The sequence below is a fragment of the Jaculus jaculus genome, chromosome X, assembly GCF_020740685.1.
Source record: "Jaculus jaculus isolate mJacJac1 chromosome X, mJacJac1.mat.Y.cur, whole genome shotgun sequence".
Classification (NCBI taxonomy): Eukaryota; Metazoa; Chordata; class Mammalia; order Rodentia; family Dipodidae; genus Jaculus; species Jaculus jaculus.
The window spans coordinates 108,923,751-109,067,929 of NC_059125.1; the positions used below are offsets into that span (position 1 = coordinate 108,923,751).

The window sequence follows — 144,179 nt, forward strand, 5'->3', positions numbered from 1 at the left end:
CAGGGGAAAACGATGACATGAGCAGAGGGTGGACATCACCCCCTGGCCAACATAAGATGGACCATAGCAACAGGAGAGTGTGCCAAACACTGGCATGGGGAAACTGGCTATAATGCCAATAAGACGGCCCCAACAATACACTCCCTCCAGGAGGCGTTAATTCCCAAATATCCATCAGCTGGGAACCTAGTATTCAGAACACCTAAGTTTATGGGGGACACCCGAATCAAACCACCACAGATAGTCATGGAACTGCAGCAATAAACAATAGACAGAAGCCAGGTGAAATACAAACATGTACAACTTCAGATTTGGAAAGGAATAAAGGTGCTAAAACATATGGAAGGGAGGGGGATGAGTTCCATCTAAGCAGAATTGATAGCAGCAGAGCAACGCCTCAGTAAATTATACAAGCATGCAATCTGGTACTCCACAAAAATAGAGTTTAGGATGGAGAACTGTGAGATGAGTAGCAAGCAAACACTAGAGAAGAGGGTCCTGTTCTCTCAATTTGCTCTCTGGTGCTGTGGTAGGCAATCATCATAAGATGAGGGGTTTCCTGTCAAACTGTACATCTGGAGGGAATGGAGGTCCAAGTTAGTTTAGATTTCTAAATTCCAAGTCTTCTCCTCATTCCTGACTGAGCAAACAACCATCCCAAGTCAGTTTGACCCCAGAAAACTGGTTAAGATTTGGGCGTACACTCAAAGAAATGGGTCTACATGGTTGGAAGTGGTGGCTTTGCTAACAGGTGAAGCAGAGGGTGCATCCTTTTGGAAACAGAGGCCTGTTCTTGAAAAACAGGAGCAAGACCAGCTATATCAACACACTGCTGCCTCATTTATATATTAAGTCTTTCTCCAGCAGAGACTCCTAATGGTGGCTCAAAGAGTATGTACTTTTTGGACTGAGTAGAAAAGAACAAATAGTACTGGAGAAATGGATTAGCACTAAGGACCCAGGTTCAATCCCCAAATCCCAGGTAAGCCAGAGGCACAAGGCAATACATGCATCTCGAATTCTTTTGCAGTGGCTTGAGGCCCTGGTGCACTGATTCTCTCTCTACTTGCCCCCTCTCTCAAATAAATAAATAAATAAATAAATAAATAAATAAATAAATAAATAAATAAAAATATATAAAAAAGAAAAGACTAAATGACGCTCACATGAATTTCACACCCTTTCACTAGTGGTGTGTAAGCAGTGTTCTCATAGCCTTGCCAAACATTGGAGCATGTCAAATAATTACATCAGTCCTACATTGAGTTCTCCTTGGAATTGCTGAACAAATCCTAAAAGCAAGAGTCCTGAGGATCAAACTGTTGGCAAGTATCCTCACAGTATGTTAGAAGAACACTCAAGTCTATGTTCAGGAAATAAAAAACTGTTCAGCCCTTGCAATGAAATTCACAATATGTGCTATTCAGTCTGAAATTTCTAAGCAGTTAAGTAAGCAGGGCAACCATACCTATGATGTATAGAGAAATCAGGTGGTACAAAGGTGTTCAGAGTGGTTCATTAAAACTGTTTTTATCTATATAAGAAAAATCTGATGCAGGGTTGTGCCTTTTTCACAAAAAGTATTATAGAGAGGGAGAGAGAGAGAAGAGAGACAGAGAGAGAATTGGAGCACCAGGGCCTCAGCCACTGCAATCAAACTCCAGACGCTTGCACCCCAATGGGGATGTGCGATCTTGAGCTTGACTCAACTTTGTGAGTTGGCCTTGTGGGACCTGGAGTGTCAAACATGGGTCCATAGGCTTCCTCAGCAAGCACCTTAATGGCTAAGCTATCTCTTCAGCCCATTATTCTATCTTTAACACTTAAGTGCCATTTTAGCAGGACATCTTGACCTCACTCTGCTCTTGTCCTTTAATTACTTTCTTTTTTGTTGTTTGTTTTGTTTTTATCTTCCTCTTTTCTCCATACCTTTTCCATTTACTTTTTTCCTCTCTCAAAGAACATAGTCTCATCTGGTTTACAAAGTCTCTGTGTCTCAGCCTCCTGACAGATGGGACTATTATATACTATCTAACAGCATATCTTTACCTCCCCCATTCAATACAACTTTAGGCAAAATCCCTTCATTCTTTTCCCTTTTTTTTTTTTTTTTTGCTCCTACTGTTCTTTTTCTACTAATTTTGCTCTCCTTCACTTTCTCTATAGCACCCCAATTCTAATCACTAATCTTAATGGATTATGCCTTCTTTCCATTTATGTCCATAATAAGTAATATAATAATGCACATAATACTATCAATGACCCTTTACTCCTTAAAATGATCAGGGTTTAAGGAGTACTTTGGTTTATAGTAGACTATTACTCAGTTTTCAAAGTTGGTCTACCACTAGATAGATAGTAACTATTGTCACAAGCAGTATTTTACTCAGAGGAGAGGGGTGAGGATAGAGGCTAGTACTCTGAAGATGCATCTATCAGAGGAAAATGATACCTCAGCACTCTGGCAATGTAGTTCCCCCAAAGCATTGCAAACATTTCCAATGAAAGAAGAAAGGTGAAGTAAATTTTGGAAACTCAACTAATGATCTAACTCCTGATGGGCTAATCTCATAACAAATAATGTGAAAAAACAAGACAATGTATTTTCTCCAAAATGTACCAACCTTAGAATGGTGGCTACTGATGAGAGAGACTTGGATACAATTTCAGACTTCACGTAAAAATAATTATGAGAAATAAGTTTAAATAAATGAAAAAAATTTCAAGAGAAAACAATCAACTGAAATAAATATTGATATCAATGGAAGATATGAAAATGGAGTTTAATAAAAAGATAGAAATACTGAATAAAAACCAAAGTGAAATATTGCTTGGAATAAAAAACAGAGTAAATTACAAAATTGCCTTGATATCCATGTCCTCACAGTGCCTGACACTATCTACACAAGACCAGCATAAGAGGAGGAAAAGATCATGACATCAAAATAAAAGAGAGACTGATTGAGATGGGGAGGGGATATGAGGGAGAATGGAGTTTCAAAGGGGAAAGTGGGGGGAGAGAGGGTTTTACCATGGGATGTTATTTATAATCATGGAAGTTGTTAATAAAATTTTGAAAAAATAGAGTCAATTTAATAAAATGTTTGTTTGAAAGCTTTGTGCCTAGAATGGATCATGGGGAGAACAGAATATCAATGCTTGGAGACAAGGTAGAGTACTTGGTACATTGTCAAGGGGACAATGATAAATTAAAAGAAAACATATGAAGAAAATAGGTAAGACCATTGAGAAACTGTGAAAAGTCCAAATCTACAAATTATGGACCCAGAAGAACTCCATGCAAAATATATAGAAAAATAATCTCCATACAAACATATCAGAAAATCCCCCAAATATAGAGGAAGAGATGTATATGTAGGGACAAGATGCATATGGAATATCAAATAGACAAGAGCAGAAAAGGAACTCCACATGTCAAATTATAATTAAAACACTAAATACATAGGACAAAGAGGGTGTCGACAGCTTCAAAAGAGAAACACCAAGCCACATATAAAGGTAGGTCCATCAGAATAACAACTCTATGTATGTGTGTAGAAGGAGGAGGAGGAAGATGGCAAATCCATCAGTCATAGTTGAAGGAGAAAGAAAACTTAAAATAATAAAGCAGGCTAAAGGATTTTATGGCCTCTAAGCCATATCTAGATAAAATACTGGAATGAATATTTCAGACTGACAAAAGGGATCAACATCCAAGTGGCTCCAGGGAAAAACAAATTCCCTATTTCTTCATAATCAAATTTCTGGAGGGACTGGAAATAGACGAAACATATCTCATCATAATAAATGCTATAAAAAACAAACCTATAGCCAACATCATGATAAGCAGGGAAAAATTAAAACATTCCTACTAAGATCAGGAACAAGAGGAGGTTGTCCATTCTCTCCATTTCTATTCAATATAGATCTTAGCTATAACAATTAGAGAAGAAAGAGATAGTGTTGCTTACTTGCAGATGATATGATTCTAAACATAAGGGACCCTAAAGAAGTCACCAGAAAACTCTTAGATCTGATAAAACAAAGAGGTAGGATACAATATTAACATTACAAAGCTCAGTAGTTTTCCTACATCTTAATGATAAACAACATGGGAAAACAAGCAGAGAAAAAAATCCCATTCACAGCAGTCTCAAGAAAATTGGAATAAACCTAATCAAGGAAGTGAATACTAAAGAAAGTAACTGATAATAATTGGAAGATGGGAAGACTGCACATGATTATAGATTGTAAGAAGAATTAATCTTGTGAAAATACCCATTTTAGCAAAATCAATTTACTGATTCAATGAAACCTTAATCAAAATTCCAGTGCCATTCTTCATTAGTCAAATAAACAATCTTAAAATTCATATGGACTCAGAAAGGCCTTAAATAACCAAAGAAACACTGAGCAAAATGTGTAATGTTGATTGTATCATCATATCTGTTTGCAAGTTATACTGCAGAGCCACAATAAGAAAAATAACATGATACTAGAACACAAACATACACATGATCCATGGAATAGAACACAGGACCTAGATAGCAGACATATAAGCTCACACATATACAGCCACCTGACATTGGATAAAGATTCCAAATATACACCCTGGAGAAAACATAACTTCTTCAACAAATGACACTGGGAAAAATAGGATAGCTGCATGCAGAAGTATGGAACTAGATCATTATTTCTCATCCTACATAGAAAAAGGGCCACAATTTATGACCTAAATCTCTGAATTTTTTAAAGGAAAAAACAGGTGCTGCACTATAAGATACAGGCATAGGTAAAGTATTTCTGAGTGTGAATGTAGTCATTCAAAAATAATGTAAAAAAAATTAACAAATGGGATATCATGAAATCAAAAACTACCACAAAGGAAACTGTCAGTCAAGTGAAGAAATAGGCTAGAAAATGGGAGAAAAAAAACAAACAAACCTCAGCTATATACCTTACAGGATTAACCTGTAGCACATAATACAAAGAACTAGATAAATTAAACAATAAAAAAATAAACAACTCTATCATACATAGCTTATACAAGTGAACAGAGACATCTCAAAAGAAGTAAAACAAGTGGTTAAAAAATATTTTTACAAGCGTTCAACATCCTGAGCCATTGGGGCAAATGTAAATTAAAAGTAGTTTGAGATGCCAGATAGATGACTCAGTGGTGTGGATGCTTGCTTGCAAAGCCTAATGGCATCAATTTGATTCCCTAGTACTGACATTGAGCCTGATGCACAGAATGGCACATGCATCTGAAGTTTACTTGCCATGGCAAGAAGATCTGGGACACCCGTTCTTTTATTCTGTCTCTTTGCTTACAAATAATTCAAAACATCATTAAAACTTCTTTGGGAGGGCTGGAGAGATGGCTTAGCGGTCAAGCGCTTGCCTGTGAAGCCTAAGGACCCCGGTTCAAGGCTCGGTTCCCCAGGTCCCACGTTAGCCAGATGCACAAGGGGGCGCACGCGTCTGGAGTTCGTTTGCAGAGGCAGGAAGCCCTGGCGCGCCCATTCTCTCTCTCTCCATCTGTCTTTCTCTCTGTGTCTGTCACTCTCAAATAAATAAATAATTTAAAAAAATAAACTTCTTTGGGAGTCTATCTTATGCCATTCAGAATAGTTATCACCAAGGAAACAAATTCATAGTTTGCAATATCCCCTGCTTATTCACACTGTTGGTGGCCATTATCCCCCAAAGCAGCTCCCATAGCACTTTCCAGGACTGTGGGGGCAAGCAAGTAAGGAGCTGGCTTCCTTTAAGTTCCAGTATGACCTCTCCTTATATGGTGCCATCAGCCTGTGGTGCCTTCCTCAATAGGGTCTTACAATTTAGCTTTGATGTATAACCAAGTGCTCTGGGATTACCCTACATTGTTTGGGGGATCTCATGGGTCTCCTCAACCAACAGCTCAATGTTGGTTGTAATCCAGTTCTGACAGTGAGAATTACAAGCCAGAGCCCATGATTTTAAGATTAGGATTTCTCCATCTCCTCTCGGGTCCTTCTGTTTGACAAGATGTACACATCTGTGCATAATGGCACGCAGTCTATGCAGGTAATCAATGTCCCCGTGTTTGGATAAGAGTCTCATTCATTGGGAGATAACTCATACCTGCTACTGAGAACCAAGCCGAATTAGATGGATATGATTGTCATAGACTCCAGAGAGCAGCTTCCACTGGTATTTGGCCAAGATGAGTGGCTGTGCACATCAAATGTCTTTTAAATAGCTATGCACATCTTTTTTAATCTATGGGTTTTCTATTATAGATAGCAGCAAAATAGCAGAAAGAACCAAGATCTGCTCATACAATAAGAAAAATTAGATGACCACCTAGCATGAGATGGGCCACCTGTAGCACATCTTCCAAGGCCCAGGGACATCACAGAGGAAGCGGATATTTAAACATGAGTGCTTCTCTAACTGATAAGCTGATAGCCTACTGCAGGCAGGTGGCGATAGATACTTAAGACATCCAAAACTCTCTAAAGCAGAAACTCAGGGGCTTCAGAGAGCTCAACAATAAATCAGACTTGTAACATACCTGCCAAGGCTCAGGGAACATTGCAGAAGATTGTATGAATCACAACTTGGGAAGGAGTATCCTGAGGCATTGCTTTAACTACCCTTAGAGAATAGCTGATGTATTCTTAACTCCATGGTAAATACCATAATCCTCAGTGGAATGTGGGTGGAGGAGAGGGGATATAAGGGCATAACACAAAGGGAAGGGGACTAACAATTAATCCATAGATTATGGCTACTGTTAGCCTTGATCACAAAGGTTTCTTTTTTTTAGAGGTTAGTGCTGAGATGCATGGTTATAAAAAGTACTGAAAATAAATGACTATTATGTGCTCCACCATAAAGAGGACATCTATATCACCTATTTTATCTATATCTTATCACAGAAGAGGGAGTGTAAAGAATGTAAGAAATGATGGATAGGGACTCTTGCTATGTAATGCTGTCTTTAGGACATGATGTGGCCATTAAACTTAGGAACCCACAACAGCTATTTTTTTTCCTGCACAAAATGGGGTCTGTTAAAATTCCATCATGGGGAATGGAGAGGTGACTTCACAGTTAAGGTGCTTGCCTACAAAGTCTCAGCATCCAGGATCAATTCCCTAGTACTCACATAAACCAGATGCACAAGGTGACATATACATCTTGAGTTCACTTGTAGTGGCTAGAGGCTCTGGCACACCCTTCTTTCACCGCTCTCTCTCAAATCAATAAATGATTTTTTAAAAAAAATTCATCATGGACAGGGGATGGATTCATGAGACCCACTCCTTCCACAGGAGCCATCGGCAATAAATGGTTGCTCGGGGAGGGACAGTCATATTCTTCAGTGGTGTAGCTACTGGTGATTTGCCCCCTTCTATGCTCATGCATCCAATAGTAATTCAACTGAATGGATCACAAAAAGTCATGAAATAAATTAGTGTTGCACTCACCTTTTGTCAGAGGAGCTTCAGTTGGCAATTGCTACTGGGGAGACTCACAACTTGTCAAACTGACTTCTGGTTAAGATGGCATCATAGTAGCCACACCAAATCAACCCTAACTTAGGGGAAGAAGATAAACACAATTCAGCACAAAACACGACAGTGAAGGTGTATAAGGAATTTTAACAACAGTAGAGAATCAGGAGACACTCCGAGCTTCTAGAAATAATACAACAAGCCAGAATCAGCTCCAGCCATGACTCTGGCAGTCCACTGGAGAAATAATGCTCTGGTCCTGCCTGAGCCTGTAGGAGCAGAGCTATGTCTCCACTCATGCCAGCCACACAAAGTCAAGAAACCTGAAGGCAAAGGCCATAGGGACGAGCTGAGCAGCTCCAGAACAATGTCAGGCACTCTCCTCAGCCTCCTGTCCCATAACTGCCAACACCAGGGACCAGTGGAGAACTGAGGACTGCAACGGATCTGGGCCACCCCTCAGCCACCCAGCATCCAGCACAGCTGATCTGAACAGCAGATCTACTGACCCAACCAGCCTACTTGAGTCCTCAGTGCAACAAAGAGGGTGCCAGGAAGGCACTTAGCATAGGTGGGACCAGAAGCCATCCCAAAAGGTAACAGCTCCTACTGATCCTGGGTCATTACCTGCCCAAAACCAGATATTACAAGCCTGCACTGGAAGTGCTAATCACACCTTCCATGTCAGGGCAGGTTATATGCTAGATTTAATTGATGTACTCTTGGTTAGCTTCGCCATTCTTAAATAATCTCTGTTTTATGGTTTACTTTTATTGTTTTTGATGTTTCCTGATATATTGTGCCCTTTTGGCCTTTTTCTTCTGTCCTTCATGGGGGCAGGGTATCACTCAGTCCTGGGTTGACCAGGAACCCATTACAGACCAGGAATCTCAGCCTCCCAGTTGATTGCATTAAGGGAATGGCTTTGGTAGCTTGAGTAGATTGCCCCAATATATTCAGTGTAAGCTTCAGTAAACATTTCTTCCTCCTGTGGCTGGTCATGGTGGTGCTGAAAGACCCAAGAATTCAGAAGCTCAGAAATACTATCACGCTCCAAGGGGAGCTTAAGCGGGCTCCCTGCATACCTCAAACTCCAGGCTTTACTCTCTGTTGGAAGCAAGTAAAGAATCCCTCTTCTCATTATCTCAGAGCCTGCTCCTAATATAAAACTAGGTAAAAGTGCATGAGATAGCCCTCAAGGATGGGAAATAAGTAATGAAGTGAACCACTTATTTGGTTTCTGTAAATAGCCTGCACTATAAGCCTTACACTATAAGCCTTAATAGCCCACACTGTTAGCCTTAGTAGCTCGCACCATAAGCTGTAACAGCCTGCCTCAGACCACCAAGGTCACAGGAGGCTGATACCATACTCTGCTACCCCCACCTAAGGAATTGCACAAAGGCTGACCTCCAAGGTCATAGGAGACTGGTACCACACACTGCTACTCCCACCCAAGGACCTGCGCAAATGCTGACCACCAAGGTCATAAACTAATTGGCTTAGAAACTATGGGGTGGCACAAACTGACTGGCTAACACCCTGCGGGGCCCTTATATTAGAAAATGATTGGTCTAATGCACAGGCTTTGTTAGAAACCCTATAAAAACTGTCCTGTTCCTGCATTCGTGGCTCTGCAGTCCTCTACCCCTGTGAGGTGTATGACTGTGGGCCCCAGCGCGCTTGGAATAAAATCCTCTTGCAGTTTGCATCAAGACCGCTTCTCGTGAGTGATTTGGGGTGTCGCCTTATCTGAGCAGAGCATGGGGGCACCTGCGGGGTTTTTTTCCTACAGTGCATGCCTTTAATCCCAGCATTTGGGAGGCAGAGGTAGGAGGATCACCATGAGTTTCAGGCCACCCTGAGACTACAAAGTGAATTCCATGTCAACATGTACTAAAATGAAACCCTATCACCAAATAGAAACAAACAAAAAATATCTACTCCTTCATAACTGTGTCTGGTTAGGAAGTTCATCTCAGGGAACCTTCAGCTGTCTGTTGCAACTTTGAAGGCATAGGTAGGAGAATTATTGTGAGCTCAAGGCCACTCTGAGACTACATAGAGAATTACAGGTCAGCCTGGGCTAGAGTGAGACCCTACATTTAAAAAAAGGAAAGCCAAAAAACAAAAAGAAAGGCCCAGACAATAGGTATGGAAAGGGTGGCTGGGGAGAATAAACACAAAACTAAGCTAAAATGAACTGGTACCATACAAAATGTTATTTCTCCTTGACGGTAGATTAAATTATTTAACTCTCAACGGGAGTGTGGGGGGAATACTTAAAGAGAATGGCCCCGCAGGGGGTGTGTTGAAATCTAACCTCAAAAAAGTTTTTGGCTCTTGTCTGTAACTCCCAGTACCAGAAATCAGTTGCTACCCACATTGACAAGACAGGCTTCTATCAAAGCACTTGATTACCTACCTGAGGTAAAATGTAAGACCCTATTGCTGAAGGGACCATATAATTCTGGCACAGAACACAGAGAGACACAGCTGGAATCCTGAAGACAGCCAGTCCCCAGTTAGCCTGTCTAGTGCCAGAAAGCACTACATGAGCTACTGGGGAAAGTGGCCAACAAGGGCATGAGCAACAAGGGGTCTAAGCTACTCAGAAGCAATCAGCCTGACAAGATGTACACACCAGTGCAATGGTGGCACACAGTTTTCATGGGGACCCAATGGATTTCTGATTTGCTAAGAGATCCAATCAGTGGAAAGGAACCCATATGTGGATCTGGGAATCAGGTCAAAATCCTAAGGAGACAAAAAATTATACTCTCCAAAGACAAGCTCCCACTAGTCTTTGGCTGAAAGAGGGGCAACATCCATCAAATTCACCCTAACTCAATAACGCTTATCCCAGTTAACCAATGCTGACTTTACTTTCAACTGGAGAAGCTGTTATTCTTTTTCAAAAAGTAGTGAGACCAGAGAAAATAAACCACCTCTCACATCCCAGTCAAGGCCTATGCAAAACCACACAGGAAGTGGGGAGATGAGCACAAATTCTGCTTAAATGCTGAGTCTGATAATCAGTGCTAGGGTGAAGGAGAGAGATGCTGAGGATACAAGCCACATACCAAAGCAGAAATCCATGGGCTCCTAAGAGCTCATCACAGAAGTAGACTTAAAACTCACCCACAAAGGCTCAGGGAATTTTGTGGAAGAGGGGGCGGTAAGATTTTAGAGCCACAGGTTGGGATTTCATACCCAGAGACATCCCCCCCCCCCCATAGCTGACTGCTGATCCCATTACGTATAACCTGCAACCACATGGGGAATACCAACAACCCTACTGAGGAAGTCCCCCAGCTGAATGGGGGTGGGAAAGAGGGATAAGATGATACAAACACATGAGGTATCCATACTAAGTATGTTGTTAATGATTTATAAAAAGATGGTAAGAACCAAAGGAAGAGTAGGACTGCTTATTCTGCAATCTTCCAGACACAAAATGAACTGGTTATCCATGACCTCACATCACAGTGCCTGGCACTAACTACACAAGGCCTTTATAATAGGAGAAAAACAAGATGACATTGAAATAAAAGACAGAATAAATGAGAGGGTAGGGTATATGATGGAGGGTGTATTTGTGAAGGGGAAAGTGGGGGAGGGGAGTCTCTCATAAATAAAGAGTCAGCAAGTAAGTATATAAAGTGTTGAGTATAAATGACGTTTGAGAAATAAGAGCTAAATAAAACACCTACATCACCGCCCTCAAGGCTTAGGGAATATTGCAGAAGAAGGGGTGGTAAGAATGCAAGAACCAGAGGATGAGAAGTACTTTGTAATTCTGTTTTCTGGATATCACATGGTCATTGCATTCATGATCTCACATCAATTGCTGTTATCTGCACATTGCTGGGCCCATCAACATTCTGTCACTAATAGTGGTTGAGGGTATACAGCCTCCATCTCTCCCTGAAGAGTTATTGGCATTAATGGATGGTAGGGACATTTTCTTCCTTGGTAACCGTTAGTTAAGTTGCACTGGTAAATAATTCTCCATCCACATACATGCAGGTAACGCTAATTGGAAATAATAGGGCATAAACACACAGTCACATACACACAAGACATGAAAGTAGACTAGGTATGAGCTAAGAAGAAGAGGGTTTCAATGGAATGGAGACTGGGAGAGGGGACAAGAGAAGGTAATGAGGTGGAAATATGTTCAAAATATATCCTATAAATGTATACAAATTGTCAATAAGAAAATAAAATTTAAAAATAAAACTAATTCTTGACAGATGACTCAGCTGTTAAAGGCACTTGCTTGCAAGCCTGATAGCCCAAGTTTGTTTTCCTAGTATGCATGTAAAGCCAGATGCAGAAAGTGGTACTTGTATCTGGAATTTGTTTGCAGCAGCAGGAAGCCCTGGAATGCCCATATTCATACACTGTGTCTTTCTCTCTGTCTCTCAAATAAATGAATAAGAATATTTTAAACAGTAATAGTAAAAAAAAGTCTTGGAGGTAAGAAGGGAATTAGTATGGAAAAGGGGGTTTAATAGGAGGAGGCAACATGAGGTATTGGGTATATATATAATAAAATATAATATATATGCATGGAATTGTCAAAATGAAGTTAAATAAAATGTGTAAATTCAGGTGTGGTCAAGCATATGCCTGCAACCTTGGCAATGAGGAGGTTGGAAACAGGTTGCTCACTGGTGTTCTCCGAAAAACTATGACTCATTCAGTGAGATAGCCTATGTTAAGGAAATAAAGTAGAAGAGTGGTAGAGGACACTTTATATCTTCCTTTTGCCTCCACATATGTTTGCAATGGGCACATATATCTGCATATGCACACACGCACACACACACACACACACACACACACACACAGAGCCAGTAAGATCCATGAAGAAATACTTGAAGTGTAAGTGCATTAGGAGAGATGGCCAAAACTAAGAAAGAATAAAGGGTGCTAACACGATCTCCTAAGCTCCTAACGAACTGTCCCATATCTTTTTTTTTTTAATTTATTTGAGAGCGACAGACACAGAGAGAAAGACAGATAGAGGGAGAGAGAGAGAATGGGCGCGCCAGGGCTTCCAGCCTCTGCAAACGAACTCCAGATGCATGCGCCCCCTTGTGCATCTGGCTAATGTGGGACCTGGGGAACCGAACCTCGAACCGGGGTCCTTGGGCTTCACAGGCAAGCGCTTAATCGCTAAGCCATCTCTCCAGCCCCTGTCCCATATCTTCTCTCCATGGATATGAAATCAATTCACTCACAATTCTCAAGACACCTATTCCATTGTTTCTGAATGTTTGATGGCTCCATTCAGATTAAGTTTTGTTTTTTAGGTGGAAATAAGAATCAGTGGTAACAGGGATGTTCGCAGTGCCAGAATTGTGAAGGGATGGGATGGGAGAGATGGCTCAGTAGTTAAAGGAATGTGTTTGCAAAGCTTGATTGCCTCGGTTCAGTTCCCCAGTACCTACGTAAAGCCAGATGCACAAAGTGGCACATGTGACTCGAGATTGTTTGCAGTATCAAGAGGCCCTGATGCATCCATTCTCTCTCAATCTCTGTGTTTGCAAGTAAATAATGTATAAAACTTAGGGAAAAGGGGGCTGGAGAGATGGCTAAATATTTAAGGTACCTGCCTGCAAAGCCTAAGGACCGAGGTTCGATTCCTAAGTACCCACTTTAAGCCCGATATACAAACTGGCACATGCATTTAGAGTTCGTTGACAGTATTTTTAAAAACTTAGTGGCTGGAGAGATGACTCAATGGTTAAGGCACTTGGCTGCAAACCCTACTGACCTGGGTTCAATAAATCAATATCCACATAAAGCCAGATGTACGAAGTGACACATGTATCTGGAGTTCATTTTCACTGGGTGGAGGCCCTGTATCACCCAATTTCTCCCTCTCTCTCCTATCTCTCTCACTCTTTCTCTTTCACTCTCTCTCTCTTTGCCCCCCCCCATTTGCAAATAAATAAAATGTTTTAAGAAATTAATAAAAATCTTTCTTTAAAAAGAATTCTGCAGAGAAAAGACATTTTCTGAATGGCAATGTCACACTGTATATCAACAACCTCAGGTAGGAATAAAAGTGTAAATTTTAATTTAGTATTTTATTTTGCTGATTCAGTTGGATGAAATAATCAGTTATGCAAAGACTTCTTTAGAATTGCATGGAATCATTACTTTTTACAGTGGAAAACAATGAAAGCATGAAACAATCATCAATTACATTATAATTATATACGTATCCACTACAGTACATGTTTGTGAATAATATTTAGGCAAACTTATATGATAGTTGAAAATGATTTAGAATTTGAACTATAAAATGATGGACCTGAGAAAGCATACATTTTCTTTTCATATAAAAATTTTCATATAAAAATATTAGGATGGAACGCAAAAAACTCCTCCAAGTGACCACTGAATTTAATGCTAAAGGAAAGGCGTTTCTCTAGACGTATTCATCAGAGACCGTTCTATGTTCTCCATCATTCCCACTTTTTACTGAGCAACCCTACTGCTTGTGATTGGACTGAATCAAGTACAGTGAAACAAGCTTCTCTCTGGCCCCTTGACTGTGCTCAGGGCCATCCACACCTACATGACTGAACTTGTAGACTGTCCTGTTCACCATATAGTCAGGTCTGCTGACTATAAGCTACAGGCTGAGTAGGTCATCTCCATAGTGGCCAGGGTCGTGAGGTTCCTATGAGTTGTGAGGTCGCGAGTCTCTGGGCTTTCTCAGGCATCCTGGGCCACCAGGGTGGTTTTGACTTTCATCCCTGTCTACCGCAGCTCAAAAACCTTAGTCTGAAGCCTGCATAGTGGCTCAGCCCTGCTCCCTTCCTCTCAGGGAGCCACACTGACTGTCTCTATAACTGAGTGGCACCGCTCAGTATCTATGTCCCTCAGGTAAAGGCTGGTGAAAGCCAGACACAGACACTGCCCTCCATAGGAGCACCAACTAAGTTTTCGCCTTAATGCATGCGTCTTCACCTGGTGAGGGAAATGGGGCTACACTGTACGCTAGGGTGTTCCAGGTGCGAGGGAACAACCGCGGTGGCCAGCCTAGCAGAACCCTACGTCAAGGCCTGGATGGGTGGGGGTGAAGGACAGAGGGGGCCTGTTTGCGCAGGCGCTCTGACGGCCAGAGTCGTACCACCTACAACCACCACCGGACTGGGCTTCCTCAGGCCTAGGCGTTCTGTTGCCCACGGGATCTGTGGCATTCAGTGTGCCCGCTTGGCGAGAAGCCACCTTGAAGGGGTGTATTTCCCCAGTGCCGTAAGGAACAACAGTGGGAGGGAGCACTGGCTGTGCGGTCCATCCTAGTGTCCCTGGGCCAGGGAGTGGGCGAGCTTGGTGGGAACCAATATTCGCGGGCTCGTGTTTCCGCAGGCGCCCCAGACCTCACGTGCGGCGCACGTCGGGGAAAGGGGCGGGGCCCGGGGAGGGTGCCTCCTTCCCTCTGGAGAGCGCCCTCGCGCGGCCGCGCTTCAGGGAGGCTCGGTGAGGAAGGCCCTAGCGAGCAGCCATGCAGGAGCCCCGAGGCGGCGCAGGCGGTGCGGTGGGAGGAGGAGGAGAAGAAGGAGAGCATAGTGGGCGCAATAGTCCTCGTGCTCCGGAAGAGCAGCGCCGCTCCGGCCGTTCTTCAGCGGACGAAGGCCCCAACGACGACGACGACGTCCGTGAGCCTCGCGGCCCTCAGGATCCTGGTAACGGGGCTGCGGCGGGCAACGCGGACGAGGGTGGGCCTGTCCAGCAAGGGGGCCCTGGTGAAGAAGCGGCCGCTGCGCCGCCGCCGCCGCCCCCGCCCCCGCCCCCGCCGCCGCCGCCGCCGCCGCCCCCGCCGGGCGAGCAGCCACCGCTTGCCTTTGGGCCCGGCGGAGATGCTGCCGGGGCGTGCCGAAGTCGACCTCGAAATCGACTCCTGGAGTTGTATCCTTTCTTTGGAGACCCTTGACGGGGAATGGGGGCGCCGGGGCGGTAGCTGGAACATCCAGGCCAAGGTTCTGGGCGCACGTTTCAAAGACGGTTACTACGTATTTAGCAAGGGGCTGAGAGGGCCTCTGTGGGCAGTCAGGTACCAGTGCCTTTCACATTCTGACAGGGCAGGGGTCACCTACGTGGCCGAGGGCTGAAGGAGTGCGGTGGGCAAAGTCGGACGCATTGAGGCGGCGCCTTGGCCTGCTCTGGTATAGGCAGGAGAGCGAGTTGTTGAGCCAGGCCTTATAGGTGTGCTGAGGCAAGTGGCATGAAGAAAACTGTAGACATTGGGGCCGGAGAGATGGCTTAGCGGTTAAACGCTTGCCTGTGCAGCCTGAGGACCCCGGTTCGAGGGTCGATTCCCCAGGACCCATGTTAGCCAGATGCACAGGGGGCACATGCGTCTGGAGTTCCTTTGCAGTGGCTGGAAGTCCTGGCACGCCTATTCTCTCCCTCCCTCCCTCCCTCCCTCCCTCCCTCCCTCCCTCCCTCCCTCCCTCTCTGCCTCTTTCTCTGCCTGTTGCTCTCAAATAAATAAATAAGGATAAACAATAAAATTTTTGAAAAAGTAGTAGATACTGCCTTAACCCTACCCCCCCTCCCCAGCTCTGTTACGGTGCCTTTCCGTTCCCCCCTGGAAGCTCAGGCGGCTCGCAGGTCTTTGATCTCTAATGCTCGGCGCCAGCAAATGATGGTTCAGCAGGAGTTCACAGTGGATAACAGTACCCTGTCTGTGTCAGTTCTCCAAGAGTCTGTAGTGGGGCTGGTCTCATGGGTGGGGAGGCAGAATCCCCTCTGGCGGTGCTGAAATGGAGGCTCAGGTGCTTAGTTGTAAGCAAGAGCGAACTGCTGGGGACTTGTACCGATGTCTTGTCTCTGATGGTGTCTCTCTCTCTCTCCCCCTTTTAGTAGGTGGACCGCTGAAGACCCGATTCTCTTCCGAATTTCCATTAACAACTTCCTCGACCAGCTTTTCCTGGTGATGAGGAACATTCAGCATCTACAGTGGGTGGAAGGTGCAAAACGAGGACGTGGAAGTAGGCCTGATTTCTAGTGTTTGGGTGCTTTCCTCGTCCAAACATGACAAAGGCAGAGCATTTCATGTTTAGGGTTCAATATTTTATCAAAGTCCAGGTTTTTGACTCTGTGTTCTCCATCCCAGTCTCTTGGTAGACTTGTTTTCCTGTTGTTAAAAGAGTGGATACTTAAATACTTAAATGCTTGTTTCTGAAGTAAATAAATAAAGCAGAGTACCGTGTGCTTTGTTTTGTTTTGTTTTGGGATCTGACTTTACTCTCTGGTGGTAAGGCAGAAGGCTCCCAAGCTATCTTTCGTGCTTCAATTGGGGGAGTGGAAATTCTGATAATGAGATCTTGTACTAGTACAGTGTAATTGAAGATAACTTAGGAAATAGAAGAAAAAGTATATTATTTAAATCCAGCCATGCAGTACCAAATACAGTTAATGATTTTGAAGTTGGAAAATGTTGGGCTTGGGATATAGTTCAGGGCTAGAGTTCTTATTTAGCATGTGGGAGGTCTGGGGTTCCATTCTGAGTGCTACAACAAAAATGAAAATTTAGTAGTCCTAAAGTTTTATTCATATGTATGCATAAAAGCCACATATAGGCATTTTAGTTTAGTCTTAATTTTTTCCTGAATACTTTAAAACACTACCTTTTCGGGTTAGGCGGGATGGCATGTGCCTGAAACCTCAGTCCTGGGGAAGTAGAGCTAGGAGGATCCCTGGGGCTCACTGGCTTAATTGGTGAGCTTCAGGCAAGTAGAGACCATGTATTAAAAAGAGGTGGATGAGGGCTGGGGAGGTAACTCAATGAGTAAAGTGCTTGCTAGTCAGGCAAGAGGATCTGAGTTCTGGTCCCCAGAACCCACAGAAAGCCAGAAGTGGTAGAACATGTCTGGAACCCCAATGCTCCTATGGCTAGATAAGAGGTGGAGCTGGAGAATCCTGAAAAACTTTAAAGACTAGCTACCGTGGTGTTCACAGTACTGAACAACAGAGATCTAGACTCAAGGTGAAAGTGAGGACCAACACTGATGTTGTTCCCTGACACACACACACACACACACACACACACACACACACACACACATCATACACCCACACATCATACACAGACTCATATACACAAAAAAGTGGGTGCTCTGTCCTCTGCACATACAAGAACAAGGACACACACGCACCCACACACATACTCACACACACACACAGATGCATAAAGCATGCTAGCTTTTCCATTTTCTAAAATTCTCCTGGAAAAAAAATTGTCCAAACGCTTAAAAAGTATGCCATCATCAAATGCTTATAGTGTCCAAGTTGCCCAGATGATACCTAATTTTTATGTAATAATACCTATTTCTTTAACAACTGAGCCATCTCTCCAGGCTGTGAATACCTATTATTTATCTAAATTGTCAGAAGTAGAACTACTAAGTTAAACATGGATGCATTTGGTATTTGAACTGTTTGACATTTTGTATAAAATTGCTCTAGAGAATACACCTTCCTGCCCAAGTTCTGGTTTCACAATGTCACTGCAAGCACTGGGTTATCTTCCTGCCAAAATTAAAAATTTACTTCATGCTAGAAGCATGACAACACAGAAACACCAGGGTGGGAATTTTGTGGCTCCTGGAGGTTAGTGCAGCTGAATATGGGAACAATGGTTTGTGACTAAGCGAGTAAGTGGCTAACTTCCTAGGTTGTCCGTTGGAGTCTTGCTAAATTCCATCATTTAGTCTTATAAAATTCTTTGTGGGTTACATCACATTCTTTTAAAGGTCAGTTTGTTTGTTTGTTTGTTTGTTTGTTTATTTATTTATTTATTTATATAACAGAGAAAGAGGTAGAGAGAGAGAGAGAGAGAAAATAGGCATGCCAGGGCCTCCAGATGTTGCAAAGGAACTCCAGACACTTGTGCCCCCTTGTGCATCTGGCTAACGTGTGTCCTAGGGAATTAAAACTGGGTCCTTTGGATTTGCAGGCAAATGCCTTAACTACTAAGCAGTCCCTTCAGCCCTGATGGTTCACCTTCTATGGGAGAATGCCCTCCACTCACCTGATATGCCACAATATACCTGAGGAGAAATCACTAAGGCACAAAAGGATGGATGTGATTTAGACCTCCACCGTGGATGGTGGGTTGCCTCTGGTAGCTGTACATGTTCAAAGGTGAGGGAATATGTATAGTTCAAGAATGGAAGGTTGCCTTCTCTGACTGAAACTTAAACTCTTAAACAATCACTCAGTAAGATCATATTACGCTGAAAATGTCTTCACAGACGAACATAAAATAAGCAAAACCAATAGATTACACACAGAATGTGAGAAAATGTTTGCTGAAGATCCAACTGACAGAGGCCTAATCTATAGAATCTACAAAGAACTCAAAAACCTAACCAATAGAAAGTAAAACAACTGACTCAAAATGGGACAAAGAACTGGACAGGCAGTTCTCAGAGGAAGAATTACAAATGGCAAACACACACTTAAGAAAATGTTTAGCATCCCTATTCATCAGGGAAATGCAAATTAAAACAACTATGAGATTCCACCTTTCGCGAGGAAGGATATCAAACATTAAAATATCAAATGAAAATAAATGCTGGCGAGGATGTGGAGAAATAGGAACCTTCATCCACTGTTGGCGGTAATGTAAGATGGTACAATCACTTTGGTTAATTTTTGTTGTTGTTGTTAATTTTTATTTGTTTATTTGAGAGGGACAGAGAGAGAGAGGGAGGGAGGGAGAGAGAGAGAGAGAGAGAGAGAGAGAAAATTGCCATGGCAGGGCTTCCAGCCATTGCAAACAAACTCCAAACACGTGTGCCCCCTTGTGCATCTGGCTGATGTGGGTCCTGGGGAATCAAGCCTTGAACCGGGATCCTTAGGCTTCACTGGCAAGCACTTAACTGCCAAGCCATTTCTCCAGCCCAGTACAATCACTTTGGATAGCAATATGGAGACTCCTAGAGAATTTGACTATGGAGTTACCAACAGACCTAGTTATTCCCTTAATAGGCATGTAGCCTAAAAGCTCCACACCTCAATTCAGAGAGATTTGCTCAAACATGTTTATATAGCTGCTCATTTGGTAATAGCTAAGAGCTGGAATCAACCCAGATGTACATCATTAGACAAAACGATATACCACATCTACACAGTGGAATTCTACACAACAATAAGGAAAAATAATACAATGAAATTTGAAGAAAAATGGTCGAACCCAGAACAGTTCACTCTCAGTGAACTCACCCATTCACAGAAATATAATCACCACATAGTCTCACTCATCTACAGCTCCTAACCTGAATCTACCCAAGATGCCAAAATACCTAGAAAGCATCTCTGGGACAGGACAATTGGGTGGGTGGGAGGGAGGGGAGGTTAAGGGAGGGGGACGGGGACAAAAACTGGACCCAAGTGGTAATGGTATTATAAAATTCTACATCTTGAATGACAGATCAAATGGTTGAACCTTCACCAGGCCTTCACAGATAACACCTGAAACACAAGGCCCTGGAGAGGGTATGAAGAAGCCTGATCTTAATCTCCTTCTGTTTCAGTATTTCTCGCTCTCTCTCTGTCTGTCTCTTTCTCTCTCTCTGTCCCTCCATCCCTCTTCTCTTTCGTCTCTCTATCTCTTTTATATTACTTGTCTTTTTCTTCTTTGGCTCCTTGGACATTGACCTGTAACTTGCAGTACTAGCATGTGGCTATCATCCACAATGATCTCTTGAATATAGAGACCTACAAGGTTTCCCAAAAGAAGACAGATTTCTGTCAGAGTACTTGATGGCCCACTAAAGGTTAGTGGTAAGACCCTACTGCTGAAGATACCAGATGCTTTTGGCTCATAACATGGAGTGACATGGCTGGAAACTGGAAGAGAGTCAATCCCCAGACAGTTAGCTCATCTAGTGCCAGCATGTGCTACCTGAGGGACAGGAGGAACATGACCAATATCTGTTCAGGCAACTCATGGTCTAAGCTACTCTACAGCATACAACCTGCTGTGATGCTCATACAAGTGCAATAGTGGCACACAAAGCCATGGTGGGAAACCAACTGCTCTTGATTTGGCTGACTGATCTGCTCAGTGGAATGGAACTCATACCTGTAACTGGGAAAGAATGTTTTCCCTCCTTTAGCAAATATTACTTGCCTATGGATCATCAGGGTCAGTATGTCCTTATGAGAATCTCCCTTCTAGTAACTGGTAACTGTCTCTAAATCCTAAAGGAGGGCGTGGCTCAAGAGCCCCTCTTACTAGTAACTATTAACCAACTATTAACCTGCAGGGAGGGGTGTGGCCTCATGAATTCCTCTTACTTCCTGATGGAATGTTGATAGGATCAATCTTGTATAGTACTTATGAAGGTAATTACATCTGTTGAACACTCAAGAAGACAAGGATCATAAAGGCACAGCGTTTCACAACCATGGCTCCTAAGATCTTTCTCTTGTCTGTTCAATGATGCTCCCTAGGTGTGGTGGTTTTATTCAGGTGTCCCCCATAAACTTCGGTGTTCTTGATGCTAGGTTCCCCAGCTGATTCCACCTGGAAATTAACACTTCCTGTAGGCAGTGTATTGTTGGGGGTGGGCTAATGGGTGTTAAAGCTAGGTAGCCCATGCCAGTGTTTGACACACTCTCCTGTTACTATGGTCCACCTTCTGTTATCCAAGGGGTGATGTCCACCCTCTGCTCATGTTGTCATTTACCCTGCCATTGGGAGCTTCCCCATCAAGACTGTAAGCAAAAATAAACCTCTTTTTTCCCCATAAGTTGCTCATGGTTGGGTGATTTTTACAAGCAATGTGAACCTGACTGCAGCACTGGGCCTGGGCTTTTGAGGGTATGAGGGACACACACACACACACACACACACACACACACACACACACACACGAGGCACAAGGGGAGTGCCAAGGCCAAAATTTTTGAAAAAGCATGCACACACAGACATGTGTGAAATAAAGCATGAAAGCACAAGCCCTTTACATTTACATAAAAGAAAGCTAGGTAATTCTATATTAAAGAATTCAGGCTCTAAGACAACATCACACATATATCAGAGTGAGAAAGCATCCAAACTAAGGCAGGAAACTGTCCAAACCAGAAGAAATTCCTTTCCTCCAGCCAGGCAGAGAAGGGGAAAGAGATTACAAAAGCATGAATGAAGAGACCCAGTTTCCTAGAGAATATAACCAAGAGAGCCAAGAAACAGATCACACAGGTGGCAGGCCCATTTATATAGGCCAGACATTCATTTACAATGAGCCTTGTCACCTGACTCTGATGGGTAACGTAGAGTCCTGATTGGTTTATGGATTCAAGGGACTGACCCAGAAGGAGCCAGTCCACCTATATGTGCTAGACTTGGGAAAAGGTAGGAGATGCTGATGCTGAGGACTTGCTGGTAGCCATTTTGGATGAGTCAGGATCAGATGTGAGTGCAAGTTTTCTTCCCAGCTGAAATATGGTCATTTGGCTCCCTGTTCCTGCCACTGTGCCTTCCCTACTACGAAACTTGCATTTGACTCTAAAAGCCACAAATCTATCCTTCCTTAAAGTGCTTCCAGTTAGGTGATTATTTATAGCAATAAGACTAATAATACTTAAAAAGTGTACCAAGGTTTGGGGGTCAATACTGTGACAAACTATATATGTGGGTTATAAACCTTTGAAAATGGATTGGATGAGGAATGTGAATGAGATTGGAACTTGGGGTTTGAAAAGCATTACAATGCTTTAAGCTGAGATGAATGGGCTATTCAGATAGGAGTCTGAATTCTCAGTATCATGAGATGAACATGGACATTGTAGGCTTGGCTTATGAGGCTTCAGATGAGACCAAGATTCTATTAAGAACTGAGCTAGAGGAAATTCATCTGATATTATTACAAAGAAACTGGCCACATTCTGCCACATTTTGAGATTTTAAGTTAGGCAACATTTAAATTTAATGGCCTAATGTGTTGATACGAAAAAAATGTAAAGGCAAAATATCATTGAGTCTGTGATGTGGCTTTTGTTGATTGATGTTATTCAGATAAACAGAGAAAGAGAACATAATGCAGAGTATAAAAATGTGTAAAAATGTGGTTGGGTAAAGAATGAAAAAAAGTTCTGGACCATCTAGCCAACAAAGCAGCTATAATTGTGAGGTAGATTCCTGCTATGCATTGGGAGAAGAGAAAAGATGCATTAAGGGCAAGGCCTCAAACATCAAAAGTTCATGTAAGAACACAGTCATATTGAAATGCAATGCCTAAAGGGAAAATACCAGAAAAAGTGTTCTTTATTCTCAAACAGCTGCCTAAGAAAGTGTTTTTGCAGATTCAGCAAACAAAGGAAACTTACAGAGACCACTACGACTGTGCTACATGGGGAAAGGTTTCATTCTGCTGGTAACAGAACTTGGAAGCATTGTCCATGTGGTACTGGGTTTACAGCCATGAAAAATAAAAGATTGATGGTGTCACAGCATCTTTCTTCAAGGTTACACTGAAGGTAGGCAATGCATGGGAGGCTTGAAAACTCTGTAGGAAGGTCACAACAGACCATTATGTGAAGCTGTGAAAATGAACCCTAAGTTACAGTGGAGACTTCCAGATACTGTAGCCATTGATACAGAGTAAGAACAAAGTGTCTTTTTAATAGGTAGTCAGTCAGGGACAGAGGCCAATGGAGAAACCACTGAACTAGAATCCTTGTGAGACAAAGTATCCTCCAAGAAGGCTACACGCATCAACTTGGGTGATAACTTCCTGCTGCTACGTCAAGTTTTCAGGGCTTACTTATTATACCTGTGGGCTGGCCACCTCCTGAGTCCTCCTGTGAGCCCATTAGGTCTCTTCCTTACACATCTAAGTGATGATTTGGCTCATTCTTATTGAATGTTGTATTTATATAAATCCCATTAACCATGTTTGTAAGGCTCTCTCATTCCTCTGGCCTCTGAGCTCTCCCCTTTCCCAGCTTGGCTGGAAATGGGGAGGAATCCTTCCTGCCTGGGCATATTTTTGCTTTCTCTCCAGGTGATTTGTGTGTGGCTACTTTCTTGGTTTTCCACTTGTGTGATAGTCCTTTAAAGTTCTGCATCTCCTAATACCTGTCCCCCTGTGTAAAGGGAATCTTATGGCTTGGGATCTCCTGATTTTCTTTCCACATGTGTGAGGGGCTGTGTGCCTTCCCTATAAGCTTCTACCTATCTTTAAATTTTTTTGTCTTTACATATTTTGGAAACAAGACACCTACCATATTTGTGATTTTCAAATATATACTCCTCAACCACATGTGCACACACATACTACATATATACATACACATATTCACCACACACACATAAAAATTAAACCATCTTTGCTGGTATAGTGGTGCAAGCAGGTACAGCCAGAGGGCAGTCTGGGCTACTATGAGATTCTATCTCAAAAACATGTTAATGAAAACAACCAAAAAGAAAAACAAAGTCTACTAAAAAAAAGCTCACAAAACCCCAAATAGGGGCTGGGGAGATTGTTCAGTAATTAATGGCACAGGTTTGCAAAACCTGCCAGCCTGGTTTCAATTTCTTTTTTAAATTTTTTTGTTTATTTTTATTTATTTGAGAGCAACAGACAAAGAGAGAAAGAGAGAATGGGCATGCCAGGGCCTCCAGCCACTGCAAACGAACTCCAGACGTGTGCGCCCCCTTGTGCATCTGGCTAATGTGGGTCCTGGGGAATCGAGCCTTGAACCAGGATCCTTAGGCTTCACAGTCAAGCGTTTAACAGCTAAGCCATCTCTCCAGCCACTGGTTTCAATTTCGAAGACCCTATGTTAAACCAGATGAAACAAAGTGGCACATGGATCTGGTGTTAGTTTCAAGTGGCAAGAGGCCCTGACATGCCTATATTTTCTTTCTGGTAGAATATAAACTATTTTAAAAATATTTTATTTATTTATTTGAAAGCAGAGAAAAGAGAGAGAGAGAGAAAAAAAAGAGAGAGAGAGAGTAGGAATGCTAGGGCTTCTAGCCATTACAAATGAACTTGAGGCACATGTCACCTTGTGCATCTGGCTTTATGTGGGTAATGGGGATTTGATCCTTGGTCACTTGGACTTGCCAGCAAGTGCCTTAACCACTACATCATCTCTCCAGCCTCCAAAATAAGTTTTTAAAAGTACCAACTGAATAGAATTAAAATTCAAAAAAGATGAAGATATCCAACTTTCTCTGGAATTTGAATGACACATTGCTTTTATACTGTCTCTTCAACTGCTATTGAGTCTTTATTTGGGGGGTGGGATTTTCTGGTAGGTTTCACTCTTATGGGTGACCAAGTCACACTGAGCCTTCAGGTGGGACAGGACCAAGTCACACTGGCTCAGTGTAAAAGGCACCAAACTGATGGAAAGCACATGGCAAAGTCAAAGCTCAGAGGTAGCAGCAGCGAGCAGTTTTTGGAATTTTATATGTTCTTATGGCCCTTTTCACTTCAAATAGATAAGAGTTTCCATAAAATTATACATATATTTTATATAAATTATCATTCTTCTAAAATCCCTCTTCCCTCAGACTTCATATACACCAGGTCTAAAACATATCCATCCTGACTCTTTACATTAAGCTTAATACCTTGCAGGATATATTATCAAGTTTTCTTTTCTCCTTCTCTTTCTCCTCCTTCCCCTTCTTCTTTTCCCTTCCCTTTCCCTCCTCCTCCTTCTTCTTTGGATGACATTGAGCATCTAAAATACTCTTTCTGGAGCTTAAGAGATGGCATAGCAGTTATGGCACTTGCCTGCAAAGCCTAAGGACCCAGCTTCAATTCCACAGTACCCATTTAAGCCAGATGCACAGGTTGGCACATGCATCTGGATTTAGTTTGCTTTATCTAGAGGCCCTGGCATGCCCATTGTCAATCTCTCTCACTGTCTCTTTCTATCTCTTTCTTGCAAATAAATAAAAAATGTCATTTAAAATACGTTTTCTGTGTGTTTCTCTTGATGTCAAATAACATTAATCATGTGCAAAATTTTGTTAAGTGATGAAATTTTATATTGGCTACATAAACTTTGATAAGCATTTTCTTCTGAGACTGTTTTAAAAAGATGTTAAATTTTATTCATCTTTTAAAAATATTCAATGACAATAGAAAATGTCCAAACATAAAGTGCATCATGCTAATCCAAGTACATTATTTGAAATACACTTATAAATAATATATAAAGAATACTAATATAATTGTTTTGTGTCAGTTTCCTCTTTTAAAATATATGTCAAATAGTTTTTGGGGTTATTTGCATCAAGCACATGCTCAAACTGTTACATGTAGCTGTATGTACAACTTCAGAAATTGCATGTCTCATCAGCATCTTAAATCTTCACCCAGAGATGTGAATTTTCTATTCTAATTAGACACAGATCACCTTCAGACGCTATGAAACGTGACTTCACCAGCACTAGTTAGTTCTAGTAGGCCACCACCAGGGGATTTTCAGACTTCTACTTTCACCATAAGCTCGCTTTGTAGGTTTTGTGTAAGACATTCTGGACCTCAGCCTCGCCTCTACTGTTCTGCCTCACTTAGGCCCATAAAATATGCCATCTTAGCTTCTCTACATTTCAAAAAAAATCAGAAACCATTTCGTAAAGGAAATAGATTCTTTTACATTTAGGATAAAATGGGAAGAAATCTAATGACCTTCCAAACAAATATAGGAAGTATGTATAAATAAATCTAAAAAGAAAAGATGTGCACATGTGGAATGGATGAAATTCCAAAATTTCATTGAGAAATAAATGACCAAGTTAAATGGAACAATAAAAATAAATGTTATAAAGAGCATGATTCTGCTCAAACTTATTTATAGAATTTATGTACTATTAATCAGAACCCCAGAAGAATTTTTTTTGAGTAACATGAAACGATGATTGTTGGGCTGGAGAGATAGTTTAGTGATTATGGTGCTTACCTAAGCCTAAGATCCCGGGTTCAATTCTGCAGTCCCCAAGTAAGCGTGATGCACATGATGGTGAATGCATCGAAAGTTTATTTGCAGTGGTCAGAGGCTCTGGCAACCCATTCTCTCTCTCTCTCTCTCTCTTTCTTTCTTTCTCTCTCTCTCTCAAAAACTAAATAAAAATAAGATATTAAGAAAGGTGATTCTTGGGCTGGAGAGATGACTTAGCAGTTAAGTGCTTGCCTGTGAAGCCTAAGGACCCCGGTTTGAGGCTCGGTTCCCCAGGTCCCACGTTAGCCAGATGCACACGGGGGCACACGCGCCTGGAGTTCGTTTGCAGAGGCTGGAAGCCCTAGCGCGGCCATTCTCTCTCTCGCTCTATCTGTCTTTCTCTCTGTGTCTGTCCCTCTCAAATAAATAAATAAAAAATTTTAAAAAATTACAAAAAAAAGAAAGGTTATTCTTCAATTAACACCTAAGACCAAAAGACCAGAAGCATAACATTCTGGAGAAATAAGAAGATAATTTGAGAATATATCTGCAAGATATTAAGCTTACTGTAAAGTATCAGTAATTTTAAAAGATGCACATGTTTTAAACCTAGTGTTAACAACATGTATGGGAAGATGGGCTTTGGAAGTCTAAAGAAATTCTCAGCAAACTCACCCAATCACAGAAAGATAATTGTCACGTGGTCTCACTCATCTGTGGCTCCTAACCTGAATATGCCTGAGATGCTGATATACATAGTAACCATCTCCAGGACCAGACAATAGGGAGGGTGGGGCGGGAGTGGAGGGTAAGGATGACAGTGGGGGACTCAAAACTGGAGTCAAAAGGCAATAGTACCATAAAATCCCTCATCCTAAAAGACAGACCAAATGGATGAACCTTGATCAGGTCCTCGGAGGGAACACCTCAACCACAGGGCCCTGGAGAGGGTATGATAAAGAGTAACATTAATCTCCCATTTCTCTCTCTCTCTTTCTGTCTCTCTCTCTTCTCTCTCTCTTTTATATTATCTATCTTTTACTTCCTACTTTTCCTTGGTGCTGGCCTGTAACTCCCAGCACCAGCATTTGGTTAACATCCATAATGAGCTGTTGATCAGGAGGACCTACAATGTTTCTCAAAAGAAGACAGCTTTCTGTCAGAATACTTGATGATACACCAAAGGATAGTTGTTAGACCCTACTGGCAAAGACACTATATGCTGTTGGTATGGAACATGGAGTGACTGGCTGGAATCTGGGGAAGAGTTAGTCCCCAGACAGTTAGCTCATCTAGTGCCAGAGGTGCAAGGAAGGATGCATTTATTTCCTAAATAGAGTGGATGAGACAAATAACAGCCGGGAGCAGCTACCTTCCATTGAAAAGAGGAAGAGGAGAAAGCTGGGGACCTGCAGTGACTGCCTTTCTCACTGACTCAATGGAAATGCTGGGAGTTTCCTATGTAATTCCAGGGCAATTCATGACACATTTGGGGATTGGAATGACAATGGTGCCACCATGGAGCGTCCTCTTGAGTATGTAAGTCAAAACAAACCCTTTCCTCCCACAGGTTGCTTTTGTCCAGGTGTTTTCTGCCAGCAATGTGAAGCAGACATCAAGAGTAGGGGGGGGGGTGTATAGGGAGGAATGTCAGGCTCTCATGCTGCTACAAACAAACAACAGAAACTTGTGCTTATTTTTGCGTCCTGCTTACATGGGGGAACTGGAAATTGAACCCAGGGTATCAGGGTATCAGGATTGACAAGTAAGCATGTTTAACTGCAGAGTCATCTTTCCTAGCCTCTCTTGTTAACAATGAAGTTGAGAAGAACTCACAGATATCCTCTCACCATTCTGGCATTTCAAACTACTACCAGAATATCCCATTACACTCAGCTTAAAACACTGTATGCCTTCCTTAACCCAAAGTTACAAACTCTCCCTCATTAGTTACCTAATACATTTCAAAGGCTTATAAATTCAGATTTGTCACAGGACTTGCCCTCACTCCCCTGTACTAATTTTCTGTATTACTCATATTCTCATTGTCATGAACATACACCTACATAGAAGCTACCTAAGAAAGTGAAAGGATTGTTTTGTAGCTTTCAGTTTCAAGGGACAGATTTTTAGCAGGCAAGACATGGTGGAAGAAACATGGAACTAGATCATCACATTTCAGCTGGGAAATAGAAGGCAAACAGGAAGTGGAGCCAAGCACTGAAACTTAGAGACTTACTCCAGAGACTCACTTCCTCCCACCAAGCTCTATCACCTCAAAATTTCACAAGCTCCCCATATACTGCAATCAACTCGTAAAACAAATACCCAAACACTTCTGACTTTGGTGGATATTTTGCACGTGTGAACAACAGATATTTCCAAAAAACCAACATCAACAAGTAAAGGAAAACAAGAGGAGTGACCAAGTAAAGCAGCCCCAACAATAACAATACTACCTGTACCTGGATATCTATGCTGCCAACTTGTCCCTGATCAGTGTTAGACAGAGTGGTTAACACATTCTCTTCCTGCTGTGGATACCACTGCTGGCTATTCACACCAGACTTGGAGTCTCCAAAGACAGTTGTTACAGTTGCTTTCTTGTTTATGGGACAAAACATCAGAAGAAAAGCAGCTGGTAGAAAGAAAGGGTGTTTTGCTACCTTATAATTTGAAAGGGAAGTTTCATTATGTGTGGGACATGGTAGGAGCAGCTCAAGGTATCATATCTCTATAGCAACAAAGAATTAGAGAAATTATACAAGTGTGGCAAGTGAAGCTGGGGTGATTTACAATAACCAATGTCCCACCTCCAGCAACACACCTCCTCCAGCAAGACTTAATTATAAACTTATGACACCATGGGGAACACTTTGCATTCAAATCAGCGCAATAGAAAAGACCATTCCTGACATGTTGATGGTATTAGGTCCAACATTTAACAGCTAGTATGTACTATACCAAGACTGTACCTCTAGCTGGAGATGACAAATATATTCATCTTTTCTTTCAACAGACATAGCTTCTCGGTGCTATGTGAGCTAAAGCAATGCTGACCTCAGTTCAGCTCTGTGAGAGAAAAGCAGCACTACTTCATTCCTTTACAATTGTGAGCATGTAGGTTTTCAGAAACTGAACTACCACCTGAAACAACAGAGGTATTACTACACAAGATCAGAATTTATTCTTGAATTTTAAAATTTGTTTTTATTTGCAAGCAGAGAAAGCATGAGAGTGCATGTGCAAAGGTCTCTGGCACTGCTGCAAACAAATTCCAGATTCACATGCCTTTTTGTGTGCATAGCTTTGCATGGGTACTGGGGAATAAAACAGAGGCCAACATACTTTGCAAGCATCAGTAGCCACTGAGGCATCTCTCTAGTTCACTTGTTATTTACTAATTAATTTATTTATTGCAAACACAGTCTCACTAAGTTTTTCAAGCCAGCCTGGGGTTTGCTCTGTAGCCCAGGCTGTCCTCAAACCAATATCCACCTTCAAGCAGCTTCCTGAGTATTGTGATAAGAGGTGTGAAGCACCCAGACAAGCACCAGAAATGACTTCTACCACTTTAGCTAGGGCCTGCTTTGTGAGAGAAACAGGATTACACATCCAGGGGAAAATCCACGACAGAAAGAGCTGGCCCCCTGTGTACAAGTCCACACAAAAATACCACCAACAGCACCATAAGTAACCATACTGCAGGTGTACCAGGAAGAGCTCAAGTACCTTGTATATCTTTGCTAGGAATTCATATTTGCACCCAAACAGACCTTAGGGGTGGACCCTAATGTCTACCCACAGTGACATCAATATATAAGCTTGGTTTTTTTTTTTCCTTTTTACAATTATTCATTTGAGAGAAAGAAAGAAAGAAAGAGAGAGAGAAATAGAGAGAGGCAGAGAATGAATATGTGCAAGCCAGGGCCTCTAGCCACTGCAATTGAACCCCAACAGCATGCATCAGCTTATCCATCTGTCTTACCAAATGCAATCCAGCCGGGCGTGGTGGCGCACGCCTTTAATCCCAGCACTCGGGAGGCAGAGGTAGGAGGATCGCAGTGAGTTCAAGGACACCCTGAGACTACAGAGTTAATTCCAGGTCAGCCTGGACCTGAGTGAGACCCTACCTCAAAAAAAAAAAACAAAAAAAAAAAACAAATTCAATCCAAGTTGGGTCCTTAGGCTTCCCAGAAAAGCACCTTAATTACTAAGAATCACTCCAGCTCATGTTACAAGCTTCAATAAAACTCCTGAATCTGTTGGTAGATATCAACTCAAACTAACATAGGTGAGTTTGGAAACTATTACCTTTAAAAGGTGGGTGAGAGGTAGTGTCTCACACAACCACAGGCTGACCTGGAATTCACTTTCTGGCCCCAGGCTGCTATCATACTCACAGTGACCCGCCTACCTCAGTCTCCTGAGTGCTGGGACTACAGATTTGATCATCAGGTCCATATTTCACAGTGTTATCTTTAAAATGTTGCTGAGAAAATTCAATGAGTGTGGTTTCACAGGTATACCAAACAGCATTTTAGATGATAAGGTAAATACCTGTATCACCAGTGTAGCAGGAAACTTAGGATGTTGTCAGTGTAAGCAATGAAAATGTGGTGCAGAAACCACAAGCATATAGATGACAGAACGTATGTGCTTATGTAGGGAGATTTAGAAGAATCATCTGTGGAAGGCAAAACATACATCTTGATCTTCCCCATGGAAGAAAGATAAACGTGGTGGTGGTTTGGAAACGAGTCAGGTAGTGATAACTGGGTATTAAAGGGAGTTCTACCAAGGGTTATCTAAGTTTCAGAACTTGTACAGATATCAGGCCCAGAATTAGAGAAAGAACCCTTGTTGTAGATCTAGAGTGCAAGGTAAATATGCACATGTTAGATTCAGAGAATAGAGGAAAATCAGACAGATAATGAAAGTGTGAACTTACCCAAAATTATAAAGCCATGGCAAGCAGAAAATCCATCCAGACCAAGTAGCAATATTATCCTCCCCAAATCCACCTATGCAGGGTAGTTTGGTTTGTGTGTGATGGGGGAGCCAGACTCACATATATCCCTTTGACCAAATGAAAGCGAGGCATAGAGAGACAGAAGGCCAAGAAACAGCCTTTATAGTCAATTGAAAATGTATTCTTTAAATAGATTCAAGTATGTAAATAGGAATACCTTATTGATTTGATAATTTAAAGGGACAGACTCCAGGGCTCTTCCACTTCAGTCATGCTAGACTGTAGGCAGCTGGATTGAGGCAGTGTACTTGTTATAGATCAGATTTTCTAAGACACAAGTTCCATTCCCGGGTTTCATTGGTGCATGGGCAGGATGGCATGTGGGATGGCCTCTTCTGAATCTCTCTTTTGAACTTCTAATCCTAATTGAAATTGTATAAAAGAATTTAGATTTCTCCTATTTCTCCAGCAATCTGACCAGAAAATGTAAGATTACAAGGTCCCGAAACAAATGGAATGGGATCTGCTTTTTTCCTTATCTCTCCTTCCTTGAATGTAATTCAGTTCCCCCACAATCTACCAGGAAGAAGGGAAATAAATGATGAAGTGCTTGGACAGTGCTAGAGGTATGGCACAACAGATAAACAGATTACCTATGAAGCCAATGGAACCAGGTTCAATTCCCCAGTACCACATAGAGTCAGATAAAGAAGATCTGCATGTGTCTTGAGTTCTATTGCAGTTGTTAGAGATCCTAGTGTGCCCATTCTCTATTTCTCTCTCTCTACATGCCTGGTTCTCTCTGTCATAATAAATAAATAAATAAAGTTCAAAGTGTCTAGTCAGCTGTTGTAGTTACCTTTCCAGTTCTGGTACAAAATACCTAATCAAAAGCAGCTGATGGGAAGGAAAGGTTTTATTCTTTCTTACAGACTTGAGGCTAGGTCCTTAACTGCCAAGCCACCCCTCCAACCCCTGCTCTCATTTCATGGTTGTGCTATAACTCAGGATTTAGTGTGCAGGTGCTCATGGCCAGAAAAACTTCCACTTAGTTAGTGGCTGCCAGGTTCTTGTCTTATAACTTTTGACAGTTGAAATCTATAGATTATAGACCTCGGGAGAAGGAAAGAATGCAGAGTTGCTCCTATAATGTTGGAAGAGGTTCTGGAAAGGGGGAAACTGACCAGGTGACTCTGCTTCATTCTTTTATGAGGATTTATTGAAGGGGGCTGAACTGGTCAGCCCAGATTCAATGTCAGGTATTGTAGAGGTTTAGATCAGATATCTCCCATAGACCCATGTCTTAACTGCTTCATCTCCAGATGGTATCAGTTTTCAAAGTGGAGTCTTGCTATAGAAGGTATGTTTTGTCCGTGGTCTTAGAGTTGTGACAACCTCTTCCCAGAGCTTGGCTCACACTTTTGCTGCTACTTTCTACTAGCTGTGGCAGGACTGTGATGTCCAGCATCTATTCAGTGACCATCTTTCCCTGCAGTCATGGAACGTTCCCTCAAGACTGTAAGAAAGAATAAAACCTGCTCTGGAGAGATGGCTTGGCAGTTAAGTCTAAGAATTCCAGTTCGAGGCTCAATTCCCCAGGACCCACATAAGCAAGATGCACAAGGGGACACATGCATCTAGAGTTCATTTTCAGAGCCTGGAGGCACTGGCACACCCATTCTCTCTGTATTATCTGCCTCTTTCTCTCTCTGTAACTCTGAATAAATAAATAAAAATTTAAAAAAAATAAAAGAAAGAAAGAATAAAACCTTTCTTCCCATCAGCGGCTTTTGGTCTGATATTTTGTAACAGAACTGGAAAGGTAACTACAACAGGTAGCCAGGCTTTTTGAACTTTATTTAGTTAGTTAGTTATGAGAGAGAGAGAGAGAGGGAGAGAGAGAGAGAGAGAGAGAGTGAGAATGGGCACACCGGGGCCTCTAACAGCTGCAACAGAACTCAAGACATATTCATACCTTGTTCATCTTGTGCTTTGTGGTACTGCAGAATTGAACCTGGGTCCTTAGGCTTTGTGTGCAATCTGTTTAACTGCTGAGCCATCCCTCTAGCAAGGCCTAGGCACATCATCATCTATTTTACATCTTCCTGGAATATTTTGGGGGAAGGGAATTACATTCAGAGAAGGAGAGCTAAGGAAATACCAGATCCAATGTTTCAGGACCTTGTAATCTTACACGTTTTCTGGTCAGATTGATGGAGACATAGGAGAAATCTAGGTTCTTTTTTACAATTTCACTTAGGGTTAGAAGTCCAAAAGAGAGAACCAAGAGAGGCCACCTCACATGCTATGCTGCCCAGGCACCAATGAGACTCAGGAAGGGAAATTTTATCTTATAAAATCTGATAAATAACAGGTACAATGCCCCACTCCAGCTGCTAACAGTCTAGCATGCCTCATGTGTGTGCCCCTGGAGCCTGTCTGTTTAAATTGACAAATCAATCATATCTTACCCTTTACATACTTGGATCTAATTAAAGAATAAATTTTCAATTGACTATAAAGGCTGCTTCTTGGCCTTCTGTCTCTCTATGCCTCACTTTCATCTGCTCACAGGGATATGTGTGAGTCTGGCTCCCCCACCACACACACACCAACTACCCTGAATGGGTGGGGTTGGGGAGGAGAATATTGCTGCTTCATCTGGATAGATTTTCTGCTTGCCATGGCCTTATACTTTTGGGAAAGTTCTCACTTTACTTTCTGTCTGATTTTCCTTTAGTCTCTGGATCTAACATGTGCGTATTTACCTTGCACTCTAGATCTACAAGGGTTCTTTCCCTAATTCTGGGCCTACTATCTGTATCATTTCTATAACTTAGATAACCCTTGGTAGAGCTCTCTTTAATACCCAGTTATCACTGTCTAACTCTCTTGTTTCCAAACCACCACCACTTTTATCTTCCATGGGGAAGATCAATATGTATGTTTTGCCTTCCACAGATGATTTTTCTAAATCTCCCTACATAAGCACATACGTTCTGTCACCCATATGCTTGCAGAGCCTGCACCACATTTTCATTGCTTACAATGACAACATCATAAGTTTCCTGATACACTTATGATACCTTGTCATCTAAACTCCTGTCTGGCATGCCTGAGGAACCACACTCATTAAAATTCCTTAGCAATCTTTTAAAGATAAAACTTTTAAACAAGTACCTGATGTATCAAACTTTAGTCCTAGCACTCAGGAGACTGAGATAGGTGGGTCAGTGTGAGTATGAGAGCAGCCTGGGGCTAGAAAGTGAGTTTCAGATCAGCCTGTGTTAGTGTGAAACCACACATCTCACCCACCAAAAAACAATAGTTTCAAAACTGACCTGTGGTAGTTTGAGTTGATGTCCCCCAGTAGATTCAGGAGGTAATATATTTTATTTTATTTCTTTGTTTATAAAATATTTTTTATTAGTTTTGTACTCAGTGAATACAGTCAAGTTGTTACCATTGTTAGCCTCTTCCCTGTCCTTTCCCCCTCCACATTGGCCCTCCTTGTTGGGTATATGGGTCATGCATTGTGGGGTTAGCCATCAGTTATGGGTAGGAGGAAATGTCTGTGAATCATGACCCAACTTGTGGCTCTGACATTCTTTCAGGCCCCTCTTTCACAAATTTCCCTGAGCCATGTGGGGTTCATTTGAGGTCTGCTTCAATGATGAGGTCTTTGGATCCTCTGTATCTCTGGATATCTGATTTGGTAGGAGTTGATTGGTCTCTGTGTCTATCTCCCTCAACCTTGTGCTGGTACCAGATTCACCCAGAAAACAGCATTTTTGCCTGTTTTGTCAATTATTCTTAATTTCAGCTTGAGCCCTTTTGATGTATAATAAGGTGGTTCTCTCCTTACAATCTGTATCTATCTGAAAAACAAATGTAGATTGTCTGACAGAGTAAAGTTAGAACCAGATCAATAGGATAACCTTTATTTTTTAGAGATAATTTAATAGGTGTAGTCCCTCTTTAACCCAGGATTGGTGGTAGCTGGGTAATGGAGAATGGGTTCATTTTTGGATACGGTTCTGACTTGTTTCCCAGAACCAGCTATGGGTTCTGTTCCACTGAGTGGATCAGTTAGCCAAATCAGGAGCAGTAGGTTTCCCATCATGGCTGTGCACCACTATTACACTTATGTGAGCATCCAGACAGTTTATTTGCTGGTAAGTAGGTAAGACCATGATTTGTTTGGACAGATATTGTTCATTTTCCCCCAATAGCCCATGAAGCACCTTCTGGCACTAGGCGTTCTGACTGCCTGGGGACTGACTCTCTTCCAGCTTCCAGCCATGTCAGTCCATGTTACATGCCAACAGCATATGGTGTCTTCAGCAGTAGGGTCTTACCACCTTTTGTGGGGCATCAAGAACTCTGACAGAAATCTATCATTTTTTTAGGAAACCCTGAATTTCTCTCTGATTAAAACCTCATTGTGAATGATAACCACCTGCTGGTACTGGGAGTTACAGGTCAGTTCCCAAGAAGATAAAGAAAAAAAAAAAAAGATAATATAAAAGAGTCAGAGAGAAGAAGGGAAAAGAGAGAGAGAGAAAGAGAAGCATCAGAAGATTAAGGTCAGTTTCATTATGCCCTCTCCAGGGCCTTGTGACTCAGATGTTCCATCTAAGGGCCTGGTGAAGGTTCAACCATTTGGTCTTTTTGAATGTACAATTTTATTGTACCATTGTGGTTTGGGTCTAGTTTTGTGTCCCCCAACCCCTTCCTTACCTTCTCCACCCACCCTATTGCCCATTCCTCGTGCTGCTTGCTAGGTATGTTGGCATCTTGGGTAGATTCAGGTTATGGGCTGTAGGTGAGTGAGACTATGTGCCAATTATCTTTCTGTAATGGGGTGAGTTCACAGAAAATGATCTGTTCCAGGTTCAACCATTTTTCTTCAAACTGCATAGAGTCATTTTTCCTAATTGCTGTGTAGAATTCCATTGTGTAGATATACCACATTTTAGTTATCCATTCGTCTAATGATGGATATCTGGATTGATTCCAGCAATATACAGATTTAGTACAATCCCAATCAAAATCCCAACATTACTCTTCACAGAGATAGAAAAAATGATCTCAAAATTTGTATGCAAAAGCAGAAAGCCTCAGATATCCAAGCATATCCTCAGCAAAAGAAACACCTCTGGAGGCCTCACCATACCTGATATAAAGCTATAATACAAAGTCATAGTAATAAAAACAGCATGGTATTGTCATAAAAACAGGAGTATTGACCAATGGAATAGAATCAAGGACCAAGACTTTGGGTCAAGTAACTACAGTTACTTGATATTTGACAAAGGCCCCAACAATATAGGCTGGAAAAAAGATAGAATCTTCAACAAATGCTGCTTGACAAACTGGATAACCATATGCAAGAAATTAAAACTTGATTCACACATCCCTCCATGCATAGTAATCAGGTCCAAATGTATCAAAGACCTCAATGTAAGACCAGAAACTTGGCTAGTACTGGAAGAAAAAATAGGAAGAGCTTTCCATGATATAAGAATGGGCAAAGACTTACTGAACAAAACCCCAGTAGCACAGGATCTTAAACAATCACTTAACCAAGGGATCACATGAAGCTGAAAAGTTTCTTCACAGACAAGCATACAATAAGCAGAGCCAATAGATTATCCACAGAATGGGAGAAATATTTGCTGAATATCCAACTGACAGGGGCCTAATCTCTAGAATCTACAAAGAACTCAAAAACCTAACAAATAAAAAGTCAAACCCACTCACAAAATAGAGCAAAGAATGGGACAGGCAATTCACAGAGGAAGAAATACAAATGGAAAACACACTTAAGGCAATGTTCATCATCCCTAATCATCAGGGAAATGCAAATTAAAACAATTATGAGATTCTACCTTACCCCAGTGAGGATAGCAAACATTAAAAAATCAAATGAAAATAAATGCTAGCAAGGATGGGGAGAAATAGGAACCCTCATCCACTGTTGGTGGGAATGTAAGATGGTACAACCACTTTGGAAAGCAATATGAAGACTCCTAAAAAGCTGAATATGGAGTTACCAACAGATTCAGAAGTTTTATTCAAGCTTGTAACTTGGGCTGAAGAGATATCTTAGTAATTAAGCTGCTTTCCTGGGAAGCCTAAGGATCCAAATTGAATACCATTTGGGAAGCCTGATGGACAAGCTGGTGCATGGGTCGGCCTGCAGCACGAAGGCTGAAACGGGCCTCAAAGGAAGGAGTGGGAATGAATCTGAGACAATAACACAAGGAATGGAGCCAAGACAAGTTCTGATCAAGGCTCAGGTTTATTCAGGCAAACATAAGCTTATATGCAGAAGATAGAACTTTTTCAACAATGCCTATATGCCTAAGGTCAGCTTCACCAGGGTTGTAAGTTATTACCTCTGTATCAGGCGCCCACTCCACCTAGGCTGTATACTAAACAATGCCTTAGAATCAAGAGATTAGGAGATTAGAGATCACCCTTAGCTCCCAAGGTCAAAGAGCAGCTGCGGCTCCCGACAGGTGCATGCGGCTGGAGTTCATTTGCAGTGGCCAGAGGCCATGTCTTGCCCATATTCATTATCTCTCTCTCTTTCTCTTTCTTTCTTTCTGTCTGTCTGTCTCCCAAATAAATAAATGTAAAAAGAAAAACTGTCAAGCTTATGTATTGATGTCACTGTGGGTAGATATTAAGGTGCATCCCTAAGGTGTGTTTGTATGCAAATATGAATTCCTAGCAAAGATATGCAGAGTGCTTGAGGTCTACCTGGTATTCCTGGAGTATGCTTGCTTATGGTGCTGTTGGTGATATTTTGGTGTGGGCCTGTAAAAAGGGGGCCATATCCTTCTGCTGTCATGGACCTTCCCCTGGATGTATCATTCTGTTTCTCCCACAAAGCAGGCCCTAGATTCACTGGTACAAGTCATTTCTGTTGCTTGTCTGGGTGCTTCATGCCTCTTATCCCACCCCTCAGGAAACTGCTGCTTGAAGGTGGCTGTGGGTTTCACATCAGCCCTAGACTGGCTGGAACAACTTAGTGAGACCCTGTTTTCAATAAATAAGTTAATTACTAAATAATGAATGAACCAGAGGGAAAGTTCAGTGGTTACAGATGCTTGAAAAGCTTGATGGCCTGTGTTTTATTCCCATCTACCCATGTAAAATAATATGCACAAAAAAAGGCATGCGAATCTGGAACTTGTTTACAGTGCCAGAGACCTTTGCATATGCATTCTCACTCTTCCTCTGCTTGCAAATATAAGCAAATTTTAAAAATAAAGATAATTTCCAAGGCTCAGGTACCATTGAGGAAGTGGTGCTAGACAGAATTTAAGAGGCAAAGGAAGGGCTGGTCTGCTTACAATGCTGCATTTCAGACACAAAGTTGACTTGATATTCATGACCTTATAGAGGCTGGCTCAACCTATAAAAGATCTTCATAATAGGAGAAAAATGATGTCATTGACATAGAAGAGGGATTAGTTGGAAAGAAAAATGGATTCAATGCTGAAGAGCATATGTGAGTAAGGAAAAGAAGATGATGAGAGATTATGATCATGATATATTTGTCAATAAATAGGTGAAATAAGAGTTCAAGACAGGGCTGGAGAGATGGCTTAGCTGTTAAGCACTTGCCTATGAAGCCTAAGGATCCCGGTTCAAGGCTTGATTCCCCAGGACCCATGTTAGCCAGATGCACAAGAGGATGCACATGTCTGGAGTTTATTTGCAGTGGCAGGAAGCCCTGGATCGCCCTCTCTCTCTCTCTCTCTCTCTCTCTCTCTCTCTCTCTCTCTCTCTCTCTCTCTCTCTCTCTCTCTGTCACTCTTAAATAAATAAAAATGAACAAAAAAAATTTTAAAAAGAGTTCAAGATACTGAATATGAAAACTCTCAGTTTCGTCTTTGCTTTTATGGTCTCCAGTGTTGCCTTGAGCTAGTTGTTCCTTGCAATACACCATTCATCTTCATCTTGCGCCCTCTCTCTCTCTCTCTCTCTCTCTCTCTCTCTCTCTCTCTCGCTCTCGCTCTCTCTCGCTTTCTTTTAGTTTTTTCCAAGGTATGGTCTCACACTAGCTCAAGATGACCTGGAATTCACTATGTAGTTCCAGCATGGCCTTGAACTCATGGTGATCCTCCTACCTCTGACTACCGAGTGCTGGGATTAAAGGCATGTACCATCATGCTTGGCCACCCATCTGTTTTGGAATGAGAATTATTATTCTGTGTTAATATATGTAGGAAGTATGTAACTTAAGTTTTGATTTTATGGTGCTCACAGTAAAGAAACAGCCGTAAGTTTCAGATGAGACTTAATTTTGAGCAGCATTGGAATTGGTAACAAACACTATGGAAACATTAATGTGGTACAATGCATTTTAAATCATGAGATTATTGCACAGTCTATGGGGGGGGTCAATGGTCGAATGAAGTGGATTAAATGTAAAATGCACTCCATAAATTAAGTTTGGACACATAATTTTCAGTTGCTTGCAATGTTCTCAAAGATTGTGGAACCTACATGAGGTAAACTGTTGATCTAGGAAGTATGTCACTATTGTTATGGTGGGGCAAGCCTTGAGGTGTTAAAGCTTAGCCCAGCTTTCTACTCTTCTTCTCTACTTCATCTATGTTTATTTGATGATGTGGCACTAGATTCCTGTCCCCTCCATGCTTTCCCAGACATAATGGACTCTAAATACTTAAATTATAAGCCTAATTAAACACTTTATCATCTGGAAGATTCCTCTTGTTGGGTATTTTGTGTCAGTAATGAAAGAGTCACTGTTAAATTAATATAAAATGGTCTTCCTTGGATGTGTGAGGTCATTGGTGCCATTTCTAGCCTGGTCAAACACACAACATAAATGAAAGACTACATAAATAAAATGAAATTGGTCTGCTCTCATATAAATTTTTAACACTGGCTAACAATATACCAATCATATTGGTTTAGCTTCCATGACTTCCAAGGAAAATCACTACAAGGCTTCTGAAACTTAGTCTATAGGATTTCATTAGACTGTAGTTACTACAGTGCCTTTTTCCTTTTGATTTTACATGTCTTTGGATTCTTTTTCTCCCTTCCTCCCTCTCTCTCCCCATGTGTGTGTGTACGTGTGCATTAACACCTGTAAAATATAATTACAATAATTATTTCTCATCATTCAGCCTATCTCTACCCATAATTAAACTCACAACTGGCGCAATGCTTTGTTTGTGAGGTCCTTTCTAAAACTATACATACAGACTGAATTGTCCCTAACTATGTCTTCAGATAGTACCCTTCATATTTTTGTGTCCTAACACATACATTGTATGAAAACTTTCATTTATATCTCTTAATATATTTTAAGTGACAGTCTCTGCTTTATCACTGTAGTGTAGTGAGATCTGGCTACACAACCTGTCCACTTGCCCACCCCACCCAACACTGCCATCTCTGACCTCTGTGGTTGATTCCTGTACACTCTCCAGTTCCATCCACCATTCACAGTCCTCACAGCCTGGGCTGCCTGTGTGAGTTCAGCACCCCTGTCCGCTGCTCAGCACTTTCATCCCCGGTGACATCACAATTCACCTCATTGTTGACATCATCATCCCTGCACAGATTCTCTTCCAATCAGGAGAGACCAGTCTCAGTCTCACATGGTGGTCAGCCTACTTAGGAGCTGCTCTTACACAGGCTTCTGGTTACATGTGCCACTGATGTCCTCCTTCAAAATGAAATGTTTGACTGACTAGAGAAATCACCTGCCATTCTGTCAGGAAGCAGAATATCTACTTTGGACTTTATACATCATCTCCATTCCAGATCTATCAGTTGCCATGTCTGTCTCAGTTTTGATATCTTCACCTGTGTTCAAAGTTCTCTCAAGGCTGAATATCAACCATCTTTGGAAACAGCTGATGTGACATCACAACAAGCTCCCCTGAACAGTCCAGGTACTCAATTTTTAACTGCAACTATTTAACATGAACTTGTGGATTTGAACAAGATCTGCTGAAACAGACATTGAGATGGGTGTGGGTCCCTGGGTTCTCTGGGGCTGGCCACCTTTCCCCCAAAGGTGTCCAGGCAACTATAGTGAGCATGCAAAGGACTCACTTTTGGGAGGTAGTCTCTGTGAACATCTTGCTTTAATCAACAGAGAAATGGGTTTATAAGCAGTTGATGGTCCTAAGGGTATTGGGTGTTCAAGGTTGCTTTCTGATGCCTAATTTGCATATGTGGACACAAATTACAGTAGGTAAGCAATGGTAGGGTACAGAATGATGGGCTGTGCGTAGGTTGCTGGCTAATACCATGTAAGGAGTTTCCTAGGCAACTGGAAAAGTCTCAGTCCAGGTGTGCCAGGCTTGGAGAGGGAATGGCCTTTTATAGCCTGGGGGTCATTAGCCTTGCCTGCAATCTCAGGTCCATCTACTTAAGGCTCCAGCCTGTGCCTGGCAGTGCCTGACAATTCCACATTTGTTTTTATAATGGGGTAGTGTCATCCTGAGTAAATTTTTCAAAATTTACCATAGGTCCAGATAGAGCATACATGGTGCATGAAGACCTGATTAGTAGCAACCTTAGCCATATTAGTTATTTGTTATGTGAGAAATTTCATGAGACAGCAGGCTATAAGCAATAGGGTTCCTATAGCAAGGAGAGGGCTAAGGAGTCAGAAAAGCCAAGTAAGTAAAGGGATAGAGAACCAGGTGTTGGGGTCCTCAGGCTTATAGTCATTAAGGAGCTCCTTGATTGAGCTTTAACATTTTTTAAGACATTTGATTCATCAAAAAAAACAACATTTTTGTCCCAAGACCACATACATTTCATGTTCAGCAGTAATGAGGTCTAAGGCTAGACCATTTTGAAGTACCACACTCACAAGAGAGTTCAATTGTCTCTGGAGAGATTTGAGGCAGTTGGTCATTGGAGGCACACAGATAGAGCATCATGCTGAGGCCCACCAACAGAGAGATGAAAATCTCTCAGTTGACCCAGATGAAGTTTGTAGGCCACTTTATTTTTTTCATAGAGATACACCTATGAAACAATCAAGACATGGAAACAAAAAGTGTGAGAGGAAATATTTATGTATGGGGTGGTCACCCCTTTGCAGCAAAAGATATAGATGTCTTGACACAAATGGTCCTGGTTATGGAAATATTGAGCAGGCATTTAGCTCTGGTTGGCTTAGAGCTGGAAAGGCAGCGAGATATAACTTGATTGGCATCAAAGAAGTCAAGGCGTGTCCTATGCAGAGCCAGGGACATGGCCCACATGGAAAAACATTTCTTTTGAACTGGGCAAGAGATAAGAAAAATCTTGCTTCCCTTTTACCTGTAGGGGTCCAGTCATGCTAACTCTATGCCCCTTTATTTCTCTCTCTCATTAGAAGACACTCCAACTGCTGTTAGGGGGCAAGGGACACAAAGATGTCAGATTCTTACTACTTAATGCAAGCACCCTCCTGCTCCTCATGCCCTTTCTTGACCATGCTGGCAGTATGTGTGAGATCTGGCTACACAACCTGTCCACTTGCCCACCCCACCCAACACTGCCATCTCTGGCCTCTGTGGTTGATTCCTGTATACTCTCCAGTTCCAACCACCATTCACAGTCCTCACAGCCTGGGCTGCCTATGTGAGTTCAGCACCCTTGTCTGCTGCTCAGCACACTCTGCCCTCCACTTGTACTGCCTTTCTATGTGTTCATCATTGTGTGGATAAGCTCAGTCATCAGCTATGCACACTCCTCCCTCAGCTGTTGGCCATTGTGCTTCAACAGGTGACCTTATGCTCAGCTTCCTATTCCATACAGATGTCTCCCCACCCTAAACCCCTGAATAATGCAAACACCCTCTCTGAAAGTTGAACTGAGTTCCCATCATATTCTCCAACAAGAAATCAACACCAACAACTTCTACAACTGGACTTCAAGAAATGTTTAGCTAAGCAATTGGGAGATGGACCATGGCCTAGGAAGGAAGTGTTCTCTGCACAGCTGGAGGGGTGGAATTGGAAAATTTGGAGACTGGCAGTGTCTGGTTATATTAAACTTGAACTCCAGAAGTTTCATGATTGCCTGATGGTGGCTAAGTGTGCATTATTTTAGCTTCTCCTTGCTATACATTATATCAGTTGAAAATGTTTACTCTATGCCTTTATATGCTGGAAGTATTTAACTTTTGTGATTTTATAGGACTTACTATCTTAAATTGGCCAAGACTGTAGGGACCTTGAAATTGAACTGAGTACAATTTACAAAGTGTGATGGTTATGAATCTATTGGGGGCCAGGGGAGGAATGTGGTAGTTTGAATAGATGGTTCCCAATATATTCAGTGTTTTACTGCTTTGTAGTTTGCATCTGCAGCCACCTGGCTGGAGGTGGTTTCACTGGGCAGATCTTAATGTGTGGTGGTGGTGGGTTTGAGATTTCAGTCTAAATATATGCAAAGTGTGCTGTGCTGTGTGGTTCCTGGCTTTTGGATATTTTTCTTCTCTCTCTGCTTGGACTTGGGAAAGCTTGCCAGCTTCTTCTGCCATTATGGAATTTCAGAGAATCATAACAGCTAACATGCTGAAAATTAGTGACTGATGACTGCACAGCCTTTAATTTTCTTATTGACAATTTCCATAATTGTAGACTATCCCATTGGAATTCCCTCCTCCCCCCATTTTGCCCTCCTCCTCTCAGTGAGACTCTCTTTTAATCTGATGTAAGGATCTTTTTTATCCTGTTATGATGGTCTTGGGTATGTAGTGTCAGGCACTGTGAGGTCATAGATATCCAGGCCATTTTATGTGTGGAGGAGTGCATTGTAAGGTGTCCTACCCTTCTTTTGGCTTTTACATTCTTTCCATCACCTCTACTGCCAAGGAATCTGGAAGATATTTCGGTGCTGAACACTCCTCTGTCACTTCTTCTCAGAACCATGGTGCCTTATGAGTCATCCCAAGGTCACTGCTGTCTGAAAAGAGAAGCTTCTCTAACCAAAAGGGAGAATGGCATTAACATATGGGTATGGACATTAAGAGAAGTGCTTACCAAGCAGTTAATGTGAGCATAGTATATACATTTAGCCAGACACCATTAGATGTTACACCCCTAGAGCTCATGACTACCCCTGTTGTAGATTTTCAGTATCAGGGATATACTCCCTTCCCATGAAGCGGGCTGCCAGTCCAATTAGAGAGCAGTTGTTTTCCCCCTTAACGGACATTCCTTTACTGCATCCAATGGCTCATTTGGCCTGGCTGGCCAAATTTAAGGCTGAGTGCACAGCTATTAATTAGACTTAAAAATTATTTCCTTCATGGCTTAGAGAACAATATGGAAGATAAAAATGAAAGAATATCTGAACTGAAGGGTCTGGAGTAGTACTGTCGAATATTAGCATCTAGACATTACAAAGCCATGAAATCTCAACAGATGTAGTTACATGCTTAACACATGTACAAAATAGGACCGATTCAATATTCTGTTATAAATAGTGGAGGGCATTTCCAATGAATTAAGCACAGGCTTATATTGATTGTAAATATAACAGGACCTAATGTGTTTCAAGCTTTGGCTATGACAAACAAAGTTGTTGTACAAACTGCAGAAACCTTAGTGTGACATATGATTTGAATTTTCTGGAATGAAATGCATTTATCATGTTGCATGCATATGATTACTGTTTGCAAAAAAAGACTAATTGTTTTCCCTAGTGGTTCATTTTTTTTTTTTTTAACATTCCTGTCAGTATACGGGACTTCCAATTGTTCCACAGCCTTGCAAGAAATTAATATGGTCAGACTTTGAAAATTTTACCAATCCTAATCCATGTCTGGGCATATATTATATTGTGTTTTGAGTTGATTTTTTTCATGAGTATATCTTTAAACTTTTTTGCCTTTACATGTGTTGGAAATAAGTCACCTATCATATTTGTGATTTACAAATATCTGTTCCTCAACCACATGTGCACACACATACTAGTATGCATGCACATACACATGTTTACCACACACATACAGAGAAATCTATATTTGCTAAGTGTAGTGATGCATGCATGGAGTAGCAGATATTAAAAAGCTGAGGCAGAAAATTTGTCATGAGTTTGAGACCAGCCTGGGCACTGTTAGATTCTGTCTCAAAAATATGATAAAACAAACAATAAAAAGTAAAACATAGGCAATTAAATAAAAGAATAGGGGTTGATGAGATTGCTTAGTGTTTCATGACACTGGCCTGCAAAGCCTGCCATCTTGGGTTCAATTCCCCAGTCACCACAAAAAGGCTGATGAACAAAGGGGCACAAGCACAACCTTCAACCTAAACCTAAAGTGGCAAGACACCGTGATATGCCAATACCTTCTGTCTTCTAGAAAATTAATTTTCAAAAAGACCAACCAAATAGAATTAAAATTTTAAAAAGATGCAGAAATTCACCTTTCTCTGGGATTTGAATGATGCATTGATTGTATACTACCTCTTCCTCTGCTGTTGTGGAGTTTTTTTCTTTTTAAATTTTTTTCTGATAGGTATCACTTTTCTGGATTTTTCTTTCACTTTTAAATTGACAATTTTGAAACATGCATATAATTTTGATCATAATCCCCTTACATTAATTAGAGTTTCCTGTATAACATAAGTAGGAGATATTGAGTAGAGCACATGGAAGCTACCACTTGCTACACCAATAATGAAAATGTCTCTGGCTCCCTCAGCAGCAATTACCTACCAAACACTCCACAGCAGTGGTTGGGGACCTCATTCCCTCCTCCATTACGTATGATGGTATGTTCATGGTCTGAAGTTGTGCAGGTCATGTGCAAGTTAGTTATAAGAATCTCTCTGGGCTGGAGAGATGGCTTAGCGGTTAGGCGCTTGCCTATGAAGCCTAAGGACCCCGGTTCGAGGCTCGATACCCCAGGACCCAAGTTAGCCAGATGCACAAGGTGGCGCACGCATCTGGAGTTCGTTTGCAGTGGCCCTGGCACGCCCATTCTCTCTCTCTCTCTCTCTCTTTCTCTTTCTCTGTCTCTCTCTCTCCCTCTTTCTCTGTTGCTCTCAAATAAATAAAAATTTAAAAAAAGCAAGCAACAAAAAAGAATCTCTCTGTCATCATGATTGCAGTAGCCATGTCATGACCAATATATAACATCCATAGCACTCCTCCTCCTTATCGTCTAGCTCTTACATTCTTCCAGCTCCATTCTGCAGTGTACCTGAGGCTTGGATGGAGTAATATAGATGTATGTCCTGTTTAGCACTAGTCACTTCACACTTAGGATATCTCAGCATTGTGTTGAAGGTTGAATTCTCTCATAAGTCTTACACATAATTTAGTTTAATTAAAGTTGGGAACAGCACTTATCTATATGGTTTATTTCTTGAAAATTCCTTCACCAGTATTTTGTAATTTTACAATAGACATCCTGTTAATAGTTTGTTAAAGGTATACCTTTAATATTTTATACTTCCAAAGCCCATCACCCATACATTTTATTAACACTAGGTTTAAAATAATCGCATCTTTTAAAATTACTGATTCTTTACAGGAAACTTAAAATCTTGCAGGATATGTTCTCAAAATTTCTTTTTCATCAGAATGATAGGCTTCTAATCTTTTGCTCTTAGGTATTAATTGAAGAGTCATCTTTGTTAATATTTATTTTTATTTACTTATTTTTGAGAGAGAGAGAGAGAGACAGAATGGGTCGCCAGGGCCGCTAACCACTGCAAATAAATTCTAGATGCATTCACCATCATGTGCATCTGGCTTACTTGGGGACTGGGGAATTGAACCCAGGTCCTTAGGCTTCTCAGTTAAGTGCCATAATCAATAACCCATCTCTCCAGCCCAAGAATAATCTTTTTATGTTATTCAAAATATACTTCTGGGGTTTTGATTAAAAGAATGTAATTTATATATATAAGTTTGGACAGAATCATGCTCTTTATAACATTTATTTTTATCTCTCCATTTACTTATGTCATTTATTTCTCAATGAAATTTTGCAATTTTCTCCATTCCACATGTGCAATTCCTTTCAGATTTATTTATAGGTGCTTCCTCTATTTGTTAGGAAGGACATTAGATTCTTTTCTTCCCAGTTTATCCTAACTGTAAATGAATCCATTTCCTTTACCAAATTGTTTTCTAATTTCTTTTGAAATGCAAAGAAACTATGATGGCATATTTTATGGACTTAAGTGAGGCAGAACAATAGAGGTGAGACTGAGGCCCAGAATGTCTTACACAAAACCTGTAAAACAAGCTTATGACAAAAGTCAGTTGGCAATGTGGAAGTCTGGAAATATCCTGGTGGAGACCTATTAGAACTGACTAGTGCCTCTGGTGAAGACACATTCCTTAGTGTCTGAAGGTGACCTCTGACTTATTAAAATACCAAAATGCACATCTCTGGGTGAAGGTTTAGGATGTTAATGAGACATACAATTTCTGAAGTTGTATTTATTGTATATGCAACAGGTTGAGTATGTGCTTGATGAAAATGACCCCAAAAGCTATTTGACATATATTTTAAAAAAGAAACTGACACAAAAGAATTATGTATTTCAAATAATCTACTTTGATTAGAATGAAGTACTTTGTATTCTGAGATTTTTTACTATTGAGTTTTTAAAAGTTGAGTAAAAGAGGCTGGAGAGATGGCTTAGCAGTTAAGCGCTTGCCTGTGAAGCCTAAGGACCCTGGTTTGAGGTTCCATTCCCCAGGACCCACTTTAGCCAGATGCACAAGGGAGCACATGTGTCTGGAGTTTGTTTGCAGTGGCCAGAGGCCCTGGTGCGCCCATTCTCTCTCTCTCTCCCTCTCTGCCTCTTTCTCACTCTGTCACTCTTAAATAAATAAACAAAATTTTGTAAAAAGTTGAGTAAAATTTAACATCTTTTTAGAACAGTTTTAGGAGAAAATGCTCATCAAAACTTATGTAGCCAATATAAAATTTATCACTAAACAAAAATTTTACACTTAATGAATGTTATTTGAATTAAGAGAAACTTCCAGAAGAAATATTTTCAATTTTATCTTTTATTCATTTGAGAGAGAGAGAGAGAGAATGAGAAAGAGGCAGTGACATAGATTGGCAATGTACAAGCCAGGGCCTCTAGCCACTGCAAACAAACGCCACCTTGTGCATCTGGCTTACATGGGTACTGGGGAATTGAACCTGGTTCCTGAGGCTTCATAGGCGTCTCTCCAGCCTCAGAAAAAGTATTTTAGATGCTCAATGTCACCCTAAGAAGAAGGAAAAGGAGAGGTGAAGGGAGGGAGAAGGAAAGGGGGAGGAAGGGAAGCAGGAGAGGCACGAGGAGAAGGAGAAGAAGGAGAAGGAGTAGGAGGAGGAGGAAAGCAAAGAACTCTTGAGAATATGCTTACTTAAAGAGTCAGGAATTAAGAAATCTGTATATGCTTTATACCTGGTAGTTATCTGGGCTTAACAGTATGGCCAGGAAAACGATCCATCTTCTGCAGGAACGAATGGCCAACTTTCAATGTGTGATGGCTGGAGGGAGGCACTTTCCATCTGCCCACCATTTACCAAGTTAAAGGTATTATGTATGGGAACCCTGGGCATCCTGACCAGGCACATACATCACTGTTTGCTAATATCTGGTGGAGAAGCCCCCCCCACACCTTGGCTGAGACCCTTTTTGCCACCTACTCCAGTGATCCTGAAGGACCACTAGCCAGCAGTCCCACCCCTCTCTGTTCCCTGAGAAGGACCTCTACCCACCTCTCTATATATCTACTCCTGTGCCAGAATCCGTACTGCAAGTGGTTGCTGCTGATTGGGGCCTGGGGTGGGGGGAGGGATAGAGAGTATATGATAAGTCCTCCCCATACATGGGCCCAGGCTGCAAGACAGGCAGACTCCACCATGATTACACTGCCTTTATGAGCAACTGGCCTCCCTGCTCAGGAGGGCCCACAGTATATGGCCCACATCCCTTTTGCCACTAGTGACCTATATAACTGGAAAATGCAAAATCCCAATTTCTCAGAGAAACCCTCTGCCCTGCTAGACCTATTAGACTCTAAAATGATTACCCACCAACCCATGTGGGACAATTGCCAACAGGATTTGCAGGTGCTCTTCATGACTGAGGAAAGAGAGCAGGTCCTAACTTCAGCCCAAATGTCAGTTCCAGGACCAAACAGCCAGCCTGCAGCCATTCAGGCCTACAATGACTTGGCTTTTCCCTTGATTCACCCAAACTACTAAGGACCCTGAAGGTAAGGAGAGGTTGAAGGTCTACCACCAGATTCTAATGGATGGTCTCCAGGAGGCTACCAGAAGGCCTACAAATTTGTCTAAAGTAGGCCAGGTCATACAAGCTAAAGAGGAAAGCCCCGGGGCCTTCCTAGAATGACAGTTGGAGGTTTACCAGACTTACACACCCCTCAACCCTGAAACTAAGGAAAAGCAGTCCATTGTGAACATGGCTTTTGGCAACCAGGCAGTGCCAGACATCCACAGAAAGCTCCAACGAATGGATAGATTCACAGGTAAGCAAATAGGAAAGCTCATAGCCATAGCAGAAAAGGTCTACAACAATAGGGAGTCTCCAGAAGATAGGCAAACAAAAGGACTCACCAGAGTACTACTGGTGACTACAGGGAGAGAAAGATCTGATTCCTGAGAATTAAGAGATATAGTCTATGGGAGGGGGAAAGACAAACAAACCCCTCAAAAAAAGGAGGGACCACCCCGTCTCCAAAAAGACTGGTGCACTTACTGCAAAGAAATAGGACACTGGAAGAATAACTGCCCCAAAAGGCAGAAGGAGAAAGGATCAAAAGCTTTGGAGATAGAAGAACTGAGTGACTGATGGCATCAAGGCTCATGACCCCTCCATGAGCCCTGGGTAACCCTAAAGGTGAAGGGGAAACTGGTAGAGTTCCTATTTGACACAGAAGCTCAACACTCCATCCAAAAGCAACATATGGGCCCCCTGTCTAACAAGAAAACATGGGTCAAGGGGCCACTGGAACTAACCAATATCCATGGACTACCCAAGGAAAGAAAGATGGATTTGGGAATGGGATGGATAACCATTCATTTATGGTCATCCCTGGGTGCCCATACATGTTCCTGGGACAAGACCTCCTGACCCTGATGGGTGCACAAATCCATTTTATCCCTGAGGAAGTAAAGGACTTTAATGAAAATGCCCCCCTACACATTCTGACTGTGTCTCTAGAGGAAGAATACAACCTCTATGCCTCGCCATCTCTGACTGCCAACAAGGAACCATACTTGGAAAAATTATGGGAGGAAATTCCAGGAATATGGGCAGAAAGAAATCAGATAAGACTAACTAAATATTATATTGGGTCCCAATTTTGGTACAACTAAAAGCTGATACTAGTCTGGCTTGAGTCCACCAGTACTCCATGTCTTGGGAAGTGAAAGTGGGGATAACACCTCACATAAACCAACGCTGGAAACAAGGGATATTAGTTCCTTGCCAGTCTGTCTAGAACACCCCCCTTATGCTGGTAAGCAAACCACACTCCAATGACTACAGACCAGTGCAGGACTAAAGGGAAGTTAATAAAAGAGTATAATACATTCACCCCACAGTGCCCAATCCATACACCCTGCTGAGCAGGATGTCTTTATGGTGTTGGATCTTAAAGACCCATTCTTCAGCCTACCACTGGCTCCAGCTAGACAACCCTTGTTCACCTTTGAATGGAGTATGGTTGCAATGGACAGCTGATCTGGACTATGCTACCGCAAGGGTTTAAGAACACCCCACCATCTTTGAAGAGGCACCCCATGAAGACCTGGGTGAGTACCATTAGGCACACCCCCAAATAACCCTCCTACAGTATGTTGATGACCTCCTTATACCTGCCCCAGATGAAGAAACCTGTCATTTGTTGACTGACGCTTTGCTCAGAGAATTGGACCAGATGAAATATCTAGTGTTAGCAAAAAAGGCACAGCTCTGCCAAAGGAAGGTAATGTACCTAGGGTACATACTCAAGGGTATGTGTGTGGGGGGGGGGGAAACACCTGTTGTCTCAGGCCCAGAAAGAGACGATCCTCAGTATCCTCACTCCCAAAATTCCATGACAAGTTCATGAGTTCTTGGGCTCAGTGGGATTCTGTAGACTCTGGGTGCCAGGATTCACAGAAATTGCTAAGCCTCTCTATGAGGCTACAAGAAGGCAGGAAAATACCTTGGACCAGACTTCAGAGATGGATGGAGCCTTCCACTGGCTCAAAGAGGCACTCCTTCAGGCCCCAACACTGGCCCTACCAGACAGCTACAAGACTTTCTACCTGTATGTGGATGAAAACAAAGGCATAGCCCTATTAGAGGTGATATGGCTGCCCCTCAAGATAGCCATCATAGTCCATTGTCCAAGCCATCAAAATGGGAAACATAAAAGAGCAAAAGGAAACAGAGTGGCCAATAAAGCTGCAAAAGAGGCTGCACTAAACTACACAGCCATGGCCTTGGTGGCTATGGTTCCACCAGGGCTCCCTCTGACCCTCTATTACAGCTCAAAAGATAAGGAGGACCTCACCAAATGCCAAGGACTCTTTCAAAAAGAAGGATGGCTCCATACAACTGAGGGCTGAATAATTGTCCCTTCAGAATGTGCTAAACAGCTCATTCATCAGATTGATCAAAGTACCCATCTGGGTCTTAGAAAACTTAAGGAGCTTCTAAGAAATGCTAACTACATATTTTTTTTTAAACCTAGGGCCCTTAGTGAACAAAGGGCCCCAGGAAACTGGCTATGCTTATAGAGACCAGGTGCAAACTGGGAAATAGATTAGACCGAATTCAAACCAGGTTTGTATGGATACAAGTACCTTTTAGTTCTTGTAGACACCTTTTCAGGCTTGGTGGAGATGTTCCCCACCAAGAAAGAGACCGCCATCATAGTGACTAACAAGCTGCTAGAAGAAATTATCCCCAGGTATGGACTGCCTTCATTGTTGGGATCTGATAATGGACCTGCCTTCATATCTCGGGTAACACGGTCACTTTTTAAGATTGTGGTGGAAGACTGGAAACTTCATTGTGCCTACCATCTCCAGAGTTCAGGCCAGGTAGAGAGAATGAATCAGACCTTAAAGAAGACCTTAACTAAATTAACCCTAGAAATTGGAGGTGACTGGGTAGCTCACCCTCCTTACACCCTGTATAAGGCTAGAGACACCCCTTATACTGTAGGCCTAACTCCCTTTGAGATACTATATGGGAGGCCCCCTCCCCTTCTGCCTAACCTTCAACCTAAGATCCTAGCAGAATTTGACCATGAAATGTTCCTGGAATCCCTGAAAGCTCTCCATAAATTCCAAAAACAGATTTGACTGAATATATGCCAAATCTTTGAGTCAGCTCCACCTTCTAACCCCAATTGCTTTGAACCAGGTGATGAAGTCTGGATTAAGAGACACAATCACAAGACTCTCGAACCATGCTGGAAAGGCCCTCACATGTTAATCTTGATGATGCCCACAGCCATGAAGGGTACATGGCTTCAGGGATAATTGTTAATTTCATGTCCAAATCAGCCCCTGTTGGAACTTGGTTCCCTGACATAACATTTGCTTTGTGCACATTGACTGAAGGGGATTGGGATACCTATGCTGAACTCCAAAATTGCTACCACCCAAGCAAGTGCAACATGGTGTGACACATCCCTTTCTATGTCTGTTGTGTGTGTGTGGGGGGGGGGGGGGGCAGGAGATCCAAGTCTCAGAAAAACAAATGGTGGGGGGAAGAATCATTCTTTTGTGCAAGCTGGGGCTGCGACTCAACAGGAACAATCTCCTGGGGACCCCCAGATAAGGATGACCTCATTATAATTAAATGGAGCCCAGGGTCAGACTCACCAGGATGGGGATATGGACTGCAGCACAAACTCTACTCAAACAGTCTCTGTGGACCATGTACTTTTAGTACCTGTAATCCTATCACTATTAAGTTTATCTAAAAGGTAATAAAACCACCAATGGGGAAGAGGAAACACATGGGGATTAAAATTCTATAAACCAAATAATGGTTTTGTGATATTATTCACCATTCAACTCCTAATTCAAAAGATAAAATTTGGGCCTGAGGTACCACTAGGTCCCAACCCAGTCCTGCCACCCATTAATATGTCACCACAGGAGCAGGAGGCTGTGCCTACTGAAAAGCCCAACCTAACAAATAAGCCTAGGGTGAATTATACCCCATCCCAGGAGTCCTGCCGCAAGCCAGGAGCCCTAACCATGGTCCAGACCTTGGGACTTACTCTGGGCCACCTATCAAGTGATAAATAACTCTAGGCCTGAACTCACTGATGACTGCTGGTTCTGCTTAGTTGCAAGGCCTCCCTATTATAAGGGAATAGCCATCCTTGGAAATTACACCACCTCTGAAGATAATGGGGCCTGCTGCTGGCATCACATGGACATTGGGAGGTTAACTTTAGAACTTTAGAACTGGTTGAAGGGAATGAACTTTGCATTACAGGGGGACATAAACTTGTCCCCTATACTCATAGACACCTATGTCACACCACACATAACACCCCAAATCAGAAGATGTACCTCATCCCTCCAGATGATGCCTGGTGGGCCTGCTCTACCAGGTTGCCTTCTTGTGTTCATACTTTATGTTTTGTTGTTGTTGTTGTTGTTGTTTGTTTTTCAAGGTAGTGTCTCACTCTAGTCCAGTCTGACCTGGAATTTACTATGTAGTCTCAGGGTGGCCTTGAACTCACAGTGATCCTCCTACTTCTGCCTTCTGGGTGCTGGGATTAAAGGCATGTGCCATCACACCCGGCAGTGTGGTCATACTTTAACTGTCAACAACAGGGATGAATTCTGTGTGCTTGTCCAGCTAACTTCTAAGATCCTTTATTATTCAGGTGAAGACACAGAGACTCGACTCTCCCCCCTCCCGACCAGAAGATCAAAAAGGGTGGCAATCACTGCAGTCCTAGTCCTCACTCTGCTAGGACTCAGTGTTGCTGGGGCCACTGCAGTGGGAACCTCGGCCTTAGTTCTCCAAGAAAAAATTACAAGGCCCTAAGCCTAGTGATAGATGCTGATCAATCCAAGCTAGAAAATTCTGTCTCACATCTTGAGACTTCCTTATAGCTGAAGTTACCCTTCAGAACTGGCATGAACTAGACCTCCTATTCTTCCAACAAGGCAGACTATGTCTAGCCCTAGAAGAACAATGCTGTGTTCATGCTAACCATTCTGGAACCATCAAAGAACCAATGTCTCTAATACAGAAAAGATTACCAAGATAGAGGAAAAAGAGAGGCAAAATTTCTGAAATCTGGTATGAATCCTTTTTTAATTGGTCCCCTTGGCTCACTACCCTCCTTTCAGCAGTGGCAGGGCCCCTCATGCTGTTGCTACTCGCCCTCATCTGTGGGCCTTATATCCTTAACACTCTCATAAGGTTTGTCAAAGAACGCCTATCTACTGTTCAGTTTATGGTATTATAGTCCCAATATCAACCCCTGAGATAGAACTTATTGCAAGAGGGAAATGAGAGGATCAAATTTGCTCCAGTTTACAGCTAGGCCTAAGTTTCAGTTTCCCAGAGAGGCAGATAAGACTTCTGGGAAAAGCCACAAACAAAGGGCTATTAATCAACAGTGACCCTGACATGTGTCCAGGGAAGATGGCTGCCCAGGGACCTGAGTCAGTTCCTGCAATACCTCTAGACTATGACCAAAAAAAAAAAAAGGACTTGCCAGAGATAGCAGGCTCCAGGGCTGAGTCAGTTCCAGCAAAGTCTCTGCTTGCTTGCTTGCTTAACCAATCACATTACAAGATGACCTAACCCTCTTAAAATTCCTCTAGCTGTGCTCAAAAGGGGCTGCGTTTCCTCTGAGGGTCACCATTTTGTATGAATGGTTGACTCCTGCATGCTGGCTGATTCTGCAGAATAAATGCTCTTTGCTTTGACATACTATTTGAGTCCAGGGCCTTTCATCAATGATTCTAAGACCCTTACAACCCCACAATATTTGACATAGGGGTATGTGTGTGTAGCTCTCTTTCTTTGTGTGTGTCTGTGTTTAAGAATGACGGCAAGTTTTTCTAAATAGAGTGGATGAGAAAAATAACAGTGGGGAGCAACTACCCTCTGTTGAAAAGAGGAAGATGACAAAGCTGGGAAACTGCACTGTGTGCCATTTTCACTGATTCTGTGGATAGTGAGGGAATTTCTTAGGTCTTTCCAAGGCAACAAATGATACATTTGGGGAATTGAAGGAATTTGTTTCCTATTTGGAATAAAACTTATAATGCAAATTTTTGGCGAGCAGAAGCTGGCATATCCAGACATTATAAAAAAGTAGTAATGTCTTAATATATGCATGCCATAATGCTGTAATCACTCTTTCCTTCTTTTTGATATACACTCTTTGATTGAATTACTTTATGACAACAATGGCATCATGGAGCTTCCTATCATGTCTGTAATGAAAGGAAGCACTTTCCTCCCAGAAACTGCTCTTTTTTGAGTGTGTTCTGCCAGCAGTGTGAAGCTGACTGCAGCAGTGTGGGTGTGTTTGCAGGCATGCCAGGATCTCATGCATCTGCAATCAAACAACAGAAACTGGCACTACATTTTTTATCTGGCTTATATGGTCAGCATGGAAATTGAACCCAAGCCAGCAGGATTTAGACGTAAGCATGTTTAACTGCTGAGCCCTCTTTCCCAGCCCCTCTTTTTAACAAGGAAAATGACAAGAACTCACAGGTATCCTGCTTCGGTGTCCTCAGTGCTGCTATTATTGGTGTACACCACCATGCCTGGCCTGACTTCTTGTACTGCATTTGTTTCATATATTCCTGACAGAAGAAAGAGGTTGGTTTGAATAGGTGTTGATGACAACTAATACTGCACTTAGGATTGTATGCATATATAAGTGAAATCATATTCCACAGATAAAATTTTGACTTTATATACTGCCAACATAGCTTCCCCTACATATTCCACACAGCTTCCTTATTAGAAACCAGAGAACACATTCACATTGTAGTATATCTCCTGGCTCACATGTCCTTATGACAGAGGATAAGTCAACAAAATGGACAATATAAGTGTTTTTACAGATAATAGATGTATTTTACTATTATATACGATCTGCAATTCATGCAGAAAAAAAAAACACTTGAAAAAATACCACCCATTCACATTAAAACGTATTTGTAATTATTTATTTGTCAGAGAAAGAGAGGAGAGAGGGAATGAATGGGTACCCCAGGGCTTCCAGCCACTGCAAATGAACTACACATGTGTGAGCTCCCTTGTGCATCTGGCTAACATGGGTCCTGGGGAATTGAACCTGGGTCCTTTGGCTTTGCAGGAAAAGGCCTTAGCCATTAAACCATCCCTCCAGCCCAAAACTTTTGTTTTTGAGTTAAGGTCTTTCTCTAGCCCAGGCTGACCTCAAATTCAGTCTGTATTCTCAGGCTGGCCTCAAACAAATGACAATCCTGATACCTTAGCCTCCCCAGAGCTGGGATTAAAGGCATGCACCACCACACTTGCCCCACATTAGAAATTTTTCAGCAAATGGTTAATAAAGGAACACTGTGAGTTTATAAACTTAATAAGGTCCATCTAAGAGAACCTGTGTTTAACACTATATCTCTAAACTCAGGAAGAAGGCAAAAAACAACTTCTCTTAACAACATCCTAGAAGCTCTATTCATAGTATAAAGGCAATAAAAAGATGAAAAGCATGGCTGGGGCCAGGGGGAAATAAATTTCTTTTTACTTCTTTATGACACGACTTCACAGAAAACTCCCTAGAAATATATCCAAGAACATTTTAAGAATTATTAAATGCATTCATCAATGTCTCAACTTACATACACTGTTATTAAACTGGCAAAAACAAATGTAAAATATGTACTATATTAAATTGCTAAAAAGTTAAATATTGGGCTGGAGAGATGGCTTAGCGGTTAAGCGCTTGCCTGTGATGCCTAAGGACCCCGGTTCGAGGCTCGGTTCCCCAGGTCCCACGTTAGCCAGATGCACAAGGGGGCGCACGCATCTGGAGTTCGTTTGCAGAGGCTGGAAGCCCTGGCGCACCCATTCTCTCTCTCTCCCTCTATCTGACTTTCTCTCTGTGTCTGTTGCTCTCAAACAAACAAATAAATAAATAAATTTTAAAAAAAGTTAAATATTGATGTATACCTTTAAAATATGGACAGAATCTATATGCTAAACTTGCACAAAGCTGGAGAAAGAATTTTCAAGAAATAAAGGATATAGATGTGTGATGATCTCATCTTTAATTTCAGTAACTTCTTTGTATAGACTCATTTGTCTTGATTCTGAGAATCCCTGATCATGCAGTGTCTAGCACTGGATAGGACATATATCCACATCACCCCCTCCAAGCCTCGGGAGCATTTGAGAAGGAGAAGGGGAGAATTTAAGAACTAGAGGATGAGAAGCAATGCTCTGGATGCTGTCTATTGGACATGCCATGGTCACTGCATTCAAGATCATATAGAGACTGTTATAAATAACCTGCACAAGACTCCCACAACTTTAGAGCCATGATCATTCCACTATACATAATGGAGGAGGGAATGGAACCCCCATCTACCCCTGCAGAATTATTAGCAGGTAACAGTTGTTGTAGGAGCCAGAGTTATTTTAGTTAGTAGTGTAGCAACTACTAGGTTTTGTGAGCTCTAGCCAATAATCACCACCTATGCTTATGCAGACAACCCTTATTAAACTCACTGGGTCACAAGGACACGAACATACTTAGACACACCCGTGAGAAAAAGGCAACAATGTAGAAGAGGAACAAATTACGAAGAAAATGGGGTTCATTGGAAGGAAGTGGGGAAGCATATCAAGACAAACCAGTGAAGGGAGATTATAAGCAAAATTATATACAAGGTTCAAAAATGTCAATAACAAAGTTAAAGAAAAGCCCATAAGAGTGAAACCTTATCCCTTCTCCCAATAAAAGACTCAACAGCAGATGAAGAGACAGTGTACAAGCAATGTGTCATTCAGATCCCAGAGAAAGATGGATATCTGCATCTGTTTTGAATTTTAATTCTATTTGATAGGTACTTTTTAAAACATATTTTGGGGGCTGGGGAGATAATTTAGTGGTTAAGGCACCTGCTGGCAAAGACAAATGACCCATTGCCCCCTTAAAGCCAGATGCACAAATTGGCACATGCCTCAAGTTCATTTGTAGTGTTTAGAGACCCTAGCATACCCATTCTCTCTCTCTCTCTCTCTCTCTCTCTCTCTCTCTCTCTCTCTATCTATCTATCTATCTCTCCCTGCTTACAAATAAATAAAATATTTTAAAAAATTATATTCTAACAGAAAGAGAATATAGGCATGTCAGGGCCTCTTGCTACTTGAAACTAACTCCAGATGCATGTGCCACTTTGTTTCATCTGGTTTTATATAGTTTCTTAAAAATTGAAATCATGCTGGCAGGATTTGCAAACCAAAGCCATTAATCACTGAACAATCTCCCCAGCCCCTATTTTGGGTTTTATGGAGTTTTTGTTAGTAGACTTTGTTTTTCCATTTGGTTATTTTTATTATCACATTTTTGAGACAGAATCTCATAGTAGCCCAGACTGCCCTCTGGTTGTACATCCTTGCACCACTATACCCAGCAAAGATGGGTTTCTGTGTATGTGTGTGTGGTGAACATGTGTATGTATATGCAAGCTAGTATGTGTGTGTGCACATGTGGTTGAGGAATAGATATTTGAAAATCACAAATATGATAGGTTTCTTGTTCCAAAATCTGGAACGACAAAAAATTTAAAAGTATACCCATGAGAAATTCAACTCCAAACACAATAGTATATATGCCAAAACACAGATTAGTATGGATAAAATTTAAAGACTGATCATATTAATTTATCACAAGACAGTGGAACAATTGAAAGTTCCACATCCTGAAAGGAAAAGAAGGTAAAATGTAAGAACTAATATGGTAAAAAAAAAAGCCTTTTTTTCAGAAATTAAGCATGTACATGTAATATAATAAATGCATTTCATGCCAAAAAATCCAAGCATATACCCAAACCAAGATTTCTGGACACCAGGCATGGTAGCACATACCTTTAATCCCAGCATTTAGGAGGCAGAGGTAGGATGATCACCATGAATTGGCGATCACCCCGAGACATCACAGTGAATTCCACATTAGCCTAGACTAGAATGAAATCCTACCTTGAAAAAAAAAAATTCTGGACAGTTTTTACATTAGCTTCATTTGTAATATAAAAAGTTTGAAAGACACTAGGTCCTGTCAAGTTGATGATCAGTATAACTCTGTGATCAATTCATTATAAATCCCCTCCACTATTTATAACAGAACGTTGAGTAGATCCCATTTTGTACATTTCTTAAATATATATCCTCATCTCTTGTGATTTCAATGCCTTGTTGTATCCAGATGCTGAAGCTCATAGCACTATTCCAGACCTTCCAGGTCTGACATTCCTTCATTTCCATATTCCATACTGTTCGCTAGCCCTAAAGGAAATGATGTGTATGTGTCATTAAAGTCACTAACTTTTCACACTTCAGCACTTATGATTCTCTGAACTGACCACCACTAACTGTATTAAAAAATAAAAGTTTTCCTATTTGGGAAGGCTGATAGAAGACATGATCTGTGGATATAAATATGAATATATAGGAAGCAGTTTGACAACACAACTATTTAGCCATATACCAATGGTAGGTCTTTCCTAGGGCCTATATTCTCCCCAGCCTTGGGTTTTTTATCTAGGTTTCAGTACCATGCATGTATTCCTTCATTTGAAGCAGGCCTCTATACAAAATATAGAACTGTCAGTTATGTCTGTAAACTTCATGTCACATTGCTATAGATGGCACATCTTGTCTGAAGATCAGTAAGTACTATAGAATGCATTGGTCAAGTATTTCTGGTACACCTAAGTTACGTTACTACTCAGATGGGTGATTTGTATTCTTTTATCTTAGTTTGTCTTTGCCTCACTCAACATTATTTGAAGTTAAGTTGTGGGAGTAGTTAGTGCTGATTTCTGGATAGGGTATGGTCACACTGGGATGGGGATCCTCAATTCAGCTTGCAGGCCATTCTATTTGTGTTATGCAGGGGGTTGGGAGGAGAAACATGTGCATAGAGTAGTTAGCTGAGCCTGAAGTCACCTGTTGGAGGGCAGTGGGCAGCAACTGCTAGAGGCCTATGTGAAGCAGGTGACTGCGCTGACACAGCTGAGCCCATAGGAAGGCAGTGCAAGTGGAGGGCAGAGTGTGCAGAGAAGCAGACAGGAGCACTTGAACTCACCCAGGCTGTGAGGACAGTGAATGGAGGGTAGAACTGGTGAGCACACAAGAATCAACCACAGGTGTCAGAGATGACACTGTGGGGTGGGGTGGACTGCTGGAGCCTGCTGGCTGAAAGGGTTCGAGCCTGATGGGGAGTGAGGATTAAGGAAAGACAGAAGAAAGAGTGAAAGCATGGACTTCAGTCCAGGGCTGAAGCCAGGACTGAAGACATGGTTTATTTCACAGCATTCCTTTTTATATCTTTTTACAAACAGTTTTTCCATAGACAAAGATTTTATGAGCTTTACAAGTTCCTATCAAAAAACCTTCCTGTTACAGAGTTTTTGCATTTCAATCATTTCTCAGTACAAAGGACCAGCCAAATGGCTGAGGATACCTAATCTTGCTTACAGGTAGGCTGCTATAGTTTTGCTAATGTCTTGCTGCCAGACAGCTTCCTGACACTGAAGATACACAATCTTACTTGCAGGAAGTCTGCTATAGTTTTGCTAATGTCCTGCGGCCAGAAGCCCAGGGCTATGGATACAAGTCCAGCCAAAATGGCTCCCGACAGTGGACCAAGTGGAAAGGATGAGTAGCCACGCTTCACACAAACTGCTAGGATGGTGCAGAGAGATTCCTAGGTTTCAATGACAGTAGTTGGGTGTGGGAAAGCTCAAGGATTTGGAGGGTGCTCATTGGGTCATGGAGGAGAGTGGCAGCAATGGTGGCATGGAGGGAGGCATAAGCACACAGGACGGAAAGGACTAGACAGGATGGAAAAATGCATGTGCACTCACATTTGGCTCATATGTGGCTGCTCCATAGGTAGAATGGAGAGAGCAGTGCAGAAGGGCCAGAAAATGAAAACAGTTGGGCTTCATGAACATTATAAGTGAAGACAAAAGGTTCCCATAGAACAAGTGATACTATTCTAGATTAAATGGGAAGTATTATAACAAAGATTTGTGTATATTTACCAGACAAGTGAACCTTCAATATTTAGGTTTATTACTAGTTAATCACAAAAATGTGATAGACTTACAAAATCAAAAGGGGTTCCAGCTTCACCAAATTAAATTCTCATGCTTATGAAATATCATGCTTCTATGCAAAATCTACTATGAAAGTCACTTAGTATACAATTAAATTATATTTCACTATTTCCTTTTTACACGGAAAAACTATACACCACCTCCTTGATGATTAAATACTTTTATAAACAAAGTCAAGAAAGAAGGGGGTGGAAATTCTTGATGAATAGGATGTGGAATCTGCCAAATGATACTTTCAAATATTCCCTTCAGTGTGAGATAAAAGGATCTGGAATGGAGATGATATTTAAAGTCCAAAGTACATATTCTGCCTCCTGAAGGAATGGCAGGTGATGACTATAGTCAGTCAAACATTTCATTTTGAAATAAGAACACTAATGGATCTTATAACCAGAAGCCTGTGTATGACCAGCTCCTACGTGGCCTGGCTACCAACTGAAACTGGGACTGGTCTCTCCTGATTGGTTGAGAGTCTGTGCAGGGATAATGTCAATAATGAGGTGAAATGTGATGTCACCAGACATGAAAGTGCTGGAAACTGCATTAGTAATTGTCATGTGGAAGACAAATACAAACTGTAACTTAAAAATGTTTGCAACATATCATGAGAGCTAAACAGAAATTTGAAGTACAATATATGTACTAGGACACAAATATATGCAGGGTCCTGTTGGAAGACACAGTAAGGGATAATTGATAGTGTATGTATAGTTTTAAAAAGGGACTCACAAACAAAATATTGTACCAGTAGGGTCTTTAATTGAGAAGTTTGGCAAATAAAGAGAAATGGGTTTTGTAAATTGGTATTTTAATTTACAAGTGTTAACCTGGGCATAAATAGGCACACACACACACACACACAAACACACACACACACACACACACACACACACACAAAGGGAGGGAGAGAGAGAGAGAATGTAACGACATGAAAAATCAGAAATGAAAATAGCTAATGGTAACACTGTAATAATAGTAGACAGGCTGTCTCATATCTGTGAGCCCCATAAAATCAAAACATAAGTCACATACTCCTAAATTATAGTAACAGTATGATCATCCCTGTTCCAAAAGCAATACATAGGTTCATACCAAGGAAAGATTTGACCAAAGCAAGACTGAAATCTAGTAGTGCCAACACCAAATCATGAATTTTCATGTTCAGTATGTATAACTGTTATTTTAGCTACTTATTTAAAAATATACCATGGTCATAATCCCCTCATACCACCCTTATTTCCTGGATCATCACTCCTCCTGTTTACTGAATCCTTTTTCTTTCAAACTAATCTCCCTTCTATTTTGATGCCAACATTTTCGTCCTTTTGTAATGCAGATATCGTCAGTCATTCTGAGGTAATGAATATCTAGGCCAATTTGTTTCTATAATACAGCATTATAAGGAGTCATACAGTGCATTTCACTTTTAAATTCTTGCCATCACCTCCTCCTCCATGGTTCCTGAGCCTTGGAGTGTTTGGTAGAGATATCCAACTTAGAGCTGAACACTCCACCATCAATTTTTTTTTTAAAAAAAATGTCATATATATATATTTGACAGATAAAGAGGGGAGAGAGAAAGAATGGGTGCTCCAGGGACTCCAGCCACACTACAAATGAACTCCAGATGTGTGCGCTTCCTTGTGAATCTGGCTAACGTTGGTCCTGGGGAATTGAACCTGATTCCTTTGGCTTTGCAGGCAAATGCCTTAACTGCTAAGCCATCCCTCCAGCCCCTCCACGGTCAATTCTTTTAAGCACTATGGGAAATTTGGTGTCAGTCTAGTGGTCACTAACATCTGAAAACAGAAGTTTCTCTAACCAAACGTGAGAGTAGCATTAGCATGTGGGAATAAACCTAAATGTTTAAAGGGCACTTTGGGGGGCATAATATTTGAATTTAGGCAGAACATAGTAGTTGCTATTCCCATAGGTCTTATGACCTCCAAGTTCATAGCCTTTTGATTAGATTTTTCAGTAAGAGACATGTATTCCTTTCCAGGGAGTAGTCCTCTACTCCAATCAGAGGATAACAGTAACAGATATACCACTATTGCATGCTTAGCACACTTGGTTAGCCAGCTGTAAAGATTGCAGGGTACACTGCTGGTTCAGATCATTGATGACTTCTCTCTCTCAACTGGCTGCATTTTACATAGCTCTTTCCAGCATTGTGATAGCTAGTCAACTTGGAGGACTTTTCCAATTCAGGTCCAGCATGATTTTTCAGAGATTTGATGCCAAACAATGTAGAGTTTTCAGCAATATGTTTATGTCATCTAGTTCTTATGGGCAACCATGAGCCTTTGCAATGGGATGTAATGTTTTAGAGGCCCCAGTGGCATCCCTGGCCAATAGCTCATTGAAAGGCATACCCATCCCTCTTATCTAGAACTTTTGATGAAATCATTTAAGTTACAAAAGGCTTGGGTAGCTCTGCCCCTCCAGCTGTGCTACCTGCAGCATCTCTTATGGACCAGATCCACCGTGAGTATGCACCTTTTCTTGGCAGATAGCCATGATCCTGGCATCCCCAGGAAACTGGAATCTCCATTGCAATTTATGGTTCACCTTTACAGGGTTAAGAATTGGCCTTTAATGGTCTCTTTATAATAACTTGTACTGTATCACACACTTCATATCTTTTTTACTTTGCACTTCATTTTGCTCACTTTCTTTTTTCTTTTTCTTTCTTTTTCTTTTTTCGAGGTAGTGGTCTTACAGTAGTCCAGGTTGACCTGGAACTCACTATGTAGTCTCAAGGTGGACTGGAACTCATGGCGATTCACCTACCTCTGCTCCCAAGTACTGGGATTAAAGGTGTGTGCCACCACGCCAGGCCTTCACTTTCTGTTTTTAATAGTATTAATTTATTCATTTATTTGTGAGCAGAAACAGGTAAAAGAGAGAGAAAGAACATGCCAGGGATTCTAACCACTTCAATCCATCTCCAGACACCTGCATCTCCTTGTGTATCTTCCTTACATGGGTACTGGGGACTCAAACCTGGGTCCTTAGGCTTCACAGGCCAGAACCTTAAGCACTAGACATCTCTCCAGCCCAATTTTGAACACTTTCACAATAGGCCTCAATCCCCGGCTGGTAAGACAAGTCAAGTCATACATGCAATATTATTCTGCCTGGAAATTTTCTTTGACAAATATTACTCCATTACATTTAAATTCAACTTTGCTCATGTTCTCAGGACACAGGAAGTAGGCAAGCACCTCTGCCAGATAACACTCAAACTGCCTGTAGTCTTGTTCTAGACAGATTCCTGATTCCTCTCTGAATCCTTACAAACAAAGCTCCCACTCTCTGCATTTCTCTCAGCTTCTGGTCTTTCAGAATCCCACAAGACTGGCTCATTAAGGTCTATTTACTGCATTCTAATGCTTCTTTACTCTAAAGTTCAAAATCCTTCCACACTTCAATCACAAACCATGTCAAAAAACTAAGAACCTCCTGGTCAAGATTATCACAGCAATGTCCTTCCTTCTTAGCACCAATTTCATATATTATTTATGTAACTGAAACTTTCCTGGGACAAAATAACTGGCCAGAAGCAAATAATGACAAGAAAAGTGTTTAATTTGGTTTTCAGTTCCAGAACATAGAGTCCATCATTGTAGGCAAATTATGGAAAGAGTGGGAAATAGGTGTTACATTGTCACAATAGTGAAGAAGTTGAGAGAAAGACCTACATGGACCTGTGATGTACTATCTCAAGGCACACCCTGAGTGAAATGCTCCTAATAAATTTCCAAAGTTCTAGAACAGTGACACTAACTTAGAATTCAGTATCCAATCATGTGACATTATGGGAGACATTTTGTTCCCTGCAACAGCCTTAAAACTCCCCTTAGACTTTGATAGTCCCAACAGTATTCAAAAGTTAAAAATCTTTCCTGAGACACAAGTCTACTCTTTAATTGTGAGCATTGTAAAAGGCAAACACAAGTAACATGCTTCAAACATAATGGCACAGTAAAACATTTCATTCCCAATGGGTGTAAAGGAGGCATGACAAGGAAAGATGAGAACAAATCACGATTGAATGAAACCCAACAGGGTACACACAAAGTTCTGTGGTACCAGGTCTGGTATCTGGAACACATGATGAAATACTCTGGGCTCTACAAGTCTATAGTAGCTCTACCCTTAAGATCTCCTACCTTCTCTCATTTCTAGCTCAGCTTTGATCCTCTATCTTTCCTAAGCAGACATCCCATGATTCTGATATTAATGTAGGCTTTTGTTTATAGGCAGGGATGACAGTCCATAAAGATGCAAGAGATCCTAGGCCTATGAGGCTAAAATTTTTAGTGTTTTTCCAAATTTAAAAAAAAAAAGAGTTGAACATGCAGACTCAGAGAAGGGTAAATTATAAGTTCTAAGATTTATTTTAGGGAGAGTTAGGGTCCCAAAGGGTGGCTAAAAGGAAGCCCAAAATAAAAGATGATATGGAGAAAATATCCTCTCAGATATCCAGGGTAGAAACTTATAGGAAAGGCACACAGCCCCTTCCACATGTAGAAAGCAAATCAGAAGATCCCAAGCCATAAGATTCCCTTTGCACAGGGGGACCAGTATTAGGGGTACACAACAACTCCAGCTTCTGGAAGTTTCCACTATAACTTAGGGTTTATTTTCACAGCTTCACATAGTGGCCTGTTAGTACCTTCCTGTAGAGTTTCCAAGCCTTACCATCCATTGCCTACCTTCAATGTAATCTTGCAGAAAGATGCTGTGACACCATAAATCTTTTATTTTTCATGGCTGTAAAGCCAGTACCACATGGACAATACTTCCAAGTTCTGTTACCAGCAGAATGAAACCTTTCCCCATGTAGCCTATTTGTACTGTCCTCTGGATATTTTCTTTGTTTGGTACATCTCTGAAAACACTTTCTTTGGCATCTGATGGTGAATAAAGAACAGATTTTCTGGCATTTTCCCTTGAGGCCTTTTTATTTCAATATGACTTGTGTTGTTATAAGAACATTTAATACTTGAGGCCTTGCCCTTAATGCATCTTTTCCATTGTCCAAATATATAGTAGGACTCTACATATCGATTACATCTGCTTTGTCGGCCAGATGGTCCAGAAACTTTATATTTCATTCTTCACCCAACCACATTTTTACACATTTATATACTCTGCATGATGCTATATTTCTCTGTTGATCTGAAAAAGAACAGTCAACAGAAGACTCATAGACTTCATGATACTCTGCCTTGAAATTTTCTCATACAAACACATTAGGCCATTAATTTTAAACTTAGCCTAATGTAAATTCTCAAAACACAGGCAGAATGTGACCAATTTCTTTGCAATAATATCAGATGAATTTCCTCTAGCCCAGTTCCTCATAGAGAATTGCTCCCCTCTGAAACTCATAAGCCAAGCCTACAATGTCCTTGTTCATCTCATCATACTGGGACTTCAGACTCCTACATGAATAGCACATTAACCTCTGCTTAAAGCATTGTAATGCTTTTCTAACCCCAAGTTCCAAACTCATTCACATTCCTAATCCAATCCATTTTCAAAGGCTTAAAATACACATATTTATTTTGTGAAGGAAAGGTTTTGTTTTTTTGGTTTTTGGCTTCAAGTGGAAGTTTTATAGTAGGGAAGGCAGAGTGGCCGGAACAGGGAGCCAGATGACCATATTTCAGCTGGGAAGTAGAGGGAAAACAGGAAGTGGAGCAAAGCTCCAAATCTTAAAGTCTCACCCCATTGACCAACTCCCTTCAGCAATGTTATACTAACTGAAAATTCCACAACCTTCCCAAACAGTGCAGTTAGCTGGGGAAACAAGTTTTCAAACACCCTTTGGGGGACATTTTACTTTTGAGAAAGTCACATATTTAAGAAAACACGAAAACAAAAAAAGAGGACTATCTAACCAAAAGAGCATAAAAATTAACAACACTGATGCCTCATGAGGATATCCACACTGCCAAATTGTTCCTGATCAGGGTTAGACAGAGGGAGTCTCACGTTCTCTTCTTGCTATGGATATTATTACTGTCTTATTCAAACCAGACTCTAGGATTCCCAAAGACAGTTGTTACAGTTACCTACTTCTTTCTGGGTCAGAACATCACAGCAAAAGCAGCTTGTGGAAGGAAAGGGTTTCTTTCTGCCTTGTAACTTCAAGGGGAAGTTTCATCATGGGGGTGACATGGCAGGAGTCAACAGCCAGTCATCACATATCCATAGCAGCAGGGAGGAGGTAGAGAAAGTACGCAATTGTGGCAAGTAAGATGGTGCTGGGTTATGATACATAAAGGCCCACCAACAACAACATACCTCCTCCAGTATGACTTCACCACCCAAGGGCTCCACTAGCGGGGATGAGGTATGAATCTTAACCATAAACACATGATACCATGAAGCACACTTTGCCTTCAAACCACCACAGTAGAAAAGACTATCCCTGTCTTGTTGATGGTTTTACCTCTAACATTTAAGATACTATATACATCAGATATATACTGAAGATAAATATTTGCAGGGGCTGTGTTGTCTCTTCCTATTGTCAAATGATCCTTGTAATTCCCCTTTTACAGTCACATTCATTTGCCTGTAAACTTAGATATGGGTATGAATAACTCTGAAATCTTCACAGTCTTCATTGTATGCATCACAGTTCCTCTGTACCAGGAGCCAGAGATGAAAAAATATATTCACCTTTTCTTTTCTTCAAACATACATAACTTCATTTGTCAAAATTCAGAAGACAAGATCCTGGTGGCCTCTTACTTAGTGGAAGTTTTGTGTGGCAGTGAGCATCTGCATACTAACTCCTGAGTTACAGCCCAACCAAGAGCTGATTCCATCACACTCAATGTCATTCCAAATTCCCATGTCATTTCCACATGACACTTCAAATTCTTGTGATATTTCCTCTTTCTTTTTTTTTTTGAGGGGGGAGGGTTCGAGGTATGGTCTCACTCCAGCTCAGGCTGACCTGGAATTCACTATGTCATCTTAGGGTGGCCTTGAACTCACAGGGATCCTTCTACCTCTGCCTCCCCAGTGCTGGGATTAAAGGCATGAACCACCACACTGGGATTATTTTCTCTTTCTTAAAGTTAGTGCATGACAAGTAAAACAAGAGTTGGAGTTGAAGGGAGGTGCATCTTCAATGGCCAGAAAGCTTGCTACTTTTCTCACTAGGAACCTAACAGTATCTTTCTTATATTTTCTTCTATTTTAAGTCTTTAAGAGGGCAACTGTGACATGGACTCCCTCCTTTTACATAGTACTTCACACTCTTTTCCTTCTTATGCTATGTGGTGTGTGTGTGCGTGTGTGGGTGGGTGTGTGTGTGTGTGTGTGTGTGTGTGCGTGTGTACATGACCATAGTGCATACATTGAAATCAGATAACATCTTTGAGGTGTTAGACCTACTATTCCACCTCCTTTGAGACAGGATGTTGAGGGAGAAACAGGAGCAAGATAGGTTTACATAGGCAGTGAGCCAGCAACAAGGCCCAAGGAACACAAGGAGATGCTACCTTGACGGTCATGAAAAACTAGCACCCACATCTGATCCAGCCTCATCCAAAAAGGCTACATTAATTCCTCAGCAACAGTGTCTCCTACCTCTTCCCCAGTCTAGCACACATGGGTGGGCTGGCTCCTTCTGAGTCAGACACTTGAATCCACGAATCAATAAGGACTCTCCCCTAAACATCAGAGTCAGGTGACAAGGCTCATTGTAAATAAATGTCTGACCTATATAAAAGAGCCTGCCATCTGTGCAATCTGTTTATTGTCTCTCCTGGTTATATTCTCTAGGAAACTGAGTCTCCTTACTCATGTTTTTGTAATCTCTTTTTCTTTCTCTGCTTGGCTGAAGGAAAGGAATTTCTTCTTATCTGGACAGTCTCCTGCCTTAGTTTGGATGCTTCCTCACTCTGATATATGTGTGATATTCCCTTAGACCCTGAGTCCTTTACTATAGAATTACTTAGCTTTCTTTGGTGTAAAGGTGAAGGGCTTGTGCTTTCGTGCTTTATTTCACAAGTGTGTGTGCATGCCTTTTCTAAAATTTTTGGCTATGGCTCTCCTCTTGTGCCTCATGTGGGCGTGGGTGCCCTTTCGATGGCCTTCTCAAGATTTCCCTATTTCTCCTTTCTTCTCCATCTTCAGCTGAAAGAAAGGAAAGGAAAAGGATTCCTTTTTGGCTTGAGTTTTTCTAGTCTTTCCTGGATACCAATTTTCCTGAAATAAATTTATCTTTCCTAGAGACTGTTTTCTCTATTCTTTCTTGAGAGTGTTTGAATGGATGTCTCTTAATAGAATCACCAGTTTATTAAAGCTTGTAACTTAGATGTCCAGCTGCCTTGCTGAAGGAGGTTTCCCTGTAGGCAGATTCTACAGTCAAGTCCTAAGGTGTATTTGGTTGCAGGTCTGAATTCCAGCCTAAGACATGCAGAGTGCTGGAGTTCTGCCTTGTATTCCTCATGTTTGCTAGCTTGCGGTACTGGTGATTGCTTTTCTCTGTGTGGATCTATAAAAGGGGGACAGCTTCTTCCACCATTATGGAGCTTCCTCAGGATTTGTCAGCTTCATCCTCCATAAACGTCTGGTCTGGAGGTTCATCTCAGCAATGTAAAGCTGTCTATGACAGAATCAGTGTTAGAGAGTCAGGTCTTGCTGTACTATAAAACTGACCATATAGATTTTGGCCTTAAAACGTGATGCTTGCAACTATAGACCTCTACCATAGTGTTAACTCTAGCATATGGACTATTCTAATGAGAGTTTGAAAATGCTAAGGGCAGAGAAAGTTGTATTTGAAGACTTGTCCCATGAAGATTCCAAGGAGAAGAAAGACTGGAGAGAACTTTATTGGAACTTGACTACTGGCATAAGCATTGGCTGAATTCTGCTCCCCATGCCCAGAAAGTTTGGGCAAGGTTGAATTTGTAACAGACCGATGTGTTTGGTTAAATATATGGAACTGGCTGCACTCAGGAGCTGCCTGCCAGGCAGGAGGATAGGTGGCCCAGGCGTGTTTGCTAGAGGGGCACTCATTTACTGTCCCCCACCTCTTCAACAACACCACCACCACTACTCCATGGCTCCTGGAGGTAGGGACAAAGGAATGTAGGTGGGCAGGAGGAGAAGAAGAGAGAGGAGCAGGGGAGATCCAATAGTGGGAGTTGTAGTGGTGGTAGCTATGTGTGGGGTAGTGCACTGCACCATCTAGACATTTTGGATTTGGGCATAGGAATGGGAGGCATGTGTACTGGGTGTGCCTGCACCACAGGCCAACACGGGGCCAGCAGGTGGGGGGGGAGTGTAGTGTGGACACATCCAGTTGAGCCCACTTAACCCTGATTTCTCTTGTGTTTTAGTGGGGAATGGATGGGGAGGTGGGTGGGTGGGTTCCCAGGCCCGGGTTAGTGGGGGGGTTGACCTTGGAGCAGGTCAAAGATGCTTCCTGTGGCCCATCAGGCTGCTAAACCTACTAGGTGAGCAGACCCAGTACACAGATGCTGCAAAACCTGAAACAGCAGCACAGAAACAGTGTGTGCTTGTACAATGCGCTCCTGCAGATAGGCAATGAGAGCATCCAGGTGCACCCCACCATGCTGGTCCCCTGCAGCTAGTACTTCCAGTTGGTGTTCAGAGTCCAGTAGTGTGACAGTGGAGCTACAGAGGAGGTTACGGCTGATGGGGTGTGTGTGGCTGTGGCAGCGGCAGCAGCTCCTGGCTGTGGCAGTGGTAGTGTTGGTACCCGGGGCAGCCTTGACCTGGAGATGCACACCATCAGCTCCAAGGTGATGGGGACATCCAGGACCTTGCTTATATTTCACATATCATGGTATGACTGGAGAGCTTCCCCAAGATCGTGATTGCCACCAAGTTCTTAACTGATGAGGTCAGTCATTGCGATTTGCCAGGAAGTCATCAAACAGTATAATATGCAGATCTTAGTGCCTCCTGTCCAGGCTGATATCATGCCCTTTCCTCCCCCTGGGACTTCTGACTTAGGCTTTCCTTTGGACATGACCAACATAGCAGCCTTGGCTGCTAACAACAATGATATTGCTGGCAGCATACAGCCTGAGGAAGAAGCTGTCAGGGCCACAGGTTCAGCTATTGCAGGCCAAGCTTACCTGCCTGTGTTACCTGGGGTGGACTGCTTGCCCATGCTGGCTGGATCCCTGATCCCTCTACTTTTGACTTCCCCATTTCCCTACATAGCATCCAGTACCCCTCCCCTGACTAGCAAGCAAGGCCCAGGGTGCCCAAAGAAGGCCAACCAGCTGGACTCAATGTTTGGGTCCCTGGGCATCTTGAAAGAAGAAAGCATTCTTCCATGTGGCTTGCGTGGCAAGGGATTCACTGATGCCAACAGACTCTGGCAGCGTGAGGCCCAACATGGTGTCCCTAGCCTCCAGTTGAGGTACATTGATCGTCCTTCTCCAAGGCTGGGTGTGAATGGGCTACCCATCTTTAAGGACCCTGACGGCCTGTTAAAGATAATCAGGACCAGGAAGCAGGTGGCCTATGAAATCTGTAGCAAGATCTTCCACGACGTGTACCATCTCAACCGGCACAAGCTGTCCCATTCTAGAGAGAAGCATTTCTTTTGCACTGTGTGTGGTCTACGGTTCAAGAGAAAAGACCACATGTCCTACCATGTCCAGTCCCATGATAGGTCTGTGGACAAGCCATACATCTGCCAGAGCTGTGGAAAAGGGTTCTCCAGGCCTGATCACTTGAATGGACACATCAAGCAGGTGCACACTTCTGAGCAACCTCACAAGCATCAGACCTGCAATGCTTCCTTTGCCACCTGAGACCCTCTGCATACCCACGTTGCCTGTCATGAAGCCAAGGTGCCCTGCCAGGTGTGTGGAAAGTAATTATGGACAACACACATGGCAGACCACCTGAGGAAGCAAAGCAAGGAGTCCAGCAACTTCTTCAGTATCTGTAACTGAGAAGGCAAGAAATGCTCATATCAGGATCCCATTGAGAGGTTTGAATACTGTGATGCCTTCTCAGACGCCAGTGACTTGAAGATGCCAGAGAAACAGAGTGACAATGGCTCTTTCTACTATGACATGGCAGTCTCTACAAACAAAATGGAGTCTGATGGAGAGAAGAAGCACCCATGCCTTGAATGTGGGAACTTCTGCTCTAAGTCCTACTTGAACAAACTCTTCCAGAAGGTGCATGTCTGGTCCTTTGGGAGTACCCTGGGGTTCTTGGACCTGCTCTTGGTTCACCTTTCTCTCCCCAGCAGAACATGCCTCTCCTGGAGTCCTCTGGGTTTCAGATTGTCAAGTAGGATTTTGTGTCATCTGTAGTAGGCCCTGAGGCAGACCAACAGCCAATGGGGCATGAGGGGAAGTGAGAAAGAAGCTGTCCCCAAAGAAATAGCCAGTGGGAACTACTGAAAAATGCAAAATGCAGTGAATGTGGAGGGAAGTGATGTCTTTGGGTTCAGTAGCTGAGAGAATTTTATTCATTTTTTTAATCCCCATTCCCCACCCCACTCTCACTTCCACCATCCATTCCCCCAATATTCTTTAGAAATAGATTCCTCATCTGCTACTCTACAGAAATCCCTGTGACAGCCTGTGTGGGACAGGGACAGAAACCACTACATAGACCTCTAAGGCAGCATCAGTCCTGGTTTCCCTAGTGGCCAGAAGCCAGTATGTCTGGTGTTCAGTTCTTAGTGATCCTGAGCCCCATTCTAGGACCTCAGTGGTTTTGATCCTTCTCTAGTTCTTTAATTTCTCATTCCTCCTTTGTATATCCCACAAAAGAAATCATAGTAGGGTCTCCAGCCTCTCATACAGCCTTGATGTCCAACTATTTTTTTTTTTTTAAGGAAGACAGGAAAAGCTCACCTATTGAGGACAGCCCCACCCCAAATTCCAGTTCTTGCATGATTTTAACTATTCAACTTGCTGTTGGGTTTAATTCTCTAATTATTATTATTATTGGTATTGTTATTTAGAACAAATTGTAGTGAATTGCTACTGAAAGCTACTCCAGGTGATACAGAGCTCTTTGTAAACTGCAGTCACACATTAGAGTTAGTATTAAATTTTGTTTAGATATACCATAATTAACTTAGCTAGTAGATTGTTTGAAGTCTATGGAATAAATAGTTTATGCAAAAATTTTAAAAAATACCAGTCTGATCAGGAATTGGATTTCAGTGTCATTGGGGACCAGGAAGGAGAGCCACAAGTAGGGATATAGTAAACCTTGGTGGTCACACATGAGTAAACCCAGATTGAACTTTTGATGTGAATTGTTCTGATCAGACTGTATTAAAGACATTAGTACTTTAAAAAAATAAATAACTGGGCTGGAGAGATGGCTTAGCGGTTAAGCGCTTGCCTGTGAAGCCAAAGGACCCCGGTTCGAGGCTCGGTTCCCCAGGTCCCACGTTAGCCAGATGCACAAGGGGGCGCATGCATCTGGAGCTCGTTTGCAGAGGCTGGAAGCCCTGGCGCGCCCATTCTCTCTCTCCCTCTATCTGTATTTCTCTCTGTGTCTGTCGCTCTCAAATAAATAAAATTAAAAATAAATAAATAAATAAATAAATAAACAAACATATGGGACTGAGGCCAGGCATGGTATTGCATGGTGTTAATTCTAGCACTCAGGAGGCTGAGGTAGAAGGATAACTGTGTGTTCAAGGCCAGTCTAATTCCAGGTCAGCCAGTGCTAGAGCAAGACCCTAACTTGAACCCTCCCCCCCCAAAAAAAAAGATATGGAAGTAGAAATTTAAGATTTCAAGTTAAAAAATAACTCAAGCAAATTAAAAATTGTAGGCATTGTGACTGATTGCTGAAGCTGCTATTTGTGGGTCCCTGGATCCTTGGGCCATGGTTCACTGAAGCATCCAGGCAACCATGGAGAGGAGGGTCTTGAGCGGCAGAGAGCATGAAATCAAATTCACCTGGGAGATGACTTCAGGGAATAGCTCGGTTTATTCAATAGGGAAATGGGTTTATAAGCAGTTCAGAGAGAGTGGGAAGAGGATCCTAAGGGGATTTATGGGTTCAAAGGTTGCTAACCTAGGAACATGCATACCAGCCAGTAGGGAGAGAGTCAGGTGATCTATATGGTGGCAGAAAAGGGGTTCTGGGGGATGCTCTGTGTAAAGGCTGCTGATTGATACACTATAAGGAGTTTCCTAGGCAACCTAAAGGTCATAAGGCTATGAGTGAAGCCTAAGTTCAGGTGTGCTGGGTTTGTAGAGGGAGTGGTCTCCTGTACCTTTGTGGCCCTTAGCTATGCCTGGCTGCTCAGTCCTATTTTAACCCTCAGTGGCCCAGGGACCTTACCTGTGCCCCACAGCTATTGTCAAATGCATTAAGCATTTGTAAGGAAGAATGCCCGATTACTTTACATTGAAACGATAGGAAAGTGTGCCTGAGGAAAGAGTGAATGATAGAAATGCAAACTAGAAGCATGAAAATGCATGGAGTGGGGTCATGAAGGTTTCAGGAGGTACTGCTGAGAGGCAGCATACAGGCAGGGCATGATGACTCTAATAGGCCAATGGAGGCATGGGAACATGGACCATGGTTTGCTTTGAGACCCGAAGATGTTTTATAAGGACCAGGACTATTACAAAGGCTACAATGAAGCACTGTTCCCTCAGGATGGAAGTTTTACCTTGCTATTCTTCCCAGCTGGAATGGTGGAACTGGAAAATCCAGAGACTTGTCACTGGTCAATGGTTATGGATATAGGAATTGAAATGCATATATGTGATGTTTGCTTGATTGTTATTGAGCTTGCATTGATCCAGTCTCTCCTTGTTATGACTTATAGCAGTTGGAAATGTTTACTCAATGCCTTTATATTATGAAAGTACATAACATGTTTTGAATTTACAGGACTCACAACTAAGAGGCGATCTTAAATCTCAGGTGATATTTGCAATGGTGGAACTATCATAGGTTGGTAAATATGGGGAGCTTTAAAGTTGGAATAAGTACAATTTACAATATAAGATCTTTACGAATTTATTGGAGGCCAGGGTTAGAATGTGGTAATTTGAATGCATGTGCCCAATAAATTCACCAGTTTATTAAATCTTATAAATTACATATCCAGCTGCCTGGCTGAAGCAGATGCCACTGTTGGTGGATCTCAGTGAACAGCCCTAAGGTGTGTTTGGTGATGGATCCTAATTCCAGCCTAAAATATGCAGATTCCTGGAGTTCTGCCTGGGATTCCTCAAGTTTGCTAGCTTGTGGTACTGGCAGTTGCTTCTATCTCTGTGTGGATCTGTAAAAGGGGGCCAGCTTCTTCCACCATTATGGAACTTCTCCTGGATCTGTAAGTTCAATAAATCCCTTCATCCTCCCATAAACTGTGTCTGGTCTGGAGGTTCATCCATGCAATGTGAAGCTATCTATGCCATTTATTAAAATGGATAAGAACCTTAAAGTTGGGGTTCACAGGCCTAGAAGTCCCCCTGAATCACAAAATTTTGCATCAGTATCATTATATTTTGGAGTTGTTTTCTTGAGGTAAGGTCTCCCTCTAGCTCAGGCTGACCTGGAATTCACTATGTAGTCTCGGGGTACACTCAAACTCATAACAATACTCCTACCTCTGCCTCCCGAGTGCTGGGATTATAGGTGTATGTCACCATGCACTGCCAGTATCACAAATTTTAATCAGGGTAGTTGTTCCCCAGAGCTTCTGGAGGATCCTCCTGCCTCTGTCTACCTTCTTGCTCATGGACATGACTGGAATTACAGTTGCCTGCTGTAGTATATAGGATTCTACATGAGAACTGGGGTTCAAATGTGGGTACTCATTCTTGGGTGGAAAGTGCTTAATCCATTGAGCCATCTTCCCAGCCCCACTATTTCAAATTCTAAGGATTGCCAATTGTGATGTTTTCCCCTTCCTTAGAATTAGTATGAAGACTATATACTTTCAGAGACCATTTCTATAGTTCCAAGTACTACTGAAATTCTTCTGAATTTGTAGGGTACTGGATAGAATAGTACATGCCCTGAGTATCAAGCTGATTTGAGGTGCTGCTTCACTTCAATTATCTTTTGCCATTGAAATTCATTCATTTATCGCTTTGGGAGAGTTGTAGAGAACACAGAAATTGGTACTGTAAACCTATGTCTAGGAAGTACAAAAGCTAGAAGGGACATAGGTTCTGGCAATGTGACAATTATTGCTGTTTTGTAAAATGGATATGATGTCCAATTGCCTTCAAAAAATATTTGTGAGTTTCCCCACAGATTACTATTGCTGATATATTTTGTTTGTTTTATTTTGTGTATGTGTGTGTGTGTGTGTGTGTGTGTTTGTTGTTGCTTTGTTTTATTTTACTATAAATAATACTAACTGTCCAATGTGTTGAAACTAAGTCACTTTTGAGTATTCAGCAATAAATGGTACATCCAAATCACACTCTCCAAATCCAGGAAACATCATGTAAGAGAAGGCAAAAAGATCTTAAGAGTCATGTTTCTGAATGTTCAACTGAAGCTATTGCATTCATAAGAAACACACAAGATTAATCATATCAACATCCATCAGGAGGAAAGAGGTGTTCATGAGGCCACATCCCTCCTCATAGATTAATAGTCAGTTAACAGTTAATGGAAGGAGGGGCTCTGGAAGCCACACCCTCCCTGAGGATTTAGAGGAAGTTAACCTTTATGGAAAGGGGGTGATCATGAGGACACTCCCTTCCTGAGGATTTACAGACAGTTACCTGTTGCTAGAAGGAAGATTCTCATAAGGACACAATGTCCTTGAAGATCCATAGGCACTTAATGTTTGCTAAAGGAGGGAAACATATTCTTCAATATTGGGAAAATTGGTTTCTTCTTTGAGCTCTTGCAAACCACTCAGCAATGGTCCTTGATGAGTTCACAGGCATAGTAGTTAGTTTCAGTCAAGGATTCCTATGAAATCTCCTGAGGAGACAACCCTTCATTCTTGAGCTATACTTATTCCTTTACTTGTGAACATTCTTTGAGTTATTTTGATTGAGTTTTCACTCCCAAAATGATGCATGAGCTGGAGAGACTTCAAGGTTTTCCATGGTAAAACCTGAGAGAGCTATACAAGAAACTGGTCTCTTCTTTATGTTTTTGCAAGCTACTCCCCAATGGTCCCAGTACAAACCATATTTAAATAACCAACCTCACCAAAAATCCATGAAAATTACTGTTACCAGGGGCAGAGTGGAATGGAACAAAAACTGGCTAAGTGGTCAGGGAAACAGAACCCAAAAAGTGAATAGTCTTTTAATTCCTTCTATAAAAGCAAGAACTGTTAGTTATGTACTGGCCCTGAAAACCTTGAACGCTGGGATATGAAAATCCTTGGAGCAGGAAAAGTGATAAAATCCTCACCCAAAACCTCATGATCAGCCAGGTTTTTTATCCTGAGTCTGGAGCTGAATCCAGAAGAATTTACCATGCCTTGTTGCACTGTCAGGAAGATTCTCAGACTGAAGGCAGCACAGACTTGATAAATGTCAGCTCTGTGGCAGTGGCTGCAGACAACAGAGTGAATGTGTCATGTTAAGCATCCATGATTTGTTTTACTTCTACTTGACAGACATGAATATCTATATATCGCCTATGGGGCTTCTTGTGTAACTGTCTCTCTCTAATGCTACCTATGTCCCTCTTATTTTCTCCCATTCATGAGAAGAAACTCTATTTGCTCTTCGATAAAAGAAAGTGATGGCTGGTCAGTCTGTAACTGCTTCCTGCTAATCAGGGTCATTGACAAATTACAGTCTCTCCCTAAGGGGGTATGTAAAGGCCCAAGAGAAAAATCTGTTAGTCAAATGTAATGTTCTGTCACCATCTGAAAATTGTCAGTAAGCGATGTTTGGCAGTCTGGTATGAAGTGATAAATGATCAGCTGATCAAGCAGACCTGCACAGATATAGTGGGATATCTGCATAACCATCTGAGTGTGAGCTGCCTGTAAACCAGCAGCTATAGAAACGTAAATCAGTATAAGAGAAAAACTGAACTCAAGCAAGAATAGAAAAATAATGCATTGTGATGAAACAGAGAACAAACTTATCTGTCTGTGTCTTATTCTAGACTTTGCTGTGCCCCTTTGTATTTGGTTATATGTTTCCTTCTTGGGGTTCAAAAATAAGCATGTTGACAAAATTCAATCCGTGATGTAAAATTTGAGATAACAAATGGCTCAACAAGAGACCCTTTGGAACTTAGAAGAGCTCTATATTGCTCTGGAGTCATTGATTTGGATGAGTCAGAACCATGCTGACCAAGTGGTCTTCCCTCTAATGAGAATACTGGAGGACTGATTTTCCTCTTCTATGACTGCCTTATTATAAATCATCTCTTTTTGTTATTATTATTTTTTTCCTGTGTCACTGTGCCACTCTGTTCTCCCTGATCAGGAAAGCAGGTGACTTACTACGGTGCCAGTGTAAACCACATTAGCAGTGTTTCATCATCTCTTGTGGTCTTTAGGATCTGAGGGCACAGGCTAAAATATTGGGCCTTATGCACTTTTGAGTTCAATTACCTTTGAATTCTACATGGGTTATTGAAACTTTCAGAAATGAAGGTATACCAGTACCAGGGGTAGTGACTTATCTTACATCTGACAACTAAAAAGCAGCTTGAGGTCTTCTATGTGTTCACAGGCATAGGAGCTACTTTAGGTCACAGATTCCCATGAAGTCTTCCGAGAAGGCAACTCTTCATCCTTGAACTATATGTATTCCCTTACTTTTGAGCATTCTCTATGTTAGTTAGATTGAGTTTAATCTCCCTAGATAATGCATGACATGGAGAGACTTCAAGATTATATGTTGTCAGGACTGAAGTAGCCATGTACAGCTACCAGAAGCAACAAACCATCCATGGTGGTGGTCTAAGTTGCAGCCATGCTCTTGTGCCTCAATGATTTCTCCTGAGGTACATTGTGGCCTACCTGCTGGGTAGAGGGAATCCCCCCACAGAAGGTGAACCACCCTTTCTGTCTTTAGAGGTACAGCTTTAGTTGAAAACTCTACTAAATGGCTGTGTAAGATCTCTTTGTCATCTCATTCAGATGTCCATCAAAGTGTAAAAATGCTAAATCAAGGGGGAGAAGGACTGCCTCTAGAGGGATTAAAATTTTCTTACAATGTTAAATTGGATTTCTTGAAGTAGTTACCAGATCTGCTCCTTCCAAATGTAAGCATGAACATGTAGTGTTAAGTAAGTATAATAGAGTCTGTGTTAATATTTAGTCATTTACATTTGCTAATATATATAGCCTGGTTAGAGCAATCAGCAAAGTTAGTTGATCACTGGTATTAGCTGGAAGTGGGCCTGATTAGAGAATCCCATATTCTATTATCACTGCACACCCTGCCCTTGTAGTTTCATCCTGGAAAAAAAAAAAAAAACTTCCATCAGGGGTGGAGAGATGCCTTAATAGTTAAGGTGCTAGTCTATGAAGACTAAGGGCCCACGTTAAATAACTCAGTACCCACACAATCCAGGTGTACCAGGTGGTACATGTGTCTGGAGATCATTTGCAGTAGCTGTAGACCCTGGTACACCCACTCTCTCTGTCTCTGTCTTTCTTCCTCATTTGCTCCCTATCTCTCCCAAATAAATACATAAAATAAAAATATTTCAAAAATAAAAAAAACTCCCATCAGAATATTATTGCAGATCAGGATTACTAAGGGCTGGTCCTTAGGTCTGTTCTGGCAGCATAATTTTTCATAAGGTCCTTAACTTGAGTGTTCAAGGTCTTTATCATCTGTAAGGTAAGTAGCAGGGTTGAGAGAAGAGAAAACCTTAAGGGTTATTTCAGGCACCTCCACCATGATAGCTTGTTATTTTACTTATTAGCTATTTGACAACAACATTTGCTTCTTTGAATTAAGAATGCTCCCAATGCTATAGGGAGTATGTAGAGTAAGAGGCTTTCCCAAGGTCAACTTATGTGCCTCAGGGATTAATATTCCTGTTCCTGCCATTGCCCCTTAGACAGTCTGGCCAGACGTTAGCTACTATGTAGAACTCTTTGCTAAGATATCTCACAGGTTGGTGTGTTGATCCCCTAAGTGGTGCTAAGACTCCTTTAGCAACACCTACTTTCTCTGTTACATAAAGAGAAAAACAGTATTTTTGTAGGTAATCCCACAGACAGGGCCTGAGTCAATGCATTCTTAAGTTGTTGAAAGGAGTGATATGACTCACAATCCAATATTAAGGGGATAAAAGACACCTCTGTGACACTGGAGGAAGTTAGGATGGGGGTCTTGTCAGCTGTGCAAAGCCCAGTATCCAAATCCTGTAAGTCTTCTAATTCCAGAGAATACCCTAAGTTGTTTTAAAGTCTGGGAGAGGGGATAAGCTAAACAAAGTAGGCTAAATTTGTTCAGGAGTTAAATAAGTTTTTCACTTTCTATTAGCATTCACAGATAAGCAACCTTAGAAAGACATAGCTGACTTTCTATCCCCACTTATCTAGTACATTGAGGAGGGCCTTAGTTTCTCAAGAGACCATTTTCTCAGAAGCCCCACAAAGTAAAAGTTAGCCACAAACTATAACAGGATGATATTACCACTCTTCCAGTCTATGATGTCCTGAGCTATGGCCAATCAGAACATATGGGGGCAGCCTCTAAAGTAACTTGTCCTGTTTTATGAGTTGTGTCTTCAAAAACAAATAATGGATGGCTCTCTGAATCTGAGTTAATAGTGGACAAAGTGTACTTACCACAGGGTGAAGGAGGACCACCACGTCATTAATTAATTTTTGGTTCTGAAATAATCTGGCTTTAGTGGATACTATTTTTGATGGGAGTAGTAACAGGAATCCTTAAGATGTATCTTTACAGGAGTGGCAGGAACAGATAGTTCTATAGTTTCACAATTTGTCTGAAATAAAGGACCTACATTATCTCCTGTCAAAGAAAGATTAATGTATTTCCCTATAGGTATTTAGAGAGAATAACCTTTCCCAGTAAAAATGTTGGTATCTCATAGACTATGAGTAAGAAATGATGGAAGAGATAGTCTCTCTGGGAGCAAACAATAGTGTGTGTAAAAACATTTTTTTTCTGAATGTGAACTGAAATGCCCCTAAAAGAACTGTTATCGTTAACTCTAGCCCCAAAGCAAAAATGAGGCACTGAGAACCAAGAACATGAGTCAATGAGAAGATTTCTTTTATATTCTGCCCCACATACAGTTACCTGGCCCTTTTCAAGGTAGACCACAATTACAGGAGCCTGTCCAAGATGCCTCAGGTTCCATCGATAATTTTTTAAGTGCAATGACTTCAAGTCTTTCTGAGTCATAGGGCATTGGGTTTTCCAATGGTTCCCTTGGCATTTAGGACATGGTCTTGGTGGAGGCCAAGCAGCCTTCCTCTCAAGACAGTGTTTACCAAAGTGCCATATCTGCCCACAGAGAAAGCAGGCCCTGGAAATGCCTTGTGGAAGGGCTTTTGCCTGAGTAACGATTATTAGATTTATAATCTCCTGGTGAACTTTTCCCTATTTTACTCTTTATCTCCCTTTCTACTCTTTCTATGTCCCTTTTTTGCTCTTTCTTTTCATTTTCCACACTTTCCTTGTTCTGGTCATAATAAACAAAAGGGCCTCCTGGAGCAACAGTTCTAAGTTCTTATTTTGTTCAGCTACAAATATTTGTAACTATTTAGGCATATTAGTTGTTGACTTGGTAAAAAAAAAAAAAAAAAAAAAAGTTTCCAAAAGAGGTTCTAGGATTGTTGCAGTCAGGTTCACATTGCTGGTAGAAATCACCCAACTAAGAGCAACTTCTGGGAAAAAGAGGTTTCTTTTGGCTTACAGGCTTGAGGGGGAGCGCCATGATGGCAGGGGAAAATGATGGCATGAGCAGAGGGTGGACATCACCCCCTGGCCAACATAAGGTAGACAATAGCAAAAGGAGAGTGTGCCAAACACTGGCATGGGGAAACTGGCTACAGCACCCATAAGCCCTCCCCCAACAATACACTCCCTCCAGGAGGCATTAATTCCCAAGTATCCATCGGCTGGGAACCTAGCAGTCTGAACACCTACATTTCTGGGGGACACCTGAATCAAACCACTACAGTGATGGATTAGCAGTTAAAGCTACAAAGCCTCAGAATCAGGTTCGATTCCTCAGTACTCACATATGCCAGATACACAAAGTGGTGCGTGAGTCTAGATATCTCTTATACTGCCTAGATCCCCTGGTGCACCCATTCTTTCTTTATCACTTTCTCTCAAATAAATAAAATAATTAAAAAATATATGAAAATATTTATCCTTACAAAAAGCTTCCTTCTTCTTAGTCTCTGAAGTAACATTAGTATGCTTTCTAATTGCCTCTCTGAGTCTCTGGAGAAAGTCAACGGGAAGCTCCTGTTCTCCCCATATTATAGTCAATGGTAGGTTATACTTCAAAGGCTTGAGCTCTATAAATCCCTTCTGAAATACAGTATTTAAAATGCTGACAGTGCCATGTCCTCCATGAAGTATCATCACCCCAGTTTGGATTAAGTATCAGTATAGCCTCTGTCCCTGTGGGAACATTGGTATCTGAAACTCCAGAATGGATTGTATAATCTTCTTTCCCCACTGCTCCTGTCTCTATTCATACCGTTTGTCTTTAAATAGAAGCTAGTGCCTGATCTAATATTAACATTATATCTCTCCAAATCAGGTCATACTGTTTAGTAAATTGGTGGAAAACCTCTAAATAGTGGCTAGGGTCTTCAGAGTAACAACCTAGTTCCTGTTATATCTGCCTTATCTCACTTACAGAGAAAAGTCTATGTATGTAAGTAATCTCAAATTCCACAGAGATCTCTATATGGAGGATACATACAATGAAGGGGGAAGTGGTGTGTGTCTTCCTTTATAGCACTTTTGGCCCCTGCTGGTTAAAATCTACTGAGTACGGAGGGCAATGTTCAGAGGAGTTAATGACAGAAGGTTTGAATACATTTTAGAAGGCTAAGAGATCTCTGAAGGTGGGTACTTGAGGTCTGTACCTATTGGAGTTTGAGAGTTTGTATTGTTGCACCACAAGCAGCAGCTATAGTGATCAGGTCCAGCCTATGGCTAGTGATCCACTCAGGATGGTCACAGAGATGAAAGAACAACTGCATATTAGATACCTCTGTCCATTTCCTCCTTGACCTATAGAAATGATCAAGCTAGAGTTTGTACAATATTTAAAACTACACATTGGTGGCCGTTTCCTCTATTATCTAGAAGATATTCTGGCCAACCTTTATGGCAACAAATTATTAAAGCTGTTTCCCCTCCCCCCAAAGTCACTGCATATAATTGGACCCAGTTTATAAGCAGTCAGGCTAATGGAGATTTTGTGAAATCTTGGAATTTGATTGTCCTATCTGAAATGAAATGGAGGAAAGGTATACATATAAACTACAGTCAGGGTATGCTCCATACTGACTCACATCTTCTAGTATGGTGGTGGTTATCTCTTCAGAACTGGGTGTGGGGGAGGGGAATCTAACATTATCTTTTGCCTGTATAAGGCACAAACCAAACTCCCTGTTTTCCCCATCCCCAAACTAGAAGAAACATAGTGCAGTCTACATGTCTCCTGGATCAAGGAGGGTCAGAGCTAAGATACTAACACCCATCGTAGTTAGCCAGTCCCTGAGCTTTATATGCTCTAGCTCTCCTTATCACTGACCCTATACATCCCAAATTATGGCATGTGAGCCATATGGAAAGCAACGTAGGCCCAAGTATGGATTTTTTTAAGCTCTTACTCCCATCTTGGTAGCCAATTTGCACATATCCTGAGTTCTCTTTTCATCTTCTCTTGTGTGATCCTCAGGATTAGGTCTACCCTGGTGTGTGAATGTTTCAGAATGGGTTAGGGACTTAATTTCTGACAGTTTTCTTGTTTTGAGCTTGTTGATGGAACAAAGTAAAATGGTTATAGAAGTTAAACTCAGTAGAAGAGGCCAAGAATCTTCTCTTTTCAGATGGCAGTGACTTTGGAATGACTCAGAAGGTATTATAGTGCTGGAAAGAAGTGACTGGAATACTGAATAACATCTCAATCACACCTTCCAAGGCTCAGGGTCTAATGTGGAAGAGGTGGCTGAAAGAATGTAAGAGCCAAAGGAAGGGTAGGACTCCATACAACGTGCTCCTTCCAGACATAAAATGGCCCCGATATCCATGGACTCACAGTGCCTGACACTACCTACATAAGACCATCATAAGAGGAGGAAAAGACCATGACATCAAAAGAAAAGAGAGACTGATTGAGATGGGGAGGGGATATGATGGAGAATGGAATTTCAAAGGGGAAAGTGGGAGGAAGGAGGGAGTGTATTACCATGGGATACTTTTTATAATCATGGAAAATGTTAATAAAAATTGAGAAAAAAAATTAAACTAATAAAAGTTTACTGTTAATGACAAAAGCCATTGATATTTTCCCAATATTCTAGTTCAGATACTCCAATGTGTGAATTACTTCCTTTACTGTGCCCCTAGAAAGGATGTGTCATTAGAGACTGATGATTTTATGATTTTATATTTGGGCTCTATTGGGGACTTACTCTGTCCTATGTGAGACTAGATGTCACCCTGATTTTCCTAGTATCAGGCAACAAATCCTTTAGGAGATGAGAAATAATGCCCTCATGGGAATTACACCATTCTTCAGTTATACTTGATTTAGAGAAAAGGGAAAAAATAAGCTTGGTTTTTCTATGTCCAACTCTTCTTATCCATGAGACCATCAAAAATTAACTCAAACCAAGTTTTATACACTCAGCCTTCTCAATTTCATGACAGATAGAGGTATTAGACAAGAAATTCCATGTTCCCAGCTGTGCCAGACCACTATAAGGTATTTCAGATCAGTTTTGTGAGAGTAACTGGGAAATTAAATGGGAAAGGTGATGAGGCATCTTATCTCCTGCTCACTTGCTAGGACCCTTAAGGAATTCAGGACATTCTTGAGACTCATGAGTTTCTCCCAAATGTGTTAGAACATACTATGAAAAAATTGCTCAAGGAACAGAGGCAAAAAGTTCAGAGTTTGAATAAAAATCAGGAGACTGGATAGGGGCTAAAAGGGAGAGAGGAGAGGGGAGGATTTAAGGAGATGGTAATGTATACATGTGAGTAGAACAGACTACCAGGGGTCGAATAACCTATGTGAGGTCAATGGAAGAGATTGAGTAAAGGACGGGTGGGGGACGGTTAATCAAAATTTAAGATATTATGAATAAACCATATGGAAACCCACTTTTTTTAAAATTTTTATTAACATTTTTCATGATTATAAAATATATCCCATGGTAATTCCCTCCCTCCCCACCCCCACACTTTCCCGTTTGAAATTCCATTCTCCATCATATTACCTCCCCATTACAATCATTGTAATTACATAGATACAATATCAACCTATTTAGTATCCTCCTCCCTTCCTTTCTCCACCCTTTATGTCTCCTTTTCAACTTACTGGCCTCTGCTACTAAGTATTTTCATTCTCACGCAGAAGCCCAGTCATCTGTAGCTAGGATCCACATATGAGAGAGAACATGTGGCGCTTGGCTTTCTGGGCCTGGGGGAAACCCACTTTTTAAAACAATAGTGCACCCAGAAGCCATAGATTGTTTCTATAAAAATTTCCATGCCAAGGATGTGATACTTCCCAGTGAGCTATTGGCTAGGGAGTTCCCTAGCCCCAAAACATTCAGGTCATTGGCAAGGCTCTTAGTTTCCCACCAGGAATGAATAGGAAAGCCCTATTGCTGAATACTCCACATGCTTCTGCTGCAAGGTCACTGAGAAATCATGATGGAGGAGAGTTGAAAACCACCTTCCTGTAGACAAGGTGATAGAAAGCTGAAAAAAGATATACTGCATTCCCTATGGGAGAGAAAAGTCTTCAGTGTTGATAAACAAGCCTGAAGTTGGACCAGCCACAGCATATGACCCAATGGGTACTATAGAGGCATATCTCTTCTGGCTTAAAACAACTGCTCTCTAATTTTACCAGAGGCCCACTCCATGGGAGGGAATACATGGCTGGTACTGAAAACGTAGTAAAAACCTATAGCAGGAGAGACCAGGAGGCCTAGGGATGTAATGACTGCTGCTGTCTGGCTAACTGTACATATTATGCTTACCAAACATACTTGTAAACTTTTCTTAATGTTCATATACACTCTCAATTTTGGTTAGAGAAGCTTTTCTTTTTTATTTTTTATTAATTCATTTGAGAGAGAAAGAGAGGAAGAGAGGGAGAGAGAGAATGTGTACACCACAGCATCCAGCCACTGCAAAAGTATTCCAGACACATGCCCCACCTTGTGTATTGGCTTACATGGGTCCTGGCACATTGAATCTGAGTCCTTTGACTTTGTATGCAAGAGCCTTAACTGATAAGCCATCTCTCCAGCACAGATAAACTTTGCTTTTAAGATGGTAGCAACCACTGGGATGACAAAAAAAAAAAAAAAAAAAACCACCATAGTGCTGAGAAGAAATGACAGCAGAGTGTTCAACACTGAAACATCTCTATCATGTATTCCTAGGCTCACAGTCCTTTGTGGAAGATGATGCAGAAAGAAGATAAGAGCCAAAGAAAGGGTAGGACTGCTTAAAATGCAATCTTCTAGATACAAATTAGCATCCATATCCATGACTTCACAGTGACTAGTACTACCTGCACAAAAACCTCATTACAGGAAGAAATATGATAATAACAAAATAAAAGAGAGACTACTTGAGAGGTGGAGGGGATATGATGGAGAGTAGATGTTTGAAGGGGAAGGATGTGGCGGGAAGGAAATTATAATGGTTTCTTTGTTATAATTATGAAAGCTGTCAATAAAAAAGGTTAAAATACAGAAACACAGACAATAAATCCAGAGTTCCAGGCCAGCCTGCCTCCTGAAATGGACAATAATGTTCCCCCTATTTGACAGTGATAAGCTACCTGTGTGTACACTCATGATGTGTTAAGCCTATTATTCTACAAGGAATTTTTCTGACTAATAACTACCTGCCTACTGAAATAGCAGGATGTTCTCTTAGAAATTCCTTTATGATTAAGAATATATGCCCTCATAATGCACAAGAACAAAACTGGTGGCTCTCACTAGGGCACTAGAACTAAATCAAAGTCAGAGTAAAGGTTTTTATTTTTCTTCAAAAAATTGTCTCCAGGACTATTAAAATGATTTACCTGTACTTGCACATGACAAATAATGTTTCCTGTCTTTCAGATATAGCTTACCATGTCATCAGACAACATATTTAAAATGTTACAAAATAGAATTAAGGTTTTTAATATTATTTATTTATTTTATTTTATTTGGTTTTTCAAGGTAGGGTCTCAGTCTAATTTAGGCTGACCTGGAATTCACTCTGTAGTCTCATGGTGGTGTCAAAATCACTATGATCCTCCTACCTCATCCTCCAGAGTGCTGGGATTAAAGGCGTGTGCCACGACTCCCGGCTATTAATACCATATTTAACTATATCTCTTTTGTTAAAGACCTAAGGTACAGATATACTACATATTCCCATTTTTTTTTCCTGGATGCTTAACAGCCAGAAGTAGCAGCCAAAACCAACGAGGACATTGGGGATAAAAGGGTAGCCAATATTTTGTCCCAACTCATCCAGATCAAATGGCCCAGGTGTTGACGGGGCATTTCTTTTTAGAGGGTCCTACAACTCTTGGCAAGTTGCCTATCTTCTTGATGTAGGAAGTCAAGGAGACCCATAGATTGGATTTCAATCAAAAACCAATGTGCACAAGGAGAATCAGAACAGAGGGGAAAACCCTCAATGCTTCCAAGGGAAGGAAAACCCCATGGTCAGCATGGACATGAGTCATCCCAGAGCATGGCACAAATGCTGAGAGAGCCTTAGAGCTCCTCCATGTTCCCTAAAAGTCTCTCTTGAAGAGCCAAAGTTTTGGCTACCTACATGATCTGAAGTACTCAGTAGAAATATACAGCCAAGAATACATGATATCTTAAAAAGTTTAAACATCACAATTCAGACTGTAACTTTAGATAGGTGTTCTCATAGTAAACTGTTCCATGACCTAAGTTAAATGCAGTTTAGGTATTCCTTTTTCTTTTCTTTTCTATTCTTTTTTTTACCTAAAACATGTTTATTTGGTTCATTTCCCACTCATCTTGTAGAGGCTGCAGTTAGTGCTGCTTCCTCCTGAATGAATCCTTCTGTAAGCCTTTCTTTTCCTCCTGTAGGCTGGCAGAGGACCGTGGAGCAACCGACATACCAAACTACTGTTTGTGCATGGCTAAAGACCCTAGTGGTTTTATAGCATCCTAGGGATTTCAAGTCCATGAAGTAGGCTGAGTGGAATAAAATACAGGTAGATTCTAAAAGTTAACTAAACACTGTACCCATTCAGTCAAAACCAGCCCCAAGTATGTATGCCAGAGTAGTTATTATAACAACCAGATCCTCTGTCACCATAGAGGTTAAGATTTCTGGTCTGTTGAGGTTATCCAAATCAGCTTGTGACCAAGTGAGACCCTTCCCTGGTGCAAACCCAGTTACCTTGGATGAGTTTGTTCTCAGTCAAGTTGCTGCCTGGGTCATTGGGCTGCTGTTCTGATTTCTGGAGCTGGGCACTGGCTTTTCCTGCGGTGCAAACCAAGCCTGGCAACTGTGGCCCTGCAGATCAGCACCCCCACTGCTGGAACTGCTGCTGTGAAAGCTGCCTCTGCTGGGTCTGTCAGCTGCTGAAGCTGCTGCTGCTGAGCCCACTGCTGCTGCCTCTGCTGCTGCTGCTGCTGCTGCTGTAGCTGCCACTTCTGGAGCCACTGCTGCTGCTGAAGTGCTGCTGATGGGTTGGCTGTTGTTGCCGCTCCTGGGTCTGCTGCTGCTGGGTCTGCTGCTGCTGCTGCTCCTGGGTCTGCTGCTGCTGGGGCTGCTGTTACCGGTGCCGGAGCTGCTGATGTTGCTGCCGAACTCTGCTCCTGCTTGGGTCCTGCTGTCGGCTCAAGTTGGCGCGGCCGGGTCCCGGGCCGCTGCTCTGTTCGCCGGAGCTGGGCTCAGGCGGTGGGGGAGGGGAGGGAGCCGCAGCTGCTCTGGTTCTCTCGCTGCTCCACGTGTTCTTCTACCTCGCGGTCTGCTCCTCTGCTGCTCACTGCCGCTCTCCCCTCACGTTTCCTGAGTTGCGGAGAGCATGGTGTGAGGGAAGCTCCAGCACCTGGCTTTTCCTGCAGCTGGAGTCGAGCACAGCAGCTTTCTGGTGCGCCGCCGCCGCGGCGGTTGGCCGAGCTGACGGAGCCACTTTTGCCGGCCTGTGCAGGCTCTGGATGCTCTGGATCTCTCCTACTTCTCTGCTGCTGCTTCAATTTCCTATACACCTCACTTTGTAGTAAAAGTGTGCATTTTGCTGAGGTTTTTTTGGTCTTTTTCTCCCCCAGGCTGCTTTGGCATGGTACGTACACCTCCATCTTAACCGGAAGTCCTCAAGTCCATGAAGTAGGAATTGGGACTCTGCACTAGGCACTTCTTCATGTGTTTCCTCTTCTCCTCTTCTAGAGAGGGGTGAAGGAGATCCTTGGTGAGAGACATGTTCTCGCAGGGACATCGTCACTGCTGGAAAGCCAGTTTATGTATTATTAAGGATTCTGCTAATATCACATCTACTTTATGAGAACAGGTATAGACTATGCCATTTTGCAAACAGGTTTAGAATCTTCATGGAGAAAGGGAATTATTTCCATCCTTTATGTTTATAATTCTACTAATTTTGGAACATCGTGTGCTTTGTTGTTATTTTAAACTTATATTCTCTTGCCTAAAGTCAACCTATACTCAGATAGACCTGTGACACACTAACTCCATCTACCTGGCTTCCCTCCTTGCTTTCCAAGGCCTGAACATCTACACAACTGGAAACCTTAAAAAGCTCATACTTTCCTCTCCCCACTTCTCTGATTTCTCTTGCTTTCATTCTTTCCCCACCAATGGCTTTTTTCAGGATCCATAGCTTCCTCCCACATTAAAAGACCACCAGTATACTTCTGGGGTCCTATAGAAAATGTCCACTGGAGAAGCCTGGAAAGTTATGGAACCATTGTCTCCACTTGGGTTGAAGAAGTCAGAAACATCTATTATCCCAGTTCCATAAGGCCAGCCCTGACTACTTCTTCAGGAGAATAAAATGATTGGTTAGGCATTCAGGGTAAGTGAACCCCAAAATGCAATGGCCTTTTGTTCCTTGATGAAAAGCCAGATATGTCACTTTTCTTGCAGAAAGATGGTTGGTACATCCTACAGGAAAGATTTCTATATTAAGTTTACACCCTTCCTAGAGGATAGAAACTCTGATCCATTTCTAATATTACTGGAAAAGCTGTAAAATCTGGTTATTATCCATAATAACCCATAGACCTGATCTTCCTCACATAGCCACTTCTGATTAAAAAAAAGAAAAAGATCGGTGTCTCTTTGTGGACTTCTCAAAAACCCCTCTTGCCACATTGTGTAAAAGCTTTGCCTTGTTCTATCATCAGGCTTCTCAAATTCTCTCTTGGATCCCTGGAAAAGAGCTCCAACTTGCTCCCTTCTTTTATGTTCTAGGGTTTAAGCCTCCTTCTCTTACTCCTCCTAAATCTTGAAGCTATAATAAAATCTTTCTGTATTATATCAGCTGCTCTGTGAAGTTCATTTTTCAAATTCATAGCAGGGATCCAGGAACACCCTGAATTATTGGTGAATCAGCAAATAATTCAAAATTCCTGAATCAACAGGAGGTGAGGTTCAAAGCTGATTAAGAGGAAGGGATCCTTCTAAGACTGCTGATACCTAATGACCTAAATAAACACTATGACTATGCATAGAAAGAGTATTTATAACAGCAAAAAAATTGGAAACTTTTATTTTTATTCATTTATTTATTTTAAAGAGAGAGGGAGAATGGGCATGCCAGGTGCTCTGGCTATTGCAAATGAACTATAGATGCATATGCCACCATGTGCAACTAGCTTACATGGTTTCTGGGGAATTGAACCCGGGTCCTTAGGCTTCACAGGAAAGCACTTTAACCACTAAGTCATCTCTCCAACCCAGAAAATTGGAAACTTTTAGATGTCCATTAACTGACAAATAGAAGAAAAGTTGAAGTATATACATAAAATGGAATATTGGCAGTGAAATGCATGTGGTGTTAATAATGCTGAATTATTATTATTATTATTATTATTATTATTATTATTATTATTATCTTGGTTTTCTGAGGTAGGGTCTCACTCTGGCCCAGGCTGACCTGGAATTAACTATGTAGTCTCAGGGTGGCCTCGAACTCATGGCAATCCTCCTACCACTGCCTGCCAAGTGCTGGGATTAAAGGTGTGCACCACCACACCCAGATCTAATGCTGAAATATTGATGAACCTTGAAAATAAACTGAAAGAAGCCAAACACAAAATATATATTGTATGTTCATATTTATCTGAAATGTCCTACAATCTTTTTCTTCTGTATTTCAAATTGTTTAATCATCATCTGCATTGGCATGGTGGCTTATATCTTCAATTTTTATTCATCTATATTTTTGAGAGAAAAAGAGGCAGAGTGTGGGTACACAAGGACCCCCAGGCACTGCAAACTCTAGATGCATCCACAACCTTGTCAATCTGGCTTAGGTGGGTCCTGGGGAATCAAACTTTGGTCCTTTTGCTTTATAGGCAAGAGCCTTAAACACTAAGCCATCTACCTAATCCCATAATTAGCAAGTCTATAACGGAAACTGAATCAACAATTCAGCAAGACTGAAAGAATTGTGCTTAAGTGTAAATGAGAAAGACAGATCTTAGTAGCACAAGTAACATTCTAAAACTCTGAATAAGAAAAACTCTAAAAACAGTAGAATAAGATGGTCAATTTTATGTTATGTTATGAAAAACTTCTCAAGCTTTTAAAACATACTATTTTGAAAACTTAAAATGAGCAGCAGAGAGACTGATTCTTAGAAATATTTTTAACAATTTTACTTTATAATTTACTTGTGAGAAAAAAAAATTAGAGAGAGAGAGAGAAGGCATGCCAACACCTATAAACACTGCATGCAAACTCCAGATGCATGTACTGCATTTGCATCTGGCATTACGTGGGAACTCAGGAACTGAACCTGGATTCTGTGGTTTTTCAGGCCAGCACATTAAATGCTAACCACTTCTCCAGCCCCCAAACAAGGACTTTACTTGACAATGATAGGGATTTATTACCTAAGATATTGTCACAACAAAACACAATTCTTACCTCAAAGGAAACAAGTTTATTCTTGGACCAAATATGAATGTGCATGTCCTTAGGACACATATTCAGGTTGACCAAAATAGGATGTTCTAATGTACAAACATTTTTGTGACTTTTTATATTTATAGAACAGAAGAAGTTCCTAAATGAAGGCACTTCTCAAATACACTGGCAGTAATGTCAGATAGACAGGTCACTGTGTGAGAGGCTAGGTTTGCCACAGAAAGGCACGATAGCCCTTAAGGCAGGGTTCCTACATTCTTGCATCACACCATGGCCATGCTTGTCATGTCAGCTCACTCCACCTGCTTCAGTCACAGGATTTAGTGCACCCAGTCAGACTTCTCTCGAATGTGAACCATACCCAAGTGTTGGTGGATACCTCCTCTGAGCCTAGGTCAGTTGTCTGGAATAACTGGTGGAGGTTTGCCCACTGCTTCCTCCCAGATTGATATGGGAAATTTTTTATGACTGTTTTAAACTTTTAATCTTTTTGGAAGTGCATGCTTTGTTTAGCCTCTCCTCACATTTTTTGTTGTCCCAAAGTCCATCTTCATTTACATGGGCTCCCAGGCCATATCGTGTATTTCTCCTGATCTCTTCTGTCACTTTTCCTTACTCCTCAACTCTCAAACTATCCACCCATCTCTCTCTGTCTTACACACTCTCTCTCTCATGTCCCTTTATGTCTGAATAAAGTGTGGTGTATAAAAATCATTCTCAGTCTGAGTTGCCAATTCTTTCATTAATTAACAGACATGAACTTAGTGTTATTACATTTAAGTCAGCATCAAGGACAGCTGATCTGAAGATTAAACCTTCCTAACCAGCTGAGTTAAGCCCAGGATGTACCAAACAATGAAACAGCCTCACACTCACACATAGGTGAGATAGAAAGTCACCCTGTAAAGCAACTGAAATATTTCTCACTATGGCAATACATGCCCCAAACCCAGGTATATAAGCTTGCACTAAAGTGCTCACTGCACCTACCTTATCTGGGCAGGTTGTTAAAGAAAAGAATCCCAGGGAGGGAACTTATTTCATGTATGCAGAAACTGATGTCTGCAAAGCAGATTAAGGTCTTCTATCCCTGTACAGTTTTACTTTTACTTTGTGGGCTTCTGAGAAAATGGTCTCTTGAGAAACTAAGGCCCTCCTCAATGTCCTGGATAAGTGGGGATAGAAAGTGAGTTATGTCTTTCTAAGATAACCTATCTGTGAATTCCAGTAGAATATTAAAAATGTATTTAAGATCCCAACAAATTGAGCCTACTTTAGTTTATTCCCTCACTCAGACTTTAAAACATCAGAGGGCCTCCTTCAGAGTTACAGGCTTATACAGGCTTCGGGTCCCACGCTTTGAAAAACTGACAAGACCACTATACCAACTTGTTCAGCAGACACAGAGGCGTCTGTCACTGCTGTTAATATGGGAACTTGAGGCACATTGCTCCTTTCAACAACTTAAGGATGCATTGACTCAGACCCTGGCTGTGGGATTACCTACACATATATTGGTTTTCTCTTCATGTAACAGAGAAAATAAGTGTGCAAAAGGTGTCCTAACCCCACTTAGGGGATCAACACCACAACATGTGGAATATCTTAGCAAAGAGTTTGACATAGTAGATAAGATCTGCCCTGATTGTCTAAGGACAATTGAATCAGTAGGATGGTTATTCTCTGAGTCACATAAACTAACCTTAAGAAAGCATCTTTCTGTACATACTCCCCATGACATTGGGAGCATTCTTAATTCAAAGAAGCAAATGTTGTTATCAGATAATAAAATAACAAGTCGTCATGGTGGAGGTGCCTGAAATAACCCTTAAATTTGCCCTTCTCTCAACCATGCTATTTACCTCCCAGATGACAAAAACCTTGAACACTCAAGTTAAGGATCTTATGAAAAACTAATGCTGCTGGAACATACCTTCAGGACAAGCCCTGAAGTAATTCTGATGTACAGTTATAAACTAATGGGATTTATCTTTTTAATTTTTTAAATATTTTGTTTGGTATTTTATATATATATTTATTGGGGAGAGACAGCTAGAGAAGGATGCAGATAGATAGAAAGAGACAGTGGGTGTGCCAGGGTCTGCAGCCACTGTACACGAACTCCAGATATATGTGCCACCTAGTACATCTAGCTCACTTGGGTACTGGGTTATTGAACATGGGCCCTTAAGCTTCACAGACTAGCACCTTGACTGCTAAGCCATCTTGTCCACCCCTGAAGGGAGTTCTTTTATCCAGTATGAAACCAGAAGTGCAGGATGTTTAGTGATAAGTGAATATGAGATTCTCAAATCATGCCCAATCCCAGCTAATACCAGTGCCCAAGTTACTCTGCTGATTGCTCTGACCAGGGCTCTAAACATTGGCAAAGGAAAATGAATATTTACACAGACTCTAAATATATTTACTTAACACTACATGCTCACACTTCTATTTGGAAGGAGAGAGGTTTGTTAACTACTTCAAGAAATCCAATTTAACATTGTAAAGAAATTTTATTCCTTGCAAAGTCAGTCCTCCTTCCCTTTGGTAATTGCCTATTAATCTGCTGGGAGGGGTGTGGCCTCATTGGCCCCTCCCTTCCAGCAACTGTTAACTGCCTATTTCTTTGCAACAAGGAGTGTGGCCTCAGGAGCCCCTCCCTTCCAGCGACTTTTAACTGCCTATTAATCTGCACAGAGGGCTGTGGCCTCATGAACCCCCTCCCTTCCAGGAACTGTTTGTTGTGCCAAGACCCCTGACCAGGAGCCAAGACCAGGTCACCCAGGAGTCACCTAGAGGACCGCGACAGAAGCCGAGACACTTGAATGTAAAAGCAAGGGGTTTCTTTTAATGTCAAGCTTAAGCAGGGACTCAATCGACACAGAAAGACGCAGCAGGAGTGGGAGAGAGCCCCAAACTTCTAAAAGTAGGGGTTTATAAAGGAAAAGAGCAGGAAGGGGAAAAAGGAAAAAAGGAAAAAGGGGTTACATCACATTGCGTCTTTTAAAATGATTGGTTCCAGGAACATTTCTAGTTGCTCATCTCTGGTCAGCAGACTGCTTGCAGATCCTATCTTTTGCAAGAGGCCGGAGGCCCCCACAGCTAAGTATTTCTGGAATGTCCTGTTGAGCAAGTGAGCATGAGTTACAGAAGTAAAGATCAGCAAGTTAGTCAGCTAGTTCCTTATCTGAGCCAAGCCAGGGCTCCTCCTTTGTTCACAATGATTTGTCCTACAATGGCAATTTCATTGTTTAATTATTTATGGGTTATTTCTTTTTGGTCTCTCAGTTAACTGCCTATTAATCTGTAGTTTGGGGTGTGGCTTCATAGGCACCTCCCTTCCAGCAACTTTTAACTGCCTATTAATTCTGCAGGGAGGTGTGTGGCCTCATGAGTCCTTCCTTTGCAGCAACTGTTCACTGCCTATTAATGTGCAAGGAGAGGTGTGGCCTCATTAGTCCCTCCCTTGCAGCAACTGTTAACTGCCAAGTTATCTGCAGGGAGAGGTGTGGCCTTATGAGCCACTCCCTTCCAGCAACTATTAACTTCCTATAAATCTGCATGGAGAGGTGTGGCTTTCATGAGTCCCTTCCTTCTACTGTTAACTGCCCTTTAATCTGCAGGGAGTGGTATGGCCTCATGAGCCACTCCCTTCTAGCAACTGTTCACTGCCTATTAATCTTCAGGGAGGGGTCTGGCCTCAAGAGCCCCTTTCTTCCGGAACTTTAAACTGCCAATTAATCTGCAAGGAGAGGAGTGGCATAATGGGCTCCCCCAAGCATCTGTTCACTGCCGATTAATCTGCATGGAGAGATGTGGCCTCATGATCTCCTCCCTTCCAACATTGTTTAACTGCCTATTAATCTGCAGGGAGGAGGGCGGGGTATGGCCTCATGGGTGCCTCGCTTTCTGACAGAGTGGCAGGAACAGGTAGTCTTATAGTTTCATCATCTGTCCGAATTAAAGGACCTACATTATCTCCTGTCAAAGAAAAATATACGTTTTTCCCTGTAGGTATTTAGAAAGGATAACCCTTCCTAGCAAAAAGGATGGTGTCTCTGGGACTATGGGTAAGGAATGATGGAAGAGATAATCTCTCTGGGAGCAAACAAGAGTATGTGTAATTTTTTTTTTTCTGAAGGAGACCTGAAGTGCCTCTAGAGACAGTGGTATAGTTAAATCTAGCCCAAACGCAAAACTGAGGCACTTCAAATAAGTACATGAGTCAATGAGAAGAGTTACAGTATATTTTGCCACCCATATATAGTTACCCAGCACTTCTCAATGTGGACCAGAATTACAGGAGCCTGTCCAGGAACGCCGGGGGCCATCAGTAATCTGTTAAGTGCAGTGGTTCCTTTGAAAATTAAAATATGGCCATGGTGGAGGCCAAACAGCCTTCCTCTCAGGACAGTTTTACAAAGGTGCCACATCTGCCTGCAGAGAAAGCAGGCCATAGAAATGCTTTGTGAAAGGGCTTTTGTCTCAGTAACCATCATTACAGTTATAATCTCCTGGTGAAGATTTTTTTTCTGTTTTTCTTATTTATCTCCCTTTCTGCTTGTTCTATTCCACCACCACCCCCATTTTTCTTTTCTCTTTCTATGTTCTGGTTATAATAAACAGAAGTGCAGCCTGAAGCAACAGTTCTAAGCTCTTATTTTGTTCCGCTACCAATTTTGGTAACTTTCTAGGTATATTAGTTGTTGACTGGGTGAAAAATTTATCAATAAGGGGCTGAAGGATGGATTACCAGTTAAGGCTGCAAAGCCTCAAAATCAGGTTGATTCCTCAGTACTCACATAAACCAGATACTCAAAGTGGTGCATGAGTCTAGATTTTGTTTGTATACTGCCTAGAGGCAATGGTGCACTCATGCACCCATTCTCTCTTTCTGTCAAATAAATATATAAAAATAAATGAGTAAATAAATATAAAACCATTTATGAACATTTGTCCTCATGAAGAGCATCCTCCTCTATAATCTCCAGAGTAACATTAGTATTCTTTCTAATTGCTTCTGTGAGTCTCTGGAGAATGTCAATAGGAAGCTCCTGTCCTCTCTATATTAGAGTCAATATTAGGTTATCCTTCAAAGGTGTTACTTGAGTTCTGAAAATCTCTTCTAAAATACAGTACAGAAAGTGCTGAGAGTCCCATGTCCTCCATGAATTATCCTCACCCAAGTTTGGATTATGTATGGATATTGCCTCTGCTCATGTAGAAACATTAGTGTCAGGAACTCCAGAATGAACTGTATCATACTCATTTCTAACTTCTACTGTCTGGGTTTGTATCCTTTGTCTTTCAGTAGAAGCTACTGTCTGATCTAACATTATCCTCGTATCTCTTTAAACCAGGTCATATTGTTTAGTAAATTAATGGAACAGCTAATAGTGGCCAGGTTTCACAAAGTAACTGCCTAGTTCCTGATATATTTGTCTTATCTCATTTGCGTCACTCTGATTTTTCTTTTAGCCAGCAACAAATCCTTTAGGAGATGAGAAAACATGCCTCCACATGGATAAAACCACTCTTTAGCTATATCAGTTCTAGAAAAAAAGGGGGGAGGGGAGACCGAATTTTTTCTATAGCCAACTATTCTTATCTGTGACACCATCAAAAATTGACCCAAGGCCAAGGATTATGCACTTACACTTCTCAATTCCCTGACAGAAAGAACTATAATATTAGAAATTCCAGGTCCTATAAGGTATTTGACACCAGTTTTGTCAGAGAAATGTGAAAATTAAATGGAAAGGAGATGAGGCCTCTTATCTCCTGCTCAGTTGCTAGAATGCTTAAGCAACACAGGACATTCCTGAGACTCATAAATTTCTGCCAGATGTGATGGAACATGCCATGAAAGAGTTGCTCAATATACAGAGTAAAAACAATACACAGTTTGAGTAAAACTTGGGAGCCTGGAAAGGATTTATGAGGGAGGAAGGAGTAAGGAGGAATTAAGGAGAGGGTATTGTATATATGTAAGTAGATGAACAGATTCCTGGTGCTCAAAACACCTACCTGAGGTCAATGGAAGAGATTGAGTAAAGGAAGGGTGGAGTAGATTAATCAAAATTTAAGATGTTATGAATTAGCCATATAAAAACCTTTTTTTTTTCATTTTTAATTTTTTTTTAATTTTTATTAACATTTTCCATGATTATAAAATATATCCCATGGTAATTCCCTCCCTCCCCACCCCCACACTTTCCCGTTTGAAATTCCATTCTCCATCATATTACCTCCCCATTACAATCATTGTAATTACATATATACAATATCAACCTATTAAGTATCCTCCTCCCTTCCTTTCTCCACCCTTTATGTCTCCTTTTCAACTTACTGGCCTCTGCTACTAAGTATTTTCATTCTCACACAGAAGCCCAGTCATCTGTAGCTAGGATCCCCATATGAGAGAGAACATGTGGCGCTTGGCTTTCTGGGCCTGGGTTACCTGTCTTAGTATAATACTTTCCAGGTCCATCCATTTTTCTGCAAATTTCATAACTTCATTTTTCTTTACCGCTGAGTAGAACTCCATTGTATAAATGTACCACATCTTCATTATCCACTCATCTGTTGAGGGACATCTAGGCTGGTTCCATTTCCCAGCTATTATAAATTGAGCAGCAATAAACATGGTTGAGCATGTACTTCTAAGGAAATGAGATGAGTCCTTTGGATATATGCCTAGGAGTGCTATAGCTGGGTCATATGGTAGATCAATCTCTAGCTGCTTTAGGAACCTCCACACTGTTTTCCACAATGGCTGGACCAGATTGCATTCCCACCAGCAGTGCAGAAGGGTTCCTTTTTTTCCACATCCCCACCAACATTTATGATCATTTGTTTTCATGATGGTGGCCAATCTGACAGGAGTGAGATGGAATCTCAATGTAGTTTTAATCTGCATTTCCCTGGTGACTAGTGAGGTAGAACATTTTTTTAGATGCTTATATGCCATTTGTATTTCTTCCTTTGAGAACTCTCTATTTAGCTCCTTAGCCCATTTTTTGATTGGCTTGTTTGATTCCTTATTGGTTAACTTTTTGAGTTCTTTGTATATCCTAGATATTAATCCTCTATCAGATATATAGCTGGCGAAGATTTTTTCCCATTCTGTAGGTTGCCTCATTGCTTTTTTCACTGTTTCCTTTGCGGTGCAAAATCTTTGTAATTTCATTAGGTCCCAGTGGTTAATCTGTGGTTTTATTGCCTGAGCAATTGGGGTTGCATTCAGAAAGTCTTTGCCAAGACCAATATGTTGAAGGGTTTCCCCTACTTTTTCCTCTAGCAGTTTCAAAGTTTCCGGTCTGATGTTAAGGTCTTTAATCCATTTGGACTTAATTCTTGTGCATGGCGAGAGAGAAGAATCTATTTTCATCCTTCTGTAGATATTTATCCAGTTTTCAAAACACCATTTGCTGAAGAGGCTGTCTCTTCTCCAATGAGTATTTTTGGCATTTTTATCGAATATCAGGTGGCTATAGCTACTTGGGCTTACATCTGGGTCCTCTATTCTGTTCCACTGATCTACATGTCTGTTTTTGTGCCAGTACCATGCTGTTTTTGTTACTATGGCTCTGTAGTATAGGTTAAAATCAGGTATGGTGATACCACCAGCCTCTTTTTTGTTGCTCAGTATTATTTTAGATATTCGAGGTTTTTTGCGATTCCAAATGAATTTTTGGATTGTTTTTTCTATTTCCATGAAGAAAGCCTTCGGAATTTTGATAGGGATTGCATTAAATGTGTAGATTGCTTTAGGTAAGATTGCCATTTTCACGATATTGATTCTTCCAAGCCAGGAACAAGGGATGTTTCTCCACTTTCTAGTGTCTTCTGCAACTTCTCGCTTGAGTGTTTTAAAGTTCTCATTGTATAGATTCTTTACTTCCATGGTTAGGTTTATTCCAAGGTATTTTATTTTTTTTGATGCAATTGTGAATGGGAGTGATTCTCTGATTTATCCTCTGTGTGTTTGTTGTTAGCATATACGAAGGCTACTGATTTCTGTGTATTTATTTTGTATCCTGCTACATTGCTGTAGGTTTTGATCAGCTCTAACAGCTTGCTAGTAGAGTCTTTAGGGTCCTTTATGTATAGAATCATGTCATCTGCAAATAATGATAACTTGATTTCTTCCTTTCCAATTTGTATCCCTTTTATGTGTGTCTCTTGCCTTATTGCTATGGCTAAGACTTCCAAAACTATATTAAATAGAAGTGGAGACAGTGGACACCCTTGTCTTGTTCCTGATTTTAGTGGAAAAGCTTCCAGTTTTTCCCCATTTAGTAATATGTTGGCTGTAGGCTTATCATAAATAGCCTTTATTATATTGAGATATGTTCCTTCTATTCCCAGTCTCTGTAGGACTTTTATCATGAAGGGATGTTGGATTTTGTCAAATGCTTTCTCTGCATCTAATGAGATGATCATGTGATTTTTGTCCTTCAACCCATTTATGTAATGTATTACATTTATAGATTTGCGTATGTTGAACCATCCCTGCATCTCTGGGATAAAGCCTACTTGGTCAGGGTGAATGATCTTTTTGATATACTCTTGTATTCTGATTGCCAATATTTTGTTGAGAATTTTTGCATCTATGTTCATGAGGGAGATTGGTCTGTAATTTTCTTTTTTTGTTCTATCTTTGCCTGGTTTTGGTATCAGGGTGATGCTGGCCTCATAGAAGGAGTTTGGTAGGATTCCTTCTTTTTCTATTTCCTGGAAAAGCTTAAGAAGCAATGGTGTTAGCTCTTCCTTAAATGTCTGGTAAAATTCAGCAGTGAATCCATCCGGGCCTGGGCTTTTTTTAGTTGGGAGATTATTGATAACTGCTCGGATCTCCATGTTTGTTATAGGTCTATTTAAGTGATTAATTTCATTTTGATTTAATTTAGGTAGGTCATATAGATCAAGGAAATCATCCATTTCTTTCAGATTTTCATACTTTGTGGAGTATATGCTTTTATAGTATGTCCCTATAATTTTTTGAATTTCTCTGGAATCTGTTGTGATGTTACCTTGTTCATCTCTGATTTTATTAATTTGTGTCTCTTCTCTCTTTCTTTTGGTCAGATTTGCTAAGGGTTTATCAATCTTGTTTATCCTTTCAAAGAACCAACTCTTTGTTTCATTAATTCTTTGGATTGTTCTTTTTGTTTCTATTTCATTAATTTCTGCCCTAATCTTTATTATTTCTTCCCGTCTAATACTTTTTGGTTTGCCTTGTTCTTCTTTTTCCAAGGCTTTAAGGCAAAGCATTAGGTCGTTTACTTGAGACCTTTCTAATTTCTTAATATAGGCACTTAAGGCTATAAATTTACCTCTTAGAACTGCCTTCATTGTGTCCCAGAGATTTTGGTATGTTGTGTTCTCATTATCATTTGACTCTATAAATTTTTTGATTTCCTTTTTGATTTCTTCATTGACCCACTCATCATTTAGTAGTGTATTGTTTAGTTTCCATGATTTTGTGTATGCTCTATAGCCTTTCTTGCTACTGATTTGTAGTTTAATTCCATTGTGGTCAGATAGAATGCAAGGAATTATTTCAATTTTCCTGAATTTGTTAAGATTTGCTTTGTGTCCTAATATATGGTCTATTTTAGAGAATGTTCCATGTGCTGCTGAAAAGAATGTATATTCTGCAGCATTTGGATGAAATGTCCTGTATATATCTGTTAGGTCCATTCCTTCTATGACCTCATTTAGTCCAGATGCCTCTCTGTTTATTCTTTCCCTGGATGACCTGTCAATTGATGAGAGTGGGATGTTAAAGTCACCCACCACCACTGTGTTTGGTGTTATCTGTGACCTTAGTTCTAATAGTGTTTGTTTGACGAATTTGGGAGCCCCCATGTTAGGTGCATATATGTTTAGGATTGTAATGTCCTCCTGTTGGAGTGTGCCCTTAATCAATATAAAGTGACCTTCCTTATCTTTTTTGACTAACGTCGGACTAAAGTCTACCCTGTCTGATATTAGGATAGCAACCCCTGCTTGTTTTCTAGGCCCATTTGCTTGAAACACCGTCTTCCATCCTTTCGCCCTAAGATAATGTCTATCCTTTGTAGAAAGGTGAGTTTCTTGGAGACAACAAATTGTAGGATCCTGCTTTTTAACCCAGTCTGCAAATATATGTCTTTTCGTTGGGGCATTGAGACCGTTGATATTAAGAGATATTATTGAAAGGTGTGTATTTATGTTTGCCATTTGTGTGTGTGTGTGTGTGTGTTACTTGTTCTACCTGTGCTCTCTTCTGTTAACTGGTATTTGAGTATAGCTGGTTTTTTCTAGGTTCCTTATATGTGTGCTTTTCCTTTTGTTCAGCATAGAGGATTCTATCAAGTATTTTCTGTAGAGCTGGTTTTGTCTTCAGATACTCCTTTAACCTGCTTTTGTCATGGAATGTCTTTATTTCTCCATGTATTTGGATGGATAACTTTGCAGGATAAAGTAACCTTGGTTGACAGTTGTTATCTTTCAGAACTTGGAATATATCACTCCAAGCCCTTCTGGCTTTCAAAGTTTGTGTTGAATAATCTGCTGTAATCCTGATGGGCTTGCTTTTGTAGGTAACTTGATTTTTCTCTCTAACTGCTTTCAATATTTTTTCTTGGTTTGTGTGTTTGGAAGTTTGAGTATAATGTGGCGAGGAGAGTTTCTTTCTGGGTTTTGTCTGGCTGGGGTTCTAAAGGCTTCCTGTATCTGTATTGGCACCTCTTTCCCAATTTGGGGAAAATTTTCCTCTATGATTTTGTTGAAGATGCCTACTATGCCTCTGGAGTGGAGTTCTTCTCCTTCTACTATGCCCTGAATTCTTATATTGGATCTTTTCATAGTGTCCCGAATAATTTGAAATTCCCACTCATACTTTTCTATAAGTTTGTCTTTCTCTTTGTTGGACTGCATTAGGTCTGCCACCTGGTCTTCTAGCTTAGATATTCTGTCCTCTCCCTCATCCATCCTACTGGTGAGATTTTCTACAGAGTTTTTTATTTCATTAACTGTGTTCTTCATTGCTAGTAATTCTGACTGGTTTTTCTTTATTATTTCTATTTCCCTATTTATGTCTTGTATTGCCTTCTTTATTTCATTAAATTGGTGTCCTGCCTCTTCTTTGATTCCTTTGATTTCCTCTTTGATTTCTTCTTTGATTGTTTTCATGTGTTCTTTGACCTCTTTGAACATATTTATAATTATTCTTTTGAACTCTTTCTCAGGCATTTCCTCTAACTCTTTCTCACTGGAGGACATTTCTGATGCATTAATACTTTTAGGTGGATTTATATCGTCTTGCTTTTTAGTGTTTCTTGTATTATAATGTATATATTTTTGCATCTTGGATTAAGTTAATGCTTGGATTTTCTAGCTAGCTGTGTATTCTTAGCTGTATCAATTGATTTGATGTAATATATTTTCAGGGTAGGACCTTAAGGTATTAGGTGTGGCTCTTAAGACTCTCAGAGTATCTACAAAGATGTTCTTAGGGGTTGAGTTTCCCTGCTATAGGAGTATTCAAGCAGGCTGAGTGGAATAAAATACTGGTAGATTCTAAAATTTAACTAAACACTGTACACATTCAATCAAAAACAGCCCCGAGTATGTATGCAAGAGTAGTTATTATAATGACCAGATCCTCTATCAACAAAGAGGTTTAGATTTCTGGTCTGTTGAGGGATCCAAGTCAGCTTGTGACCAAGTGAGACCCTTCCCTGGTGCAATCCCAGTTACCTTGGGTGATTGTGGTCTCAGTCAAGTTGCTGCCTGGGTCCTCGGGCTGCTGTTCTGATTTCTGGAGCTGGGCACTTGCTTTTCCTACGGGGCAAACTGAGCCGCTGCTGCTGCCTCTGCTGCTGTTGTGGCTGCCACCACCAGAGCCACCACCGCTGCTGAAGCTGCCGCTGCCGTGTCCACCGCCACTGCTCACCCCGAAGCCGCTGCTGTGGGATCTGCCGCCGCTGCCGCTCCTGGGTCCGCTGCTGCTGGGGCCACTGGTACCGGTGCTGGAGCCGCTGAAGTTGCTGCCGAACTCTGCTCCTGCTTGGGTCCTGCTGTCAGCCCAAGTTGGCGTGGCCGGTCCCGGGAAGCTGCTGTGTTTGCTGGAGCTGGGTTCAGGTGGTGGGGGAGGGGAGGGAGCCGCGGCTGCTCTGGTTGTATCGCTGTTCCACATGTGCTTCTACCTCGTGGTCTGCTCTTCCCTCCGTTGCTCGCTGCCGCTCTCCCCTCACGTTTCCCGAGTTGCGGAGAGCGCGGTGTGAGGGGAAAATCCCGCACCTGGCTTGTCCTGCGTCTCGAGCCGAGAGTCCGGCGGCTTTCTGCCGTTCCGCGGCTGCGGCGGGTGGCCGAGCCGCCCCGGAGCCGCTGTTCCCACCTGTGCAGGCTCTGGATGCTCTGGAACTCTTCTACTTCTCCGCTGCCGCCTCAATTTCCTATACACCTCACTTTTTAGTAAAAGTGTGTATTTTGCTGAGTTTTTTTGGTCTTTTTCCCCCCTAGGCTGCTTTTGCATGGTACCTACGCCGCCATCTTAACCGGAAGTCAAAACCTATTTTTAATATAATAGTGCACCCAGAAGACATAGATTCTTACTGGAAAAATTTCAGTGTCAAGGGTGGGATACCTCCCAGTGAGCTGTTGGCCGGGGAGATCCATAGCCCACCAAACATTCAGGCCATTGGCAAGGCTATTGGTTTCCCACCAGAAATGGATGGTAAAATCCTATTGCTGAAGACTACACATGCTTATGCCACAAGGTCACTGAGAACTCAAACTGGAGCTGAGCTGAAAACCTCCTCCCAGTGGACCAGCTGATAGAAAAGCAGAAAAAAAAACATACACTGCACATTTTCCTATGGGAAATAAAAATCTTCAGTGATGACAAACAACAGTGGACACTACAAGACTTAAGTTTGGCCAGTCAGACCAAATGACCCAATGTATATGATAGAGGCATGTCTATTGTGGGGGAACATAATTGCTCTGTAATTGGACTGGAGGCCCACTCCATGGGAGGGAGTACATGACTGGTACTGAAAGGCATAAAAACCTGTAGTTTGAGTGGTAGTGGAGATGAGACTTACGGATGTAACACCTGCTGCTATCTGGCTAAATGCGTATATTATGCTCAACAAACTGCCCTCTAAGCATTTTTCTTAATGTTCATACTCATGTATTAGTGCTATTCTCAATTTTGGTTGGAGAAGCTTCTCTTTTAAGATGATAGTAAGCACTGGTATAACAAATAAAAAAACACAATAATGCTCAGAAATGACAGGGGAGTGTTCAACACTAAAACATCTCTATCACACCTTCCAAGGCTCAGTCCTTTGCAAGAAAGGGGGCAGAAATAATGTAAGAGCGAAAGGAAGGGTAGGACTTCATACAATGCAATCTTCCAGATACCAATTGGAATTCAAATCCATGACCTCACACAGTGACTAGTACTACCTACACAAAACCCTCATAATGAGAGGAAAAGATGATGACATCAAAATAAAAGAGAGACTTATTAAGAGGTGGAGGGGATATAGCTAGAGTGGATATGGTGGGGGCTGGCTTTCTGAGGGGGAAATTTGTGGAGGGAGGGGAATTATCAAGGTTTATTTTCTGTAATTATGGAAATGGTCAATAAAAAATTTAAAAAACAGAAACGATAAATCCAGAGCTCAAGGCTAGCCTGCCCCCTGACACTGAAAATAATGTCCCTCCTATTTAACAGTGAGAAGCAATCTGTTTTGTACACTCATGATGCTTTTAGGCCTGTTAATCTACAAGGAAAATTTCTGCTAATACATACCTGGCCCCTGAGATAACAGTATATTCTCCTGGTAATTTCTTTATGATTAAGAATATATGCCCTCATCATGCACTGGCACAAAACTGGTGGCTCTCACCAGGGTACTAGAAGTAAATCAAAGTCATAGTAAGAGTTTTTATTCTTCTTCATAAAAATTGTCTCCAGGACTATTAACATGATTTACCTGTACTTACAAATGTCAAATAATGTTTCCTGCCTTTCAGATATGACTTACCATGTCATAAGACAGCATATGTTACATGTTAAAAATGTCCTAATGTTTTTAATACCATGTTTTAACTACATCTGTTTTTTTTAAAAAAATATTTTTTATTTATTTATTTGAAAGTGACAGACACAGAGAGAAAGACAGATAGAGGGAGAGAGAGAGAATGGGCGCGCCAGGGCTTCCAGCCTCTGCAAACGAACTCCAGACGCGTGCGCCCCCTTGTGCATCTGGCTAACGTGGGACCTGGGGAACTGAGCCTCGAACCGGGGTCCTTAGGCTTCACAGGCAAGCGCTTAACCGCTAAGCCATCTCTCCAACCCTACATCTGTCTTATTAATACCAAAGGTACAGATATACTCCATATTCCTATTTTTCTCCTGGGTGCTTAATAGGAGAGGCAGCAGCCAAAACCAATGAGGAAGTTTGGGCTAAAAGAGTAGCCAATATTTTGGTCCCAGCTCATCCAGAGCAAACAGCCCAGGAGTTGAAGGGACACTTCTTTCTAAAGGGTTCTACACCTCTTGGCAATTCACCTATCTTCTTGATGTGGGAAGTCAAGAAGACCCAGAGATTGGATTCCAATTAAAAAAAAAAAAAAAAGAAACCAGCCTAAGCCGGGCGAGGTGGCACACACCTTTAATCCCAGCACTCGGGAGGCAGAGGTAGGTGGATGGCAGTGAGTTTGAGGCCACCCTGAGACTACAGAGACTACATAGTGAATTCTAGGTCAGCCTGGGCCTGAGTGAGACCCTACCATGAAAAAAAAACAAAAGTCTAATGAATGAGAACCAGAACAGAGGGGGAAACCCTCAATGTTTCTAAGCAAGGAAAACCACATGGTTAGCATGGACGTGAATCATCCCAGAGCACGGCACAAATGCTGAGAGAGCCTTAAAACTCTTCCAAGTTCCCTAAAAGTCTCTCTTAAAGAGATGCAACTAACCTTCAAAGATATCATGTAATATTAAAGCTTGGCAACTTACTTGATCTTAAGCACTCAGTAGAAATATACAGCTAGAGAGTAAATGATATCTTAAAATGTTTGAACATCACAATCCATTATGGTGTTTTGGTTCATTATAATTTAATGTTTTCCCATATACATCTTACAAACCTTGTATGTTATGCTCGCTCATTCTGGCCTCGGAGCTCTCTGATTTGACTAGAGGCATGATCCATGGGAGGGGATGCATGTCTGGTACTGAAAATCTAGCCACAATCCTATGTCTTTGGAGGTCATAAGACATAGGGGGTAACAACTGTTGTCTGGTTAAATACGTATATTGTACTCACAAAGTGCCTTTTACACACTAATGTTTATGTCCTTACATTAATGTTACTCTCACTTTGGTTAGATGTGTTCAGATGACAGTGACCAATGTGGTGACTGAAAACTCACTATAGTTCTGAGAAGAATTGATAGTGAAGTGTTCAGCACCAAGTGAAACATCTTTTTCATTATCTCCAAGGCTCAGGCACTGTTGAGGATGTGGTGGTAGAAAGAATTTAAGAGCCAAAGAAAGGGTTGGTCTGCTTACAATGCCTTATTTCAGACACAAAGTTGACTTGATATTCATGACCTCATAGAGGCTGGTTCAACCTACAAAAGATCTTCATAATAGGAGAAAAATGATGTCATCAACATAGAAGTGGGATTAGTTGGAAAGAAAAACGGATTCAATGCTGAAGAGCATATGTGAGTAAGGAAAATAAGATTGTGAGATTATGATCATGACATATTTGTCAAAAAATAGGTGAAATAAGAGTTCAAGATAGGGCTGGAGAGATGGCTTAGCGGTTAAGCGCTTGCCTATGAAGCTGAAGGACCCTGGTTCGTGGCTCGATTCCCCAGGACCCGCGTTAGCCAGATGCACAAGGGGTAATGTTATCAAAGATTCTGGAACCTACATGAGTTAGAAGGTTGCTTTAGGAAGTATGACACTGGGGTTAGGGTGGGGTAAGCCTTGAGGTGTTAAAGCTTAGCCCAGATTGCTACTCTTCTGCTGTACTTCATATATGCTTATTTGATGATGTAACAAGAGTTTCCTGCTCTCTCCATGCTTTCCCAGTCATAATGCATTCTAAATCCTTAGACTATAAGCCTAGCTAAACACTTTCTCATCCATAAATTTACTATTGTTGTGTATTTTGTGTCAGTGATGAGACAGTCACTGATATAATACAAAATGGTCTCCCTTGTAGGTGTGAGGTCCTGGGTGCCATCCCTAGCCTGGTCAAACACATAACATAAATGAAAGAATATTAAAAAAATTCTCAAAAATGGTCTGCTGTCATATAAATTCTTAACAATGGTTAATGATATATTAAGCATATTGGTTTAGCTTCCATGACTTCCAAGGAAAGTCACTACAAGGCTTCTGAAACTTAGTCTATAGGATTTCATTAGATTGTGTTGCTTTTAGGCAGCTATAGTAATTACTACAGCGTCATTTTTCCTTTTGATTTTAGTTGTCTGTGCATTCTTTATCTCCCTTCCTCGCTCTCTCTCTCCCACTGTGTGTGTGTATAAGTGTTAGTGTGTATTTTTGCCCAGAATAACACCTGTAAGTTATAATTACAATAATTCTTTCTCATGATTCAGCCTAACTTCTACCTATAATTAAAGACCTAACTAGCACAAAGCTTTGTTTGTGAGGTCCTTTTTAAACCTATACCTACAGACACGATTGTCCCTTACTATGTTTTCTGACATTACCCTTCATATATCTGTGTCCTAGTATATATATTTTATGAAAATTTTCTGTTTATATCTCTTCTTATATTATAAAAGCTTTACACTTATAGTCTGCTTTATCACACTAATGTATTCCATATCACAGTTTCTAACAGTGTTACCAGAACTTTCATGCCAGGTGGCATCACAATTCACTTCATTGTTGATATCATCATCCCTGTACAGACTCTCTACCAATCAGGAGAGACCAATCTCAGTCTCACGTGGTGGTCAGGCTACTTATGAGCTGGTATTACACAGGCTCCTGGTTACAAGTTCCATTGGTGTTCTTCTTCAAAATACAATGTTTGAATAGAGAAATCACCTGCCATTCCGTCAGGAAGCAGAATATCTACTTTGGACTTTACACATCATCTCTATTCCAGATCCATCAGTTTCCAAATCTGTCTCAGTTCTGACATCTTCACCTGTGTTAAATCTTCTCTCAAGACTGAATATCAACTATCTTTGGAAACAGCTGATGTGACCTCCCAGCAAGCTCCCCTGGACTGTCCAGGTACTCGGATTTTGAACTGCAACTTTTTACCATGAACTTGTGAGTTTGCACAAGATCTGCTCAACTAGACATTGAGATGTGTGTGGGTCCCTGGGTCCTCTGGGGCCAGCCGCTGTTCCTCTAGAGGCATCCAGGCTACCATGGTGAACATGTGACATAATCACTTTCAGGAGAAGGTCTTTGGGAACAGCTTAGTTTAATCAATACCGAAATGGGGTTATAAGCAGTTGTGGGTCCTAAGGGGATCAGATGTAAATGTTACTGGCTCATGCCTAAGTAGCATATGGAGACATACATTTCAGCACTTAAGCAATGGTAGGGTACAGAGGGATGTGCTGTGCAAAGGTTACTGGCTCATACCATATAAGGAGTTTCCTAGGCAACTGGCCAATGGTCACAGGGCAAAGCCTATGCTCAGGTGTGCCAAGCTTGGGGACAGAGTGGCCTCCTGTAGCTCGGGGGTCCTTAGCCTTCCCTGGATGCTCAGGCCAAGCTACTGAAGGCTCCAGTCTATGTCTAGCAGTGCCTGACAATTCCCTCTTTGTTTATATAATTTGGCAGTGTCATCCTGAGTGAGTTTTCCATAATTTTCTAAAGGTCCAGATAGAGCCTGGTATTTGAGGACATGATTAGTACCAACCTTAGTGATTTCTTACCTGAGAAATTTGATGGGACAGAGGGCTACCAGAAATAGTGTTCCTATAGCAAGGAGAGGTCTAAGAAGTTGTAGAATCCAAGTAACTAAAGGGTTAGAGAACCAGGTGGTGGGGTCCTCAGGCTTGTAGTGGTCAAGGAGCACCTTGCTTGAGTTTTAACATTTTGTTTAAGAACATTTAATTCTTAACAACAACAAAAAATTTTGTCCCAAGAACAAACACATATATTCCAAGTTTAACAATAATGAGGCCTAAGGCTGGACAGATTTGAAGTACCACACATGCAAGAAAGGGGTGGTTACACCTTTGCATCAAAGTATTGTATGTGTCTTGACATAAGTGGTATTGGTTATAGAAATATTGAACAGGCATTCAGCTCTGGTTGGCTTAGAGCTGGACAGGCAGAGAGACATAACTTGACCTGCATCAAGAAGGGTGAGGCCTGTCCTTTGCAGAGCCAGCGACACAGCGAACACATGGAAAACCATTCTTTGGAACTGTTCAAGAGATAAGAAAAACTTTTCCTGCCCTTTAACTCAGAGGTATAGTCACCCTAACTCCTCCCCGCTTTATTTCTCCCTCTTATGAGAAGATACTACAACTACTGTTAGGGGACAAGAGACACAAAGACATCAGATCCTTACTACTTCCTGATGAATGGGGCATGATGTTGAGGCAGTTAGAGCATCTCTCTCATAGAGGGGAACTATTCTAATGAACCCCACAATTATATTGATGGATTGCAGGAAGATGTCCATGGGAGAGAACACTGGGGAAAAGAATAACTGTGAGGAGTTAATGAGAAGTGAGCATGCATCAAACTGGTCCTTCTTGTGGTTGAAGGAACCTAGGTAGATGGACTTAAATTGTCTCAGGATCATCTGAACATGACCTGGCTGAGATTTTCTTCCAGAACTGCTCATCGATTGGCATGACATGGCCTGAAGTTGTTTCTATATGGCTTGTCAAACAAATGAGGGATGTTGGGATATTAGCAGTTATCAGAAACATATATACAACATTTAACCTTGCTAATAGAGAGTTACTGAGTGCCATTAAAGGCTGTATAGATATATTTTTGGTCTGAGAACCTACTTATATAGTCTTATATCTGAAAATAGCCCTTTTGACATCTATAGTTGTTTTACTTTATTATAGAACTGGAAATATTAGAGATGGGGGGAAATGTTTTAAGGTCTTATTTGCTTCCCCTCTTGGAAAACTCTTGCTGTATTACTTTATAGGCCATTCATATACCTAAGGTACTTTTATCTTTGGTAATACATTTCTCTCTGAATTTTTAAGACCAAGCAGATAACCAAAATTTTTATTAAGGATTAATTTTGAAGGTCACTATAACTCTCCAAAGAGACTTTAGGGACCCAGGACTAGCCCTATAGTTTACTCATATTTTCTGTCTGTTAGGATGAGTCAGAGCCATATTGGCCAAGTAGTTTTCCATTTGGGGGGAAGTCAGGAGGACTTATTGCTCCTCACTTGTGACTCTTCTGTTTCAGACTGTACACCAATTTTATTTGGGTCTCCATATCCTCCCTGGTCAGGAAGACAGGTGACATACAAGGGGGCCAGTGTAGAAGTGTCCCATCATCTCCAGTGGCCTCATGATGTGAGAACACAGTCCAAAATATTGACACTTTTTGCTCCAATGATTCCAATTGGCTTTGATTCTACATAGGTGATTAACACACTTAGAAAGGAAGTTACACCAGCCTGGATGTATGTACATATCGAGTACAGTTGATTACTGAAATAGATTTAAAGAATGGCATAAGAGCTTCTTAAAATCAATTTGTCAAATCTTCTAAAATTTTGTTGTCCTATTGCAGCATAAGCCATATCTGAGGCATAGAAATTAGGCACATCGAACACTTTAAATATCTAACAGTCATAAATATAGGCAGAACCTGATACCAGTTTAGAAAACAATACCAATTAATTTACAAAGGAACAAATTAACTTAACTTACAAATTGCCAGAAAAGCACAAATAAGACAGCGTAAAGTCTTAGCACCTAAATTTGAAAACATCTTTGATTAGTTAACATACCTGTGTAGGTACCAATTACCCAAAGAACATAGGAAACTGAACCATAGAACTTGAAATTATTTTTCTCAGATTAGGACCATTGACTGAGCATGAGGCTGTACCCTAAAGTACGGAATATATCTTAAGAGTTAATTTTGTTTTAAGCACTTGTTTGAGGGCCACAAATGAGACAGTTACTTTACAACAATAGAGCAGAATCTCGTCCTTTTTGAGCTAAAACAGCCAGCTAAATTCTAATATGCCATAAAAACCAATGATTTTTTTTTAGCTTACACATGATAGCTATTGATTTTATGTACCATAGGAATTTTTATTAACATAAAATTTTTATGTTTTACCCATGACTTAAACTTTATAAAGCTTAAGCAAGTTATCCCAACATATTTTACCTAACAGGAGCATAAAAGTTATAGTGACTGAAATTAAATCACTTAGAGCATCCTTATGTGTTTGTAAACATTTGAAAACCATTTAAATTTAGGCATGGTGTTTAGGTTTAGACTGAAAATTAATTTCTACACACACATATTTTTATCTACATCCTTTAACATTTTGATCTAAGTGCCACTCAGAAGGCGTTTTTAATAAGAATTATATGTCCAACATTGAAAAATTTCTTCCACGTTCCTTCAATCAACTCATCTCACCCCATAATTAACCATCTTTCTTCTAAGATTGTCAAGAGAAAGTACACCAAATTATTTAATGCTATTACTCACTGACAAGTAAGTAGTCCAGATTAAAGACAATTTTATGTCATTAGTACCTCTTACACACTTGGAAATAATTTTATTAAGAGTAACTGAGGCAAACTTATCTCTGTCTTGAAGTAGGCTAGCCTAGATGTCAGGTTAGTTGTCTCCTCCTATTAAAATACCTGACAAATTATAAGTCACAACCTCAGAGAGAATTTTGTTGTTTTCAATAATCCTCTATGTAATTTGAAGAAGACCTAGAACATGAACTCAGTAATTATATTTATGATAGCATGTAACAAATGATGTTACTTATGTAAAACTTCAGTTCACCATCGGCTTTAGTTAAATGTGACATTTTTTATTCTTGCCTCTTCATGGTAATGGTGCTATAGGTGGTGTCTGTGTGGGGTGGGAGCTCTCACAAGTCACCACCTTCCTTCGGATCAGACCCACGCTGATTCGGCCCTGCTCTGCTCCCAGGCACTCAGGCGGGGTCCGGTCTAGTACACTTGGAGGCAATGGCCAAGATGACTGCCAGCCCGCCAGCCTGAGTCCTGCTTGCTGAAGGGGAAAGAAGGCAGGGGGACCCTGGGACCGGTGGGGCCATTGGGAAGGGCCGGAACCCTGGAGACTGCAGGGGGCCACTGGGAAGAGAGGCAGAGACATGGTGACTGCAGGGGCCAAGGCGCCATAGTCTAGGCATGTGAGAGGCTGCCCCTGGACCCGAGCCACTTTGGAGTGCCTGCAAAGCCAGCTTGCAGTTTCACCACTGCTCTCATGGAGAAACTTGACAGGAGATGAAAAGGGAGTGAAAATTTCCTAACCAAACTTTTCATTTCCTATCCTGATAAGCTATGTGGGACCACCTGTCTGGGTCACATTGATCCTCAGAAATCATCCAGGGGTGACCTGGAGGACACTTTGCAAGTCTAAGGAGATAGTTCCTCTCTGGGAGAGTTTAATTCCCCTAAATTTCAGGAGAGCCCTTTATCTATGAATCTATGATTCCTTCTGGGGGGGAGACAATATTATTGATGATAGAAAAAGAGTGGAAACTCCAAGATGATAATGTGAACCTAAGTAAAGGAGGAAGAAGAAAAAATAGCTTCCCTCTGAAGGAGGAAAAGAAGCCTGCCTCTCCCTGATAGAGAAAGGGGAAAACTGCCTCTTTCTGATAGAGAGAGGAGCCTGCCTTCCTCTGATGGAAGAAGGAAAACCCAAAACCTGTCAGCCCTCAAAAATGTGGAGGCAATGCCACATGGGTCTGTATCTCCCAGTCCCTTTGGGAGAGAACTCAACTATCATGTCCTTTCTCATAGGGTCCCTGTTAACATACCAGGTGTGGGTCTCTGGGTCCTCCAGGACCAGCAGCAGTTCTCCTGAAGGTGTCCAGTCAACCATGGTGAGGGCCCAAAAGAATCAATTTTCAGAGACAGTCTCTGTGAACAAATTGGTTTAATCAATTGGGATAATAGGTTTATAAGTAGGTAAGGGTGCTTAGGGTATTGGATGTAAAAGGTTGCTTGTTGATGCCTAATTAGCATATGGGGACATACATTCCAGTACATAAGCAATGATAGGGTACAGCAGCATGGGCTGTGCAAAGGTTGCTGGATAATACCATATAAGGAGTTTCCTAGGCAACTGGCCAAAGGTCACAGGGCAAAGCCTAAATTCAGGTGTGCCAGTAATGGAGAGGGAGTGGTCTCCTGTAACCCAGGGGTCCTTAGCCTTGCCTGGCAGCTCAGGCCCATCTACTGAAGTCTCCAGTCTGTGCCTGGGGATAGGATTTTTTGCTCGATTCTTTTATACAACTCTGGACGAAGTGCATGAAGGCATCATTTGGCAGATTCCACCATTTATTCATCAAGAATTTTCAAATCCTTTGTTCCTGATTCTGTTTATGAAAATATTTAATCATTGAGGATGTAATTTAAAGTTTTTCCATATAATAAAGGAAACTGTGAAATATAATTTCTATATATACCAACTGTCTTTTATACTAGACTTTGCATAGTGGCATGATATTTTATGAGTATAAAGAATGTGATTTGGTGACGCTAGATCCCCTTTTGACTTTGTAAGTAAGTCTATATCATGTTTTGATCATAAATTAATCATAAACCTAAATATTGATGGGTCACTCCTATGGTAAATATATACAAATACTTGCTTATTTTATTTTATTTTTATTTAATAGAGTATCAATACTTCAACATACACCTTGTGAATTCACCCCTCCAATGTCTCATAAGCCTGAATGTTCTGGTTTGTGGTGACGCTTTTGTTCTGCTCCCTCCATCCTCCCTGTGCCACAGCCATATGTGACCTAAATGTCATTGCATGCTCACGCTTCCATCCTATGTTCCAGTGTCTCCCTCCATTGCTAGCTTTTCTACCACTATCCTGTGGGAGCCAAGGTGCATTCTCCTGCTCCTTGAACTTTGTAGGTACCCAACTGTTGTCATTGTAACCTGGGAATCTGTAAGCACCTTCCTGCTTCAAAGTCCCTCTCCTGACCATGCTGGCAGTATGTGTGAGATCTGGCTACACAACCTGTCCACTTTCCCCACCCCACACTGCCACCTCTGACACCTGTGGTTGACTTCTGTACACTTGCCAATTCTACACACCATTCTCAGTCCTCACAGACTGGGCTGCCTATGTATGTTCAGAACTCCTTTCTGCTGCTCAGCACACTCTGCCCTCCACATGTACTGCTTTCCCATATGTTGAACATTGTGTGTGTGAGCTCAGTCACATGTTTTGCACACCCCTCCTTCAGTCACTGGTCACTACCCTCCAACAGGTATCTTTAGGCTCAGCTTCCTATGCCATATAGATGTCTCCCCAACCAACACCTGTACAAAATACAAACACTCTGACCTGCAAGCTGAATTGAGTTCCCATCACATTCCCCATCAAGAAATAAACAGCACCTCCTTCCACAACTGGACTTCAAGAAGTGCTGAGCTAACCAATGACAAACTATGATAAAGGAATACCAGTCACTCATCCAAATCCTAACTTAATATAGGTGTTCAAGAAATGCTTGAGCAATGCATCCTACAATACTGATTGATCCTCAGGCACCATGTGAACTCTGCTGAAGTATGACATGGCATTTGAGGGAATACATGCATGGTACTGAAAACTAGATGTAAAGCACATGGCTAGGGAGAATGTTGACCCTAGGAAGGACCTACTATTGGTATATGGATAAACAGTTGTGTTGACAAATTACCTCCTAAGTGTTCATATGTATATCTACACAGAAGTTACTCTATCAGCCTCCACAAACAGAAAAGCTATTATTTTTTAATTCAGTAGTTGGTGGTTAATTCATAGAATCATAACAGCTAAAATGCTGAAAATTAGTGACTGATGAGTGCACAGAGTTTTAAAAATATTTTTTTTTTGACAACCTCCATAATTGTAGACAATATCCCATGGTAAAACCCTCCCTCTACTCCCATTTCCCCTCCCCCTATCAATCAGTCTCTCTTTTATTTTGATGTCATGATCTTTTCCTCCTATTATGATGGTCTTGTGTAGGTACTTAGTTACTGTCAGGCACTGTGAGGTCATGGACATCCAGGCCATTTTGTGTCTGAAGGACTGCATTGTATGGAGTCCTACCCTTCCTTTGGCTCTTACATTCTTTCTTCCACCTCTTCTTCAAAGGATCCTGAATCTTGGAATATGTGATGGAGATATTTCGGTGCTGAACACTCCTCTGTCACTTCTTCTCAGCACCATGGTGCCTTCTGAGTCATCCCAAGGCCACTGCTATCTGAAAAGAGCTTCTCTAACCAAATGTGAGAGTATCATTAATATGTGAGTATGAACAATAAGAAAAGTGTTTACTGAGCATTTTTGTGAGCATAGTATATAAATTTAGTCAGAAACCAGTAGATGTTACACCCCTAGGCTCATGACTACACCTGCTGTAGGTTTTCAGTATCAGGGATGTATTCCCTCCCATGGAGCAGGCCTCCAGTCCAATTAGAGAGAGGTTGGTTTCCCCAATAACAGACATGCCACTATTGCACATGTTGGCTCATTTGGTCTAGCTGGCCAAATTTAAGCATGAGTGCACAGCCTTTAATAAGACATAAAATCACTTCCTTCATGGATTAGAGAACAATATGGAATATTAAAATGAAAGAATGTCAGAACCAGAGGATCTGGAGGAGTGCTTTGGAACTCTACCATCTACACATAACAAAGCTATGAAATCACAACAGATGTGGTTACATGCTTAAGATATGCACAAAATGGGACCCATACAGCATTCTATTATAAGTAGTGGAGGATATTTCCAATGAATTGGTCACAAGCTTATATTCATTGTCAACATAAGAGGACCTTGTGTGTTTCAAGCTTTGGCTATGACAAATGAAGCTATTGTAAAAACTGTGCAGAAACCTTATTGTGGACATATGACTATGTTTCTGGAATGAAATGCATTTATCATGCTGCATTCATATACATAATGTTTGAAAAACTGACATCATTTTCCCTAGTTGCTCATTTCTTTTACATTCCTGCCACTATAAGGGACTTCCAATTGTTCTACAGCCTTGCAATAAATTAATGAGATCAGACTTTTTAAATTTTACCCATCCTAATCCATGTCTGGGAATATATTCTATTGTGTTTTAGTTGATGTTCTCATGAGTATATCTGTAAACTTTTTGTCTCTATATATGTTGGAAACAAGTCACCTATCATATTTGTGATTTACAAATATCTGTTCTTCAACCACATGTGCACACATACTAGCTTGCATGTACATACACATGTTTACCACACACACATATAGAGAAATCTATCTTTTCTGTGTATAGTGGTGCATGACTATAATACCAGCTCTTAAGAAGCTGAAGCAGGAGATTTGCCATGAGTTTGAGACCAGCCTGGGCACTGTTAGATTCTGTCTCAAAAATATGATAAAGCAAACAACAAAAAGTAAAACATAGACAATTAAATTAAAAATAGGGGCTGGGGAAATTGTTCAGTGTTTCATGGCACTGGCTTGCAAAACCTGACAGTGTGGGTTCCAATCCCCAGTCACCATGAAAAGCCAGATGAACAAAGGGGCACAAGCATCTAGAGTTGGTTTAAAGTGGTGCAAGGCCTTGATATGCCCATACCCTCTTTCTGTTAGAAAATAAATTTTAGAAAATACCAACCAAATAGAATTAATTTTTTTGAGAGTACACAGCATTTATTACAAAGCCAAGAGATACAAATGACCCAGGGCAGGAGGGTACAAAGGAGCTCAGACTCAGGACCACAGGGACTCCTAACCCCACACTTGGGCTGATAGCCCAGCCTCCTTCACTTGCTCCCAGATCTACGTACATCTGAGGAAAACCAGGTGAGCAGGGGTCAGCCCCTCATGGGTAGTCTGCTGACCTCTCAAGTGGCCAGCTCACACTTCATTTTCTTGTGTTTCTAGATGCCTCTGTTCTGTCCTGGCTCAGCCTCAGCTTGGGGGAGGGAGGGGGACTGGAGGGCCGTGGGCCTTTGGCAGAACTGGGATCTGTGCTTGTCTGAGGTGATCTACTCCTACCCCTCTTCTCTGGGCCCCAGTGAGTTCCACCTCCAGTCTTGCTAGTGAGGGTTCCTGGGCCAGAACAGGGCACCAAGGGTGAAGCAGTCACAATGCCAGAGTCACACGTGGACTTTCGAGGGCTGGGTCCTGCCACTGCCCGAATCTTCTCTCCCACAAGATATATGATACAAAGGCCACACACGAGGGGTGGGGAGAGGGGAGCAAAACTATCTGTCTACACTTTGCACAAAGGTCCCACTGTCATTGGGGCCAAGGGGGATGCCTTCTCCATTGCCACTTGTGCTGCTCAGAGCCAGGGGACAAACTGCACTTGTATAAGGCACTAATTCTCTGGACATTCAACAATTGTGGGGGGGGAGGAAGGGGGGAGCTGGGCAGTGGCAGGGAGCAGCCAAGATGGTTAGGAAAATGGTAGAACCCACACCCAGCCAGTTGGTGCTGTTTCTGAAACTTTGGGAACTTTGGGGCCTCGATATCTATCCCCTCTGCCTTGGGAAATAGAACCCAGGGACCTCTGGAGATCACCTCCAGGCACCCCCCAAAAGAAGCTGAGCAAATTACACAAGACCCCCTAAAATGAACACCCCCCCCCCACATACACACACACAGTTTGTTTCCTGTGGCATTTAAATTAATCTGGTTGGTCCATAGAAAATAAGTATGTATATTTGTTTTTTCCTATGTACATATATATAGATTTATTTATAAAACCCACCTCCCACCCTTAAGATGGGAGGAGCTGGGGAAAATCGAAGAGGTGGAAAAGGGGGCCCAGAAAAATTGGGAGGGGGTCTTGGAGAGGTAGCTGCAGAGGGAGAGACCTTTCTTCAAGTTAAGGGGGGCAAAGAGCTCCGTTAACAGTCATCTTGCTCCCCCTGCTGGTGGAAGAGGGCGTCTGCAGGCAGTTCGAGGTGCCCCCGTTGGCGGCTGTGGTGGCCCCACTGGTGTAATTGGGGAGGTAGGGTGGGTGGCTGGGGGGCCATGAGAACTGGGAGAGCCATAGGAGGGAGTCGCAGGGCTGGGCAGGGAGGAGGAGGTGGCTGGCAGGGTGGCAGGGCTGGGAGCCTTGTGGCTGACTGACTCACACTCAGATGCCCCACTGGTATTGGTACCTTCAGAAGGGGTGGGCATGGAAGGTAGAGTGAGTCGCTTGCAGGCTGACTGGACACAGTACTTGAGTGGAAGAGGGTCATTCCGCCGCCAGGGGTAGATGTAGGCAATGTCCATGAGGGTGTAGTATTCCTTCAGTGGCTCATCCTCATAGAGAACTTCCACCTTGTACTTGCTGGGCACATCCATCTTGTTGTGGAGAAACTTGGCAAGGTGCATGACGGTCATGGCTGCTGGGCATCTCAGGAAGAGCACCCCGGTCTGCTTCTCCTTGTCCCCCTCTCCATTCTCCAGAAGGCCCTTCTTCTCTTCCGGTCCCTGCCTCCTTCGTAGAACTCGATGGAAAGGCTGAAGATCTCATCACCCCCAAGAGCCCCCTGTCCTGCTCCAGGACCTCCCCGCGGTCCTTGTTGGAGCAGTTGGGGACCTCTGTCAAGGGGTATGCTGCATAAAAGTCCCGTCGCCGTTTCATCTCATCTTTAAAGGGCCCAGGTACCAACTTGTAGACAATGTCTTGGAGGGTTTTGTCAGATCTGATGCTCAGCAGTGGTCGGGTTTTGTGGACCTGCACGTCACACATGGGACAGTATTTGTTGGTCTCCAGGTAGCGCACGATGCAAGTTTTGCAGAAGGAATGCAAGCACTCCACAATGGTGGTGGTGTCAATGAAGTACCCTCCACAGAGGGCGCATATGAGGTGAGGGTTTAACTCCGTGATTTCGATGCCTGGATCGGAGCTGGGGGGCACTGGCAAGCTTCACCCTGGCTTCGGGGTCCGGCCAGTCTCAGGGAGGGGGATGGAAAGGAAGGGAGGGAGGGGAAGGGGGCCCACAGCCGTGTCGCTGGCTCTGACTGCTGGAGGGAAGAAATCTATGGCAAGAAAGGTGTTTGTGAGAGCGGCTTGGGGTGGGAGGGAGAGCTGGAGTGTCAGAATTAATTTTTTAAAATATTTATTTACTTATTTATTTGAGAGCGACAGACAGAAAGAGGCAGATAGAGAGAAAGAGAATGGGCCCGCCAGGGCCTCTAGCCACTGCAAACAAATGCCAGATGCCTGCGCCCCCTTGTGCATCTGGCTAACATGGGTCCTGGGGAATCAAGCCTCGAACCGGTGTCCTTAGGGTTCACAGCAAGCCCTTAACCACTAAGCCATCTCTCCAGCCCAGAATTAAAATTTTTAAAAGGTGTCTTGACCCCTTCCCACATCCTTCCTCTGAAGCCCTTCTTCTTCCTCACTAGTTCCTCTTCTATGTTGTTGCCTTTTTTATTAAGATTGTGTCTAAGTATATGTGTATCTGTGTCACCTGATGAGTTTAATTAGCATTGCCTGCATGAACATAAGTGGGGGATATTGACTAGAGCCCATGGAATCTACCAGTTGCTACACCAATGATGAAAATTTCTCTGGTTCCCCCAGAAGCTGTTAACTGCCAAGCACTCCACAGGGGTGGATGGGGACCTCATTCCCTCCTCCATTACCTATGATGGAATGTTCATGGTCTTGTGCAACTTAGTTATGAGAATCTCTCTGTGATCATGATTGCAGTAACCATGTCATGCCCAGTAGACACCATCCATAGCACTCCTCCTCATCCTTTATCTCTTACAGTCTTTCAGCTCCCTTCTGGAATGCACCTGAGGCTTGGATGGAGTGATACAGATGTATGTCCTGTGTATCACTAGACATTTAACAATCAGGTTTTCTCAGCATTGTGTTGAATGTTGAACTCCCTCAAGAGTCTTTACAAAGAATTTAGTTTAATTGAATGTGAGAACAGCACTTATCTATATGCTTTATTTCTTGAAAATTCTTTCACCAGCATTGTGTAATTTTACCATAGGCATCCTGCACATATTTTGTTAAAGGTATACCACAATATCTAACTTTTGTAGAAAACTAATACAGCACATATTTATCTTTTGTTTGTGTGTGTTGCAAAACGTAGGAATTTTGATTGTGTTTGCATGGTAATTGTGTATCTTGAGATATAATATATATATAAATATAATAAGGCTTAAATATTTTGGGGTATATTTCTTGAGATTTTCTATGATGTTATATCATATGCATGTAAGGAAAGGTTTATTACCTCCTTGTTTCTGGCATGTTTTTAATCTTTGTATTGCCTTACTGCAATGGATAGAGATTCTAACATGTTGTTAACAGAACATTTTTTACCTTTTTCCCGATTTTAAAGATACAATGTTAATTGCACTTTCTCATAGATGCTCCTTATGAAGTCTATAACCTTGCAATATTAGTCTACTAACAATTTGCTGAACAAAGTTATAATGTAGGCCAGGCATGGATGGTAGTGTACACCATTAACCCCAGCACTTGAGAGGCTAATGTAGGGGGATTGCCATGTATTTATGGCCAGCCTTAGAATACAAAATGAATTCCAGTTCACCCTGGTCTGTATGGCAAAAAAAATATAACAAGAAAATGCCATTAAAGTTTTAATGTGAAAGGGCATTAATCTTTCCAAATACTTTTATGCATGAGTTGCAGATCATGTATGATAAGAGAAGATCACATCTATTAACTGTAAAATTGTCCATTGTGTTGATTTATTTTGTATCAAAAGAAAATGTGAGCCAGGAACTATAGTGTAATATGAAAGTGCTCTCTGGCTCATGATAATGGAGCTCTTTGGAATATGTAGGAAAATATATGTAGGAAATTTATAAAATTAAAATTTTCCTCTGGAATATGACTTCATTAATATATGCATAAGACCTTAAGTGAAGAATTAGTTGCCATTGACACTTATTCAAACAAACCTCTTTCTTCAGTCAGGAATATATGAAATGATGCAGTATAGGAAATTAGGCCAGGCATGATGGTGTACGCCAATAATCCCAGCACTGAAGACACAGAATCAGGATAACTGTGAGTTCTTGTCAACTTTTTTGTTAACAAGAGGGGGTGGGAAAGACAGCTCAGCAGATAAACATGCTTACTTCTAAATCCTGATATCCTGGGTTCAATTTCCAGTTTACCCATGCAAGCAAGATAGAACTCTAGCATCTAGACATAACAAAGCTATGAAATCACAACAGATGTGGTTACATGCTTAAGACATGAACAAAATGGGACCCACTCACCATTCTGTTATAAATAGTGGAAAGTATTTCCCGTGAAATGATCACATGGTTATATTTATTGCCAACATAACAGGACCTCATGCATTTCAAGTTTTGCCTATGACAAACAATTGTAAAATCTGTGCAGAAATCTTGGTTGAACATATGACTTGATTTTTCTGGAGTGAATTACTTTTATCATGTTGCATGCATATGCCTAATGTTTGAAAAACATATGACTAATTGTTTTGCCTCATCATTCATTTCTTTTATATTCATGTCAGTATAAGAAATTTCCATTTGTTCCACAGCCTTGCAATAAATTCATAAGATCAGACTTTTAAATTTTTACCCATCCTAATCCATATCTGAGCATGTATTCTATTGTGTTTTGAATTGATTTTCTCATGAGTGTATCTATAAATTTTGATTTACAAATACCTGTAACTCAAGCACATGTGCACACACGTCCTAGGATGAATGCACATACACATGTCTACCACACACACCTACATAGAAATCTATTTTTGTAGACCACTGGAGGGTGAAATTTATTTTAAAAATTATAACTTGGAAGGTAGGGGCTCCTGTGAGACAGAAGGAAGTCTCCAGAGATGAAGAGGGGAACTCTCCTGGTAATTCTGATAGGTATTCTTAAGGGAAATGAAATTTTTAGGGAAGAAAAAGTCAGGTCCTTAAGATTTCTTTTTGCTTGTTTTTGAGGCAGAGTCTTGTTCTATCCCAGGCTGACCTGGAATTCACTATGTAGTCTCAGGGTGGCTTTGAACTCATGGTGATCCACCTACCTCTCCCTCCAGAGTGCTAAGAATGAAGGCTTGCACCACCATCTATCATGTTTCTGCATAAGGGGTCTGGTTCCTGAGAGAAGGGACAATCTTCCAGAAATATTAACTCTCTAGGAAAGGATGTGATCTCCACAAAGGGCCTAATTCTGGTAAAATCATAGTTATCAAAGAGAGAGAGAGAGAGATCTAGCTTTTTTGAGCTGATTGGGTTGTTGGGTGTGACAGTTGGTATACCCTCCAGTAGGCTTTTCTGCAGGACCACAAAAGTGTATTGGTGATATTATTTGTGAAGTGCAGGAGGAAAGCCTCTGATTCCTGGATAAAGACATTGAGGGGGAGAATAAAAGAGGGAGGAGTCAGAAAAAGTGGGAACTTGGTAAATGGGGACTCAGAGAGGTCTTTAATATTCCCATTCTTGTAGTTTCAGATCTTGAAGGGCAATCCAACGGACCCAGGTAGATGGAGGTAGATAGTCTCAGGACCATCTGAGTGCAGACTGACTGTAAATGAGAGGAGATAATGTTAAAAGAGCAATTGAGTACCCAAGTCCAAAACTTAGGATTATAATACAAATAATTTTCATACACCATGAAGAACTAGAAATCCACTTCCAGATATGTTCACCAAAGGGCACTATCTGTCTGACATAGTCTGAATCTATTCTTGCAAATCATGTAAAGCAGAAATATTAGGAAGATATATGCAACATGCAACTTTGATGATGGTACAAGTGCCATATTGACCTGAACTCAAAAAAGCCATATGATTTTGTATCATTGAATTTCTCATCATCGTAACTTCAGAATTAAAAAGGAAATTCCCAGCCAAGCATGGTACCAAACACCTTTAATGCCAACAACATGGAGGCATAGGTAGGCAGATCACTGTGCACTCGAGGATACCCTGAGACAACATAGTGAATTCCAGGTCAGCCTGGACTAGAGCAAGACACTACCTCAAAATAATTGTAATAATAATAATGAGAGAAATTCCTGGGGTGTGTCATTTAAAGCATTTTTGAGTATATTTAGTGAGAGTTTTCAAATACCAAAAGACATCTTTAAGACCTATTGATGAGATAAAAATGATAGCTAAATGATGATACCAATGAAAAACACTTTGGGTCCAGAGATATTGTAACATAGGGATATTGGCAGGGTGATCTAGAGTTTCTATTTACCATCATCTCTGCATCCAGAGAAATACTAAAGGACACCTTCCAATCCATCCTGGGGGAAGCCAAGGTCAAAGATTAGTGCCACAGAGCCATTGGGTGTCATTTGGGGGTGCCAATGCATTCTTGGCCACAAAACACACTCAGTAGCAACCCATTATGATTTTTGAAGGACAATAATGTTTTAGTATAAATCAGGAGGGACACTCTTAGATAGAAAACATCACTGGGATATTCTGATCAAGTAGTATTTTGTTAGGGCCAGGCATGGTGGCACATGCCTTTAATTCCAGCACTCAGCAGGCAGAGCTAGGAGGATCACCATGAGTTTCAGGCCACCCTGAGAATACAAAGAGAATGCCAGGTCAGCCTGGGCTAGAGTGAGACCCTACCTTGAAAAACAAACAAACAAACAAAAGTGGTATTTTGTTGTTCCCAGCTTACAAATGCTTTCTGACTTAAGTGACCTTTGGTTGGAGTCTTTCACATATATCTATCTCAGATTTGAAAATAGCCATCCTGATATCTATGGTTATTTTTTTTATTGTGGGACTAGAACAACTAGAGAGGAGGAAGCCAACGTACTTTCTTGAAGCTTTGTCAGTTTCCCCTCTTGAAAAGCACTTTCTATGTCCCCTTTCAGCCCTTGTTGAATTAATAGGCCACTGAGAAATATTCTATCAGTAACCTGATTAAAGGCGGGAGAGCTAAGCTCTGACCTGGTCCATGTACTGTATTAATTGACTCCTGTCATCTCCTTGAAGAGGTGACACACACCTTCAGATTTCTCTTCTTGTGGCCTCCAATGCTTGACTTGAGAGTAACAAGTCAAGGATTTGACTCCAGACAATATGATAGCAGTTGGGGTGGCTGAAATCACAGTCAGAGGTCCCTTGCAGGTAGTTTCTAGAGAGGAAGAGAGAGAGGGGAAGGATTTGATCAACTCCTGATCTCCAGGATGGAACACAGGTGAGCAAGTGTCCCAATTGCAGGCCCCACTTAGGTGCTGCAGTGCTTGTTGAAATTGTGCAAGTGCCATGATATCTCATATCTGAGCAGACGTTTCCTTATAACAAGATAATCATTAGTGAGAAATGGTCATCCATATAATATTTCCTGTGAGCGTAATCCTAGAGTCTGAAGGGGATATACGATCTGTAATAGAGTTATGGGTAGGTAGCAAAGTCATCTATGGAAAATGGGTTTCCTGAAATAATTTTCTCAGATGTCTCTTAAGAATCCCATTAATTTTCTCTACCTTTCCAGGAGACTGTGGTCTATAGGTACAGTGTAGGTAATATTGCATCCACAGGGATCTTAGAGATTCCCTGAGTGACAGTTGCCTTGAAGGACAGGCTATTGTCAGTCGAAAGACTCTTGGGGAGTCCAAACCTTGAAATTATTTCAGTCACTTATGCCTTTACAACCTCTGAGTCCTTTTTCTGTCCTGCAGGAAGAGGCTTCCACCCAGCTGGTAAAAGTAGCTACCTATACTAAAATCTATTTGCCAGTTTTCCCCTGGGAACCTTTCAGTGCATTATAGGCATGGAAAGTCTCACCCTTTATTTAAAGGGCTATACTTCTAGCATATTTTGCAGGCTCTGGAAACCTATTTAATCATCTTCAAAAGATTTTTCCCTGGGCTGGAGAGATGGCTCAGCATTTAAGGCACTTGCCTGCAAAGCCTAAAATCCCACATTTAATTCCCAAGTACCCACGTAAGCCAGATGCACAAGGTGGCACGTGCATCTGGAGTTTGTTTCCAGTAGCTAGAGGCCCTGGTGCACCCATTCTCCACCCCCCCTCGTAAATAAATAAATAAAATACTTTTAAGAAAGATTTTTCCCTAAAAATACCATTTGTGCCGTCTCATGAACTGAGACCCAGGTGAAAGGTTTAGAGAAAAAAATTTAGGAATTTTCCATTGATTAGTCCCAGGTAAGAGCAACTTTCTTTATTCTATCTGGAGATACCCTGTAGGTTTTAAGACATGGCCCCATGTAATGTTCAATTCATTTTCCTGTTGGGAACATTGGAGACAAGTTCCCTCTAGGGTGCCTTTCTAAATGAGGAGTGCCTCTATTACCTTTGTGGGAAGGGGCTTCTTAGCATCAGCCTTGGCAGCCTGGTCAGTCAACCTACTTATTTTTAAGGGTCCTCCTAACCCCCACTGATGCACTTTGCAGTGCATTACTGCAACTTTAGAAGAAAGAATGACTGAAGTCAAGCATTGACAGATCTTTGTAGTAGTTTAAATGTATGGTTTCATAGACTCAGGCTTGAATCCTGAGTCTCCAGTGGTCAGAAACCTATTTGGGAAGAGGTATGTCACTGGGGGCGGGTATTGGAGTTCAACCCTCAAGTGTGATTAAGGGGGTATCTTGAGTCCAGCCCTAAGGTGTATGGAGAGCAATTTTGAGCTCTGACTGCTCATGCTTCCTGGTGTTGGTATTTGTTGGCTATTGGTGGTGAATTTCTGCCTGAATATATGGAAGTGAGCCAGCTTCTTCCAACATCTATTGTATTTCCCCTGGATTCTGTAAGTCTGAAAAAAAACCCTTTCCTCCATAAGCTGCTTCTGGTTGGATGTTGGTCCCAGCAACAAGGAGCTGACTGCAACAATCTCCTTATGATATTTAATAGAGAGACTGAGTAGTTGTCAGATTTTGTCTATCTTTCCAAATACTGGAAGAGTGGTATGAGCATAGCAGACTAACAAGGAGTGTTTAGAATCAGCATGAATATTAACTCTGATTTTTTGCTTAGTTCTAGTGCCTTGGTGAAAGCCATAAATTATACTAGCTGAGTACTATGCTTGAGGAAATGGGTGAAATTTCAATTACTTATTGAGGGTAACTATTGCTTTTTTGATCCCTTGTTCCATAAAGGAACTTCCTTCTGTATAAAGAATCTGGTCTGGTGATTTTTAAATATATTTGTTTATTTGAGAGAGAGAGAGAGAGAGAGAGAGAGAGAGAGAGAGAGAATGGGCAAACCAGAGCATACAGCCACTGCAAGCGAACCCCAGACACATATGTCACCTTATGCATCTGGCTTCTTTGTGTCCTGGGACCTGGGGAATAGAAAATGGGTCCTTTGGCTTTGTAATCAAGCACCTTAACTGCTAAGCCACCTCTCTATCCCAACTCTGTTTTTCTCTCTCTCTTTTTTTTTTTTTTGAAGGGGGTGGTTTTGAGGTAGTGTCTCAAACTAGCCCAAGATGACCTGCAGTCTGGGTTTTTGTTTGTTGAGAACTTTAATCTATGAACACATTGCAGTTTAATCATATTCCCATCTAGTCATACTCTTATATTCCTTCCCTTTCCCAGTTCCACAGAGGGCCCTCCTCAGTAGGGTAATCCATAGTCACAGTGAGTTCATGAATGCAACAATCACTCTCTGTGGGTGGAGGAAAACAATGTCTCAGGATATTCCTTCCCACTCTGTGGCTCTTATAATCTTTCAGCCCCCTGTTCCACAATATTCTCTGAGTCATGGAAAGTATGTCATAAGTCCCCTTTCATGTTGAGGTCTCAGCTCCTCTAATTATCTGTTTTGATAATATTTGAATCTCTTTAGTATCTACTACTATATCCCTAGAGAAAGTTCTCAGGCTAGCAGTGAGAGTGGCACACAGGTTTAATCTGTCACTTCTTCTTTAATGTTTCCTGGGGCTATCTCCCCAGTATTGGTTGACATCTGTTAAAAGCATATTCTCTAACCAAGAGTAAGGACAGCATTGATCAGAGGAGATGAACATAGTGATTTAAATTTTTTGATGGGCATAACCTTAATTTTAGCCAAAGAACAGTAGAATCTTCCCTATAGGGTAAATATTCTACCAAGCCATAGATTCATTAAAGAGGCAAATAATGAAAAACAGAGAGAAGAGATTATTCAGTGTGGCCACACTGGGAAGGGGAACAAGTAAAGAGACCAAGTCACCTCCTATTTCCATCTTCAGTGTTCTGATAGGAGGTTAATTGTAAGAGGTATGCATAACTACTAAGAAGTTCTGGTCCAGATGATCCCACCTACCATTTACATATCATCACGAGACTCCAGGGGAAATTCTAGTTCCTTGGAGTCCTTTGTCTCAAAAGCATGATGGCCAAACGGAGGGGCAAACCATCTTTCTTTAGAATATCTTCACTCCTGCCACTCCTGGGTTATGAGTTGGCACAATGGTCTCTTTGGATATTATCTACTCTCACATCTTGAGAATACCTTACACAGTGATCCCATTGGCTATTGCTCATTCTCAACCCTTAAGGATACCCCACATTGTTCTTTAATAAACTCCTTATTTTCTACTCTATGCTCTGTATGTCTCATCTAAATGCTTTTGAGAGAGAATACAAGGCCTAGTGAGCTAAGGGGAAGGGGGTTATCCAGAGTAAGATCCTGGTAAGATTACCAGCTGAGCCCTTTGTTATAGATGGTATTAATTCAGGGCCATTCATTGATATATAGGGGCACAGACCAGCAGAAGGAACAATAAGTAATAGAGATTTTCAGATTCAAGAATCTAAGTCCACTCTAGGACTTTTTGTATTTTTTAAATCATCAGAGGAAATTACATTGCCAAATAAACTAGAAGCTGGTCCTTTCAAATGCAGAAATTCCAACCCAGGACCCCAAAACATTCACCAATGATAGATTGCCAATTCCTACATAGCCTCCAAGAAGATCATGGTCTCAAATGTTCATTTGGGAAGTAGCCCAGCGAGATAGATGGCTAGACTCCAAGGTAGCAAGATCAGTGGCTGCAGAAGACAATGTGAGAACAAGTGAGTCTTTCTCAGAGGGTGGATCCAAGGTCTGCCTGATGACCCAAGCAAAAACTCTGCTCCACTGCTGAGGATTGATACTCATATTATTCTTGATCAAAGGAGCCTGTCTGGCATTGCTAATCATGGTCTGAGACTGTGAGAAAGTTGGCCAGGGCTGTGGGACATGGCTGGGGACCTTGGGCTGTGGGGGTTGCAGCCAGCCTTATGGTCGGGAACGCACTCTGGCGCCAGAGCTGACCCTCCCTTCTTGAGAAGTGGCAGTTTACCTCATTCGCCCAGAGGAAACGGGACAAGAGGGCCCTTCCCAGCCCAAAGCACCTCAGCATTGCACAGCCTAAGGTCCCCCCCAACCCCCCCCCCCGCCCCACCACAGTTCCTGACCTTGTGGCCAGCTGCCCAAGAGATCCTTATATGGTAGTAAATAGTCTCCCTGCTGCTGTAGCCACCGAATATGCAGCTGAAGTCACAAAGCTTTTCCCGCTGCTTTGGTTATCTCCCTTGCAACTTCTCCCTCACAAATGCCTTCCAACACCAGCCAATTAGATTGCAACCCATAAACCCATGTATCCAATCACCATATATTCTGTATATGCCTTCTCAACATTTGCTAAGGGTTTATGAATCCACTCCCTTTTTAAATAAACGAGACAAAGAGCTACCCATCAGACTGTCTCCCAGGTGGTTCATTGCCCGTCACATGCACCCACCCTGCTCCCCCCAACTCCTCTTACGCCTGGGAAGTCGGTGGACAATGACCCCTGGGGATAGTGAGGACCCTCAAGACCCTATCTCGAAAAACCAGAAAAAGAAAAAGAAAGAAAGAGACAGAGAGAGAGAGAGAAAGAAATAAAACTTTGAATTTTTCCCTGTGCACACAATCGTTTTGCTGATTTTACAGCATTTGTCATTTGTACCTTCAGATATGACCAGGGCCAGCGCCCTGGGTGTGCAACCTCTATATGGAGTCCTATACTCAGAAAAACCTCACCCTTGGCCTAATGCTGTCTTGTTAACATCTGAAATTCTTAATCATTTCATAATTGAACTTGTGTAAGTGGAATACAATGAGCCAATAAAGCAAAGGAGATACACTGGTCTTGGCATGCAGCTGTGAATGCCACAGAGGACAATTCTGAGGTGGTATTGGGTGGCAGGGTAGCCAATGTATGACCTGGACTACACTGGAAGTTGAATAGGACATGAGACTACTCACCCTTTCACCATAAATATGTAACGTCCTATAAGCATTTTACCCCAAATTTATCTGACAGACGCACCAGAACAGATTCATGTCTCCCCTTCTGATTCACAGTGCACCATGCTGGGATATTTGACTCTACCTCTCTACTGGAACTAAGGAAGCCAGAGGAAATGAGAAAATATACAGCTTCTAGCCCCACTGTCCATAAAAATGGCAACAATGAGATATATATGAGTTCTTTAAGACAACAATGTACCTTTAGGAGGAAGTTCAACTGTTCTGCTGAAGTACTCTATAGGAGATGCTGACCACCATCAGGCCAGGGAGAGATGCAGGACATATCCATGGCAGAGAAGTTGAGTGGAAAGGTCAGAACTGGGGTTAAGCTCCTAGTGAGAAGTGTGAAGACAGAATGGTGCTGTGGAAGGGCCAGTGTGTTCCTGCTGGGAGTTGAAAGTTATCAGTGATGAATGAGACGTGTAACACAACAAAAAGAGATGATAGGGCTGGAGAGATTGCTTAGCAGTTAAGGAACTTGCCTGTGAAGCCTAAGGACCTCAGTTTGAGGCTCAATTCCCCAGGACCCACATTAGCTGATACACAAGGGGGCACATGCATCTTGAGTTCATTTGCAGTGGCTGGAGGCCCTGGCATGCCCATTCTCTCTCTCTCCCCCCCCTCTCTTCCTCTTTCTCTATTGCTCACAAATAAATTAATAAAAATGGACAAAAATATAAAAAAGAGATGATAGAACTTTATAGTGAATGGAGGAGCAGGGCCACATTGCCCTCATGCCTAGGTCATTCTGTTCAGGGTTACTGTCTAGATGACCACCCAGGATCCCACAGAAAAACAGACAGACCACAGAATCTTAATATTTTAATTAGACACTGCAACATATTGGGAGGAAAAGCAATGCTAAACCTCAGAGAAAAGTTCAGTCCCTAGCAGGGACACAAAATAGTGCATTCTTATGAAATGCAGGCCAAACCAGGACCCAGTGTGGCTGCAAAATCTCAAGTCAAAAGACATCAGCTTCTTCTTTGGGAGGAAAGATTCTGGATTTAACCTGTCAAAAAAGACTTGAGTCAGGAAGATGTCTCCAGTGGGGGGCAACCCCTAGCCTTCCCCAGGGCATAAAACCAGGGAACAGGACATGGAATGTGTACCTCTCATTTCAAGAGATATGGAGCTTGTTAATGACATGCTGCATGGCCACTGAAATAGAAGTAGAAATGACTAGTCATTCCAGGCAGAGAAGTAGAAACCTTCATAGCTATGCAATAAACTTAACCCAGCAACCCCAACCCATATGGTGCTCTCTGGCCCTGGATTTGACCATTCTGCCTATTACTCAATTTAAATACAAGTGTGTTTTCTAAGTAAGAACTCAGTGCATGAATAGTTCACAAATTTTGGTGCTTATAAGTCATCTAGAACCTGTAAAATTATGTATACTGGACTGGAGAGATGGCTTAGCGGTTAAGCGCTTTCCTGTGAAGCCTAAGGACCCCGGTTCAAGGCTCGCTTTCCCAGGTCCCACGTTAGCCAGATGCACAAGGGGGCGCACGCGTCTGGAGTTCGTTTGCAGAGGCTGGAAGCCCTGGCGCACCCATTCTCTCTCTCTCCCTCTGTCTTTCTCTCTGTCTGTCGCTCTCCAATAAAAAATAAAAAAAATTAAATATATTAAAAAATATGTATACTTACTGACAAGTGACAAAGATATTACAGTTGCAGTGTCTTTAAATATAATAAAGATATATATAGGAAATATAGGAAAGTATACATGAATATATTCAAATTATCTATTTCTTTTCTTCTTATTTTCCTATTTATTTTTTTTTATTTTTCAAGGAATGGTCTTGCTGTAGCCCAGTCTGATCTGGAATTCACTATGTATCTCATGGTGGCCTTAAACTCACAGCAATCCTCCTTCCTCTGCCTCCCAAGTGCTAGGATTAAAGGTGTGTGCTACCATGCCTGGCCAAGGAATATATTTCTAACCGGATATAGATGGATGGACAGATGGAAGCATGGGTGAGTGTATGGATAGAGGCTCTAGGGCCAGGCTTGTCAGAATATGCCCCCAGGAGTGGAGATCCCTAAGTACCTGTCTGTTCCCCTATCCCCATTCTTCTATGGCACTAGTTTCTGCACAAAAATACCCTGGTCCTCCCCTGCCCTAGCTTACCAACTTTGTCCTTAAGGCTGGCAATCTGTTTCTGCAGCACAAGGCACTATCCCAGCAGATAGGGGAGAAAAATAAAAGGTTAGCATGTCCTTGACTCTTCCCTTCACTCTCACCCATCTCTCACACCTATCCCCTCATCCCATAACCCAGTGGTTAGACTAGAATGAGATTTTAAGGGAAAGGAGGCATCCTCCCTCCATGAGGGTGGGAAAGGGACATGAGTGAGTTTAATTGGATGCAAACCCCACTGCTTAGTTTAGAGGCCATTACTTGAGGGCAGCGCCACATTTCAACAGGTGACTGATTTTTTTCTTGTCTTGAAAAGTGAAGAGGTGGTTCCTGATCCCCTGAAAGAGAACACAAAAATATAACTCATATTGCCAAAGGAAAGGTTGAAGGGGCATGACAGTATCTGCAGTAGGACTGCCTTAAGCTCTGTAGGAAACTAGTTGCCTTCTCTGCCCAGAAGCCATTCCCTTCTCTCTTAGCTGCCTCCCTAGGAATTCTGGCTTAAGGCCTTCCTCCGTACACCATCTCCTATGGGAGAACTATCTGAAGAGGTAGGGATGCTTGGGAGCAAGGTTGAAACTCTGGGAGACAGCCAGTTTTCCATACCCAACCTTCTCAACCAAAGTCTCTAGACTTACCTGACGATAAGTTCACTCTGGGCCTGACACCTTTCTGGACCATAACCACGTGCTGACACCTTCCTGGAGTTTGAGAGATCTTGGTGTTGGAGTCCCTACTGTTGCCTACTCCACGATGCACAGATGGGCAAGATGGTCCTGGCCTGCTTGCTGGAACCTAAAGTAGGAATTTATAACTGATATGCCCCTCTCTCTGCTGGAGTGATGCAGAAAATAGGGATTTAGAAGTAAAAAATGTAACCTAGTGGCCACTTTATTCCTAGGTTAGTCTAGATCTGAGAAGGCCCAGGACCACTATGAGAAAGGCAGCAGGAATCAGGAAGAGCCCAACCTTTTCGGTGGTGAACAGCCCAAACAAGCTGCCAACAACGCCTCTTGGCCAGTTCCCCTCCTCCCAACTCCTTGTTGAAGAAGTGGTAAAAAAAAAAAAAAATGCACAGTATAGAGAAAATTTCATAAGCCATATTAAACATTCCATCCTATTAAAATGGCCCAAACATGGCATTTTAATGGCATTAGAATATGTTAAGAAAATGAATGTGTTTGGGGCAAGGCATGGAAAGGGTAAGAGAAAAGGGAAGGGAGAAGATGAGGAAAGTTTACTCACTTGGCCCTTTGGAGCTGCCTCTTTCTTTGGGAGGGTTTCTTCCCGGAAGTCTGGTTCACACTCAGTTGGTCTGTTTTCCACAGTCTCCTTCCCAGCCTGAGGCTTCAGCTGTATGGGGAAAGAGGCTAACGGATTTCTCCTAGCTCTGTCCGCCACAGGAAAACCGGAGATAGGAGGAAAGGTTATTGGTTTTGGAAGATAATATGAACGATGTTCTTGCGACTTCCTTTTCATGACAAATTTTGAGATAATATCATCAAAAGATTTTTTCTTCTGTGCCATTTTTTTTCTGGGAGTGGCTTTGGGCACTTGGCTAGGCACTTGCTTAGGCACTTGGCTAGGCACTTGCCTAGGCACTTGGCTAGGCTCGACCCGTTTTTTCTCTGTGGCAATGTTTACTATCTTCATTGATGAAGGTTTGGAGCAGGGGACGATGTAATTGCCAAAGAGCTCACATTGCAGGACTGCGGCTAATGCCCGAGGCACATCCCATGGAGCTGTTCCTGATCCATCAAGGGCATCATGTTGGGGTGTGACTCCAGAATATTTCTGGCCTCTTGAACTGATTTTGGGCCCTTTGGACAAAACCTTCACTTTCAACATACGTGTTACTGGAAAATCATCTGACGACAGGTCAGAGGACTCCGGGTCTTTGGGTGGCTGGCCTGGCCCCTGGATAATCAAAGGTAATATTTAACTTTCTTTCATTTTCAGATTACTTATTCTTGACCGCCCTTGGGTCCACCAAAGGTAAAAGGTGTGGCATTAACCTTAGCATCTTCATCCAGGCTACCCTCCCCTCTCCTTCAGGCCTCCCTGGCCCTACCACCCACAAGACTCCAACATGGGTTCCCCTGATCTTCGCTAGCCCAGGCAGCCTCCATCCCTGCAACCCCTGGGAACAGTCTTACTTAGATTTCTGCTTTACCACTGTGTGAGGATCTCCCACGAAGGGCATCTCCCCACCATTCCGTTACCCCCTTGGAGACGCTCAGGCAGCCCTCATCCCTGCCACTGCCCTCCCTGTATCCAGGACTAAGATCTGCTCCCTAAGAAGATACCTCATCATCCGAGGAGCTCATTTCTGAATAGTATCTGGACCGGTCAATAGAGACACTGCCAGATACTCAGGGCCTCCATTGCCTCCCACGAACAAATGCTTTAGAATGTTGACAGTAGCTCAGGGCAACAGGCAAGCTTACCAGTCACACCAATCAGCGTGAGCCTTGTAGCCTGGGCTTTGTGACTCCAGCCAATGAGAGCCCAGCACTGTTACCAAGGGGACCAGCAGTTGAAGATGCTATTGGAGGGTATAGATGGGGGCGGGGCTAGAGCTCAGGGTCCAGGACTAAGGCACTACCACCTCTGTGCTTCTACCACACGGCTTCTATTTGAAAGAAGGGAAGTAGTAGTACCTCTCTGGAGTTTATGAGGCATAAAGTCAATAATGAATGTGAACAATGCTATGGCTAAACAAAATGGTTTTGTCAATCATTTTAAAAACTCATTGTGAACTTTGCTGTACAAATAAATAGCATGTTGTTCACTTTCCCCTTTTGTTATTCTATTATATCCCCCCTCCCCTGTCCCCATTGCACTGAGAGCCCTCTTCAGTGGGATTATTTATATTCACCATGGGGTTATAAGCCTATATTCCCAGAGACTACTAACCCTACACTAGGGTGAAGAGACAGGGGTTTAAACCCTTTGAAACAAAGGTGAGAACAGCTTTTCAGATGTATCCATAAGATGTATCAAGACTCACCTAGGTCACTAGCCTATATGTTTTATGTATAAAGTAATCATCCGGGCTGTGCACCATTTTGATTTTATTGCTTTGCTGGATTTGGGCCTGAGGATGTAGTTTACCAATGATAGAGTTAACACAAAGGAAAGAGAATTTCACTAACCTAAATATATAAACTAAAGTCACAATTCATTCTTGTATGTAATATTTACACAACATAAGGAGCACAATATGCCAAGTTATGAGCAAACCAGGGCTTCTATACACTGATAGTGGGGATGTTTGTTGCAATAGACCATTTGACAGAATGTTTAGAATGCAAATTATACAACATATAAGCTCCTGGCATTTTTTAAATGAAAACAAGTATTTTTTACTGCATTCTTGGTATTAACTTTAAAAAAAAGATATTTGAGAGACAGACAGACAGAGCAGCATATACAGAGAGAATGAGTGAGTCAGGGCCTCTAGCCACTGTACATGAACTCCAGATGTAGCATTAATATGTGAGTATGAACATTAAGTAAAGGGTTTATAGGGCAGTTTGGTGAGCATAATATATGCATTTAGCCAGATAAGAGTAGTCATTACCCTCCTAAGGCTCATGACACCACCACCACCATAGGCTTTTGATTAGGTTTTCAGTACCAGGCACATATTCCCTCCCATAGTGTGAGCCTCCAGTCCAATTAGAGAGTAGCTAGTTTCCCTCAGAGCAGACATGTCACTATTGCACTTGTTCAGTCATTTGGACTGACTGGCCAAACATGAGGCTTGCAGTGTCCACTGTTTTCACCACTGACGACTATGTCTCCCATAGGGCTACATGCAGTGCAGCTTTTTCCAGCTTCTCTGAGCTGGTCTACAGAGAGGAGGTTTTCAGCTCAGCCCCAGTTTGATTTCTCAGTGACCTTGCAGCCCAAGCATGTGGAGTCTTCAGCAATAGAGTCTTTTAAAGATTATTTATTTATTTGACAGAGAGAAAGAGGGGGAGAGAGAGAGAAAGACAGAATGGGTGTTCCAGGGACTACAGCCACTGTAAACCAACCACAGACATATGTGCCACCTTGTGTATCTGGCTAACGTAGGTCCTGGGGATTAGAATTCGGTCCTTTGGCTTTGCAGGCAAGGGCCTGAACCAATAAGCCATCTCTCCAGCCCGCGCAATAGGGTCTTATCCTCTATTCCTGCTGGGAAACCAAGAGTCTTGGAGTCCTTGTCCAACAACTCACTGGAACGTATCTGATCCCTGGCATTGAAGTTTTCTCTGGTAACAATCTTTGGCTTATGGGTCTGCCTTTAGCCAAAAAAGTAGGTTTTCTTATCCTTATTCACAATATTCTGAATTTTTATGAAACCTTCCCCCACACTACTTTTACTCAATCTCTTCCCCTGACCTTGCTTAGGCCATTCCACCCCAAGTAGTGGAATTTTCCATTCAAAGAGCTGTTGAAATGTATATTCTCCTTCAATAATATCTTCTTAAACCCTCAATAGCACTATAAACTATAAAATTTTCATATTCATTAACATAATAAAAAGTGCCATTTAGTAAAAAGTATATTTCTTCCTTCCAAAATTGAGCATTTGTCCACTTTGGCCATTTTCCAGATGGATTCTTTATCTTCTGTATTAATTATTTGCAGGAAGTTTATATCTGAAGATCATTGATCAATTTCTATTATGAATTTGTAGGTCTTGCTTCTCCTACAGAGCTGGCATTTTATTTTTACTTAAGATACATAATGAGAAAAACAAGTTGTGTTTGAAGATGCCAGAATGAATGATACCTAAATCTCTGTATGCCAACTTAAAGATACATGCAACATACAGCAATTTTATAGTTTTGTCATAAAACTGTTGTTCTTGTGTGGATTCCATTATTCAGATATTTTGTAAGTCCTCACCCATTTCTAAGCAAGAGCCTTTAACTGCTGATTCATTTCTTCAACCCCTTACCTATTTCTGAAACAGTGCTCACAGATATGAAGTTACCAGAACAACTGAAGACATTGAGCTATCCTATCACCAAACATGCTGTTGTGTATTTGAGGCACTAGATTTTTTTTTGCCATTTTTAAAACAATTACTTTATTTATTTATTTGAAAGAGACAGACAGAAAGAATGGGTGTGCCGGGGCCTCTAGCCACTGCAAATGAACTCAAGACACATGTGCCACCTTGTGCACTTGACTTTATGTGGGTAATGGGAATTGTATTTGGGTCTTTTGCCTTTGCTGGCAGGAGCCTTAATCCCCAAGCCATCTCTCTAGCCCCCTACCCATGTTACTTTTCTTTTTAATTTTTTTTTTAATTTTTGTTTTTTGTTTTTTGAAGGTAGGGTCTCACTCTAGCTCAAGTTGACCTGAAATTCACTATGTAGTCTCAGGGTGGCCTGGAACTCATGGTGGTCCTCTTACCTCTGCCTCCCAAGTGCTGGGATTAAAGTCATGTGAGGCACTGGACTTTTGAGAGCAGCTTTCACATCCTTATTTCTCAGGGTATAGATGAGTGGATTTAGTACTGGGGTCACTGCTGCATAAAATATAGAAAATTTTCTCCCGACCATGGACTTTTTGTTTTTTGGTCTCACATAAATATGTATTAACTTTCCAAAGTAGATAGTTACCACAATCAAGTGAGAGCCACATGTAGAAAAGGCTTTAAGCCTGACATCAGACGGGTGGATTCGTAAGACAGTCCTGAGAATACAAAGGTAAGAGATAAGATTAAAAGTCTTTTCCTCATTTCTATTTCATTGATTTCAACCCTTATCTTGCTTATTTCTTTTTGCCTGGAACTTTTTGGTTTCAGTTGCTCTGGTTTTTCAAAAGCCTTCAAATGGATCATTTTTTTGTTTGAGATCTCTGTTTTTATAATATAGGCATTTAGGGCTATGAACAACCCTCATAGGACAGCCTTTGGCATCTCACATTAGTTCTGGTTTGTTGTATTTTCATTTGATTCAGTCTTAGGAATTTTTTTATTTCCTTCTTGGTTTCTTTAATGACCCATTCATTGTTCATAATGGGTCAATTGCACTCCAGGAATTTATGTGTTTTCTGTTGTTCCTCTTGTTGGTTTCTAGCTTTATTGTATTGTGGTCAGATACAATAAAACAAGTTATGTCCATTTTCTTGACTTTGAGGTGACTTGCTTTACATGCCATTATATGATTTATTTTAGGGAAGGTTTCATGAACTGCTGAGAAGAATGTGTATTCTGTAGAGTTTGGATAGAATGTTCTGTACATGTATGTGAGGTCCATTTAATCTGTTGTTCTATTTAGCTCAATTCTTTATCTATTAATTTTCTGTGATGATCTATCTATTGACAATAGTGGACTTTTAAAGTCATCCATTATTATGGCATTAGGATTTATTTCTACTTTAATGGCTAGTATATTTTGCATTATAAAACTGTGTGACTATGTTTGGTATCCTACTTTTCCTTCGTGTTCAATTAATACATTTTTTTTTTCTGAATTTGTCATTGATTTTGGCCTCCTGATGTATTTTTTCTTTCTTGTCCTCAAGCCTTGATAGTCTGTCCTTCACATGATCTATTCTGTTGGTGAATCTTTCTTGGGAGCCTCTAAATTATTTCACTATTTATTTTCATTATGTTTTTTTTTTTTTCAGCATCTCCATCTCTGTATTGAATCCCATTTTCATTCCATGGTTGGATTTTCTTTTTGAATTTAGTTGATTTTTTTGTACTCTCTTGGAATTCATTCATGCATTTGATTGTATTCACTTTGAGTTCATTTCATTGTCTATTGAGTCATTTTTGTTGAATCCCCTCCATTTAATTCAGCCATCTATTGAGTTGATTTTGTTATTTATATTTCTTTTCATTCTGCTGTAATTCATTACCTCAATAAATTTGCTGAATATATTCATCTTAATTAGATTTCAAAATTCTTTAGCTCGAGCTCCTATGTAGTTTTCATTGGAGGCTATCACTATAGGACTAGGCGTTCTTGGTGGAGCTATACTCACTTGGTTTCTTGTGCTATTTATTTTACATTGGTGTTTGCCATCTGGACATAATCCTTTTGTTGTGCCAAGAATGCAGCAATAGGAAATCAACTTTGGTCTATGTATAGTGGCCCGGTCTACATTTGCTTTATGAGGGCAGGTGGGTGGTCTAGCAGCCAGTCTGAGAAAAACATAGGGATGAGCTTATTGGCCACCATTAGCAGGGAAACTGAGCAATAGTCTGCCTTGCTGAAGGCTGTCATGAGCAGGCATTTCTGGGCAAATGAGGAAGTAGGACTGGCTGAGTGCAAAGAAAGAGGTTACCTAAGTCATGAACAACCTAGCCTGTGGTACTCAAGCAGTGTGCATAGGCAGTTTGGGCAGGGTGTGTGGATGAGCCTATGGTATGTTGCTCACCAAGGACCTGAAGGTTAGTTTGCATTGCTCGAGGCTGGAATGGGCAGGAGATCCTGGAAACATGGTGGAGTGAGACTGGATGCATGCAGAGGAAGGTCTTACCTATGTCCTTCTGTGCCTAATTTGCAGTGCTCCAGGCAGTTGTGCATGGGTGCACAGAAATCACTGGGGCACAGAAGCATGGTTGCAATTTATATCAACATGGGTGGTGGGTTGCTTCTAGTGGCCATATATGGTATGTGTAGATTCATGTACTGAGAGAGTTTCAACCTTCTCCTGCCAGACAGAAAAACCCCACAAAGTGGTGCATATCCTTTTAGGTATAATCATTCCAATACTTGGAATGCCTCTGAGCACATAGAGTGACAATGGAGCCAGGCGTGGTGGTGCATGCCTTTAAACCCAGCACTTTGGAGTCCGAGGCAAGTGAATTTCTGGGAGTTAGAGGCTACCCTGAGACTACATAGTGAATTCCAGGACAAACTGGGCTAGAGATTGGAGCCCTATCTTAATGCCCCCCCACACACAAAAAAAGATCAATGAAAGGCGCAAGTTCTAAAACCACAGTAACAATGAATCAGTCTTGAAAAACCAAGTCACCCAAAAGTTCTCCCGGGCCTGGGAGATACAATTTTATCTCCACAATGCCTGGCAGCCTCAATCCTCTTGAAAGGTAGAAAAAAATAATGGACTAATTTAAAGGCACCTATCCATGTTAATGCAGGAAGCCCACACATCTTTGACCAAACTATTGCCATGAGCAATCTTGCACTTAAGGAGCACTCCAAGGCAAATGGGACTAACTCCCTTTGAGGAATTATATGTCATACCCTTTCTTTCCAGAGACCTGAGGCATGACCCTGAGACTACCCAGCTGGTAGTCTCAGGGTGACTTTCAGTCTCACAGAGGTGTGCGTATGAGGCTGTTTCATTGTTTGGCTCATCCATGGCTTAACTCAGCTGTTTAGGAAGTTTTAACCTTCAGATCAACTCACCTTGATGCTATCTTAAATGTAATAACACTAAGCTCATGTCTGTTAATTAACTAAAGAATTGACTCAGATTGAGAATGACTTTTATACCACCACACTTTATTCAGACATAAAGGGACGAGAGAGAGAGAGAGAGAGAGAGAGAGAGAGAGAGAGAGAGAGAGAGAGAGAGAGAGATGGGCAGATAGTTTTGAGGGCTGAGGTAAAAAGGAAAGTGACCAGAGATATCAGGAGAAATACATTATATGGTGTGGGAGCCCATGTAAATGAAGATGGACTTTGGGACAAAACAAAGCAAATCAAAACAACAACAACAAGAATAAAGAAAATAAAACTGTGAGGAGAGGTTGAACAAAGCATGCACTTCCAAAAGATTAAAAGTAAAAAAGTCCCATACCAGCCTGGCAGGATGTGGTGGGCAAACTCCATCAGTTATTCCAGACAACTGGCCTAGGCTCAGAGGAGGTGTCCACCCACACTTGGGCAGGGTGCACACTTGCGAGAGGTCTGACTAGGTGCACTAAATCCTGTGACTGAAGCAGGTGGAAAGCGCTGACATGACAAGCATGGCCATGGTGTGATGCAAGAATGTAGGAACCCTCCCTTAAGGGATGTCCTGCCTTTCTGTGGCAAACCTAGCCTCTCACACAGTGACCTGTCTACCTGATATTTCTGCTAGTGTATTTGAGAAGTGTCTTGGTTTATGAATGTTTTCTGTTCTATAAACATAAAAACATCACAAAACTGTGTTAGAAAATCCTGAATATGTGTCCTTAGGACATGCACATTCATATTTGGTCCAAGAATAAACTTGTTTCCTTTGAGGTAAGAACTGTGTTTTGCTTTGGTAATATCTTAGATAACATATCACTAGCACTGTCAAATAAAATCCTTGCTGTGGGGCTAGAGAAGTGGTATAGCATTTAACATGCTGGCCTGAAAAACCAAAGAATCCAGGTTTGATTCCTGAGGGCCCACATAATATCAGATGCAGAAAGTGGTACATGCATCTGGAAATTGCGTGCAATGGTGAGAGGTGGTGGCATGCTTTCTCTCTCTCTCTCTCTCTCTCTCTCTCTCTCTCTCTCTAACACTTTTTATCACAAATAAATTATAAAGTCAAATTTTAAAATCTATTTGTAAGAAACAGTCTCTCTGCTGCTCATTTTAAGTTTTCAAAATACTATATTTTAAAAGCTTTAAAAAATTTTCATTACATAACATAAAATTCACCATTTCATTATAAACAGAGTTTTAGAATATTACTTGTGCTACTAAGATCTGTCATTCTCATTTATACTTAAGCACAATTCTTTCTCTCAGTCTTACTGAATTGTTAATTCAGTTTGTGTTACAGACTTGCTAATTTCGTGGTTGGAGAGATGGCTTAGTGGTTAAGGTGCTTGCCTGCAAAACAAAAGGACCAAGGTTTGATTCCTCAGGACCCACTGAAGCCAGATTGACAAGGTTGTGCATGGATCTGGAATTCATTTGCAGTGGCTGGAAGCCCTTGTGTTCCCACTCTCTATTTGTCTCTCTCTCTCTCAAAAAAAAACCCAAATAAATAAATGAATAAAAATTGAAGAAATGAGCCACCATGCCAACCCAGATGAGGATTAAACAATTTAAAAATAGAAGAAAAAGATTTGCTGATTCTGGACATTTCACAAAAATATGAACATACAATATATAATATTTTCTGCTTGGCTTCTTTCAGTTTATTTTCAAGGTTCATCAATATTTCAGCATTATTAACACCACATGCATTTTCACTGATAATATCGCTATTTATGTATGTACTTCAAATTATGTTCTATTTGTCAGTTAATGTTCAACTAAAAGCTTCCAAATTTCTGGGCTATAGAGATAGCTTAGCAGTTAAGGTGCTTTGCTGTGAAGCCTAAGGATCCAGGTTCAATTCCTCAGAAACCATGTAAGCCAGATGCTCATGGTGGCATAAGCATCTAGAGATCATTTCAAAGGCTAGAGGCCCCGGTATGCCCATTCTCCCTCTC

At 41.6% G+C, this 144,179-nt stretch overlaps 3 pseudogenes; 1 reads left to right on the forward strand and 2 right to left on the reverse strand.

Annotated features, from left to right (window-relative positions):
- The first annotated feature begins 49,871 nt into the window (after window positions 1-49,871).
- LOC101600341 lies at window positions 49,872-72,721 on the forward strand (annotated as a pseudogene).
- A 16,303-nt stretch (window positions 72,722-89,024) lies between these two features.
- LOC105944048 lies at window positions 89,025-90,423 on the reverse strand (annotated as a pseudogene).
- A 29,821-nt stretch (window positions 90,424-120,244) lies between these two features.
- LOC101600047 lies at window positions 120,245-135,631 on the reverse strand (annotated as a pseudogene).
- Between the last annotated feature and the right edge of the window lie 8,548 nt (window positions 135,632-144,179).